General features: G+C 35.3%; 2 protein-coding genes across 3 annotated transcripts; both read right to left on the bottom strand.

Moving 5' to 3' along the window:
* Nucleotides 1-1,542: 1,542 nt before the first annotated feature.
* TFPI (tissue factor pathway inhibitor) lies at nucleotides 1,543-91,846 on the bottom strand. Of its 2 annotated transcripts, XM_024927920.4 has the most exons (9): nucleotides 91,517-91,841; nucleotides 66,654-66,775; nucleotides 40,934-41,056; nucleotides 34,188-34,385; nucleotides 25,639-25,677; nucleotides 22,113-22,289; nucleotides 21,426-21,518; nucleotides 5,052-5,231; nucleotides 1,543-4,344 (listed from the first exon to the last, which is right to left on the bottom strand). In XM_024927920.4, the coding sequence occupies exons 3-9, from the start codon at nucleotides 41,052-41,054 to the stop codon at nucleotides 4,238-4,240; spliced, it is 915 nt and encodes a 304-aa protein (XP_024783688.1). In that variant the 5' UTR covers nucleotides 41,055-41,056; nucleotides 66,654-66,775; nucleotides 91,517-91,841; the 3' UTR covers nucleotides 1,543-4,237. The 2 variants fall into 2 exon arrangements, with proteins under 2 accessions (XP_024783688.1, XP_003823562.1); XM_003823514.5 differs by lacking the exon at nucleotides 66,654-66,775 and having other exon boundaries at nucleotides 91,517-91,846.
* Nucleotides 91,847-95,804: 3,958 nt separating this feature from the next.
* Nucleotides 95,805-96,609, bottom strand: LOC129397291 (uncharacterized; the record flags this gene model as incomplete). The annotated part of the gene is made up of 1 exon (XM_055108841.1): nucleotides 95,805-96,609. A coding segment is annotated over one exon (792 nt), but the record flags the coding sequence as incomplete, so codon positions are not given.
* Between the last annotated feature and the right edge of the window lie 47,570 nt (nucleotides 96,610-144,179).

Genomic DNA, 144,179 nt, shown 5'->3' on the forward strand with positions numbered 1-144,179 from the left:
AAATTTGAAATATTTTACATTTACTAAAAATTATTAGTATTACTAGTTTTTCCTTTTGCCTTAGATTCCAATATGACTTGGTTATTGATCCTGTCTTTTTAAATTCTGATATTTTATTTATCATGGATGTTTGCTATAATTTTAATTTTTTAAACATGTTGCGTTACCATATTATTTATCTTGGTTACTGAGATTTTTTAATGTTCCCTTAAATGTTGTGCCTGAAGAGATTACCTCACTTGCCTCACTCTAGTCCCAGCCCTGCTAGTCAGATTACAAGTTTCAGATAGTGTTTACACGAGAAAGATATTTAGGAGTGGACTTGTGAATCAACATGGTCAATCAGACAGTCATATCTCTCTAAACAAGATGTTAGGTTCAAAGGTGACCTAAGACATTTGGGTCAATGAGCGTGAAGCCAGGACTTTAACTCAATTCTTTGAGGTAGGAGAATCCAAAAATTTTTAGAAGACTTTACCCTGAAAAGATGTGGACCTTAAATTCTGAAAGTCATATTGAAACCTTGTGCAACTAGAAAATAAAGGCAGAATATATTGAGCAGCAGAATCATGAGCCAAAGATAGACTGAGTTTTATTGACCTAATATGCCACCCTGAATCTATCTATACTAAAGTCAAATTCCTCTGGTCTTTTTAGTTTTGTGATTCAAATATATCTCTGTTTTATTTCAAACTGATTGGGTTAGAAATTTTACAATCTGTGGCTAAATTAATGAGGAAATCATATTCATTGTCCTAATGCTCCATTTTATTTATTATAAGGTTAAAGTCTCTCTCTGTCTCCCTTTTCCTGGTACAATAAATTACCATGCACCTACTATCTAAATATTTCTTATATTTATAAGTACTCTGAGTAATTCTAACCAAGAAACTAGCTATGTGGTTGTAAGTAGTTCAGAAACTGGACCTGCAGGACCAACAAAAGCAAGGTTTTCTGTTCTACCTAGCAAAATGTGGGGAAAGTGATTAAAGTACATCCCAGCCAAAGTCCCTGAGAAAGCACTTAAAGTCAAAAGTTGGAAACACTAAATAAAATTGCTAATTTGCTAAAAACCAGGTAAGAGCAGGAGCTGCTGATGACAGAATCAACCAACGGCCTAAATAGTTAGCTAGTTTAGTGTCATGATTTTTTTTCTTCTAATATAGAGATGGGCTAGGCCAAATACAATAGCCAGGATAGGAAGTTATGTAATGTATAGTTATATAACATATAGTTAAGTATACATGTCTATATTCATACAATTGTATATGAAATGAGTGATGAAAATATATATGTAGCAGAGTAAATTTTAAATGTATAGATTGTTAGGACATAGTGTACTAATTTGTTTGACAAATAAATTATAATATATGGGTATGTACTTGCAATTAAAAGGCAGCTATTAACAATTCCAATTTAAGGAAATAAAACCAGAGTGTGGGAACAATTATTTTTGGTCTTAAGATTTTGTACCTTTATGATAACTAATGAGCATTGAATTCTTTTTTATGTACTAAAATCTTTACGAGTACAACAGCCAGGTTTCATTACTCAGAATAATATATTTTACTTCTTATAATGTAAAAAATATAATCGTTTGAGTGGTTTTCAGCATGATCTGTTAATTTTGAATACAGAGAATGAACAAAGCAGGTAAATATATGTATATGCTGAATAATGTAATTCCATATACAATTCACAGTTAGATGCACTTGATTGTGGAAAATAAAGGAAGACAATAACATCAAGATCTTATTCCAAAACACGGTAAAAATAACGTCCACATGCATTAAACATTTCAAGCCATCTCAGTATATGTCTTTCTTGAGTAAGTAGTGAACCAATGGACCAGTGGTTATTGTTGGAGAAAACAATTAGGCAACTCATCAATGCGCTATTTATACAATCTTAGTGACTATTTACCACTTCACCTAAGTAGACTTTCCCACTCATTTGAAGCTATTGCTATCTATAAATAAATGGCAACGGGAAATGTTTCACAAGGGCCTTTGATTTCCAAAACTCTCAAATTCCACAGCAAAGACTCAATTTAAGGCAATTATTTATGCACTGAATATTTGAATGAAGATGTATTATTTTCCTTAAGTGAAAAAAGCTGATACTATTTTGTAATGATAAAATTTGTATACCACAGTAGAAAATGATTTGCAATTATGTGTTAGGACTTTTCATATTCCATATTGAAACATAGTGATTCTGTAGCTGGCATCAGCTGTACCCTGACTTCACATGAATGGCCTGGAGGGGATCATATTTTTAAACAGGAAATCAGTGTGAATTAGCTGAGTAATTAACATTCAGTGTACAGTGAGCATTCTTAACTAAATCAAAGTAGTCATGAAAGAAAGTACTGTTGGTAAATCCAAAAACATACATCAAAATTAAATAGTGAGGTTGAAGGTTGTAGTTAAGTACCAACTAGTGTGAGTTCTGGGAGCATTTTGAAATGGTGGAGGAATGTACTAAATTTCTGAGGAATTAATACTGATGGGAAGGATGCAGTAAAGAGTAAAAACGGGGGCATTGTGGTTTATACCTGTAATCCCAGCACTTTGGGAGGCTGGGGCTGGAAGATTGCTTGAGCCCAGGTGTTCAAGACAAGCCTAGGTAACGTGGTAAAACTCGTCTCTACAAAAATTACGTAAATTAGCTGGTGTGGTGGCCTGCACCTCTAGTCCCAGCTAGGTGGGAGGTTTCAGTGACCCGTGATTGCACCACTGCACTCCAGCCTGGGTGACAGAGTGGGACCCTGTCTAAAAAAAATAACAAAACAAAACAAAATGAAAAAAAAAAAAAAGAAAAAAGAAAAGAAAAAGAAAAAAGTAAAAAGCCTAGGGATTGGGTGAACTTTTTTGAAAAAAAAAACAACAACAACAAAGCATAAAGATTTGGAGACTGTTTAGATGTGGTATATGAGGGAAAACAAGAAATCTAAATTGAGTTCAAAATTTCAATCCTGAAGAACAGGCAGAATTATACTATCATTGTTAGCGAGAAGTCATGAAGCTATTCATGAAGCTAGTCATGAAGCTATTCATACCAAATGAATGAAATGGTTGTTTCTAAATCAGTTCCAATTCCAGTGTCAAATTTGAGGTGAACACTACAGAAACTGACATGTCTTGGAGGTTGTTGAGGTTGTTGAGGTTGTTGAGATGCCAGACTGCACATGGCTCAGCAATAAATGAAAGATACAGGTCTGGATATAGTGAATTAACTCCAGCAAAATATTAAATCCCCAAGAATGACTAGCACATGAATTTTCTAGTAGACTCTTCCCTGCTGATAATTTTCTCTTCAACAGAAATAACCTACTTTTTAAAGCATGAATTATTAGTTGCATTGTGTGCAAATCCTAATGATAACTGAATAGATTTCAGAAGGTTTAAATATTTTTGTTATTTTTAGTAAGAGGAAATATTGGGAAGCATAGTATTAAGAAGTACATATAAATAATTCCCTCTCGATTGCCATAAAACTTCTTGTTTCCATAAAGGTTCTCGTTATCATGAGTTGTATTTAACATACAATTATTCAGTCATCTTGACTGATAGAATGGGCTATGGTCAAACAAAAAAAAAAAAGTGAAACCAATCCAAATCAGGCAGGCACATGATGCGGAGTTGACTGTTCAAAGACAGTTTAGCTCAATATAGATGGAAGTACTGGTTAGTACAAAAGGAGAAAAACTATGTCTAAAGAGGGAAGCACATAATAGAATTCTATTATTACCAGTCTTTTTAAATACACAATTGAATAAACTTTATCAGAAGCAGGTGTTTGTCACCATTTTATATGTGAAACTCAGGAAGTTCTTGATTTTTTAAGAGCTGTATTCCTTAATCTGGTTACAGGCTATAAAGGAGATAATCATTTACATGATCATATTCTCAAACAGATGGTCACCAAATGGAATCAAAGGACTGATTTGATGTAGCCGGTAGTATGATAATTTGTAGTTAAATGAAAATACAGATAGATCCAGAAAATAAGTAATTTCCCAGTAGCCAGTTAATAAATTACAGACCTAGAATAAGCAATTTAACAAGATTAGAAAAGCAACTCTGATACAAATGTGTTGATAACAAGTACAATAAGCATAGAAAATTTAATGAACATATTAATTAAAAGCATTTTAGAAGAAAAATAGAAAATCATAGTGAAACATTTCATATAAAATATTTAGTAGAATTAATGTTATATTGCTATAACAAATTCACATATTTTTAACAAAAATTTCTTCGTATGCTATTTTCACTCTCTGCTTCTTTCTTTTTCTTTTGGTTTTAATTAGGCCTCCTTTTGATATTCTTTGGATGAAACCTATAAGAGGAAGAGGAATAAATTAATGTGTGATAAAATAACACAATGAAATGTTTTATCTAAAATCTTCTCAAAGTAACTTTTAATATTTAAATCCAAAAGATGTTATTGATTTAAAAGCCTTTAATTTGTCCATGTATTCGTGTAGAACAATTTATTTTTAAGGACGTTACTTTGCATATATGAGTTAATAAAAATGGATAAGCATGCCATTCATTTTTATTATTAGTTCCTCTTCTGTTACAAATCCATGCTTGCTTTATTTTTAAATAGTAGAAATGTGGTTGTATGTGGTTGATTAAATTACAGATAGTTTTTATTTGCATTTTTATACTCTTCTTAGTCTTTTATAAACATGCATTACTTTTATATTCAGAAGACATTAATAAATATGTTAAAATTTTGTGCATTACAAGAAAGCTTAAAACAATTTTGGTATAGTCTTTTAAAGTGAATGCTTAGTATTTGAACACTAAAAGAATAACATGTTTAATTTGTTTTAAATTGATTCTTTTTCTATGAGGACATTAAAAGAAATTACAGTTACCTATCTAGCAATATTATCTAAATGTAATTGAAGAGGACATTTATTAGCTAGATACTTTCTTATAATAAAGATAATTAATTTCATATCTTAATAGATTATCATTTCAATTCAATTGCTATCTTAAACACTAGTCAATTAATGGGAAGAGTATCTTCTATACCTTTTTTACATGCCCTCAGACATTCTTGTTTGGAAGTAAAATTGTTTTCATTTCCCCCACATCCACTGTATTTAAATGGGCGGCATTTCCCAATGACTGAATTGTAGTAGAATCTGTTCACATTGGCACGACACAATCCTCTGTCTGCTGGAGTGAGACACCATGAGGGACCGTGAAATTCTAAAAACAATCAGGAAAACATGGTAAACCATATGTGATAGTGGATTTCAGGTTTTCGTATTGTATATTGTTTATAGATTAATGTTGTTGCATGTGTATGTAAAACAGTAATCTGAATGAATAAAGGGGTATTTAATAAAATTCGTGCATTTCAATTCTAGGAAAATGCTTAACAAAACCATGTGTCCAGTATATTAAGATCTTTCTCCAATGAATTAAAAAATCTCATTTGCTAAAGAGAAGTGTTATGATTACTCTTTATATGAACAAACTATTTGTACATAATAAAAACCACTCTTCAACAATGTAACTGCTGAAAATTTCTTACACACACACACACACACACACACATCACACATATATATTCATTTACATATCATTTGTTCACAAATATTTAGCTTTAAAAAATTCTAATGAGCAAAGTTTTTATTTGTGATGTAACAAAAACACTGAAGCTGAGGAAGAGTTACTTCTCTTGACTAAACACATGCTGACTGATGTAATACAAGCACAGTTTAAAGTGGAGGAATTCAGGTATGGCAAGTTTTAAGTTTCAAGGAATGAGTCCAGATGAGTTGTTTGTCTTGGTAGCATTTTTTTTCTCATATTTGAAGCTTAGTTCTAGATGAGTTAAATGTTTTTGCAAAGGAAGCAATATTGATAAAGCCAGTGAAATGAAACATTGATTTGGATCAGACAGATAAGCTGGTTTGTCAATGGGATCAATCAATGGTTTTCAAAAACAGAAGAGAAAAATACAATTAGGGTAATAAAAGGAGCACTCATTTGCCAAATCAAAAGAGAAATTAGTTTCAGCTGAATGTTAGTTTTTAGCTCTCTGGGAATTACTGTCAGTGAGGGGCACCGAGTACTCTTCGGTAGCACAGCTAAACTGCTTGATGTTAATAAACCAGTACTACAGGTAAGTTGTTGTATGGCAAGGAATCAATACAAGAAAACTTTAATGGCTTTGTCAAATGGTGAGATGTGATACAAGCAAATACAGAGGAGGAAGATTTGCTAAATGTCCAATATTAGCAGAAAATAGAACTTTGAGGAATCCAGTGGTTAATGAAGGTGAATAGATTGTGCTTTAAGCAAGAAGCAGTCTTTTGGCAAATAAACCCCAGATGAACAGACTGTAAAAGAAAAGAAATAAAACAAAGTGAGAAAAAATGAAAAAAAATCTCAAATTGATATAAACATTTTTTAGCACCTCCTGCCTTCTAGATATTTAAATAAGGACTAGAGTGTCTTGATATAGTAACTCAGGTAATAAAAAATATTCTGGGAAATATGAGAGGGAATGAATACTGTGAGAATAATTTATGAGAAGAAATTTGAGACAGGTGATATTTTTGTGCCAAACTATATCAATAAGATATCAGAACTATAATCAAATAAAGAGTATGTAGTTTTACTTAGGTCTTTGACTAGGTATATATGCAGTGATTTTAAGAAGACCTTCTAGGATTTGTAAAATGAAAACATCGTTTTAAATCATATGTAGCCCTTTATGTTTTACCTTCTCCTATGTGGGGATTATAGTGCGTGATTTTTTAAATAATTTTTATTGTGTATATGTGAGGTTTACAAAATGATGTTATGGGATACATATAGATAGTAAAATAGTTGCTATAGTGAAGCAGATTAACATGTTCATCTTCTCACAGTTACATTTTTGTGTGTGTGACAAGGGTAGCTAAAATCTACTTATATAACAAAAATCCCTAACACAATACTGTTTTACTAACTGTCGTCTTCATGTTGTACATTAGATCTCTAGGCTTATTTATCCTACATGCCTGTATTTTGTATCCTTTGACATGATGATATGCCATCATAAATCAAAGTTGAATGGTGAGAATGTGTGCTAGACATTCTAGAAAATGTTGACATTTCCTGTCACTAAGAATTATTTATATTAGAGGAATTTTCTAGCAGTCTAGGAGAGTTATATTGTAATTGAGTTGTACTATTGTACACACTTTTCCAATGTGTGTGATGTGTATTATCATCCTTGCACAGTGTAGAATATAAAATGATTATTAATTGCCACCACTTTGATATCATGAGCTTCCAGTTATCACCTATGTTCAGAAACAAAAGAGATGCACTAGATGCAATTAACCTAATTTGAGAAACAGATAAAACAGAGGAAATTGCTATCGCTTTTTTTCCTGTTTAAACACCCACAGTAACTTCAAAATAGATGTGTATGATAAAATGATTTATGACTTATACATCAATTTCACTTTAGCATTTTGTATGTAAGATATATCTGCCCACAGTAAGTTGCAGATAATATGTGTGAATGTGGTTGTAAGTTGTATCCTTCTTTGCAAATGTTAGTTGTTACGTCTAAATAGCAATGCCAGACATCAAGCCCCCTTATTCCAGAACAGAGAAAATTTTCTGATGACAGGGAGCAAACTTCTTCTCTTTTCCCACATACAACCTATAGTAAACATGGCCCAATCATAAAATCAAGGTTATTTCAAAATGGGAAAAAGCTAGGCTAGTACATATGGGGCTACAGTCCCTAGATTGGACGTATGAGAAGAGGAGCCTCTGTTATCATAGACCAAGAACAGCAGGTGAATCCTAGAACCATTTGGGCCTTTCCATTGAAGCTGAAACCATGGAAGATACACCACAGATGTGGTGGAGAGACATATACTAGCTTCAGTCTTCCTTTGACCATCCAGTCATCCAACAAGGCCTGCCATTTACCAAATCCTTTCAGAAGCCAGAGGAGAAAGTTCCCCATAAAACCACATGAGGCAGGGTGAAAGCAGGGGATTGGTTTGAGAGCAAACAGACAGTTGACCAGCATAGATGCCAGCAGAGAAAACTTCACTAAATATCCAAGGCATCAGATTGCCTCTACTGACACTCTTTATGACTTCTGAATCAGAGGGTGTCTGGCATGCTGCTTCTGACAGCCTGGGATTTGGTATGCAGATGCACCTATAATCAGATACTTGCTCCTACTTGTCCATGACTGATGCAATGTCAGTTGTTTATCTATCTTACTTCGCCCTTATTTCAACCACTGCTTACGCAGATCATTCAACACAACAGAGTTTTGACCCAGATCAACAGTGAGGTTCCTAACACTAGAAATGGCAATATTTCGATAGTGCATTAAAATGTGAAGTTAATCACTAAGGATATTGTATTATGTGTAATTAACTTTTAGAGGTTTTTAAAGATGCAATAAATTATTGTCAGTTAAGGAATCATTATAAGGCGGTTATTCTTCAGAACATAAATTTTACCTGATATGTAAACTAATTCATTTATCTTAAGATCATTTTAACTCTGAGCAGTAAAACTATCATTGGGTTACTATACCATAAATCACAGTAAAATTAAAGTAATGAAGCAAATGGTTTCTTAAGAATATTTTAGTTCCATTTGAATTTTTTTCACTTCTTGAAGAGAAAAACTTGATTGTTTCCAAATAGCAAATTTATTCTACATATAGATCAGCACTCATCTATTCAAAATCCAGGATTTGCTATCTACAATGAAAGAAAATATAAAGGTTTTGCGAAATGTGATTTTTTTAGTTGAGATTATAATTATTCACAGAAAGTTAAGATAGAATAAAAAGACACTAACCTGACTTTTGTTGTTTTTCCAAAGGGAATTTAATAATCAAATGCATTCTGTCTTGATTCTGCCATTAATAACCAGTTGTGTATCTTCTGTCTACAGGGTTTTTGATAGGTTTCAGAATTCAGGGTACACTTTTTTTTTTAAATCAGGAACTATCATGATCTAGTGTGACTGCTGAACTGTAAGATGGTGCTCTAAACTCAGTTTTACAGGTAAAGTTGTTAATGTAAATTTGCTTTGAGATTTGTACAGTAAACTTTGAATCATATATTCACTTTGAATCTTTACTGTGGTATCTTTTTTATGATTCTCATTTGGCTTGCCTACTTAGGCTTTTGTTTTACTAAACAAACTAGGTTTTAAGAAATATCTTACAACTTGTTAAGTACATTTATTTTATTCTTCTAAGACTTTTTAGGGAATTGAATAACAAATCTTTTTTAAAGTTTTTTTCTCTATAATTTTGTAGTAAAGAGAAATATAAATTATTTACTGCAAATTATCTTTGTAAAACTTTGAAATAATATAAAAGTATAACAAATGTAAAACAAAATTTATCCATAATTTGATTCTTGCCCTTTAACCACTACCAATGGTTTACATATCTCCAAATTGTTTGCATATTCAAATGTATTAATATAATATTCTATATTTATTACTATACTTGATAATATTTTGTGGCTGTGTCTCCACATTTTTATATAGGCCTCACTCTTTTTAATGTAGGTACAGTATTTCATTTTATGAGTTGACTACAGTATATTTAGTCAAATGGACATATGGATTATTATAATTTATTTTTTTCAGTACCAGACAGTGGCTCATGAACACCCATGTACACTGGTTCAGGTGCTTCCAGAGGACATACTTCTAAAATTAGAATTATGCAAAATCTATATTCAATTTATAACTTGGTAGATGTTGCTGAATTTTCCACTGAAACTTTTCACAAATTTATATGCCTACAACGACATTTAAAGTGCCTAAACCATTTAGCAAACCATGGACCATACTGCTATGAATTTATCTCCTATTCTACACTTTTTTTCTTCCCCATGCCAACAAAAGTAGAAGGGTACTATGTGGGACAAGAAACTGCTTATAGCTTGCCAAATGTTATATGAAATATCATTTACATGAAATCCAAATGTCATTAATTTGAAGATACACTATTATGTACTATTCATGAACAAAGAAAGACACAGCCAGGCATGGTGGCTCACACCTGTAATCCCAGCACTTTGGGAGGCCGAGGTGAGTGGATCACCTGAGGTCCGGAGTTTGAGACCAGCCTGACCAACTAGGTGAAACCCTGTCTCTACTAAGAATACAAAAATTAGCTGGGCGTGGTGGCACACGCCTGTGGTCCCAGCTACTAGGGAGGCTGAGGCAGGAGAATCACTTGAACTCCGGAGGTGAGGTTGCAAGTGAGCTGAGATTGAGCCACTGCACTTCAGCCTGGGTAACAGAACAAGACTCCATCTCGAAAAAAAAAAAAGAAAGAAAAACATAATTACACTGTTATACACTATCAGTTATAAGTTTCATCATCATTAGAATCATGTTAAAAGGTAGAAAAACCTGCATGTTAGAATCAAGAAAATATAATAATTTATATTTTGTACCAACACACAATACATACATATATATACAAGCACATATAAATGAGAATAGAATTTATATATGTATCCATTGGGCAAATATTTAAGAGGACGTGCAATCAGTTGGGAGGATGATTACTATAGAGATAGCTTTATTAGGTAGGGAGCTTAGAGATTTGCTAGGTTAAATTTTACAAAAAGATACTTTTATGCTGAGCTTATTCTATATTGTTCGGGCTCCTCCAGCAGCTACTTCCAGTCTTGAACTTTATTTACTTTGTGGTAAGTTGAAAAAAAATACAAGAAAATAGTAAATGAGATATGCTAGAATGCCAACAGTGATTGTTTCTGCATAATGTGGATATGGCCAGTTTTTCTTCTTTTATTTTCTTTTTTATTCAAATTCTTTGCAATCATAATGCTCAAGATATATGATAGAAATAATATGTTAGAGTGAGTCCAGTGTCCTGAGGTAATAGATAAAAGGCTAGAGATTAGAGATTGGAATCTGTTTCTGAGTAGGAATGTGTGGTAAACTTGTCCCTCTCTCTGTAAAAAAGAAAGAGTATGTATCTCTATTCATTAATCAGGAGAAGTGGTATTAAATTGGTGGAAAGTGATATTCTAAAGAAAAAAAAAAAAAACGGGGAAGGGAATGGAAAAACAAGCACTGTGGAGCTTTTTTTTCCCCCCGTATGTGTATACTTGGCCACTTACCTGAGGATAAAGTATAGAAGGAGGGTTGCCAGTGAACTTAAAATTGAAAGGTCATAAAGAATGGACTGAGTGAAAACCTGCCCAGACAGAAACTCCCTCCACATATTAAAAGGGAAGGAAATAAATTGGGTAGATGTTCTCTGGGTTGGATTTCATTGCCTAGATACTGCGTAATCCATGGACAGAGTTCATAAAGTCATGTTTCTTCAGGGATTTGTCTAAGCAAAGCCACAAAGAAAGAAAGCCATGGTAAAATTATAGATTGTACAGCTATTGAGTATACTTTATTCTAAGATAATTATATCTTATAATGCATTAGAAAAACTTTCTTCATGACATATATGTAAAATTTTAAGCCCTACAAAATTTTAGTAAAAGTAAAAAATTAACATTTAGTCTGTTGATCAGCTTTTTAGGAAGAATGGGATTTTAGTAAGCAGAGAATACAGAGAAGCATATGGGTGAAGGAAAGTAAAAACACAAAGGTCAGAATGTTTCTGGTTTGCTTGGGGGTACTTCGCAAACTCCAGGCTATCTGGAGAACATAACACAAAAAAGAGTATAGTGGGATACAAGGCTGGAAAATTACATTTAGGTCAAATTAAGAAGATTCTTGAATACTATTATATTTAGATTTTTATAATGCAGACATTAAAGAGCCACTGAAATTATTGAATAATGAAAAGACAAGTTCTGATCTTGTTGAATACGTGAAGCAAACTCAACCAGGCATGCTTAGGTTGAATCCAGTAACTTTCAATAGAGAAGAATATAAAATTACCACAACCGAAGCAGTTACCACGGGAGTAGCTAAAATTAAGCACCACATTGAATTTGGGCAGGTAGAGAGCTAGAGATGAAATAATTCTAGTGTTTCTACATTCAGAAGATGTAATACTTGTCTAATATGTTATGAAACATTATAGAATAAATTCTACTTATAATAGTTGTAATTTTTGTAAATTTTGGTGGCTTTTATTCATTGTGGCTTTACTTAGAAAAATATCTGAATATAAAGAGGAAATTGTAGACTATGTCCATGGGTTAGCCAGCATCCAGGCAAACGAGTTTGAAGTGGAAGATGAAGATAGAGCTCAAGTTTTGAGAAGATAGAATATTTTAATTTTGACATTGTTTAATGAACGTAAAATGTTATTGTGACTCTGTTCTCCCGTAACCCTTGTGCAGGTCTCTGTCTTAGTACGTAACACAGGCATTGAAGTCACCTATTTATTTATCTTCTTCCCTATTTGACAAAAACACCTATAAAGGACAAACTTACACTTTTATTATTCTCATATTCCCAGTACCTATGGTAGTTAGTCCCGTGTAGGAGACACTCAATGTTTGCTGAAATGAACTGAAATTAGGAAGTACACATATCTGTACCTTAGGTCATAAGATAAAGTTGAAAATATAGGTGTATATGTCCTTCAATTAGTTATAAGATCCAAAGACAAAAAAATTGTATAATTATGTTTGAATTTTCAAGTGCTATATATGTTATTTCAAAGAAACTTAGCATAAAATTTGTTAAATGAAGATATGTCAGATCAAGGTTACAGACTTTAGCTTCATTAAAAATGATCAATAACAAAATGTATACAAATAGTACTCATTTTTTGACTATAAACCTCGGATGAAAATAGGTCATCATCATCATTGAAAACAACCTCAAAAATTAATACTTTGCGCTTTAATTGTGTGCTCAACAACTGGGTTAAGAATTTTATGTCTCATTACAGTTTTCCAAAAGTTTTGAGATATTTCTTGCCACATATAACAAATGAGGAACCTGAAGCCGAGAGAAATTTTGTGATCTTTTTTTCAAGGCCACAGACTGAGTCAGCAAATAGCAGAACTGGAATTAAAAACCACATCTTTCTTTCTATAACGTCAATGCTCTCAACCACTAAGATATGTCATTCTGAAAACTAACTAGAAAATTAAGAAAATAATACCTGAGCAAAACTATTTTAATAATTTTATCAGATAAAAAGAAAATTGTCACAACTTCTCCTTTAGGACTGATGTCCAAATTCCCTCTTTTCTGAAGCTCAGGTTCAGAACATGCTAAATGTACCATAGTCCACGGTTACAAACATGAAGTTGAAGTTTCCTAAGTTTGAACAGGAGAAAGAGTTCTAATCAAAATAGGTCATCACACAAGGAGGCTAGAAACAAATCTTGGTGCAACAGTGCTGATTCAAACAGTATTTAGAGAGCTTGAACATTTGAAAGTAACAAGTATTGAGTTGGCATGGTCAACAGGGACTGATTCTAGAAACAACCACACCAAAGTTCCAGTCTTGCATCCATGTGATCATATCTGCACTGGTCACTCAGATCCATGTAATGCACTGGTCACTCAGATCCATGTAGTGGTATTAGATATGATCAAAACTGGAACCCCCACTTTTGATTAGATATAATCAAAAACTGGAAACCCCACTCCCCTGTGTCCCTAGAAGAGGCAGAGTTGGAATTTTCCTGATCAACAGATTTTATTTATTTATTTATGAGAGAGTCTTGCTGTCATCCAGGCTGGAGTGCAGTGGCACAATTACAGCTCACTGCAGCCTCAACCTCCCTGGCTCAAGCAATCCTACCTCAGCCTCCAGAATAAGTGGGTCTACGATCACAGGCCACCATACTGAGCTAATTATTTTATCTTTTGTAGAGAGAGGGTCTCTGCATGTCACCCAGGCTGGTCTTGAACTCCTGGGCTCAAGCTATCTTCCCACCCCAGCCTCCCAAAGCGCTGGTATTACAGGAGTGAGCCACTGCACCCAGCCACCATTTTGTATTAATACTTCTTAACTTCATTTCTGCAAAGATTTTCCATTACTCAAATAGAAAAAAGGTAGAGAATTACACACAACTTAGAGTAGCTCAAGTTTGTCTAAGCTATTTCTACCACATTACTAAGCTGCCCTACCCCAGTCACTATTAAATTCATATTACAATAAGGATTTTTCTTTTTTTTAAGCAAAAGAAGTCTTATCAAATTAGTATTATTAATTTATTAGTTTGTAGCTTGCATGGTATTAACTTGTAAACAATTTTGGTTTATAGTTGTATAATGATCATAATGAATTTATTCCTACTATGTTACTGGTTCATACAAAATGAAAGTTATTTTAAGTAATTTGGCTTACAAATTGGAAGTCTGTGATTTTTTTTCCTTTTAAAGGTATCTATATATTATTCAAGCTTGAGAAACACTTCTCTGGAGGACTTTTATGACTGGGGCAACAAATTATCTTGTGTTAAGACTAAAGATGGTCCAGGAAGAAAGGGATTAGAAAAGTAGACAGTGGTCATCTAGGGTGACTGCATTTTGATGGCAGTGATTTTGGCAGAGATGAAGTGCCACATTTTTGTTTCTCATCAGCATTCCTGTCAGGAAGTAGAAAACTTGCTGGGTGCTGTCCAAAACTTGTTATCTATTTTTGGAAAGCCAACTTGTCAGAAAATCAGAATATGAGGCTCCAGATTTACTATGCAGGCATCTTTAGATTATGAGGGATGTTCCTGTGCTTCTTGGTCTTAGAACACATTATGAAAGTCAAGATACTTCTTTAGAACTATGAAAGTGGACTGTGGATGAAGTGGGTTTTTTTTGTTTGTTTGTTTGTTTTTTAAGAACTGTAAACAGTGCTTGTGATGGCCTGTGGTATGCAGCTGGATGTGGAACTCTTTAGCCGGTGAGGGAGAGTTTCTCTCCAGAAAGTTCTCATGGTTTCAGTATTCCTCTACATGCAGTCACACCTTCAACAAGAGGCGAGATAATAACAAGGAGATAATAACAATCTCATGCAGATTTATAAATTGATTATATCAGTGATTGTGTTTGGCTGTCCATTAGGCCCTTTGTGAACATAACACCTGTTTCAGGCTAGTGATAACAAAAATCTTTTAAAAATGTATTTATGTATGCATAGATTTTATTTTCTATTTTTTCCACATAAATGGAATGTATGTCTGCAGGTCATACATTGAATACATTCAGGAGAGGGATAGAGTTTCAAGTAGCAAAAGGATCTTCAGGATGTCATCCAATTACTTTCCCTGGACCTGGAGGCTGGCAGGAGGCAATGTGGAACTGGGTCAGGTATATAGGAGTTCCCTTTCTCAGTCAGTGGCCAAATACTAGAATTGGGTTGGCAGTAGCTTTTTAAGTCTACCTGAATTTTCTTCCCCCCAGAATATCATAAAGCTGATGTAGTTCCAAGGCCCCTCTCAAGAGTTGATGTATGGGGCCAGGCAGAGTAGCTCATGCCTGTAATCCCAGCACTTTGGGTCAGGAGTTCCGAGACTAGCCTGGCCAACATGATGAAACCCTGTCTCTACTGAAAATACAAATATTAGCGGGGCGTGGTGGCACATGCCTGTAATCCCAGCTACACGGGAGGCTGAGGCAGGAGAATCCCTTGAACCTGGGAGGCGGAGATTGCAGTGAGCCGAGATCGCGCCATTGCACTCCAGCCTGGGCAATAAGAGTGAAACTCCATCTCAAAAACAGCAACAACAAAAAACAAAACAAAACAAAACAAAACAAAATAGTTGATGTATGGAAGCAAAGGGATGTATAAAAATCAGGAAAAAAATGACTTTTTTTCCATGAATAGTTAGGTCCAGTCAAAAGACTCACAACTAGCACGAACTCCTGAGAATATTCATTTTTCTTTGCTAGTTAGACATTTACAAGTGAGGTGCAGTGAGAAGACTATGTTTACTATGCATGTAAATATTAAAACTTTATTAGCAGTATGCTATCAAAGGCATCACGTATACATATAAATATTAAGGAAATGCCAAAAGCACAAATATTAACATAGGCATGAAATGCTATCCAATCCTAGAAAGAACATGGATGCATGAATGCAGAAGGCGTTCAGAAAGACTTGGTAAATATGAGCCGCATTCTTCCAACCATCATTTGTTCCTTCTTTTGTAACTGTGGATCACAAAATTGATAAATAAAAAATGTGAGTAATCTTTATATGTTTAACACTGTGGTCAATGCTGAGGGTGGGGGAAGTCTATAAACTGTATAGTACATTATGTTTTTCTTCAAAAAAATCTTGTAATCTAGACAGTGAGGCAGAGCAAACACAATATCTAATAGTACAAGTATTGAAGGAATCATAGTAAGAAGCCAGGGGAGAGAGACAGAAAGAAGGCCTCCTTATGGTAGTGAAAAGGCAGATTGGTTAAGAAGATGAGGAGGGTCAGTCAATTTTAGGTGGGGAAAATAACATAAAACATCCTTTAGAATAAGAGTGAGTAATTTGTGTTTAATGATAATGAAAAGGCCAATTTGAATGGACGGAAAAAAGTTATATTTAAGGGACAGAAAATATCTGCAATAGATAGAGGACTAGTGGACAATGCAGACAAATTTTAGGCAAGTGGATGAAGCTAAATTACCACATGATCGATGACTAGAAATAGGACAGTGATGTCAAAAAGGTCATGTATAATTTGTTACATATGACTGTTCCTTTTTGTCTCTCTCTCTCTAATATGCTTTAGTTTACTTATGTTAGATATATAATTACATTATGTGTTATATACAATATCTGGGTTATATCTGAGCTTTCTGATATCTATTTATTTATCTATTTGTCTCATGTCTATACAGCCTGGTTTGCCTAAGCCCCTATTAGTTTATGCTTATTTTGGGGGGATATCACGTTCATATATATATATATATATGATTTAAAAATACTGAAATACTTTTAAATATAAAACTATTTTTGTAGAGTCACCAAAACGACAATTCCAATTTTAAGTCAATGCATACATATATTTAAAATAGACATATACCTTAATTTTTTAGCACCCTCTTTAACTATCATTAGTGTTCCAAATTGGATGACATGATTGTTTAGGGAATCTAACCATGAAGGATTGATGATCTGAACGAAATAAATAGGAATGAAAATGGAAGAGACAGAAATAAACATTTCATAAAAAGCAATGAAATTTAATGAATGACTGGAAGAATAGAAGTGATACAAAGAAAATTACTAATCATTCAAATTGGAATAACCAGAAAAACAGTAGAAGAACTCAAAAAGTTCGGAAAGTTGGAAATGTCGAAAAGATAAAGAACAATTATACAAATAAACATCTTTTGACCTTGAAGCCCCATGATACTCCTCTGTGACAATAATCTCAACTTGTTTCTAATGAACACATTCAAACTCTTCGAGTTTCCATATATGCATTAATTTAATTCTAGTATGAATTCTTCTTAAAATCTTAGTCATGATTTTGAGACTGTATATTTACTGATGCATTTATCTGAATAACCAGAGACTTTATGAGTGTCTGAAATATAAATTTCTTCTGCAAATGGGAACTTACAAAGAAGTTGTTTAACAAATGAGAATCTAAGGCCTGGTGAGTTAAGTGTATTACTCTGAATCACATGGATAATAATAATGAGTAACCCTACACGAACTGACTAGATATCAGGCACTGTCTTAAGAAAGTTATGTATTTTGACTGATTTAACCTCACAACACAACCTATCAACTTAGTACTATAATATTACCATCCTCATTTTACATTGGAAAGATGAAACTCAGGTTAAGAAATATCTTAGGGTCACACAGCTATTAGTTGAAGAGTTGGGAATTTAACCCATGTCTTCAGGCTCAAAGGTTTTTTATCTGTTATATCATTATTTCAATCATGGGGGAAATCAAGAAGAACCAGTTGTGATGGCTTTCAATTCTAGCATTTATGCGCAAAATTGCACACATTTAGGGAAATTGCTTTAGAAATATTTCAGGTGGAGAGAACACACATTTATTTTAACTACATGGATATACTCAACACAGCCAATCAAACTGAAATAATGCACTCACGCTCAGGGATATGCTTACAAATCATTATTTAAAATCTCTTTAAGGAAGAGTAAGACTGTCTTTGAGATTACCTAAATAACTTGTTAATATTGAAATGTGGAAATAAAAAGAAAAATTACACCGGAATTGTGCTTAGTAAGTATTCAAGTATCTTGAATCAAGAAAGCTTACTGGAAAAATATATCTTGAAAGCCATTTACAACATTCCAGTAATTAAAAATAAATAGCAATTTTTAAAAGTCATATTATGATAATGTTTAACTAAACTTCTAAAATGCTTCCATAATATCGTGAAGAAAAACATTAAAATTATATTTATAAATATTTCACTTAATAATAATTGAATTTTAGAATATTCAAATACTCTACTTAAAGATTGTTATTTAGTGGAAAGAATTTAAAAACTGGTATTCCATTTATGTTGTGGGGCAGATTATTATTCCTGTACATTGAATTGAAACTTTAAAGGATTTACAGCTTTTCAAAATAACCTGATACCACAGAGAACTTTACACGTTTGATAAAACCCTTGAAAAACAAAGTTTTATGTAAACAAAGAATTGCATTTTCTTAAACTACAATAGAATGTATTAATATAATTGTAAGCAGTGACAGATGTAATTATATTTGATTGGGGAAATTAAGAGGTGTCTGTAGATCTCAGCAAACCCCTCAGACAGAAGTGACAAGGGGTCATCTAGGTTTTAGACAGAGTACAGGGACATCTGCATTCCCACTTCTGCATCTTGGCTGGGGCAGATTCGAAATCACGTAGGTTTTAAGAAGAATGGCAACATAGCTTCATTGACAATCCACCTTATGCCATCCTTAATATCAAATGTCTCCTAGTTACTGCAACATTGTTTCATGTTTTAGATTAGGAAGAAAGGGAGGGAAGGGAGGGGAGGGGAAGGGAAGGGAAGGAAATGCTCTTAGAAAAAGAGGAAAAGGGGTCAAATTGGCCGGAGGAATGTTGATTTTGAGGCCAATATATACAATCAAAAATAAAACAGTTTTTTAGACAAATAAAGGAGACATTTGCCCTAATTTTAAATGCAGTTACGATAACATTATTCCTTAAATGTCTATTATTCTGAATAAATTCTTGTTAATATTGTTTTCTTTTAAATTCATGTTGTCAATTCTTACTGCTTACTTAGTTAATAATTTACTTTTACAAGCATTTATTTATTTGTTACAATTTTCAGTGTGCATCTACATAATAAACTAAAGAAGACACATATCAGAGGCCATTTAAAACTCATTAATATTACTTTCTCACACTTATTTTTATTTTGCCCTTTCTAACTTGGTAGTATGCTTACCAAAAATTTTAAATTTTATACTTCAAAAAAACTTAAGGCAAAACTATTCCCTAACCTACTCTACTCACTTTAATGATAAATGACTGCAGATCTCCACTTGAATTGGTAAAATAATTCAAACAAAAGTATTCAAGCATGTTGCAAACTGATTTCATACATTTCTTGTACTTACTGATATACTGTGTCACATGTATATTTAAACCTGTTAATTTAGTCATTCTAAATTTTCTTTTACAGCAGTAAGATTTAACGTGCTTTTGAAAATATAATACTTAACTGAATAAAACAAAATACGAGTGAAAAATACAAAGCTGGAAAGACATAAAGAAATAATGCAACGATAGTACTTAATTTTTTCAGATAAATCAGAATCACAAAAGTATTAATTTTTACGAACGAAGTAGTATTTAAAAATTAGACTCAAGTTCATCTGGCGTTCAATTCACTACTCTACCTATTGAATGTAAGGACCTGAAGTCATTTTGAATATATCGTATTTTCCAACTCCCACTGAAAGTTTGCATCCCCTTAATGACCTCTTAAGTGTTAATTGCACACTTATTGAATGCTTACAATTTAGGGAATTTATTAATACCTGAGACAGCCATCAATTTTTTAAGATCTCACATAAGAAAGAAACATGTTATAGAAAGGCATTTATACTTTAGTTCTCACACATTAATCCTCATGCTTAGGCTGGGTTGAGGGGGATAAGGGAGGATGGGGATGGGGGTCTGGGGAGGGTGTGAAATAGGCAGGACTAAAGGGTAAGGCATGTAGAGAACTTAATTCTCCTTTCACATAATAGTGTTTCAGTTATTAAAAGCACATACTATGCTCCCTCGTAGATCTCATGTCTCTTTACACTTTTCATTTCCTCTTTAATCATGTTTCATATCCTCCTTGTGATTTCCAAGGTGTGACATTCAGTGCTGAAGCAAGACCCACAAATCATTAGATCACTGTGGGACTCAGCTGAACATTCACAGACTCTTTCTAGAAAAGTCGGAGTCAACATTTTAATGCTTCAAATCCACGTGGGCAGCGCTTTTGTTTGCGTTCTGTTGGCTTGCTTGCTTAGTTGTTCGTTTGTTTGTTTGTTGTAAAGAGGAGTAGCTCAAAGCCAATCTGATTCTGATAAATGGCCAAGGTAGAGAATTCCTGGCCCAAACACTGTTTCTTTTTATTATTATTATTTTAATCCTAAGATTGCAATTTTAATAGTTACAGAATTCTTCACACTCAGGTTAAGTTTATATATAAACATGCCAAGTTTACCTTTGACATGTTCACATGGACTACTTCTAAACAAAATCTTCAATATCTGAATAAGAATATGTGATTTTTATAATTTAGCTAGGATCTAACAATTTTACACTGGTAATTTTTAGCTTTTTATGTTATTTCTAACTGCCCAGATATTTGTGGTTCCTGATTATGTTTTCCAGTATTTTCACTATTTTCTCAGCTCTGCATTTTGTGGAAATATTTCCTGTATATTCGTTTAAATCTGATAAATAGGTTAACAGACAAGAACATAAAAAAGAGTCCTGCAGAATTCAAAAGAAAATTCCCTCCAGAGTGACATAACATTTAGGCATGGTTATTCAATCAATTTCTAATCTGTCCTGTGAGTAACACCAGAGACCTTGCCTAGTGTCATACTGACTTTAAAAGCACTTTAGACTGCCTTTGATGCACTGCTGTGCCAGTACAATGATTTACCATCTTACACTGAGGCTGATAATTCCTAGCACCATTTTACAAAATAAATTTGGCATAGAGTTAAATATCATATGAAAGTTTTTCATGTGATACATAATCAAAAGCTTACTTCAAAGCATACTTTAAAATAGATTAGGAAAATTGTTGCTTTTGTGAGATTAAATGTCTTAAACAATTTGAATCTCAGTATTTCAACAAAGACATTATTAAGCAACAACATAGGTATATATATATTTAAAGACATACTTCTAATACACAATCCACTTCATTGTTACCATGATAATAGTTTCCTGGAAGCAATAAAATCCACAAGATTCTTACCAAAAAGGCTGGGAACCTTGGTTGATTGCGGAGTCAGGGAGTTATTCACAGCATTGATCTGGGTTCCATAATTATCCACCTGGAAACCATTTGCTGGAAAAAAATACAGCCAATTAAAATAGATAAACATTGTCACAATCTCATATTTGGACTCATGAAGCGTACGACAGTTAAAAAAGCAGACTTCTGGCAATTTCATTCACATTGCTATGTTAAATTAGCAAACAGTGAATCTTTAAATATAATTGTAAGGTAATATTTCCATGAGTAACTGTAGTTCTTGGTCAAAAAAGCATAGCAGTTAATGTTTAAGTCATCCCTTTAATAAATGTTATAGGCAGATAAAACTAAGTGATTTTAGGTGGTGGTTTTCAATAACTGTTTGCTCTCATATTTGTATAAATGTGAAAGATTTCAGCAATTCTACTGTGCCAAAATTGTACTGCAGTATTCTCAGGAAGAAGAATTAAATAATGCAACATAAAAAGTATTAGATCTATGAAAATAATTTCTTAATTTTCTATGCTTTTTAAAAAACTATAGTCACAAATCTCACATTGAATGCACACAAATATATCTTCATTTGCATGGCTCAAACAAAACCTGAGTATTGAATACCATCTGAGATGCCTTAGTTTTAAAAGGATGCCTATAAATGAACTAAAATGAAATAAGAAATAAACTTACGACCATCTTCACAAATGTTCTTGCATTCTTCCAGTGTCTCAAAATTGTTCATATTGCCCAGGCATCCACCATACTTGAAACGTTCACACTGTTTTGTCTGATTGTTATAAAAATACCTGGTAATATAACCTCGACATATTCCAGGATCTTCTTCCAAAAAGCAGAAATCTGGCTTTTCTAGAAATTATAAAAATGTCAGAAAGCAATATTCTTTTGTGTAAATAAATTACTGATTTTAATAAAATTTATAAATACCTGGCTAAGTTATTGAAGGAATAAGCATAAAAATTAAAAAGTAAAAATCTAACTTTATCCACAACTATACACTATTAAAATTATCTACCATATTTTGGGATTGGCATTTCAAATTCTAAATTTCTCATAGTAAATTAATAGGGAATTAACTGTCATTTTTTTACGAATTTAAGGAATAAAAGATTATTTTACCATGTACCACTCTTGCTTTGAAATTACAAAACATTATGGCAAAAATGTGGTTTAATTATTTTTAATATGTTCATGTGTATTAACATTTAGGGAAGGTCTATGAACATTTCAAGCTATTGAGGGTGGCTTCTCAGGAAAAGCATTGTAGTGCGTTGCTTCATTAAGAATGGTTTAAATTTTTAAAAGTTGAAAAAGAATATTTGAGGGGTAGGAAGTTTTCATGGCTAGCCTTAGAAGTTCCTGAATTCTTATGTGGGAATTAATATCTGTACTAGGTAGGACATCCTCTACTGCTGTGTCATTTTTATTTTTTCCTTCTTCTTGTCATTGGAATGACTTCAATAATGCAGAGGCAGAAAGGAAATACATGTTCAAGGATTGGAGAGGCTTTTGCAAAAGACTAATACTTCTTTGATAGTGCTCCAAAGCAGGCTAAAGACAGCTGTCATAAAAGTTGTGCCACTGTGATCTACATCACCAGCTCTGTCTACATGCATGCACTGTGAAAAGAAGTGAGCTAATTTTCAAAATTATTATGCTCACAGGCGTATTGGGCTTGAATTTTTAGAACAAAATTCCAATTTCTCAATTTTTTTCCTGCAAGTATATTACCATATTGGCAAAACTGAACTGTGGTAACCTTTTTCATCTTAAAGCAACTTGTTCTTCTATGTCAGGGAAGCAATACCCACAAGTATTTTACAATAAAAAAGAACATGTATTTAATAATGTTAATGATTTCTGCAACAGTTGCAGATCTGCAAAAGAACAAACTCCTTATTAAAAAGTTATTTTATTAAGTAAAACTTCCTACTATAATATAGTTTTAAGTCTATTTTCTGTAACTTTTCAATGTATTAATTTGAAAGTTAACTTTGTTTCTTCTGTATTGCCTCTTGATCTTTCAAATGAATGTTTTTATGATTTTTAGTTAATTGTAATAATATGTGGGGGAAAGGAATAAAACAATTCTTTAAAATGTTATAACATTTTATAAGGTAAAAATACATTGAATTACTATCATATGATTTGTTTTAGTCTTAATGTGTACTTTTTATGAAATTTTAAATGATCTGAACAGAGGATACAAGAACTTTATGTTTGCAAAAGTGGAAGGAGGAAAAATATTGCATATAAAAAACATAAAGGTATAACAAATTATGCTGATAAGTATAACTAAGAAATTGTACATGTACATAAATATATACACCTAATATGTACCCACAAAAATTAAAAATAAACAAACAAAACCACAACAAACAATAAACTGTACAACTGAAAGTTGTTATTTTTCATATGAAACTACATTGGGAAACATGAACTTATGTGAAGACAAAGTTGAAAATGGACACATGTAAAATAATTCTTTTTTTGGCCTGCAGTTTAAACTACAGTTGCAAATCAAAAAATTAATTTCCCATTTTCTTCAGGTAAATAAATTAACCTTCTTATTGAATTTGCATACATAACCCTTGCTCTAAGTTGGTGCTCAGTTGAACTTGAGTAACACAGAATGCAGACTGGATAAGCTAAAGCATTATCACTGTCAACTTTTGTTTGGGCCTGAATACTTGGGAATTGTCTTGGACCAAACTTTCTTTCTAAGGGATTGTATTAAATCTCAAATCTCTTTATAATGGTCCAATGCTAGGAAGCCTAATACAAAGTTCACTCGAAATTGATCAAGTCTTTGTTATGAATAGGTGTTAACATGTAAGCATTTTTAACATTCATGTGAACACAGCTTTATTCTCTAACTTTCATATATAATATGAGATAAGAATGATTGAATTCTGAATTATAAATATACACTTTATAGCATAATTTTACCTAAAAATAGTACCTGTATTTAATTTTTTTCTAATTTTATGTTTTTGGTAAAAGGTCCTAATATTTAAAGGTTGGTATTTTCTTTCACAAAAATATTTATTCTCCTTTGTAGACAAAAACTTCTTTATTATAAATATGCCATTTTGATATTACAGATAAGGCCTTCATTTAATTAAAGTACTAAACATTTTGGTCAAGATTATTTTAATATTTATAGGAGCCTATTTTTTAAAATTGTAAGTACATACATTTAGTTATGTTTCTTGTACAAACTTTGCTATTATCTTTATTTTATACATTTTGATTCCAATTCTGGTCAGTGAATTGAGCCTAAAGATTATCAATGTGTCACAGAAATTTTCAACTCTTTCCCACATAAATAAATCAAAATAAATAAAATTAAAATGCACTTTGAATTTTGTGGTCTTTCATGTTGTGGTCTTTCATGTCCTGAGTTAAACAATTTAATCTCTTTGTTCAATATTTTCTCATTGAAATGTAAATGCCATAACTGACAATTGGACCAAATCAGTTTCCAGGCCTTTATTAAAAGGACGTTGGTTTCCCTGATCCATTGATAACATTTTTTCTTGTGCTGATATATTTGTGAAAAAGTAATTATTTTTAGCTAAAAACAATAAATGATATGATTTAAATTACACAATTAAACATACACATACATGCTAGATATTTATTTTTAAATATCTCTACTTACTTTTGCATGTATAACTGCTGACAACTCAGAGACATACATCCATTCAAGGGAATATTTGGTGAAACTTGCTAAAGCCACACAATGTTGATTAGATTAACAAGTGATTAGAGATCAGAGAAATAAAGTAAGACTCAAAATATCTAAATCTCTATCTGGAAGGTGTTAAAATAGCATGTGTGGCTCTGGACTACGATTGAACTAAAACTAAATATCATACTACATTAGAATTAGAGTAAATATGGTGTTTGGAGCCTCCTCTGACAAATATAATGTATATATTTTCCTAATTTTTGATTATGTCCATTGAATCATGCAACAAATCATTTCAAAAATGACATGATCAATCTGTCATATGGGTTTATGATCAATCTCTTTTATGGATTTTTTTAAATCAATCTCAGAGAAACTTAAGAATTGAATGTCTATACTGAATCAGGGACCAGAAAAAACAAACAAGCAAACAAACAAACAAAAAATTGAATATCTAAATGCCTTACATAAATGCTTCAAATTTACAGACAAATAAATGTTCACCTTGTTGCAATGTTGTCTTTATAATCCTGTTTGCATTATCTGTAATCAAAAGAATATATGCATATCAATTGTCACAATTTATAAAGTAATACTATGAATTTGAATTTAACAACAAGAGTGACATATTTATTACCATTAAAATTATTCTTATACAGAATGTCTTAATAAAAATTGAATTTCTTTTTCTTTTCTAAAAATTAATATTTTCTATTTATTGTAACCATGAAGCCACTTCATTTCAATAGAGTAATGTTTTAGAAACTATGATAAAACTTTCTAACACACTTACAAAGCTGAGAATTCATAGTGACTATGTTTACTGTTCAGGATATCTATACTTAAAACAATTATTTTAAAAATGTGAAATATGAAAGTAATTCAAGCAGCCTACATTACATATAAAAATAATTTGTTAGATAACTGGGAATAAAAGTGAAATTAACCAGAATTATTTCCTTTCCTTATTCTTTCCCCTGCTTCGTTGTCTCAATCCAATTGCAAGTTTCATTATTATTACCAATGTAGAGAAGAAATGAAACAAAAGGCATCTGGGACACGTTGTTTGGTTTAACATTTGATTGACGGAATCATTTCCCTCTAAAACTGGAATGTTAGTTGTCTTTGTCCTACCATATTCCAAGTATGAATTCTAAGTTCTAATTTAAATGATAGGTAATGAAATTTAAATTGACAAAATAAGTCTATGAAGTTTTAATTTGCTCGCATAGACATTAGGAAAGTTGAGTGGTATTTATTTTGTTGTGGAATCATTTGTTTTGCAGAGAAAATCTTTGGTCAAAGCAGGTTACCATTCGTTATATGACCAGAGAGATAGGGAGCGAGAGAGAGAAGGGAAGAAAGAATGAGAGAAATAATATGAATTGGGTTATAAGCCTCTTTCAGCAACTGCATCATCCTTTTTTTCTTGAAATAGTTAATTCTTCTGTGGAGAGTAAAATGTCTATGAAAGGGAAACTAACGGACCCAAACTTCTTTTCGAATTGTACTATGTTTTATTCAATAGCCTTTTAAAAAAAGAGGTGTGTTTGTGTGTGTGTATATGTATAGCTGTATCTATTGAGGTAAGTTTTTTGGTTTACTTTGTTTTCACTGCAACTAACCAACTTCATATTAATGATTTCAACTAGATTGTAGACTGTCATATAACCTGACATTAAAATATTTAGATATAAAACTAATATGTTATGATTTAACTGATAAGAAGAAAGAAATGTATACATATAATGAGTACATAAGACTAGAACACTAAACAATTTTCATTCCTGATTTACCTGTTGACAATAGTCATAAGATGGGAATATATAAATGCTTGATTAATACAATTTTTAAAAGAACATCTATTTTGTTTGTTTACTGTTACATTCTAAATAGGATTAATTCAGGTAATATACATGCCAATTAACTCAATGTAGTTTAGCACACTAGAATTTTAAGTGTATTTATATTACCAATAATTGTCTTTGAGGACTGATAATAATAACCTTGGACATGATAATTTGTATGGCAATAGCAGTATGAAAGCGATTAATAGTTAGAAAAGATTTACGGCAAATTATCAAGTTTTCTTAGATTTAGACAGGACGAAGCATTTATCAATGCTTTTTAAGGAGCAATGAGAGAATGTTAGACTAATTTCCATTCTAGTACTCTTTTGAATTTCAATTTATATGAATTTGTTTTAATATTTCATTATGAATATTAAGATGTAAGACTGACAAGCAAAAATATCCCAAAATTTGCATTTGGTTGACACATATTGGCATATGATATTTATACCTCAAACTGACTTATTTATTTTTGCTTCTAAATCCATTCAAAAGTGTGCCAGATGTAAATAATGGTATTTTCTTCTGGGTGTGCAAGGAGAGTGTTAGATAAATACCAATTGTGTGAAGTTGATAGAGAGTGTTGTTCAAATCTTTTATATCCTTAGTGATTGTTGTTTACTTTTTCTGTCAATTACTGAAAAAAGGTGTCTCGAAGTATGTAAACTGAACTGAATAATTGTATACTCTCACTTCTGCCAACTTTTTCTTTAAAAATTTTGGAGTTTTATAATTAGGACCATGCACATAGGCATTAAGGATTGTTGTGTCTTTTTTATTAATGGACCCCCATTATAAATATCTTTCTTTCCACCTGGTAGTATTTTTTATCCTGTAGTCTACTTTTACTAATCATTCTTATGATTAGTGCTTACATATTATATCTTTTTCTGTCCTTTCACTTTTAATCTCTCTGTCCTTATTTTTAAAGGGCCTTTCCTATAGACAACATGTAGTTAGTTCTTGATTTATTTTTGCATACAGAGTGATAATATCTACCTTTTAACTGGCGTGACTGGACCATTAAATTTTAATTTAATCTAATTATCATTAAATTTGAGTATAAATATCACTAGCAATTTGATTTCTGTTTCTCATTTCTTCTTTGTTTCTGTTTCCCTCTGTTCATGTCTTCTTTAGAATTACTGTAATTGAATATTTTAATAATAATTTCATCTTCATTATGGGCCTATTTGTTATTTCTGCTTGTTTCATTTTTTTAATGGTTGCTTTAAGGATTATAATGTACTAATCCATTACAGTCTAGTGCCAAGTAATGTATGTCATTGTCACCTGTAGAAACCTCAGAACTTTACAACAATAATCTCATATTTTTCTCCTTCCTTCCCGTGTGCTTTAATTCTAAATCCTTTAATACTAATTGTACTGCTGCTCTACCAGGAATAAATTTCCCCAGATAATGCTGATTTGAAAAGCGCTTATTTTAAGAAGTAGATTACTGATTGGCACTTTTTTTCTCTTTCAGTTCTTTGTTTTTTCTTTTTAAAAATTTATTTCTTTTTTATTTTCATAGATTTAGGGGCTAGAAGTACGATTTTGTTACGTGGTTATATTGCATAGTGGTGAAGTGGATTTTAGTGTAACCATAACCCAGATAGTGTCTATTGTACCCATTAGATAGTTTCTCATTCCCCAGTTCCCTTTCATCCTCCCATCTTCCTGAGTGTCCATTGTCTATTATTCTACTATGCCCACATGTATGCACTATTTACCCCCCACTTATAAATTAGAACATGTGGTATTTGAATTTCTGTTTCTGAGTTATTTCACTTAAGATAATAGCCTCCAGTTCCATCCATGCTGCTATAAAAGACATGATTTTATTTTTAATGGCTGAGTAGTACTCCATGGAGTATATGTGTATATATAAATATCACATTTTATTTACCCAATCATCTGTTAATAGACACTTATGTTGATTTTATATCTTTGCTACTGTAAATAGTGCTGTGCTAAACATACAAGTACAGTTATCTTTCTGATATAATGATGTATTTGCTTTTGGGTAGACAGCCAGTAGTGGGATTGCTGGAACAAATGGTAGTTCTATTTTTTAGGTCTTTGGGAAATCTCCATACTGTTTTCCATACAGGTTATACTAATTTACATTTCCAGCAACAATTTATAAGCATTCTTTTTTCTCCTAATCTTCAACATCTGTTATTTTTTGACTTTTTAATAGTAGCCATTCTGACTGGTGTAATATGGTATCTCATTATGGTTTTAATTTGCATTTGTCTGATGATTAGTGATTTTCAGCATTTTTTCATATGCTTGTTGGTTGTGTATATGTTTCTTTTGAAAAATACCTTTTCATGTCCTTTGTCCATTTTTTAAATGGTTTGTTATTTTCTTGTTGAATTGTTTGAGTTACATGTACATTTTAGATATTAGTCTTTTGTCCAATACACAGTTTGCAAATATTTTTCTCATTCCTTAGGTTATCTGTTCACTCTGATACTTCTTTGGCTGTGCAGAACATTTTTAATTTAAGTTACTTGTGGATCAACTTCAATTTAACTCTCATTTGGCTATTTTTGTTTCTCTTGCATTTGCTTTTGAGGATTTAGTCATAAATTCTTTGCCTAGGTCAATATGTAGGAGGGTTTTTCCCAGATTTTCCTCTAGAATTATTATAGTTTCAGGTTTTACATTTAAGTCATTAATCTATTTTGAGTTCATTTTTGTATAAGGCAAGAGACATTATTCCAGTTTTATTCTTCTGCATATGATTATCCAATTTCTCAACACCATTTATTGAATAGAGTGCCCATTCACCACTGTGTGTTTTTGTTGATTTTGTCAAAGAACAGTTGGCTGTAAATAAGTGTTACAACCAGGAGGGAGGCTGTACCCTGCAAAGCCACAAGGGCAGAGCTGCCCAAGACCATGGGAGCCCACCTCTTGCATCAGTGTGACCTGGATATGAGACATGGAGTCAAAGGAGATCATTTTGGAGCTTTAGGATTTGACTGCCCTGCTGGATTTTGGACTTGCATGGGGCCTGTAGACCCTTTGTTTTGGCCAGTTTCTCCCATTTGGAACAGCTGTATTTACCCAATGCCTGTACCCCCATTGTATGTAGGAAGTAACTAACTTGCTTTTGATTTTACAAGCTCCTAGGCAGAAGGGACTTGCCTTGTCTCAGATGAGACATTGGACTGTGGACTTCTGAGTTAATGCTGAAATGAGTTAAGAATCTGGGGGACTATTGGGAAGGCATGATCAGTTTTGAAATGTGCAAGTGCATGGTGCAAGCTGTCAATGGATCTACCATTCTGTGGCCTGGAGGACGGTGGCTTTCTTCTCACAGCTCCACTAGGCAGTGCCCCAGTAGGGAATCTGTGTCGGGGGTCTGACTCTACATTTCCCTTCTGCACTGCTCTAGCAGAGGTTCTCCATGAGAGCCCCACCCATGCAGCAAACTTTTATCTGTGCACCCAGGCATTTCCATACATCTTCTGAAATCTAGATGTAGGTTCCCAAACCTCAATTCTTGACTTCGGTATACTCTCAGGCTCAATACCATGTGGAAGTTGCCAAGGCTCGAGGCTTGCACCCTCTGAAGCTCTGGCCCTAGCTCTACGTTGACCCCTTTCAATCATGGCTGGAGTGGCTGGGACACAGGGCACGAAGTCCCTAGACCGCACACAGCATGAGGACCCTGGGCCGGGTCCAGGAAACCACTTTTTCCTCCTAAGCCTCCAGGCCTGTGATGGGAAGAGCTGGCACAAATGTCTCACATGCCCTAGAGATATTTTCCCCATTTTCCTGATGATTAACATTCAGATCCTTGTTACTTATGCAAATTTCTGCAGCTGGCTTGAATTTTTCCTCAGAGAATGTAATTTTCTTTTCACTTGCATTGTCAAGCTGCAAATTTTCCATACTTTTATGCTCTGTTTCTCTTTTGAAACTGAATGCCTTTAACAGCACCTAAACCCCCCTTGAATGCTTTGGTGCTTAGAAATTTATTCTGTCAATTACTCTATATCATTTCTTCAAGCTCAACTTTCCATGAATCTCTAGGGCAGGGGCAAAATGCTGCCAGTCTCTTTGCTAAAACATAATGAGAGTCAGCTTTGCTCAACTTCCCAAAAAGTTCCTCATCTCTATCTGAGACCACCTCAGGCTGGACCTTATCGTTCATATCACTATCAGCATTTTTGTCAAAGCCTTTCAACAAGTCTCTTGGAAGTTCCAAACTTTCCAACATTTTCCTGTCTTCTTCTGAGCCCTCCAAACTGTTGCAACCTCTGCCTGTTACCCAGTTCCAAAGTCACTTCCACATTTTCAGGTATCTTTCCAGCAACACCCCATTCTACTGGTACCAATTTACTGTGAGCAAGTCACATCTTACATGGATAGCGGCAGGCAAAGAGAGAGCTTATGCAGAGAAACTCCTGTTTGTTAAAACCATAAGATCATGTGAGACCCATTCACTACCACGATAATAGCATGGGAAAGACCACCTTCCCCCCCGCCCCATCCCCCATGATTCAATCATTTCCCACCAGTCCCTCCCACAACATATGGGAATTATGGGAGCTACAAGATGATATTTGGGTAGGGACACAGAGTGAAACCATATAACACACATTGTTAGAAAAACCACAACCACTTCTGCTTTCTAATCTCTAATAGCCATCTCCTCTTTTCAGAGAGACCACCATGCTGTACTTGGGTTTCTTTCATATAATGGTGGTTCTGAATGCCTTCACACAGGAAGCAGGGGAGATTGCAGGGCTCATCTTATGTATTTACCTTCTCCCAGAGGTCACAATCCTGCACTGCCTTTTGTTCAATGCTTGCAAACAGTAGTTTTTTACATTTTGTCCAGTTTTATAGTTCTTTATGTTGGGGAGAGAAAGTCTTGTTTGCAAGCTTATCCATCATGGCTGCCGATTAAATTCTCTCCTTAGGTGCGTTTTTAAAAGTCTAGCCATATTTTTTCCATATACCAGTTATATCCTTATCAGTAGTCTGCTGTATAAAACACTCAGACATTCATACAATAATTGCAAGTGACTTTTCTTTTTTTTCATGGAGTCTTCCTCTGTTGCACAGCTAGAGTGCAGTGGTGCAATCTTGGCTCACTGCAACGTCTGGCTCCTGGTTTTAAGCAATTCTCCTGTCTCAGCCTCCTGAGTAGCTGGGACTACAGGCACATGCCACCATACCCAGCTAATTTTTGTATTTTTAGTAGGGACGGAGTTTCACCATATTGGTGAGGCTGGTCTAAAACTCCTGACCTTAGGTGATCCACCCACCTCAGCCTCCCAAAGTGCCGGGATTACAGGTGTGAGCCACTGCACCCAGCCTCAAGTGAATTTTGATAGATAATGAGGAGATGGGGGTAAGAGAGTTACATTTACATGCTAGCCAGAAATGATATTTTAAATGATGATAAGCAAGGCTATCACTGATGAGCAAAATGATTACATTTCCCTAACCTTTAAAGAAAAGAGTAAGTTTTGCACAATGATAAACCATAAGACTTGAACTATACACATATATAAAAAGAACAGGTATATATTTCAGGAAAGAGGCCAGTTGATGAAAATAAATAGCCTGCTAAATGAAAGAGTGGGGATTACAAAGAATGAGGCAACCAGGCTTCTAGCCAAGGTACTGACAACTAAGAATGATTTTCAACTCAACACAAAAGGATACTTGGCCCAATATGTATGGAAGAAAATGGGGTATAGAAATCTGTGATGAATGGGAAAAGACCAAGCAATCACAAAAACCAAAAGCACCACTGAGGACCACTGAGCTGCCTAAACTGTGTTAGTAACATTCCTAGGGCATCTATGGAGAGGAAACAGAGAAATCAGTGCTGTGAGGTTAAAGAAATATATTCGTGTCTATTCTCTTCTTTCAGCTCGGGAGCATACAACTAAACATCTTACAGAGTCACAGAGGAGAGAAGTTCGCTCTTTTCACCACATGGAAGTTTTCCCACAGGCCAAGAGCACCATGATGCCAAGGCTGTTTAGTAAAAGCTATTTAGAAAGCAGTAACAGAGTGAGAATGCAGAGCTGCCTGATTTGCAAAAAACAAGACATCTAGTGTTACTAACCAGAGATATCATTTCTGTATCACCTCAATTGTATCCAACCAGCTCTACGAACATGCTATGGTAGAATATTGGTCTAGAAACTAGGGAAATAAAAGCAACTCAACTTATTCTATCCCTTGAGTAACTTACAATTTGGAAGAATAGCCTGACATTAAAAAAAAAAAACATTCAAAATTTTGGTCAGTAATTATTTGTAATTTATCTTAGTGAGAAGATATAAAATCCCATACAATAAGGTAATTAGCAAAATTTGCAAAAATGTTAAATTTTAGTAGGATTAATGCAGAATAAAAGTTTAATATAATATGACATACTTTTGAAATTTATAACTTAGTAATATTAATATAAAACATTGGGTTTAGTAAAGTCCACAAGGGTCATCAGGGATGATTTTTCTTTTCTATGGTATTCTATTTTTATTTCCTGTAGTATTTTAAGGTTCCAATAATAAAAAAAATCTTAAATTTCATATATAGTTCTACTATTTTATGCAGCTTAGAATTTTGTAATTAAGAGCCATAGAGCTTCAATTTCCAGATTCATGATCTTGAGAGAGGATAGTGATGAGACCATTGTGTTGACAAAGGAAAGACTAAGTCAATGTGACTAACAGTTTTTCTTCTGCCAACTGAGATTACAAGTCTGGGAGGCCGAATTACACCTACTTTATTTTAAAAATACTTCACAATTCTGTGAACGTGAGTTGAGGTTTTTTTCTTCTGTCTTTATTATGGATAAGAGTATAAGACAATAAATGGGGCCTCATATTTTATAATTCACTGATATGAAAAAAATGAAAAATGATAGTTGAACATGCAAGTTGACCGTACCTAAAATTTGATAATTTGCTTTAAAATGTCTCTCGGGCATATAGAGAGTTTCTGGTACCTATAAATGTGGGTATTTCATGGTACAATTCAGAATTATCATTTTCCTTAAATGTTTTTAGGATTCCCTGAAAGTCTAAAAATGTGGAAATAAAAGATTCCTTGGAAATATTAAAACAGCATGAAATTACTTTTCTCCCTAAATTATCAAATCCATAATTAGACTCAATAGCCCTAAAGGGTCTTGAGTAATAAGGGTTCCCAGAAACCTACCTCTTGTACACATTTTTTTGCACTCTTCCAGACTTTCAAATCGATTCTGATTTCCTTCACATCCCCCATATATAAATTCTTCGCACTGTCGAGTGAAAATATTGAAGAAAAATCTTTTCATGATTGCTTTACATGGGCCATCATCCGCCTTGAATGCACAAAATGAATGCATAAGTTTCAGTGGTGGCAACTCCGTATCTATAAGGTAAAAATAAAAGATATAACATGTAATCTCCATCAACACTGTAATAATGTTCTTTATTTCCTTTTTAATATGTCCTGATTTTAAGGAAAAGTGCAATAAAACATACTAAGAAACTATAAAAAGTTATTCAGTTATCAAAATGGTAGATAAAGTTAATAAATTCACCAAATGAGACACAAGTTCTAGACTCTTGTTAGAGAGGTATTGCTTAAATCGTACCAACCGAACTGGGAGGGAATTGAGTAGTAGTTGTAAGGCAACTTCATTCAAGTGGATGTGTCCACAATAGACCTCTTTTAACTCAGCTAATGGACAGTTCTTTGAATTTCTCTCCCTAACCCACACTTGTGTCACTTTTTACACATAAAACAACCCTTTAAAAGCAACAGCATATTCACGTTCACATATATATATATACACACACATATGTATATAACACTATATTAAACCATTTTCCCTAATTATAAAAATTTATGTGTTTGATGTTATGAAAAATATACTTCATGGTGCTTTTTATTTTAACTTACCATACCATGCTTGGGTTTTAATAATGTTGAAATAATGTAAATAATGCTTTCTATGTTTTAAATAGAATGAGGCAATTCTTTTGACTTCACGTTATATATTTTTTCTTTAAATATTTAACTCCTAATTTTCATAACAGAATTTTCTATCCTGGGAATGGACATAGACATATAGGGAACTCAACTAGATTTTTTAAACATTTTATTTTTTTCAAGTCCAATAAAATTAATAGAAGCCTAATGTTAAGTAAAGTCTATTTGTTTACCAGTAAAGATAGACACTGAAAATTGTGAGTGGTGCAACCAAAAGAATAATGACAAAAATGCCATATAATACTTCTTGAATATTTTCTGCATATTGAGTCTATGTATTTTCTATGTCTTTGGCAATTGTTTTATTAATCTCTTATGGGGAATATTGAAACCTATAAATGACCTAAACCAATTTTGCCTCTAGAGGGCAGCAATATTATATTGAATTAAACAGATGAGTATAAATATCTTGAACAAAAGTGTTTTTATGCATTCTAAAATAGTTTACTTTGAACAACAACCAAAAAATGAATGAGACTTTAATATTTTCACATAAAATATTTTTAAAGCATAAAATACAGGATAAGTTTTTGGAGTATAATTGTCTCAAAAGAAATCAGTTTTAAATTTCCTGTAATTTCAAAATGTGAATTTTTTGAAACAGAAAATATGTGTGTAATAAAAGTTAAATTAGATAATTTTATTAATTGCATTCCACCCATAATATATTATTATTCTAATCAATTTTGAATTAATAGCAAGTATTAGTCTTATTTTAGTAATGTTAAAACTTTTTGTAACAAAATGATTGAAATGATATTGTTAATTTTTTATATGAGTCATAAAATTGTAAGTAGCCATTACAATCTTGAAAGGATTAAAAATACAGCTTTCTATACATAAGTTGGCATTTTCATGCTGTTTGATTCATGTGACACTAATTATTTTTGAAAACGTAAATTTTATCTCAACTACTAACACTGCTTTCAATTTTTAAAAATACTAGTTAAATTTACATAATACCATCTCATTATTTTGATCTATTTGATAAGTTAATTGATTATTTTTTTCAATTGAAATAAATTGAGCTTACAGAACTGATAGAAGAGTATGTTTTTCAGGTCCAGAATTTGTTAACTTAGAATAACATATGACAGAGAATTATTATGATACAGGGATAGTTTCAGCACCAAACACAATTGTCATAAAATAGCTAATTAGCAAGTAAGAATGTTGATCAAATCTTTAACTAAAGTTGAGTTTTATGCACATATGCATTTGTGTGTCTTCAAATTTTTCTGGAGTTATATTCAATTGACAAAATATAATGTTTGTGTTTACCAACATGATTTTTAAAATAATTTTAAACCAATAACAGTGTTACTAAATCCAATAAATATCTATAGTCTATATACAAATAATTGTATCAAAGTGAGTTAAGAAATATTGGTGAACATTGACAAGTTTAAATGTCATTTCTTTTTTTTTTCAAATCCTTTATCTAACATTTCATGTTGATGAACATATCTAAAATATGATAATTTGCTTTAGAAGGTCTCAGGCATATAGAGAGTTTCTGGTACCTATAAATATGAGTACTTCATGGTAAAATTTTCCATTTTTCTTAAATTAGATACACAAGTACTTTTTAATAGAAATTCATAACATAAATATAATTGAGGATTGCTAAAAATACTTTCTAAAAATCGAAAAATGTATGAACCAAAATGACTTGTTAAAACACATTTTCTCTATCACTGAAGTTATAATTGTCAGTTTTAAAAATCATTGAATGTTTTTTTTCTGAGTGGCACATTTATGAATAATTGTAAATGCTGTTTATATTTTTTTGTCTTTACTTAAGGATTTTAGAATGCCAAGCTGACATTTTGAGTTGTTATGAGAAACCAGAAAATTTGGTGTGAAGACCCTAAGTGGTGCGTCTGACTTACAGCAGGCCCACAGTAAGTATCATCAAATTACATATCGTGAGTTTCTGAACTCTAGACGTGTTTGTTTTGAAACCAATAAAAATGTGACCTATCAGTTCCTTAAATATGGGACCCCAGAATTCACATAACAAAGCAGGAATAAAAATATTCTGGCATTTTTAATTTTACAGCTATATACCATTATCTCAAATTGCTGTAGAAATTCTCATATAATGTGATGTTATTCATTCCCAAGTTAACATTACTTTAGAACTTTAGAGACAAGTTATTGAGGTAGTGTTTCAGATAGAAAACTTGAATAAACATCTGTATCTGCAGAACACAAGGAACTTTACCTAATACCTGCATTGCCATGTATATTCAGAAAAATCATTTTTTATAAATCAATAATTTTATCAGATACTAATTGATGATTTCTCTACTTTTTATTCTTAATATATTTGATAGTGTTTATTATCAAGCTAAATCTTTTTTCCATTTTCTGCATTAAAGATATAATCACCTCTAGTTCAATCTGCTATTGAGTAATTTTGCCAGCAGGTGGTGGCAGTGCACCACAAAGGCAAAAGCCGATAAACTAGCTGTAGTAGTCGTACCTAGCAACAATAGCTAATGTTGCTCACTGAGTAATTACAATACCCTTGACATTTTTGTAATTGTACTCTTTAATGATCATAATCACCTACTGAGTTAGGCATTATTATCTTCATTTTATAAATTATAAAATAGCATTGCAGAAATTAAGTAGATAACTTAAATTCATACCATAAATGATGGGTTTAAAATTGATCCTCATATGGTTTTACAACAGCTATCTCACACATTCTTAATAACTACATGATATTGTCACAGATATGTGACTGAGATTCCTAAAGTAGCATTTGGATCAAACATACGGTTTTAATTATATAATTTCCACTCAATCAACAACATTTTTTTTCAAACATTCACCTTTATGAAACTAAAAATGGTTTCAATAATGGAAGTAGGTGATAATTTTATAGAAATTTTCTAGGAGAAACACTATTAACTTTTATGAATTATATTTTGTTATTAGGTGATTATTTGTCTTTATTCACACTTTAATGTATTTCTTATAGAAATCCTGTATTAGAATATTCTTTGTGCAGTGATCTTGCAGCCCACACCTAAGCACAGCATCCCTAGACTCAAGCAATGGCCAGGTGTGCTGTGTGACCCACAGTGCCATGCCACTTCACCCAAAAGGGATGGAAATCTGCCTCGGTTTTCATTTCTTATTTTGAATAAACCCTTTTGAACGTTAATAATTGGGTATTGACCATGCGTCAAGCACTGTGCTGTCACTACAGATATGACAGTAAATTAGATGACAGCAACCCCTCGTTCATGGAGCATATAGACACTAAGGACTTACATAAACATTCAGAAAGTCCTGGGTGCTGTGCGAGTGAACAGTAGGATACCTAAATTAGCCTGAAGGGGTCAGCGATAACTTTCCTGAGACTTGAAATTGAGACTTGAAGGAAATGTTTACAGAGGTAATAATTATCTGCCAGCAGCCATGAGAAAGCAAAACACATAGAGGGCAATCTAAAAGGAATTTAATCTGATCCAGTCATATAAATAGAATTATGGTTTATATTGAATCATTTGCCTTTGATGTCATGAATTTTATGTCTCATAGTCTAAAGGTTACAATCCTGCCTTCCCCTCCCCTCCCCCCACCCCATGTCCTGGGATGTTGGATAGAAGCTTACTATAATATTTGCTGCCTGAAAATATGTCATGCCCTTGACTGTAAGAATACTCATCCTCTTGGAACTTATTTGTGAATCTAGGGCTTTCAGGTAACTTACCATCTAAGAATCCACATGCTGCTAGACTCTAATTAAGGGATTTTATTTTATTTTATTTTATTTTCTGGCAGGGAAGAACAAACACATGTACCTTTTGCCTTCTCTGTGTCAGAAAATGTGCCAGATGCTTTTCCACTTTTTATATAAAAATCATAGGAAATTAGTTATTTACGTTATTCATTTACAGTTTAGGACACTGGTAGTCAGAAAGTTTAAATAACTTATTCAGTCTCACAAAGGTACTAGGTGGCAAACTACACCTGCAAACTCACGTCTGTCTGATTCTAAATCCTACAAAAGATACTTGCCTTTCACTAAATGTTCACTCTTAATTTTCTGTCTCCTAGCCCAATGGAATTGTTTTAAAAAGCTTATCACTACTCTTTTTGTTATCATTTTTGCCTTATCTAGACGTTAATTCTAGATTATCCTCCCTGCTGATTTGACTGTTAAAAAATCATCTACTATTTGCTTGTGAGAGAAGCAATAAAATTTGATGTATTTTTCTATTAATAAGAGTACCTTATTTCAATTAAATAATATACTTCTGTAAAATGATGTTATGATCTTAGCATCATGTGATAAATTGTATCTCCAAAATAGAATTTTTTCAGATGTGAGATAAGGTTATTATAAAAATTAATTTTAAACAAAAACAAAATAAAACTAGATAAAACTGCAACTAGTTGGTGAAGAGGTCTTTAAGTCTAGCTTAAATATCAAAATTCTTTGTTACCACCTAGGTTTGGAAGCTACCTTATAGTAATTTTAAATTCTGGCTTAATTACTGATGACTTAATTCTGGATTATTGATTGACAGTGGCAGCAGCCACAATTTCAGGAACTTCCTGGTTAACCAATATTCATTTTCTCAGTCCAGTTGAGGAAAATTGGACTGGGACAAATACAGGGAACACTTGGATCTATTTGCTTCTCACTTCCCACAAGTGAGATTGCCTGTTTTTTCCCTGTTAAGACTTATTTTATCCTCCATCTTCCTTGTTTCTGTAACCTCCAGAATGTTAGAATTTTAACCCACCACCTTTTGAGAAAAAAGCCGAATGAGGGATTGAAACTCATAATGTTCAAATTCCTATTTTCAAAAAGGTACATTAGGGTTTTTACTAAATAATGCTTCATCTCTAGGAAATTTTTATAACATGACTTCCCCTTGTGGAGCCCTCAGAGAGCCAAGCTTGATTGAATCTCCTTCCTCTTCCCATCAACAGCAGCACTCTCCATGCTTCTGTCACTTTGTTTACTACTTTATACGGAAATAAACTGTCCACCCTTCACACTCCCCTAGGAAACGGTGAGATTCTTGAGCACCTCATCTCAGCCATACCTGTTTCTCTAGCACCTTCCACAGATTCAGGCCCAGAAGATGTATTTATTCAAACTTTATTAAAGTACACTGAACACAGTCATTTTAAAAAGCTATTAAAGCTATCAAATAAGAATGCATTTATGGAAATCTTTTTTACATCTTAAAACACTATACAAAAATAAGCTATCATTTTGTTAATATTCTCTCATTAATACCAATGCTTGAGATTTCTGTCAACAATTTACTAATTTGCCACAAAATGTTACTTTAAGAAAGGTATATATCCACAATAACCATCACCATACAGTTTCTCCTTGCTCTATTTTTTATTGTTAATAGTCTCATTTTTAGACACAGAGTTTTATGTGATTAGATCTAACTTATATTACTAGATCCTTTGGTGTCCTGGTTGACTAGATTTTTATATTAGTCTCAACTGGGAAGTTTTGATTTTGGAAATATGGGGAAGAAAGAGAGAATAGCTGAAACCTCAGATGTCTGAAGTTCCCTTTCCTCCTCACACTTTTCCTAGCCAAAGGGTAGCATCAAATGTCATAGGGAGTTGTTTTTACAACATTTTGCTCCTTGCAATAGCCCAGAGCTACTCCAGTGTTTAATATTGTATGCTGAAAAAAAGAGAGAAGTGTTTCAGCTAAAGTTACTTGGTTTCAGACTGTTTAAAACACACATGTGTGTGTATACACACACACACGCACACACACACATTAGGTATAATAAATTTCCAAAGAAAAATATCACTTCAATAACAACTAATTTCCCTCCACAATGGAAAAATATGGTAGATTTTTTAGATTAAAATTGAGAGCTTTAACTAGCTTAAAAAGATAATTGCTTCTAATATTTTACCTGTGATAATTGTGTGTTCTTCATCTTCCTCAGAATCAGCATTAAGAGGGGCAGGGGCAAGATTAAGCAGCAGGCATACAGAAGCCCAAAGTGCATGTACTTTCTTCATTGTGTAAATCATCTCTGAAATACAGACCATACATATCTAATAAATAAAGTGTTAATATGCTCTCATTTACAGACTAGTAAACATCATATGTGTACCTCATATGCAAATTTCTATGCCATTTTATGTGTATACACATACATTTCTCTGTGCATACTCAATGAGTCATACTTAAAATGTATATGTAGTATTCAGAATTATGGGCAAACACATTCAGTGCATATATTTATTAATATTCAAGCAAACAGGTCATATTTCAACTTTGAAAATATAAATAAAAAGGACAGTAATTGAGAGACATGGGTAAACGCTGATCAATATGGCGAAGTATGTATTAAAGTCCATTTCCATGTGCAATTTTACTTTCCACATCTTTCGCACAGCTATTCTTTCTCAGTCAGAACCAATAATTATTTAGGCATTTTTCTATTATTTCTTTAATGCAACTTTTAATTCCTGATTTATCTTTCCCTCTGCTCTAGTTCTTCTTTTAAAAAGGAAACACATTTTCAGAATTTTCATCTTTGTTTCCTTTAAAAAATACATTATTTACATCAATTTCCTAACCAGGTTTTCTGTGATATAGCAGACAGCCAAAACAGAGGACAAAAGAAGTGTCTGACATTCGAGTTAGTCCTCTTTCCCAGTTCATTATTCCGCAGTTTAGGGAGTTATCTGATTCAAAAAGTTTCACAGAAAAGTGACTCTAAGTGATAAGCCATCACTCTTACACTCTAAAGGAATCAGATTTCAATGGGAGAGTGAGAATTTTCCTGTTTCAACGTTGTTTAAAGATCTATCGCCAAAAAAGAAAAAAAAAAAAAAGAAAAGAAAGAAAGAAGTAAGTCACCTTTATTTTTTTAAAGACGACTTCTTCTTTGGATTTAAAGGTGGAAGGAAAACTGTAATGATCATGCAACACAGAAAAATAAAAGAAGAGAACACTTGCTTCCTTCCTGTTCTCAGCCACCAGTGCCCTTCCAGTCAGGAAGGAAAGCGAGATCTTATCAGCAAATATTCACAAATGCAGGGACAGATACTCCATCAAAAACAATCTAGAGAATTATCTGGTTTTGTCTGTAGCAGATCACAGCTGCAATATACACCATTGTGGGTAGCCATATAATAATGAAGTAATAAATGTTATTATGCTTTAAGTTTCATTAAAATCACTAGCGAGATACATAACCTTTTTTTCTCACAACACTTTGCAAGTGTTAACATACATTTGATTTTTAGTCAGTAGAGATCTCATATATCTTGTAAATCATACCATAAACCATTTGAATTCACAAATATATATATATATTTATATAGATACATGATTTTGAAGAATCTTTAAACTAAACTTCTAATCCTTATCGCATTTTTGAACACATGTTTTTCAGAGATTCATTTATTTCCATTTGATTCTTTGAAATATACTATCCTACTATACTTTGAGTATAAAATACAGAGTGTACTCTGCATCACACAGTTCAGGAAGCAGGCTGAGGTTGAGGGCCTGCTGAAGCCCTTGAGAGAGAGGGCTCTAAATTCAGCAAGTTCCTGTCTTAAAAAATGGCAGCCTAGGGTATTGCCTAAACTTAGTACTTTAGACTTTCGTTGGGTGCTAGGATTAGAAACCAGCTCTGACAAATTTGGATCATCAGTTTATTTATTCTAGAATATGTGGAACAATCTGAGATGACAAGGGCAGGCTTGCATTTGTTCTCAGAAACAGCTAGAGCTGGTGAGCTGAGCACCACCAGGTATCTCTCATTGTGGCTACACTCCTTAGACAGCTTTATTTTCTCTCAGTGTGACCCAATCTTCTCTGCATAGCATGATGCATGAACAATGAACTGTCCTGGGTTTTAAACCTTAAGAGTTTTTCAATCAAAATAGTGTGACTACTTCTCTTTATGGTCCAGGCTTAAATAGCTTGAGACTAGCTCTGATAGTTTTAGCATGAAACAAGGGACACCTTTTGGACCAATCCATTTGAGTTGGGAATTGTAGGAGACCATCATAGATTTGGTGGACCCAAAACCAGTCTGGGGTCAGGAATAAGAAAATGTAATAGCATGGCAAATATTAATGGAACCATATGGTTTGGGTGGTGGAAACAGACAAGTGTAACTCCCAGAAGGAGGAAATTGTTGCTTTCAGAAGGGAAGGGTGTTAGACAGATAAATGACTATATGACTATATACCACAGCAAGCCATAGCTAAATAGTAGCGTATGTAATTTTTTTTTTTTTAAAAGAAAAGCAAAAGGCAAATAAAGTACATGAATTGCAGGAGGAATCAAATATCTAAATTTTTACTGAAAAATGCTGTCTGGTTCTGGGTGATAACAGATTTAATGTAGGTATGAATGCATGCACCAACTTCTATATACCATGCAAAATCTTTTTCCTTTTGGAAAAATCCAACTTTCTTAAAATTAGAAAACAGAGGTTTATAAAACACCATTTGCGGATCTCCTCCCCCCATAGATCAGCAGAGAATTTGCTGTAAACATCTGCTTGATAAGCCCATAATCCTGGCTTTCTAATAGAAACATCTTCTTTTTTAAAAATTGACCCTATTATTTAAAATAGTTTTAGATTTAAAAAAAAATACAGAAGAATGTACAGAGACTTCTCATACACCTCACACCCAGTTTCCCTATTAACATGTTACGTTACTATGGTGCACTTATCATTAATATACCAAAATTGATACGTTGTTACTAACTAAAGTCCATATGTTAATCAAATATCCTTATCTTTTCCCCAGCATGTTTCTGTTCTAGCAACCCATCCAGAATACCAAATTGCTCTAGTTGTCATCTCTCCTTAAGTTCCCTTGGCTGTGACAGTTTCTCAGATTTTTCTTATTTTTGATGATCTTGACAGTTTTGAATAATACTGGTCAGGTATTTTGCAGGGTATCCCCTGAGCAGAATGTATCTGATGTTGTTACTCATAATTAGACCAGGGTTATGGGGTTTGGGAAAGAAGATAACAGAGTTAAAGTGCCATTTTTGTCACATTATGACAAGGATACATACTACCAACATAATTTATGACTGCTGATATTGATCTTAAACACCTGACTGGGGTGATGATTGTTAGATTTCTCCACTATGAAGTTACTTTCTACCCCTACCTTTCCATACTGTTTATTTATTTTTTTTTTAATACTTTAAGTTCTGGGATATATGTGCAGAACATGCAGGTTTGTTACATAGGTATACACATGGCATGTTGGTTTGCTGCACCCATCAACCCATCATCTACATTAGGAAATTCTCCTAATGCTATCCCTCCCCTAGCCTCCCACCCCCTGACAGACCCCAGTATGTGATGTTCCCTTCCCTGTGTCCATGTGTTATCATTGCTCAACTTCCACTTATGAGTGAGAACATGTGGTGTTTGGTTTTCTGTTCCTGTGTTAGTTTGCTGAGAATGATGGTTTCTAGCTTCATCCATGTCTCTGCAAAGGACATGAACACATCCTTTTTTATGTCTGCATAGTATTCCATGGTGTATATGTGCCACATTTTCTTTATACAGTCTATCATTGATAGGCATTTGGGTGGGTTCCAAGTCTTTTCTATTGTGAATAGTGCTGCGACAAACATATGTGTGAAAGCACCTTTATAGTAGAATGATTTATACTGGGTCAAATGGTATTTCTGGTTCTAGATCCTTGAGGAATTGCCACACCACCTTCCACAATGGTTGAACTAATTTACACTCCCAACAATAGTATAAAAGAGTTTTTATTTCTCCAGCATCTGTTATTTCCTGACTTTTTAATGATCACCATTCTAACTGACCAGTGATGATGGGCTTTTTTTCATATGTTTGTTGGCTGAGTAAATGTCTTCTTTTGAGAAGTGCCTGTTAATATCCTTCGTCCACTTTTTGATGGGATTGTTTTTTTCTTGTAAATTTGTTTAAGTTCTTTGTAGATCCTAGATATTAGCCTTCTGTCAGATGGATATATTGCAAAAATTTTCTCCCATTCTGTAGGTTGCCTGTTCACTCTGATGATTGTTTCTTTTGCTTTGCAGAAACTCTTTAGTTTAATTAGATCCCATTTGTCAATTTTGGCTTTTGTTGCCATTGCTTTTGGTGTTTTAGTCATGAAGTCTTTGCCCATACCTATGTCCTGAATGGTATTGCCTGGGTTTTCTTCTAGGGTTTTTATGGTTTTAGGTCTTACGTTTAAGTCTTTAATCCATCTTGAGTTAATTTTTGCATAAGGTGTAAAGAAGAGGTCCAGTTTCTGTTTTCTGCGTATGGCTAGTCAGTTTTCCCAACATGATTTATTAAATAGGAAATCCTTTCCCCATTGCTTATATTTGTCAGGTTTGTCAAAGATCAGATGATTTTAGATGTGTGCTGTTATTTCTGAGGCCTCTGTTCTGTTCCATTGGTCTATATATCTGTTTTGCTACCTGTACCATGCTGTTTTGGTTACTGTAGCCTCGTAGTATAGTTTGAAGTCAGGTAGCATGATGCCTCCAGCTTTGCTCTTTTTGCTTAGGATTGCCTTGGCTATATGGGCTGTTTTTTGGTTCCATGTGAAGTTTAAAGTAGTTTGTTTTTTCTAATTTTGTGAAGAAAGTCAATGGTAGCTTAATTGGGATAGCATTGAATCTATAAATTGGGCAGTATGGCCATTTCTCAATATTGATTCTTCCTATCCATGAGCATGAAATGTTTTTCCATTTGTTTGTGTCCTCTTTTATTTCCTTGAGCAGTTGTTTGTAGATCTCCTTGAAGAGGTCCCTCACATCCCTTGTGAGTTTTATTCCTAGGTATTTTATTCTCTTTGTCGCAATTGTGAATGGGAGTTCACTCATGATTTTGCTCTCTGTCTGTTATTGGTGTGTAGGAATGCTTGTGATTTTTGTATCCTGAGACTTTGCTGAAGTTGCTTATCAGCTTAAGGAGATTTGGGGCTGAGAAGATTGGTTTTTTAAATATAAAATCATGTCATCTGCAAACAGAGACAATTTGACTTCCTCTCTTCCTATTTGAATAAACTTTATTTCTTTCTATCGCCTGAGTGCCCCGGCCAGAACTTCCAATACTATATTGAGTAAGAGTGGTGAGAGAGGGCATCTTTGTCTTGTACTGGCTTTCAAAGGAAATGCTTCCAGGCTTTTCCCATTCCGTATGATATTGGCTGTGAGTTTGTCATAAATAGTTATTATTATTTTGAGATACGTTCCATCAATACCTAGTTTATTGATAATTTTTAGCATGAAGAGGTGTTGAATTTTATCGAGGGACTTTTCTGCATCTATCGAGATACTCAAGAGGTTTTTGTCGTTGGTTCTGTTTATGTGATAGATTAAGTTTACTGATTTGTGTATGTTGAACCAGGGTTGCATCCCAGGGATGAAGCCGACTTGATCGTGGTGGATAAGCTTTTTGAGGTACTGCTGGATTTGGTTTGCCAGTATTTTCTTGAGGATTTTCACATTAATGTTCATCAGGGATATTGGCCTGAAATGTTCTTTTTTTTTGTTGTGTGTCTGCCAGGTTTTGGTATCAGGATGATGCTGGCCTCATAAAATGAGTTAGGGAGGTGTCCCTCTTTTTCTGTTGTTTGGAATAGTTTCAGAAGGAATGGTACCATCTCCTCTTCATACCTCTGGTAGAATTCGGCTGTGAATCTGTCTGATCCTGGGCTTTTTTTGGTTGCTAGGCTATTAGTTACTGCCTCAATTTCAGAACTTGTTATTGGTCTATTCAGGGATTCAACTTCTTCCTGGTTTAGACTTGGGAGGGTGTATGTGTCCAGGAACTTATCCATTTCTTCTAAATTTTCTAGTTTATTTGTGTAGAGGTGTTATAGTATTCTCTGATGGTAGTCTATTTCTGTGGGATCAGTGGTGATATCCCCTTTATCATTTTTTATTGTGTCTATTTGCTTCTTCTCTTTTTTCTTCTTCATTAGTCTGGCTAGCAATCTATCTATTTGCTGATCTTTTCAAATAACCAGCTCCTGTATTCATTGATTTTTGAAAGGTTTTTCCTGTCTCTATCTCCTTCAGTTCTGCTTTGATCTTAGTTGTCAGATATAAAAAGAGATCCTCTTTAAAAGTTTGGCTTGTTTAGCGTCCTTGCTCTTTGCTCCCTACTCCCAAAGCCAAACTACATTCCTTATCCTTTATGCCTCCCTGTTTTAGTTTCAGTAAACAACTTTCCTATCATTCCTTATCTACAGAGCCCACATCTGCTAATCAATCTGTAAATCACCCCTCCCATTGTCCACCAGTGTAATCACACCGCTGCCCCTTTTTTTTTAGCCAATCAAGTTCAGTGTCGATTTGTACAGTCCAACTCCAGCTAACAGAGACTAGACACATGTCAGAGATGATAAATTCATCTTCAAAAAGTTTTAGTTCTGTGTTCTTCCTGTTCTTTGTTTCTCCAGTTTCTATAGTTAACTGTGCTATAAACAACCCTTCCCACCAGTCCTAATCTATAACTTACATCTGTTCTGTTCCCTTAGTTACGCACTCTACAACTATTCTTCCTGCTGAAACTACTTGTCCTACCACTGTAACCCACATCCTTGCTCTATTCAGATTAGCCAATCAAAATTAGCTTCGATTATACAGTCCAACTCAGTCAGTAAAAAAAAGACACAACAGTAAAAGCCCCTTGTGTTAAAAATAAAAACCCCTGCCCACCCCTCTTGGTGTGCTTTCAAAATGACAAGTGCGAATAACACCCTTCTACTAAGAGAGGAGACCACCCCTCATATTGTCTTATGCCCAACTTCTGCCTCCGAAGAAAGAAGAAGTAAAAACTAAAAGGCGAAATGAAATCCACAGGCAGGCAGCCCGGCGCTGCGCCCTGGGCCTGGTAGTTAAAGATCGACCCCTGACCTAACCGGTTATGTCATCTATAGATTCCAGACATTGAATGGAAAAGCACTGTGACAATCTCTGTCCTGTTCTGTTCCATTCTGATTACTGGTGCTTGCAGCCCCCAGTCATGTACCCCCTGCTTGCTCAATCAATCACGACCCTCTCACACAGACCCCCTTAGAGTTGTAGGCCCTTAAAAGGGACAGGAATTGCTCACTTGAGGAGCTCGGCTTTTGAGATGCAAGTCTGCCGAAATTTCCAGCTGAATAAAGCTCCTCACTTCTTTAACCCGGTGTCTGAGGAGTTTTGTCTATGGCTTGTTCTGCTACATTTCTTGGTACCCTGACCAGGAAGCGAGGTGATTAACAGAGGCCAAGGCAGCCCCTTAGGCAGCTTAGGCCTGCCTTGTGGAGCATCCCTGTGGGGACTCCAGCCAGCTTGAGCGACGCAGATCCTGAGAGCGCTCCTGGGTAGGCATTTGCCCCAGTGGAATGCCTCGTCAGAGCAGTGCACGGCAGGCCCCCGCAGAGGGTCAACGCAGTGGCTGAACACCGGGAAAGAACTGGCACTTGCAGTCTGGACATCTGAAACTTGGTAAGACTGGTCTTTGGAACTTGACCACTCCATTTGAGTGGAAGCGTGGCCTGATCACCCACGGCGTGTCTGTACCAGCACTTTGGTTTTTGTTTTTGACTTGACTTGGATTGCTTGATACTTTGGTTTTGGTTTTGACCTGGCTTGGATTTCTTGATACTCTGATTTGGTTTTGACTCTGGTTTGGTGTAAACTGTGAAAGTGTCTGTGTGCCCTTTTTACCTGTTCTTTGTTTTGCGGTGTGCATGTGGTGTTTTGTCTCGAGGAAGCATGGGTCAGGCACAAAGTAAGCCCACCCCACCAGGAACTATGTTGAAAAATTTCAAGAAAGGATTTAAGGGAGATTATGGTGTTACTCTGACACCAGGAAAAGTTAGAACTTTATGTGAAATAGACTGGCCAGCATTAGAGGTGGATTTCCCATCAGAAGTAAGCCTTGACAGGTCCCTTGTTTCAAAGGTATGGCACAAGGTAACCTGTAAGCCAGGGCACGCAAACCAGTTCCTGTACATAGACACTTGGTTACAGCTGGTTTTAGATCCCCCTCACAGTGGTTGAGAGAACAGCAGCATAAGCAGCTGACAGAGGCAAGGAAAGACCAGCAGAGAGAGAGAGAGAGAGAGGAAAGAGACAGAGAGGGAAAGAGGCAAAGAGAGAGAGAAAGTGACAGGAAGAGACAGAAAAACAAAGAGGGAGTCAAGGAAAGAGAGAAAGAGAGAGATATACAAGTAGTTAAGAAAAAAAACAGTGTACCCTATTCCTTTAAAAGCCAAGGTAAATTTAAAACCTATAATTGATAATTAAAGGTATTATCCATAACCCTATAACACTCCAATACCACTTTCTTGTTGTCAGTGTAAACAAGGGAATACCCCAAAAGCATTGAGGCCGCTGATAACCCCTAGACTTCCTATCAAAAATCCTTGACCCAGTAAGCTGCGGATGGCCCAAATGCATTCAATCTGTAGCGGCAACTGCTTTGCTAACAGAAGAAAGTAGAAAAATAACGTTTAGGGGAAACCTCATTGTGAGCACACCTTACCAGTTCAGAAGTATCCTAAGTTAAAAAAAAAAAAAAAAAAAAGACAAAAAGGTAGCTTACTAACTTAAAAATCTTAAAGTATAAGGGTATTCTGTTAGAAAAAAAAGAAAAAAGATGATTTAACATTAACTACTGAAAATTCCCTTAACCCAGCAGGTTTCCTAACAGGGGATTTAAATCTTAATTACTATACAAAGGTTCGACCAGACCTAAGAGGAACTCCCTTCAGGACAGGATGATAGATGGTTCCTCATGGGTAATTGAAGGAAAAAAAAAAAAAGCCATCTATACCAATTCTAAGTTAATTTGAACTAAACAAGTTCTTATTAATAGCAAAGGATAACTGAAATCCCAAACTTACAAGGTTTTCAACAAAAGTAAAGTGTGCTAAAAGTTAACAGTGTAACATGTATTATAGTAACTTCTAATCTTGTGGCCTTAGACAGTCTAGTCCACAGACATAAAGGAAGTTCGCTTTGGAAAAGAATGGTTATCATCTTCAAAAAAAAGGGAAAAAAAGTTGGGGGGGGGGGGCCGCGAAATTTATGTAAAAAGAATGTTATATGGTAAATTCTTATCCTGAAATAAATTAACTGGTTGTTTAAAGAAAGAAATGTTTGTAATAAGTCAGAAAGTTAACGCATGTCAAAGAATTGTCTGTGAAAGTCATGAAAGAGAAAAAAAAGTTATAAAAAAGAATTTATGCAAGAAATGTTGTATAATTTAAAAGTAATTGGGCCTCCTGAATGTAAAACTATTGAAGAAACAGTTTATATGCAAGGTGTATAAGGAAAGTAAAATATACCTTTGGTAAAGGGATTATAAGGAGGCATAAGAATGTGGATTTTTACCTACATTAAAAGGTTAAAAAAAAGTTTTGTTTTGAAGGCTTAAGCAAGTTTTAAAACATTAATCATAAAGAAAATTCTGTGTGTAAACATATTAGCTAAAGTAAAAGAGGTATCATCCAGTTTTTCTGTGAACTAAACATTAAAATAAAAACACAACGGGTTTTTTCTTAAATCACTAACCTGCTCTTTAACAAAAACTATAAAAGGTTAAAAAGAGTCTATAAAAATCTTACCTTATGGTCCAACATTAAAAATTGAATAAATATGTCTACGAAGTTTTATTAAAACTAAGTTTAACATTAATAACACACTAATATAAAGGTGAAATTTAGCTTCTCTGGTATAAAAATCACACAAGAAGCATTGTCTAATTTCTTAAAAATTATATACACTTTCCTTTCCCTCAAAACTAAAAGTCTTTTAGCACACGTACCACCCCTAGAATTTCTGGTAAATCAGCTCCAGCCTAAAGATCACGTAAGAAGGAAAACTCGAGCCAGCCTGTGAAGGAGCTTACCTTGTGCTGCTAACCGCTGAGACTGCTGTTCGTACAATGGAAAGGGGATGGATTCATCACACCCAAGTCAAGAAAGCACCACCCCCTCCAGAGTCGTAGGCCATAGTCCCAGGGGAAAACCCTACCAAACTAAGCTAAGAAAAATTTAACTCTTTCATCTATTCTATTACTCTTTCTTCTTTCCTCACTCTATTGCTGACCATCTAGTTATTAACATAACCAAGTCAATTTTGCCTCAAACTATTGCATTTAATGCTTGCCTTGTTATACCCTGTGGGGACTTACCAAGTCAAAGACAGCCCTCTACTTCAGAAAAGTACCTCTCACCTTCCTGGCTCTCCTCAGACTGGGAATTAGTAAATTGGGACCATTTAATCCAGGGAGATTTCCATAAAGACCCCAGTGCCAACTAGGAGTCTTGCCCCTGGATGTAGAGCTTTTATGCCATAGTTGGTCCAACATTCTGTGGACCACTACAGAGCAAGGATGGACTTCCCCAACCGGTTTTTGTAATTTCCTAAAACCATACGTTCATTTTACTAGAGGATCATAGAAGTTAAAGACTTAATACAAACTTTGGCAATTAAGCAGGTTACCAAGATGCAAATGCCTGGTTGGAATGGATCAAATATTCCCTCCACATGTTAAACAAAAGCAATTGTTATGCTTGTGCACATGGCAGGCCAGAGGCTCAGATCGTCCCCTTTCCACTAAGGTGGTCCTCCAGTCAACCAGGCATGGGCTGCATGGTAGCTCTTTTCCAGGATTCTACAGCCTGGAGTATTAAATCATGCCAAGCTCTTTCTGCTATATCTGGAAGTCGAGCACCCTGCGGGTCAGCCCTCGAGGGCCATCCCGCTTCTGTTTTCCAACACTAGGTTCACTTCGTGTCTCTCATGACGGAGAAAACTTAGCATTCCTTGGAGACCTGAAGGGATGCAGTGAGCTTAAGAATTTTCAAGAGCTTATCAATCAGTCAGCCCTGGTTCATCCCCAAGCAGATGTGTGGTGGTATTGTGGTGGACCTTTACTGGGCACTCTGCCAAATAACTGGAGTGGCATTTGTGCTTTAGTCCAATTGGCTATCCCTTTCACCCTGGCATTTCATCAACCAGAGGGAGGAAAAATAAGACATTGTAAAGTGAGAGAAGCCCCTTTTGGGCCTTTCGACTCTCACATCTATTTAGATGCAATTGGAATCCAAAAGGGAATACCAGATCAATTTAAAGCCCAAAATCAAATAGCTGCAGGATTTGAGTCAATATTTTGGTGGGTGACAGTTAATAAAAACGTAGATTGGATAAACTACATCTATTACAACCAACAGCAACGAGCTTTTCATGAGTTAAAAGAAAAACTCATGTCGGCCCTAGCCCTGGGGCTACCTGACCAGACAAAACCTTTTACACTATATGTGTCAGACAGAGAAAAAGAAATGGCGGTTAGAGTTTTGACCCAGACCATTGGGCCCTGGCTGGGGCCAGTGGCCTACCTCTCTAAACAACTAGATGGCGTTTCTAAGAGTTGGCCCCCATGTTTGAGGGCTTTGGCAGTAACAGCCCTGCTAGCATAAGAAGTGGATAAGCTAACTCTTGGGCAAAACCTAAAGATAAAGGCCCCCCATACTGTGGTGACTTTAATAAATACCAAAGGACATCATTGGCTAAAGAATACTAGACTAACTAGATACCAAAGCTTGCTCTGTGAAAATCCCTGCATAACCATTGAAGTTTGCAACACCCTAAACCCCACCACCTTGCTCCCCGTATCAGAGAGCCCAGTTAAACATAACTGTGTAGAGGTATTGGACTCAGTTTATTCTAGCAGGCCCAACCTCTGAGACCATCCTTGAACATCAGTAGACTGGTAGCTGCACGTGGACGGGAGCAGCTTCACCAACCCCTGCAAAGTGACTCTGAAGAAGATGACAAGCCCTGCTCCAGTCACACCCAGAAGCTGACTGGTCCACGCACAGCCGAAGCATGAGGAAACTCATCACGGGACTCGTTTTCCTTAAAATTTGGACTTGTACAGTAAGGACTTCAACTGACCTTTCCCAGACTGAGGACTGTTCCCAGTATATACGTCAAGTCACTGCGGTAGGACAAAAGGTTGCTACAGTTCTATTATTTTATGGTTATTATAAGTGTACCAGGACTCTAAAAGGAACTTGTTTGTATAATGCTATTCTATACAAGGTATATAGCCCTGGAAGTGACCAGCCTGATGTGTGCTATAACCCATCCTTTTTCCTAGTGCCCATAAAAACAGGCACACTTCTAGGCTTCCCAGTCTATGCTTCCCGAGAAAAGAGAAGCATAGCTATAGGCAGCTGGAAAGATGATGAGTGGCCCCCTGAAAAAAAATCATACAGTACTATGGGCCTGCCACTTAGGCACAAGACGGCTAGTGGGGATACCAAACCCCCATTTATATGCTCAACTGAATCATACAGTTACAAGCTGTCTTAGAAATAATAACTAATAAAACTGGTAGAGCTTTAACTGTTTTAGCCCAGCAAAAACCCAGATGAGAAATGCTATCTATCAAAATAGACTAGCCCTAGACTACTTGCTAGCAGCTGAAGGAGTAGTCTGTGGAAAATTTAACCTAAACAATTGCTGTTTGCACATAAATGATCAAGGGCAAGTAGTTGAAGACATAGTTAAAGATATGACAAAACTGGCACATGTGCCCTTGCAAGTGTGGCATGGATTTAATCCTGGGGCCATGGTTGGAAATGGTTTCCAGCACTAAAAGGATTTAAAACTCTTATAATAAAAATTATAATAGTAATAGGAACCTGCTTACTACTCCCTTGTTTGCTACCTGTACTCCTTCAAGTAATAAAAAACTTCATCACTACCTTAGTTCACCAAAATGCTTCAGCACAAGTGTACTATATGAATCACTATTGATCTGTCTTGCAAGAAGACATGGGTAGTGAGGATGAAAGTGAGAACTCCCACTAATGAGAGAGGTTCTCAAAGAGGGGGGGATAAGGGAGGAGACCACCTCTCATATTGTCTTATGCCCATTTCTGCCTCCAAAGAAGGAAGAAGTAAAAACTAAAAGGCAGAAATGAAATTCACCGGCAGACAGCCCAGTGCCACACCCTGAGCCTGGTAGTTAAAGATCCACCCCTGACCTAACGGGTTACGTTATCTATAGATTCCAGACATTGTATGGAAAAGCATTGTGAAAATCCCTTTCCTGTTCTGTTCCGTTCTGATTATCAGTGCACGCAGCCCCCAGTCACGTACCCCCTGCTTGCTCAATCCATCACGACCCTCTCACGCGGACCCCCTTAGAGTTGTAAACCCCTAAAAGGGACTGGAATTGCTCACTCCGGGAGCTCGGCTTTTGAGATGCAAGTCTGCTGAAGTTCCAGGCTGAATAAAGCTCCTTCCTTCTTTAACCTGGTGTCTGAGGAGTTTTGTCTGTGGCTCGTCCTGCTACACTACAAAAGTAAAATTGCCTTACTAAGTAATCTTTTATTGAGCACACGTTTTCTTCGCAGCACCAAGCACTTGTTTCTAACCTTAGTTATTTCTTATCTTCTGCTAGCTTTTGAATTTGTTTGCTCTTGCTTCTCTAGTTCTTTAAATTGTGGTATTAGGGTGTCAATTTTAGATCTTTCCTGCTTTCTCTTGTGGGCATTTAGTGCTATAAATTTCCCTCTAAACACTGCTTTAGCTGTGTCCCAGAGATTCTTGTATGTTGTGTCTTTGCTCTCATTGGTTTGAAATAACTTATTTATTTCTGCCTTAATTTTTATATTTACCCAGTAGTCATTTAGGAGAAGGTTGTTTAGTTTCCATGTAGTTGTGCAGTTTTGAGTTTCTTAATCCTGAGTTCTAATTTGATTGCACTGTGGTCAGACAAACTGTTTGTTATGATTTCCATTATTTTGCATTTGCTGAGGAGTGTTTTACATCCAATTATGTGGCTAATTTTAAAATAAGTGTGATGTGGTGCTGAGAAGAATGTATATTCTGTTGATTTGGGGTTGAGAGTTCTCTAGATGCCTATTAGATCCACTCAGTCCAGAGCTGAGTTCAAGTGCTAAATATCCATGTTAATTTTCTGTCTCATTGATCTGTCTAATATTGACAGTGGGGTGTTTAAGTCTCCTACTATTATTGTGTCGGAGTCTAAATCTCTTTGTAGGTCTCTAAGAACTTGATTTATGAATCTGGGTGCTCCTGTATTGGGTGCATATATATTAGGATAGTTAACTATTCTTGTTTCATTGATCCCTTTACCATTATATAACGCCTTTCTTTGGCTCTTTTGATCTTTGTTGGTTTAAAGCCTGTTTTATCAGAGACTGGGAATGCAACCCCTGCTTTGTTTTGGTTTCCATTTGCTTGGTCAATATTCCTCCATCCTTTTATTTTGAGCCTATGTGTGTCTTTGCACTTGACATGGGTCTCCTGAATAGAGCATACCAATGGGTCTTGACTCTGTATCCAATTTGCCAGTCTCTGTCTTTTAATTGGGGCATTTAGCCCATTTACATTTAAGGTTAATATTGCTATGTGTGAATTTGATCCTGTCATGATAATGCTAGCTGGTTATCTTGACTTTTAGTTGATGCAGTTTCTTCAGAGTGTTGTTGGTTTTTACAATTTGGTATGTTTTTGCAGTGGCTGATACCGATTGTTCCTTTCCATGTTTAGTGCTCCTAGAGGAGCTCTTTTAAGGCAGGCCTGGTGGTGACAAAATTTCTCAGCATTTGCTTCTCTGTAAAATATTTTATTTCTCTTTCCCTTATGAAGCTTAATTTAGCTGGATACGAAATTCTAGGTTGAAAATTCTTTTCTTTAAGAATGTAGAATATTGGCCCCACTTTCTTCTGGCTTGTAGAGTTTCTGCAGAGAGATCTGCTGTTAGTCTGATAGGCTTTGCTTTGTGGGTAACCCAACCTTTCCCTCTGGCTGCCCTTAACATTTTTTCCTTTATTTCAACTTTGGTGAATCTGACGATTATGTGTCTTTGGGTTGCTCTTCTTGAGGAGCATCATTGCGGTGTTCTCTGTATTTCCTGAATTTGAGTGTTGGCCTGTCTTGCTAGGTTGGGGAAGTTCTCCTGGATAATATCCCGAAGAGTGTTTTCCAGCTCCTTTCCATTCTCCCAGTCACTTTCAGGTACACCAATCAAATGTAGATTTGGTCTTTTCATATAGTCTCATGTTTCTTACAGGCTTTGTTCATTCTCCTTTTTCATTCTTTTTTCTCTAATCTTGTCTTCACACTTCATTTCATTAAGTCAGTCTTCTACCTCTGATATCCTTTTTTCTGCTAGATTGATTCAGCTATTGATACTTCTGTATGCTTCACGAAGTTCTCATGCTGTGTTTTTCAGCTCCATCAGGTCATTTATGTTCTTCTCTAAACTGGTTATTCTAGTTAGCAATTTCTATAATCTTTTTTTTAAGGTTTTTAGCTTCCTTGCATTGGGTTAGAACATGCTCCCTTAGCTTGGAGGAGTTTGTTATTATCCACCTTCTGAAGCCTACTTCTGTCAATTTATCAAACTCATTCTCCGTCCAGTTCTGTTCCCTTGCTGGCAAGGAGTGTGATCTGTTGGAGGAGAAATGTTCTGGTTTTGGGAATTTTCAGCCTTTTTGCACTGGTTTTTCCTCATCTGCATGGATTTACCTACCTTTGGTCTTTGATGTTGGTGACCTTCAGATGGGGTTTCTGTCTGGATGTCCTTTTCGTTGATGTTGATGCTATTCCTTTCTGTTCGTTAGTTTTCCTTCTGAAAGTCAGGCTCCTCTGCTGCAGTGCAGGTCTGCTGTAGTTTGCCTGAGGTCCACTCCAGACCCTGTTTGCCTGGGTATCACCAGCAGAGGCTGCAGAACAGCAAAGTTTGCTGCCTGTTACTTCCTCTGGAAGCTTCGTCCCAGAGGGCACCTGGCAGATGCCAGCTGGAATTGTCCTGTATGAGGTGTCCATCGGCCCCTGCTGGGAGTTGTCGCCCAGTCAGGAGACACAGGTGTCAGGGATCCACTTGAGGAGGCAGTCTATCTCTTACCAGAGCTCGAGTGGTGTGCTGGGAGATCCTCTGCTCTCTTCAGAGCTGGCAGGCAGGTACATTTAAGTCTGCTGAAGCTGAGCCCACAGCCTCCCCTTCCCCCAGGTGTTCTGTCCCAGGGAGATGGGAGTTTGATCTATAAGCCCCTGACTGGGGCTGCTGCCTTTTTTTCAGAGATGCCCTGCCTAGAGAGGAGGAATCTAGGGAGGCAGTCTGTTTACAGAGGCTTTGCTGAGCTGTTGTGGGCTTCGCCCAGTTGGAACTTCCCTGGGGCTTTGTTTACACTGTGAGGGGAAAACCGGCTACTCAAGCCTCAGTAATGGTGGACGCCCCTCCCCCTACCAAGCTAGTGCATCCCAGGGCGACTTCAGACTGCTATGCTAGCAGCAAGAATTTCAAGCCAATGAATGTTAGCTTGCTGGGCTCTGTAGGTGGTGGGATCCGTTGAGCTAGACCACTTGGCTCCCTGGCTTCAGCCCCCTTTCCAGGGGAGTGAACAGATCTGTCCACTGGCATTCCAGGCACCACTGGGGTATGAAAAAAACTCCTGCAGCTAACTTGGTGTCTGCACAAATGGCTGCCTGTTTTGTGCTTGAAACCCAGGGCCCTGGTGGGGTAGGCACCTGAGGAAATCTCCAGGTCTGTGGGTTGTGAAGACCATGGGAAAAGCATCGTATCTAGGCTAGAGTGCACCATTCCTCAGGGCACAGTTCCTCTTGGCTTCCCCTGGCTAGGGGAGGGAGTTCCCCAATCCCTGGCACTTCCCTGGTGAAACAATGCCCCACCCTGCTTTGGCTTGCCCTCTATGGGCTGCACCCCCTGTCTAACCAGTCCCGATGAGATGAGCCAGGTACCTCAGCTGGAAATGCAGAAATCACCCACCTTCTGCGTTGATCTCTGTGGGAGCTGTAGACTGGAGCTCTTCCTATTCGGCCATCTTGCCAGCCACCCGTACTGTACTTTGGAAGAAAGTCACTACATATAGCCAGCACTTTAAAAGAATGGAGAATTATGGTCCCTATCCTTAAGGTGAGAGTGTCTATATAAATTGTTCGGAATACTTTTGCACCAGATATTTGTCTCTCTGTATTAAATTATTTAATCCTTTATTTATATAAGTATGGACTCATGGATATATATTCTATACTTTGTGTTATAATTCACTATGACTTTACTTACATTGTTGCTCAAATGGTCTCCTGGCTTTGGCAAATTTGAGAGAGCATTCAGTTGGCTCCTGTACTTCTTTGAGATAGCTCCATCAATATGAGTTTTTAATTTTTTCTGAGTGCCTTACTTTTTGTCACTACTAGATGCCCCAGTCTCATATTGTATATTTTATGCCACTCTTATAATCACAGACATTTCTCCAAGAAGCCCTGATTCCTTCTACTAGAGATTGGTATTAGAAACCCAGATCTGGGCACTAGGCATGCTCATTGTTACTGGGATGTCATTTCTTTTAGGCCTTCTTTTTGGCAGATTAAAGGAATATATGTGTATATTCTATCCTATCTGTAAAGGTATACTATCTTTAAATACATCAATATGTTCTGTGACTGGCTTATTTTACTTAGTATACCATCCATGTTGTCACAAATAGCAGAATCTCCTATTTTAAGGCAGAATAATATTTCACTGTATATATGTATATACCACATTTCTTTATTCATTCATTTTTAAAAAGATACTTGAATTGTTTCCATATCTTGGTTATTGTGAGTAATACCTCAGTGAACATGGGAATACAGATATCTTTTCAAGACTCTGATTTTAATTCTTTTTTATATGTACCCAGAGGTAGAACTGCTGGGTTGTATGACAGTTTTATTTTTAATTTTTGAGAAACCTTCATATTAATACCCATAGCTACTCTACCATTTTACATCCCCGCCAACAATTTGCCAGCATTTCAATTTCTTTTTTTTGAGACAGAGTCTCACTCTGTCACCCATGGTAGAGGGCAAAGGTGCAGTCTCACTGCAACCTCCACCTCCCGGGTTCAAGTGATTCTTCTGCCTCAGCATCCCGAGTAGCTGGGATTACAGGCGCCTGCCACCATGCCTGGCTAATTTTTGTATTTTTAGTAGAGACAGGGTTTCACCATGTTGGCCAGGCTGGTCTCCAACTGCGGACCTCATGATCCACCTGCCTCTGCCTTCCAAAGTGCTGGGATTACAAGCGTGAGCCACTGCACCAGGCCCGGCATTCCAATTTCCACACATCCTTGCCAACATGTTACATTTCGAGTTTTTAGAAAAATAGCCATTTTAACAGGCATAAACTGATATCTCATTATTATTTGATTTTCATTTCCTTGGTAAATAATGCTGCTGAGCATCTTTATATATCTTATTTGTACGTCTTCTTCGGAGAAAAATGTGTTTAACTCCTTTGCCCATTTTTAAAAAATTTCTGCTATTGAGTTGAAGGAGTTCCTTATATATCTTGGAAATTATCAGATATATGACTTGAAAATATGTTCTCTCATTTCAGTTTGTCTTTTTATTCTGTTGATTGTTTCTTTTGCCACACAGAGCTTTTTAATTTGATGTAATCTTGTCTATTTTTGCTTTTGTTGCTTGTACTTTTGGTCTCATATTCAAAAAATCATTGCCAAGACCAATGTCAAGATTTTCCGCTATGTTTTTGTCTAGAAGTTTTACATTTTCAGGTAGTAACTATAATAGTTAAACTGATAGAAGAAGAGAATACAATAGTGGTTGCTAGGGCCTGGAGAGTGGGGAAAATAGAGTGCTTGTTGTTCAATGGGTACAAAGTTTTAGTTATGCTAGAATAGTAAATTCTAGAGATCTGCTGTACAACATATTGTTTATTGTTAACAACATGGTATTTTGTGTTTCAAAATTTCTTAAGAGGGCAGATCTATTTTGTCTTCCTATCACAAAACAAACAGAAAACGAAAACAAAATAAAAAGGCGGGGCGTGGTGGCTCATACCTGTAATCCCAGCACTTTGGGAGGCCTCGGAGGTGGGTGGATCACGAGGGCAGGAGATCAAGACCATCCTGGCTAACATGGTGAAACCCCGTCTCTACTAAAAATACAAAAAAAAAAAAAACCCCAGGCACGGTGGTGGGCGCCTGTAGTCCCAACTACTCGGGAGGCTGAGGCAGGAGAATGGCGTGAACCCGGGAGGTGGAGATTGCAGTGAGCCGAGATCGTGCCCCTGCACTCCAGCCTGGGTGACAGAGCGAGACTCTGTCTCAAAATAAATAAATAAATAAATAAATAAATAAATAATAAAAAACAGAGACACAACAAAACTTTGGAAGGTGTTGAATATGTCTATTATTTTGATTGTGTTGATGGGTATTTATTTGCATATGTACAAACTCATCAAATTTTACATAACAAAAAATGTGCATGTTTCACTGAGATACAATCACTATACAAGGAACTGCACATATTACTGTCTAAAATTTGATGAGTTTGTGCAGTTTTTTAATAGTGATTATATCTCAATGAAGTTGTTTAAAAACTTCAGTGAAATAAATAAATACATAAATAAATAAGGAACCAACTTTGTTTAAGTGAAACATGAGTTCTTATGCATGTGTTCAACACATGAATTATTTTAGCCCTTGAAACTCAACTATCACTATCCACCAACTCTTTAATTAATTGTTCAATTAAAATATACATGTATAGCAATAGGAATATTGTTAACCCATATGTCCATGGAATACAGCTTTATTAACTAGAGGGCAGTGTCTGTGTGCAGTTCCTTTTACCTTTAGACTTACAGGCTCCACTTATTTTCAATGTTATTTAGTTCAGCCCTCCTCCACCCCCACACTCCTTCAGTCAGGTTGCCTTACACATTCATAGCAGAGTGAGATTTTCTTGTCACAGTCTGCATTCCTTCCAAATTCCTGACCTTTTAATTTATATTTTTTAAATTGTATAAATTAAGGTTCACTCTTTGTGCTGTAGCTGTCTATGGGTTTCAACAATTGCATAGTGACACATATCCACAGAATAGTTGTAGTATCATACAGAATATTTTCCTCTAAAAATTCTCTGTGCTTCATCCATTCATCCTCTCCTTCTCTCCTCTATTCCCTTTGAAGTTACTGATCTTTTTACTGTATCTATAGTTTTTTAAGTAATTCAATCATTCACAATTTTGTACAAATATTATTACAGTCAATTTTAGAACATTTTCATTCCCCCATAAGGAAATTCTCCACCCTTTAGGCTTCACCCTCTTCCCTTAAAGTTCTCCATCTCTACATTAGTAGGAAACAATTATTTGGCTTCTGTCTCTATGTATTGCCAATACTGAAAGCTTTAGTTAAATGGAATAATATAATATGTGGCCTACTATGTCTGGCTTCTTTCACTTAGCATACTGTTTTCAGGCTCCATTCATGCTGTAGCATATATGATTGCTTTCTTTTTATTGCTGAAAATATTTTATAGTATAAATATACCAAAATTTATTTATTCATTCATCAGTTAATGAAAATTTGTGCTGTTTCTACTTTTTGCTTATTATGAATAATGCTGCTATGAACATTTGTATACAAGTTTTGGTGTGAACATAGGTTTGCATTTCTCTTGGGTATATAACTAGGGGTAAAATTCTTGAATCACATGGCAATTCTATGTTTAACCATTTGAGGAATTTCCAGACTGCTTTCCAAAGTAGCTGCACCATTTTCCTTTCATACCAGTAATGTCTTCCTTTCTTTTTTGAATGACACTCATCACCATTTATATATTTATGTGCATTTATATATTTATGTGTGCTGTCTCCACCACTAAAATGTTTTCTATTCTTAGCACAGGCACTTTACATAGGATTCACAACTCTGTGTTCAATACCCCAAACAATGACTGATACAAGTAATACTTGATGAATAATTAATAAATTAGAATAAACTTTGTGCGTTAAAATTAGGCTGCAGTACAGATCTTTGGATATATGCATGGTGTTTTATTACTACCAATTCCACCAAAAAATAAAGAGATCAGAAACAAGTATTGTGAAATGGTGCCATAAATATTTTTAAAATTGTGTCTTGTATTGCTTTTCATTTTTTAAAGGTATGAAATACTTCAATTAAAATTGTTTTAAAGAATCTGTAATGAAAATGAAACAAATGACATAGATTTAACATTTTTTAAATTTTGCTGAAATGATAGGTATTTTTCAAGTCAAAGAAAACAGATAAGAATGATTGCTGAAATTCCAGCAAAAGAGAAATGTGAGTCTGTGGGAAAGATGACTAAAGAAAGGTGGGCTTAGAAAAGAGATAATTAGGTAGAAGAAATGCATAATTTGCTATTTTACTCTTTCTTTATAATATTAATATTTATGAGAGAATATGTGAAAGAGAGGTCAATGTTCTGTATTGAATCTACTAAGAGAGGACCCAAGAAAGGAAAGGAAAGAAAAAAGGAAGACCTTTGATACTTTCACTTTTTATGAACTCTTCTATGAACTTCATATGAACTATAATCCCCCTAATAGTCCTAACCTATAAGAAGTATGATGTGCATCTTAAGAAAACTGAGGTTCATAAAGGGAATATAACCTTCCAAGTAGCATAAAACAGAGTAATATTTGCACTCATAACTCTGTAAGTCCAGAATTCATGGACACTTCACCATACAAAGCTGACTTCCCAATAATTACTTTGTCTCCAGCATCATCTGGAAAGCATTCTGCCTCCAGTTGTCTTCATAATTATTCTGGTTTGCTTGGCAAGTAGCTCCTTTCTTTCTCCCTTCCTCCCTTCCTTTTTTTCTCCTTCCTCCCTCTTTCCCTCTCTCTTTCTCAGCTCTTCCTTTCTTTTTTAAGTTCGTTTAGTGGTTAAGAAGAGGGGGTTTGTAGTAAGACTGTTTTAGGGGCTGAATTGTGTCCCCTTTCAAATTTATATGTTAAAGTTTTAACTCCCAGTACTTCAGAATTCAACTGTATTTGAAAACAAGGCCTCTAAAGAGGTTACTAAGAATAAATGATGTCATTGTTGTTGAGTCCTAATCCAATATGACTGGTATCCTTATAAAAACAGGAGATTAGGACACATAGAGGAAAGACTGAACATCTATAAATCAAGGACAGAAGGCTCAGAAGAAACCAATCTTACTGATCACCTTGATCTCAAACTTATAGCCTCCAGGACCATGAGGAAATAACAAACTATTCATTTTTAGCACTTTGTTATGGCAGCCCTAGCCAACGAAAACAGACTATAAAGCTTCAAATATCAGTTCCGTAACTTACTAATTATATGAATTTGATACTATATTTACTTCCTATTTGTCTCTATTTACTTATCTATAAAATGAGTATTTTACTAGAACCTACTACATAGTATTATGAGGATTAAATATAAAAGAATTAGAGTAGTGACTAGCTTGATAATGTTAGCTATTATAATTTTTATAAGTAATCCTTGAAAACCTCTTGGGTACACTGTAGAAACAGAAGCTCAGTATTTATAGATCTTATTCTGCATTGAGAATGTCATCTCAGACTTTTTGAAGGTCTAAAAATATAACTGAAAAATAGCACTGATTTGGAAAGAGTTTAGGATCAAACCGAGAGACATTTTTGTTTGAATTTGGTTAAGCATGGGAGCTTAGATTTGAAAGACTACAAGTGGTAAGGTGAAGCAGTACAGGTCTCAATGTAAAAGGCATGTTCTAAAGATTCAGATCCATTGGAGCTAAAATATTTTGGCAATTTGGCTTTGGTGGCCAGAAGAAAAAACCTCGAAAGGAATAGCAACAGATATTGACAAAAATGAAATTTATGGGATGAAAAAAAAGAGCAAGAAGCTCACATAGAATTAAAGAGAGTAATAGGATTAAATCATAACATTAAATTTCCAGTTCATTATTTTGGGAAAAGCATGATACAACTAGCAGGCAGTTATTGATCTGTTTTATCATTAGTTTTGGGGTATACACATTATTTTATCATCTTTAAGTGAATCTAGAAAAAAATTTATGGTGCTAACATGTATACTAAAAGCATGGTACTTATCTAAAGTTTCTAGTTCAGATTTTTCTCTTTATTACATATTGTTGAATTTTTTTCTTTTTTAAATTTTTACTATTAATCTCTAAGCTCAATGAGTACTTTGCCATGTCTAAAAGAAGGAAATTTCATTTTAGCTGCTGATTTATGGTGTACCAGTGGAAGACAGGAGAGACAAAACCTGACAACCAGAAAAGAAAAAAAAATAAATTGAAGAATCTTTCTAATTTTCTGCTCAGCAGTGGCTAATGTTGTTGTCCTCTTGTTGATTACTTCCATCCACTCAATTTGGCTGATCTCCAGGGGGCCTACCCTTCTGTCCACTAAAACCTGGCAGCCTGTTTTTTGTTTTGTTTTGTTTTGTTTTATCTTTAACTGATGTGCTTTCATTTTGTTTTATTTTATTTTGATTGTTTTTCATTTTGGGTGAGTTTACAGCACACTAATACCAAAGAAAATGAATAAAGAAAACATTAGAATAAAACTATGTTGGAGGAGAAGGGGAACAACAAACTCTACAGGAATTCTGATAGCTTTCTATTTCCTTTTTTTGAAGTTTACTTTTTGTAAGTAGTATTCTCAATTGTAAATCCACAAAATATTGAGAATAACTAGGATCTGCAAATGGATTTTTGTTAATAAACATTCTTTACTAGATTTCCAACTGTATTTCCCCAATGGAGAACTTGCATAATCTCAGGGAGAGGTTTGAGAGCCAGATTTTTCTCAGGAAAAGAGTATTTCCTGAATAAATACATTGTGGGAATGCAAATGTTTGAGCAGTTTCCCAGGGGAGGTTTAAGGCTGTGTGACTGCACATTTGCCACGTACCAAATTCTAACAAGTCGGCACAGAGCCTGCTTTATCTCTTTATTAATGTCGCTGTTGGGTCCCACATTTTTGGGATGTCGAGTCATCACTATAAAGATTATTTTGGCATTAAGGTTCTTTATATATGACATAAAATTAAAAAGATAAAATTTTGTAAATTTGGCTGTATGCTGAATATATACCACATTTATTTAAAGCAATAATATTAGAAGTGCAAAGATGTATCATTATAAAACATCATTTTTTATAATGATTTACTATTTTCACAGTGGTTTCTTATCTGTTAGACTACATATTGACAATAATACTGTGCAAGTATGTTGAATAGTGCTATGCAGGTACGTTGAATTTATCTTAGAGCTACATAATATATTTTTCAGCATTATATGACTAGATGGCTAGTAAGTGACAAAGGCAGAACTAGAACCTGGACTACATTATCCCAGAACATCCTGAAAAATAAACAAAATATATGAAATAGAGGCCAAAGCCCAACCCAGGAAAATATAATAAATAAATATATTAATTAAATTTGTCTATATTTATTTTTGATTCAGTGAGTTGCCTAAATGTTTTCTATTTCTAAATTAAAATCTAAATTTCATTTATATTTATTATCATAAAGTACTTCTACATCACTCTATCCACATATATAGGAATCTGGGTTTCAGCCCAAACCCTAATTAACCTCATCAGAGAAGGGCATAGGTCATAAAGCTTAGAAACCTGGAGAATTGCCTCTCACACCTGGGAATAGGGCAAAGAAGTTCACCCAACAGTCAAACCCTGAATGAATGGATTAGTACAAGCCTAAACAAGAGAATGTCTAAAGAGATACTTGAAAATCTGTTAAGTATTATATTTATTTTCCCTTCAAACTTGAAAGGAAATACAAAGCATTTATATACCAGTTTTTTTAAAAAAAAAGTCTTGGCTAAAGAGTTGAAAAGAGCAAACCCTGTTTTATTTCAGCCTCCTTTCAAACATGTCATTATGGTCAATTCAAATTATCTGGGATGAATTGTTATATGAAGATTAAGTCTGTTTAGATTTGCTCTGTAGATGCCATTTTATTACTATAGGAATGTTAAATTACAGTTTGTCCTTCTAATTATAACAATCATAATGTAAATAGCAGTTTCCATTGTTGAATCTTTATTATTATTGCTTTTCTCATTTGTATCTCATACTCACCTTAAAAGAACATTATCTTATGCTCATTTTATAAAGGTAAGAAACAATGGTTCAAAATAACAAGTAAATTGTCCAAAAAACAGCAGTGTAACTATATTTGACCCTGAAGCAAATGCCTTTAATCACTGCTCTATGCTGTCAGATTTTTTTAAGATAGTGTTGGTAAAAAAAAAAAAAATTAGTAAAAATCATATTTAACACTGATGTATAGATTGAGTAGTGTGACTCCTTTTTATAAAAATGGTAAGAATTTGAAAAAGGCAGTAAAGATTTGATACAGGCAGTCACCATCTTATAATGGAGTCATTCCAAACTATGTTGGTAGGACCAGTTTTTTGGAACACTGAACATACAATATTATAAATGAAATTTATGTTGATAGTTAACTGGTAAAAACAAACGAACACCAATAAAAAAGCCTCAATGCATGAGGATGAACTAGTCCAGATTTGAAGTTTGGTAAGAATGCTGTATCAGACCCAGTTCAAGGTGGCTTTTATTTGCTATCACTTCCAAACAGCCAATAAGTCTTAGAATGGATCTTCACCAGGTAAGAATACAATTGATTCTGTGAGTGAAGCTCTCGGGAGCTCTCTCAGTCTATTAGGGTTGCTGTAACAAAATATCACAGACTGTGTGGCTTAAACAACAGAAATTTGTGTCTCACAGTTCTGGAGGCTAGAAAATCCAAGATCAAGGTGCTGGTCCAATCATTCCTGGTGAGGGCTCTCTCTTGGCTTGCCAGTGGTGGCTGCTTTCTCCCTATGTCCTCACATGGCCTTTCCTGTCCTGTGTGCACATGGAGAGAAAGAAAGATATCTTTTCTCTAAGGCCTTCTTTAAGGCCATCAATCCTATTGAATTAGGATTGAACATTTATTATCTCATTTACGTTAATTACCCCCTAAAACCTTACCTTCAAATACAGTCACATTGGGGGTTAGGTATCCAACATTTTGGGGAAACACAACTCAGAGCAGGAACATTCCTAGTGTTTCAAGAAAGTGTCTCTAACTTGGTTGCAAGTTTGTCTTGGAAGTGGGGGTCACTGCCTTTCTATCAGTAGGCTGGAGCTGAAGATACATCAGCCCTAGAGTGCACTTTCTAATGTGCAATTCAATTCTTTCCTTTCCACATAGCTATAGACTTTGATTCTCTGTTTCTTGTGGCATTACTAACCTTTAGGCAGGACTGGTCATATCAGTCACATTTCTATTGAAAATATAGCAATAGCCAACTTCTTATGTTGTACATTTTATGATAATTTGCCCAAACTATGGTGTTTGTTTATTCGTTTGTTTTTGGTTGTTCCTTAAGAGTGAAGAACTGGTCTGGGAAAGTGACTGTTTTCTAGAAGTGTTCTCCAATGAGAAAGTGTATTTTTTGCTCACAATAAGCAGGAAAGATTTGGCAGGGAAAACAGATCCTCACCGTCGAATTCCTTCTCTACCCTTATTTCTCAACTGTAATTGCAAATCACATGTAAGAGAGCAGAAGGCACTGCCCTGGAGGTCAATTCTTGTAACCTGAAATTGAGTAATATATTTGTTTTCTGATTCAGTTAGTTGTGCAGACTAACTATGAAAGTACCCAGAAGGCTTGTTTTGAAATTGGAGATCTTTTTCAAAATTGTGCATAATAAAATTCGCATACTAAACATTCTAAGGGCCCTAATCTAAATATGTAATATTTACCACAAGATTTTAGGAAAATGATCAGTTATTATCACGAATATGAAAAAAGGTGGAAAGACATTCCCAGTGGCAGCAGAGAGAAAACCTGGTAAATCCTACCCATATTGTCAACATTATCTCTTCACTTTTGGCATCGTCCCCTGACTTAATCACATGAATGGAATGGAAGTATTGCTTCTATATAAAATCTCTACTCAAGTGGTGTCTTTCAGAGCGTAAAATAACTTGATGGTTACGTTCTCTTCCTTCCTATGCTTTTTAAATCACTATACCTCTTCCTGTGTTACACATTATATATTTATTTGCTTACTCTGTCTTTTCTCTCAAATGTAAGCTCTTTAAATATGGGAATCATGTTTGTTCTTTCTGGTACCCTCTGGAACTCAATGGATATTTGTGAAATAAATCTTTTATGAATTAAAAATTCAGTAAAAATTGTTTTATTTTGTATTTTTTTTTTACAGAAAGTAAAAGGTCCCTGGAGAAATTTAAAACAAATATATAAGGTAAAATTATTTTAAATGGTATGAATAAAAGTGAATATAATGGGTAATGGGCCTCGAGTATAAACTAATCCTTTATTAGGGAAGACAATTATGACTTAACTAATCATTTTTCCTTTCTTCCACCTTTGTTTCTCACAAAACCTGTCCATATTGTGTACTCATAAAATGTATTCTCAAAACTTCTATTAAATGGACAGTAATGGAGTCACAGTAGCATCCGGCCACAACTGACTTGCCAAGGAGTCAATACCTTTACAGACTCAGGCTAACTACTGTCTGTAGAAAGCTGTGTGGTATAGAGTTCTGCAGAGGGCCAATACTAGAGAGGCTGCTGCAGTAAACTTAGTTGTTTATATTTTAGTTTCTGGCTTAGCTCATGACTGTAGAGTCTCTAATATGCTCTATATTCTACCAAAGAATTCCAAATTGTGCTTTCAAGGTCTTATTATATAAGATGTTTATTGTGTCTGAATGAATTCAGTCCGACAATGAATCGTTAAAATGTGATGTATTTTATCAGCACCTTATTGATGTAATAATTCGTTTCTTTTTACAGTTATTACAAGTGTCAATAACAGAAAAATATTCACAGAAATTTTTCTGTTTTTTTGCAACCATTTGATCATAAATAAATTTTCATATCAATTTTTCTATTTAAAAATATCGATAGCATATTCCTCTTTTCATATGATTTATATGATCATGATAATCGTACAAGTTCTATGTCAACCAAAAATTTTATTTTTCCTCATCTCTGCAATGGGAAAAATTAAAAAAGGTTTACCAATGCAGTCACCTAGAAATTGACCATTTTATGTTCGATGCCATTTACAAAAATAGTTTATTTTTCATGTAAGTGATACATTGACATGTCTAAAGACAGCATTCTATTTGATATTATTAAAATTGTATTCATTATAGTTAAATAAAATTTTGCTATGACCTTTTATAATACACTTAAATACTTTCTTCCAAAGGTAGAAAGGATTGAGAGAATGAAGATTTCTTACCAACTGCTTTTATTTAAAATTTTTTTTCAAAATTGGAGTATTCTATTTATTTTTAGCTACATATTTAACTAACTGTTCTATTCTTTTAGTTTTTAAAATATTAAACTGTCTTTTTACATTGGAAAAGTAATACATGTATATTTTTCCAAATCATAAAACATAAAGCAGAATAAAGAAAATACAGAATAACCATCAATCTACCTATTCAGAAGCAACCTCTGGTTGTATATGATTTCTTATGCATGTTAATATGTATAAGTGTGTGTATATGTGTGATTATATTTATATGAGCTTATGTGAATGATCATTGCACATATATTGTTTGGTAACCTCCTTTGTCATTGAATGAGATAATATTGATAACTTTGAGTTGCAGGCAAGATGGCTGAATAGAAACAGCTCTGGTCTGCAGCTTCCAGTGAGATCAATGCAGAAGGCGCGCGATTTCTGCATTTGCAACTGAGGTACCCAGCTCATCTCACTGGGACTGGTTAGACAGTGGGTGTAGCCCATGGAGAGCAAGCCGAAGCAGGGTGCTGCGTTGCCTCACCTGGGAAGCACAAGGGGTCAGGGAACTCCCTCCCCTAGCCAAGGGAAGCCTTGAGGGGCTGTGCCATGAAGAACAGTGCATTCTGGCCCAGATACAATGCTTTCCCCATGGTGTTTGCAACCCGCAGACCAGGAGATTCCATCGCGTGCTTACGCCATTGAGGCCCTGGGTTTCAAGAAAAAAATTGGACAGCCTCTGGGCAGTCACCTACCAAGCTGCGGGAGTTTTTTTTTTCTTACCCCAGTGGTGTCTGGAATGCCAGTGAGACAGAACCGTCATCCCCTGGAAAGGGGGCTTAAGCCAGGGAGGCAAGTGGTCTAGCTGAGTGGATCTCAGCCCCATGGAGCCCAGCAAGCTAAGATCCACTGGTTTGAAATTCTTGCTCCTAGCACAGCAGTCTTAAGTCGACCGGGATACTCCAGCTTTGTCAGGGGAGGGGCATCCGCCATTACAGAGGCTTGAGTAGCCGGTTTTCCCCTCACAGTGTAAACAAAGCCCCAGGGAAGTTCTAACTGGGCGGAGCCCAGCACAGCTCCTCAAACCCACTGTAGCCAGACTGCCTCTCTAGATTCTTCCTCTCTGGGCAGGGCATCTCAGAAAGAAAAACAGCAGCCCCAGTCAGGGGCTTATAGATCAAACTCCCATCTCCCTGGGACAGAGCACCTGGGGAAGGGGTGGATGTGGGCGCAGCTTCAGCAGACTTACACATTCGTGCCTGCCAGCTATGGAGCGAGCAGCAGATATCCCAGCACAGTGTTCGAGCTCTGCTAATAGACAGACTGCCTCTTCAAGTGGGTTCCTGACCCCCGTGCCTCCTGACTGGGAGACACCTCCCAGCAAAGGTCAACAGACACCTCATACAGGAGAGCTCCAGCTGGCATATGGTGGGTTCCCCTCTGGGATGAGGCTTCCAGAGGAAGGAATAGCAGTAATCTTAGCTGTTCTACAGCCTCCACTGGTGATACCCAGGCAAACAGGGTCTGGAGTGGACCTCAAGCAAACTCCAGCAGACCTGCAGCAGAGGGACCTGACTGTTAAAAGGAAAACTAACAAACAGAAAGGAATAGTATTAACATCAACAAAGAGGACATCCACACAGAAACCCCATACAAACGTCACCAACATCAAAGACCAAAGGTACATAAATCCAGAAAGATGAGGAAAAACCAGCACAAAAAGGCTGGAAATTCCAAAAACCAGAACATCTCTTCTCCTCCAAAGGATCACAACTCCTTGCCAGCAAGGGAACAAAACTTGATGAAGAATGAGTTTGATGAATTGACAGAAGTGGCTTCAAAAGGTGGGTAATAACAAACTCCTCCAAGCTAAGGGAGCATGTTCTAACCCAATGCAAGGAAGCGAAGAACCTTGAAAAAAGTATGGAGAAATTGCTAACTAGAATAACCAGTTTAGAGAAGAACATAAATGACCTGATGGAGCTGAAAAACACAGCATGAGAACTTCGTGAAGCATACACAAGTATCAATAGCTGAATCAATCTAGCAGAAGAAAGGATATCAGAGATTGAAGATCAACTTAAAGAAATAAAGCATGAAGACAAGATTAGAGAAAAAAAAGAATGAAAAGGAATGAAGAAAGCCTCCAAGAAATATGAGACTATATGAAAAGACCAAACCCACATTTGATTGGTGTACTTGAAAGTGACAGGGAGAATGGAAAGAAGTTGGAGAACACTCTTCAGGATATTATCCAGGAGAACTTCCCCAACCTAGCAAGACAGGCCAACATTCAAATTCAGGAAATACAGAGAACACCACAAAGATACTCCTCAAGAAAAGCAACCCAAAAACACATAATCATCAGATTCAACAAGGTTGAAATGAAGGAAAAAATGTTAAGGGCAGCCAGAGAGAAATGTTGGGTTTCCCATAAAGGGAAGCCCATCAGATTAACAGTGGATCTCTCTGCAGAAACTTTACAAGCCAGAAGAGAGTGGGGGCCAATATTCCACATTCTTAAAGAAAATAATTTTCAAGCCAGAATTTCATATCAAGCAAAACTAAGCTTCATAAGTGAAGGATAAATAAAATATTTTACAGAGAAACAAATGCTGAGAGATTTTGTCACCACCAAGCTTGCCTTACAAGAGCTCCTGAAGGAGGCACTAAATATGGAAAGAAACAATCGGTACCAGCCACTGCAAAAACATAACAGATTGTAAAGACCATCAACACTATGAAGAAACTGCATCAACTAACAGGCAAAATAACCAGCTAGCATCATAATGACAGGATCAAATTCACACATAGCAATATTAACCTTAAATGTAAATGGGTTAAATGCCCCAGTTAAAAGACATAGACTGGCAAATTAGATAAAGAGTCAAAACCCATTGGTGTGCTGTATTCAGGAGTCCCATGTCACGTGCAAAAACACACATTGACTCAAAATAAAGGGATAGAGGAATATTGACCAAGCAAATGGAAAGCAAAAAATAAAAAATAAAAAAATAAAAAAAATCAGGGGTTGCAATGCTAGTCTCTGATAAAGCAGACTTTAAACCAACAAAGATTGAAAGAGCCAAAGATGGGCATTACATAATGGTAAAGGAATCAATGCAACAAGAAGAGCTAACAATCCTAAATACATATGCACCAAATACAGGAGCACCCAGATTCATAAAGCAAGTTATTAGAGACCTATGAAGAGATTTAGACTCCCACACAATAATAGTGGGAGACTTTAACACCCCACTGTCAATATTACACAGATCAACGAGACAGAAAGTTAAAAAGGATATCCAGGAGCTGAACTCAGCTCTGCAACAAGCAGACCTAATAGACATCTACAGAACTCTGAACCCCAAATCAACAGAATATATATTCTTCTCAGCACCACATCACACTTATTCTAAAATTGACCGCATAATTGGAAGCAAAACACTCCTCAGCAAATGCAAAAGAACGGAAATTATAACAGTCTCTCAGACCACAGTGCAATCAAATTAGAACTCAGGATTAAGAAACTCACTCAAAACCATACAAGTACATGGAAACTGATCAACCAGCTCCTGAAGGACTACTGGGTAAATAACAAAATTAAGGCAGAAATAAATAAGTTATTTGAAACCAATGAGAACAAAGACACAACATACCAAAATTTCTGGGACACAGCTAAAGCAGTGTTTAGAGGGAAATTTATAGCACTAAATGCTGACAGGAGAAAGTGGGAAAGATCTAAAGTTGACAACCAAACATTGCAATTAAAAGAACTAGAGAAGCCAGAGCAAACAAATTGAAAAGCTAACAGAAGACAGGAAATAACTAAGATCAGAGCAGAAATGAGGGAGATAAAGACAGGAAAAACTCTTCAAAAAATCACTGAATCCAGGAGCTGGTTTTTTAAAAAGATTAACAAAATAGACAGACCGTTAACCAGACTAATGAAGAAGAAAAGAGAGAAGAATCAAATAGACACAATACAAAATGATAAAGTGGATATCACAACTGATCCCACAGAAATACAAACTACCATCAGAGAATACTATAAAAACCTCTAAGCAAATAAACTAGAAAATCTAGAAGAAATGGATAAATTCCTGGACACATACAACCTCCCAAGACTAAACCAGGAAGAAGTCAAATGCCTGAATAGACCAATAACAAGTCCTGAAATTGAGGCAGTAATCAATAGAATACCAACCAAAAAAAGCCCAGGACCAAAGAAATTCACAGCCGAATTCTACCAGAAGTACAAAGAGTAGCTGGTACTATTCCTTCTGAAACTATTCCAAACAATAGAAAAAGAGGGACTCCTCCCTAACTCATTTTATGAGGCCAGCATCATCCTGATACCAAAACCTGGCAGAGACACATGCACAAAAAGAAAAATTCAGGCCAATATCCCTGATGAACATCGATGCAAAAATCCTCAATAAAATACTGGCAAACTGAATCCAGCAGCACATCAAAAAGCTTATCCCCCACCATTAAGTTGGCTTCATCCCTGGGATGGAAGGCTGGTTCAACATACGCAAATCAATAAACTTAATCCATCACATAAACAGAATCAATGACAAAAACCACATGATTATCTCAATACATGCAGAAAAGGCCTTTGATAAAATTCAGCATGGCTTTTTGCTAAAAACTCTCAATAAACTTGGTATTGATGGAATGCATCTCAAAATAATAAGAGCTATTTATGACAAACTCACTGCCAATATCATACTGAATGGGCAAAAGCTAGATACATTCCCTTTGAAAACTGACACAAGACAAGGATGCCCTCTCTCACCACTCCTATTCAACATAGTATTGGAAGTTCTGGCAAGGGCAATCAGGTAAGAGAAAGAAATAAAGGGTATCCAAATAGGAAAAGAGGAAGTCAAATTTTCTCTGTTTGCAGATGACATGATTGTATATTTAGAAAACACCATCATCTCAGTCCAAAATCTCCTTAAGCTGAAAAGCAACTTCAGCAAAGTCTCAGGATACAAAATCAATGTGAAAAAACCACAAGCATTCCTGTACACCAATAACAGACAAACAGACAGCCAAATCATGAGTGAACTCCCATTCACAGTTGCTACAAAGAGAATAAAAGACCTAGGAATACAACTCACAAGAGATGTGAAGGACCTCTTCAAGGAGATCTACAAACCACTGCTCAAGGAAATAAGAGAGGACACAAACAAATGGAAAAACAGTTCATGCTAATGGATAAGAAAAATCAATATCATGAAAATAGCCATACTGCCCTAAGTAATTTATAGATTCAATGCTATCCCCATCAAGCTACCATTTACTTTCTTCACATAATTAGAAAAAGCAAACTACTTTAAATTTCATATGGAACCAAAAAACAGTCTATATAGCCAAGACAATCCTAAGCAAAAAGAACAAAGCTGGAGGCATCACGCTACCTGACTTCAAACTATACTACAAGGCTACAGTAACCAAAACAGCACGGTACTGGTACCAAAGCAGATATAAAGACCAATGGAACAGAACAGAGGCCTCAGAGATAACGCCACACATCTACATCCATCTGATCTTTGACACACCTGACAAAAACCAGCAATGGGGAAAGGATTCCCTTTTTAATAAATCGTATTGGGAAAACTGGCTAGCCATATGCAGAAAACAGGAACTGGACCCCTTCCTTATACCTTACACAAAAATTAATTCAAGATGCATTAAATACTTAAATGTAAGTCCTAAAACCATAAAACCCTAGAATAAAACCTAGGCAATACCATTCAGGACATAGGCATGGCCGAAGACTTCATCACTAAAACACCAAAAGCAATGGCAACAAAAGCCAAAATTGACAAATGGGATCTAATTAAACTAAAGAGTTTCTGCACAGCAAAAGAAACTATCTTCAGAGTGAACAGGCAACCTACAGAATGGGAGAAAATTTTTGCAATCTATCCATTTGACAAAGGGCTAATATTCAGAATCTACAAAGAACTTAAACAAATTTACAAGAAAAAAACAACCCCATCAAAAAGTGGACAAAGGATATGAACAGACACTTCTCAAAAGAAGACATTTATGCAATCAACAAACATATGAATAAAAGCCCATTATCACTGGTCATTAGAGAAATGCAAATCAAATCCACAGTGAGATACCATCTCACACCCATTAGAATAGCAATCATTAAAAAGCCAAGAAACAACAGATGCTGGAGAAGATGTGGAGTAATAGGAATGCTTTTGCACTGTTGGTGGGAGTGTAAATTAATTCAACCACTGTGGAAGACAATGTGGCGATTCCTCAAGTATCTAGAACCAAAAATACCATTTGACTCAGCAATCCTATTACTGGGTATACACCCAAAGGATTATAAATCATTCTACTATAAAGACATATGCACAAGTATGTTTATTGCAGCACTATTCACAGTAGCAAAGACTTGGAACCAACCCAAATGCCTGACAATGATAGACTGGATAAAGAAAATGTGGCACATATACACCATGGAATACTATGCAGCCATAAAAAAGGATGTGTTCATGTCCTTTGCAGGGAAATAGATGAAGCTGGAAACCATCATTCTCAGCAAACTAACACAGGAACAGAAAACCAAACACTGCATGTTCTCTCTCATAAGTGGGAGTTGAACAATGAGAACACGTGGACACAAGGAGGGGAACATCACACACCCTGGCCTGTCATGGGTTCGTGGGACTAGTGGAGGGATAGCATTAGGAGAAATACCTAATGTAGATGATGGGTTGATGGGTGCAGCAAACCACCATGGCACTTGTATACCTATGTTACAAACCTGTATGTTCTGCACATGTACCCCAGAACTTAAAGTAAAATAAAAAAATTAATAACTTTCCAAACTGACTTGCATAACCTTATTTAATGGCTGCATAATATTTTTTGGATATTTAAAAATTTATGTTACCATTCTCATATTTTTGGGCAATATCTATTTTTGCAATTGTAAGTATTCATGCAAAAGTGTTTGTAGTCTAATATTTCAAAACTTTGAAAGTTACTTATTTATGGTAAATTCACAGGAGAAGAATTATTGGGTCTAATATTTAAACATTTGAATAATATTAATATATATTGAAAATTGTCATTCAGAGATATAATATCAACATACACTTTTCTTATGACCATATGAAAGTGTTTATTTGTACCTTTGCCTAAATAGAGTGTGTGTGTGTGTGTGTGTGTGTGTGTATGTGTATGTTCTTTCAAACTTTATCAATTGTTCATTTGGATTTCAATAAACATTAAGTGGCTGCTACTGTGGACAGTATAATGTCTGTGAGTACATTCGAGAAATATTTTACAGAGTGTGAGAATGCAAAGTAAGGACCAGTGATAATAAAGTTCTAGGTGTGCCCTTGTACTCTCTTTTTTTCTTTCAAAATAACTTAAGAATTAAAACAAAATGAGATGGAGCAAATAAATATGTTGATGTTATTTTATATGTAGGACAAGGTAGTGTGAAAAAATGAGATGGATAGAATGGACATAGGAAAGGCATAAAAAAAGATCGAAGTTTACCAACTTTTTAATGGAAAAACACACTAACCATCTATAAGATTCAGTTTTCCATTTGTTAAATGAGGCTATTAAGCCTATTTGTGTTTATGAGGAGTGAAGATAATGTGTAAATAACACAGCAGATAGTGTGTAACCTTAGTGCATTTTCCTCAGCAAAATTTAATCCACGATTGGAAACTCCAACATCTGTGATTTTTTTCCAGAAGTAGAAAATCCCTTCAGATAAAGTTTGATGAAAGTAGATAGAGAGCTAGAAAAAAAATTGGTCCATTTGTTTTCAAAAGGCTAGATGTGACTTCTTCCAAATCAGACAACAACAAAAAAGAAATGGTGGAGGAGAGGAGGGATTGTTAATGTGAAAGCAGTGCCTAGTTTATCCTCAAACTGAATAAACATGTTTTGTATTCAACATGCTTATTCAGAGAATTCCTGACATCTTTAACATCACAACCACCACCCATTACGTCATCTTCTTTTTTTTTTTTTTTTTTTTTTTTTTTGAGATGGAGCCTCGCTCTGTCACCAGGCTGGAGTGCAGTGGCTCGATCTCGGCTCACTGCAACTTCCGCCTCCCGGGTTCAAGCAGTTGTCCTGCCTCAAGCCTCAAGCTGGGACTACAGGCGCCCACCACCACGCCTGGCTAATTTTTTTTGTTGTCGTATTTTAGCATAGACGGGGTTTCACCATGTGGCCCAGGCTGGTCTGAAACTCCTGAGCTCAGGCAATCCGCCTGCCTTGGCCTCCCAAAGTGCTAGGATTACAGGCGTGAGTCACCGCGCCCCGGCCACGTCATCCTCATTTATAACCCTTAACTATTTGAGCTTGATCCTAAACAGAAAGAGTAAGATCCTTACCTCGCTGCAAAAAATTGCAAAATAAGATGGAAAAAACATAGTGTGTCAATAAATCATATCATACTATGATCAAAATCACAGAAGCCCCACTGCATATTCAGTATAGGGGGATTAATGCTGTTAATAATATGACAGCTGTGAACTGGAAGGAAATAGTATTTTGAAGATAGATCCTTGGTAAAGTGAAATATCAAAAACTTCTGAAAACTTGGAAAGAAAGCTCGATAAATTGGGACAAAGAATGAGCAAAATCTGTGAGAAATTTTATAGATGTAAGTCATATAAAGAGATGACTTCTTTTATGTAATACATTTTCTTAAAAGAAAATAATAAACCAGCCAGGAGGGGTGGCTCACGCTTGTAATCCCAACACTTTGGGAGGCCAAAGCGGGCAGATCACTTGAGGTTAGCAGTTCCAAGACCAGCTTGCCCAATGTTGTGAAACCCCATCTCTACTAAAAATACGAAAACTAGCCTGGTGTGGTGATGTGCACCTGTAGTCTCAGCTACTTGGGAGGCTGAGGCAGGAGAATAATTTGATCCCAGGAGGTGGAGGTTGTAGTGAGCTGAGATTGTGTCACTGCACTCCAGCCTGGGTGACAGAGTGAGACTCCATCTCAAAAAACAAAAAGAAAAAAGAAAAAAAAAGAGAAAATAATAAACCTTTAATTAAAGTGGCAACTTAAGAGATAGGATTAAATAATAACAGATCATTCAAGATGCTTCAGATTCTGAAGCACAAGTGACCACAAGCAATATATTATGTAAAAATATTCAGACACATTTTCATATATCTTCTCCATATTTCATAACATCACAAATACTTACCACACACACTCAAAAACTGTAAGACATAAAACTAAAAAGTTATCCTAACATGTATACTTGAAAGTTTTCACAGAGCAATTTGAAATATATTCTGGAATATCAGAAAGCCAGAAGTTTGGGGATAAGAATTATCTATGATTTGTAACACAATATTGGAAATAGTGGTCTAATTTTTGAGAAAATTCAAAAGTAAATTCCAGAGACTTTTATGATTAAAATGATAAGGCAAGTGAGGAAGAGAGAGGAATCAAGGCCACCTACAGTGAGCATCTGACTTTAGCAAAGGAGTCAATTGATGGTTCCTGGCACTGACTTGGGAGCCTAAAATAAAAAAGAACGTAGCCCTAGGAAGGTGATTAATTCGAGGTGAGGCAGTTTGAGTTTGAAGGATTTGTGAAACCTCCAGTGGAACTATGAAATAAAAAGCCCCATATGTAGCTATGGAGCTCAGACTAGAGGTCTCTGCTGGAGACAAAAACTTGAGAATCAGGAGACAAACGATCAGTTTCGTGGGGTGAATGAGATCTATTTATTTAACAAGTATATATAGTATTTGATGTGAAGCAAGCACTCTCCTGAACGCTTTTACAAATATTAACTCATGTAATCCTCATAGTGACTATGAGGTGACTGAAGATTGGGAAGGAATATCCTAGAAGTGAACTCTGAACAACCAGGAGAAAAACAAGTATGAGAAAACTGAGAGGAAATGGCCAGCAAAGCAGGAGAAAACTTGGGAAGCCGCAGTTACACAAAAAATAGGGGAAGTGACTATTGCCAGAAATTGTCATGAGTCAACAATGTCTAACGCACAGAGTGTTCCAGAGGGCAAGGGGTAAACACATGCATGGGATTTAATGACAATGGCATCACAAGTAACCTCCTAAAATATTTTAGCGTGAGGGGGCAGCAGCAAGTGAGATGGGGTAGGAACAGGAACAGAGGCTATGGAAACAGAAATTTAGGATGCTATTTTATAAATCTGTGCTGAAAAGTAACAGACAGAATTTGAAGAGAAAAATTTTATGAAGGTTATAGTTGTATATGGTTAAAAAGGGAGAGTCAAAGGCTGTAAGAAAAGTAAAATAAATAGCAGATGCGATCCCAGGCACAGGTGAAAAGAGTTTAACTGTGGGCTGAATAAAAGATGTATTTCCCATTAAAATGATAGGTTTTCTTGGTGGGGGATACAAATACATTTTCAAAGTGTGTGTAATGAATATGTGTGTGTGTGTGTGTGTGTGTGTGTTTTGCCAGGGGAAACAAAGAAACAGAAACAGAGAGATGAGAAAGTTGCTGAAGAGCAGATAGGAAGATGAAAAATTTCTTGCTGTGATTAAATTTTGTGTATGAGAAAGAGATTGAGATTGTCTTTCAGAATGACAGGAAGCAGTAGACTTTTAAAAATGTGAAGGTTTGATGTTTTCTCTAGGTAAAATAAAATGGAGCATTAATAATTTAGCATTAAAAGATTTCTGGGGCTGGACGCTGCAGCTCATGCCTGTAATCCCAGCACTTTGGGAGGCCAAAGCGGCTGGTCACGAAGTCAGGAGTTTGAGACAAGCCTGACCAACATGGTGAAACCCTCTCTCTACTAAAAATACAAGAATTAGCTGGGCGTGGTGGCGTGTGCCTGTAAACCCAGGTACTCAGGAGGCTGAGGCAGGAGAATCACTTGAACCCGGGAGATGGAGGCTGCAGTGAGCTGAGATTGCGCCACTGCACTCCAGCCTGGGTGACAGGGTGAGACTTAGTCTCAAAAAAAAAAAAAAAATCTGGGCTGCTGGAATCCCAACTATAAATTAATAGTAACTTCTGCTGCCTTAAAAATTCAGCATTTCTCCCCTCCAGATACAGGAATTTAATATTTGAATGATTATATTTGGATTTTATTAACTGGACAGAGATAAAGAACAAAAGAAGCAAGACTTTGAAAGGTGCTGGTAAGAGGAAATATATAAATGGTTTAAATGGTTTATTACTTAATCATCAACTAATCATTTTTTCTACATGTGTTCTTTCAATGTTTAGAAATGTAGATAATACTTCAAATTAGTAATATCACACTTGGGAATTAAAAATATTAAAATGGCTATGTGCACGTTCATATTTATTTTACTAGAGAAAATAAAATTACATTTTAAACAATGTAGATTTCCAACATAATTAAAGTTATTAGATATGGTGGCACATCCATCTACCGAATTTAATATACACTAAGTTAAACTGGCAGTGATAATGACTAGAAGATAATTTGGGAATAATCCACATGATACGAATTTGAAATGCTGTACACAAAAATAGATGCATAATTTAAGATCAACCAAGTAAAAAACTGGTGTTCATGGAGAAAAAGATGGTTTGGTAACAGAAAATACTTTAGGTCAATGAGATTATGAATTCAATTTCATAGTTTCTCTTCTACTTAAAAAAAGTTTAGTCATCTGGTTTGTTTGCTCATGAAACATTCTCTGCTACATTAGAGAGTGAGAAGACTCTTTAATATGTTCATAAATCCAGCTCTCAGAGAAGGTTAGCCTACACCCACCTAAAGAATAAATCACCATTAACCCACATTAATCATGGTGATTCCATTAACTTTATAGTGTTTGGTTTAGATATTTCTATATGAACTCTGGCTAACAAGTTGAGAGAGGATGTAGCTGCATGGTTGGGGATGGGGTGATTTTGAAAATTCTCCTTGCTGTGAATGCAGCTATATGGGAAGAACCACAAGGTATCTCCTCCTTCTATTTGTCCTGTCTGTAAGTGACACTTGTTACTGAAGCTGCAATCTTGTAACATTGAGGCAGACAAACTAAAAATAAAATTTATCTGCTGTGTATGATGGAAATAAAAATATAGGAAAAACCTGGTTCCTTGTTGAAGGAACCAGTCTTGAAGCAGCTTACCTCTGTATTTTGTACCTCTAATGCAGGCTAATAAATTTAAGCTAATTATTTATGCTACCTGTGCTGTGGTGGTTTCCTATCAGCAGCCAAATATAACCTCACAGTTGTTTTGCTGTTTTTGCTTTCACAAAAGAGCTATTAACCAACTTAAAAATGTTTTTTGATTGAAGGATGCTTAGGGGATGAGAGGATATCAACAATATAAGCCCATGCCAAATCCCCATTTCTTATCATTAAAACTGACCTGACATTAAAGCAATGCTTAATTTTTTACCGTAAGAGTGAAATTTTGAGATTATAATTTTAAAGTGTAAAATATTTACACTTAAATTACACTTATAATTTTAAAGTGTATAATATTTACACAGATTAAAATAAAATATGGGAAACAATGAAGCAAAACATTCTAAACTTGAAAAGTAAATTGATATTACAAACACAGAGTGACTTAAAAACAAACAAAAACAACAAAAATCAAACCTCCGTTATAATTGCAGATTTGTTGACTAAATGTTTACTAAAAGACTGGCTAACTTGAGCCCAGGGGGCGAAGGTTTCAGTGAGCTGAGATTGTGCCACTGCGCTCCAGCCTGGGCAACAGAGCAAGACTTCATCTGGGAAAAAAAAAAAAAAAAAAAAGACTCGCTAAAGGGAAATTTCTTTTTGGATTTGGCTCTTTTTACAGGAAGTCATACTTTTCTGGAGAACTACTTGATGAAAAATTTCTTAACCTTACTTCATGAATCAAATCACAACTCTTTCTACATTTTAGATTGTGAAAATCTCACTGATAAGAAAAAATAATTGTTTCTCTTGGCCAGGTGCAGTGACTCACATCTATAAAACCAGCACTTTGGGAGGCCAAGGCGGGCGGATCACCTCAGGTCAGGAGTTTAAGACCAGCCTGGCCAACATGGCGAAACCCTGACTCTTCTAAAAACACAAAAATAAGCCGGTTGTGGTGTGCGCCTGTAATCACAGCTCCTCGGAGGCTGAGGCAGGAGAATCGCTTGAACCCGGGAGGCGGAGGTTGCAGTGAGCTGTGATCGTGCCACTGCACTCCAGCCTGGGTGACAGAGGGAGACCCTGTTTCAAAAAAAAGAAAAAAGAAAAAGAAAAATAATTGTTTCACTCTTTTAAGTACAAAAGTAATTGTACCTAGTTTTTTAAAGGAGGGAAGTCTCTTCCAAGAATAAAACTGTTCACTGTATAGAATTAATATTTTTGTTATTCATAGTATTAAAAGAAAATCCCTTGGAGAGGAAATAGCAATACCAGGCAAAATGAGTATATATTTTTATGTTACAACACAATAGCATATAGCATATGCAAACTATTTATTTAAATAATTTTAAAGCTAAAATGGAGATGAGGTCACACATTTATACACTGCTAGAGCTAAAAACAATCATAGAAATAAGTATCTGAAATATCCAGATTTTTTAAATACAAAAACTGAAGCTCAGGAAATTGACGTTTTCACCCCAGAGTCTTACATTTACATATTGGCAATGTTTCAACTCAGACATAGGAATGTGACCATTCAAGGAAAGGGCAACTGCAAGCTTCAAAAGACACGCTATTCTCACAAATATTTTCCTTTTTATCGCCTAAAGTAAATTTCAGATTACTTACAATCTCTAGAAATTAACATTTCATTAAACCATAACTAGGAAATGTTTATTTAATATTTGAGCAAAAGTTAAGAAACATATTTAAACTTAATTAAAACAAAAATAAATTAAAGAAAATTAATTAAAACAAATTTTTATGTAATGTTTTGAGCCAAAGTTAAGAAATTTAATTAAAACAAAATCATTTTTGGTGTTTATGTTTTTGATAGGTAAAAATAATTTTCTCCTACCAAATAACAGGAAATATTAATATTTATTGCCAATTAAGAGAGGAGTGTGAGTCCTGGAAGTGGAGAAGTGAAACTGAGAGGCAATAAGGGGGAAGGGGGAGAAGAGATCATTAGAAAATTAAGAACAGGGCAAATGTAAACATGTAAACACATTTCTTAAAATTTGCAATTGAAATCTGAAGAGAATGTGATATACTATAGATCGCCACTACTAAGAATACAACGAACACATTGAAATAAAAAAGAAACACATAATAAAAGAAATAATGCCAATGTTTCTTTTTATAGTAATGAATAGTATTTTATTATGCCTGTTCTATGTATAGTTGTCCATAACTACTAAAACTCTCTAAAAATGAATGGAATTATTTTGTCTGGACTTTATAGTTAAATTTGTAAGTTTTTTTTTTTTTTCAGAAAAAGATTACATTGTTTTCTTTGAATGAATTCACCTTTCTTCATCAAAATTACTGATTTCTATACTAACTAAATTTGTTTAAAAGCAAAGTTCCTTATGGTTTGTTATCGTCATTTCCTTAAGAGGGGAAAAAAACAAATAAAAGTTAGCATTACATATCTGAACCAAATGGAGGTTTTCAAGAATAAAATTCTGCACAACTACAAAACTAGTAGCTCCAAATGAAAGGAAATGGAATAAAAAACGAATGCAAGATAATACAATGAATTTTTGGCATGAGAGAAAAAAAAAGAATAATATATTAAATGTGTATTTCTCTATTATAATTACCATACATATTAAAAATGAGAATGATATAGAGAGATTGAGAAACCTGTGGCTACTTTTGGCTATTTTACCTGCTTTTTATATTTGCTCTTCTAGGTACCTGTTATTGAGTGAGATAAGCAAATGGTATTTCAGGACCAAAACATCTATTTCCTGAAGAGTTGCTCCTTTAATTGTGTATCTACCTACCTGTCTATGTAACTCTTGGTAAATGAATTAATTTGTTAGTTAAAATCAATCTATTAATTCATAATGAATGGGATATCTTGTGGGAGGTACATGTACTTTGCAAATACATGGAAAGACAGTTGAGACTTTCCTAACAGGTTCTGGAATTCAGGTTGATATTACCTTTTAAAAAATTTTTAAGGATTAATAGCTAAAAAGATCAAGTCAGTTTCTTCATTTCTCCTGAAGGCCTGTTTCCATTGGATTTTATCTCTGCCTAGGCAAATATATTGAAGACTTCTCAACTTTCTGCTTCTGATGATCTCAACTTGTGGTATGGCAAAAGGAGAGCAAAATGTTCACCCAGGTATGGGAATTTCTCACAAAAATGTTACTTTATTATATTTAGGGGAAAAAGGGGACAAAATCTACACTCATAATACCTGAGACTGGATTTCTAGAACCTTTTGGTTTCAGATTTATGATGAATTAGAAAACTTTCTGATTAGAAAAATGTTATAGTTTCAAATATTAGCTAAAATTTTTATCTGTAAGTACAATAAACATGACAAATAATGATCAGTGTTTTCACTCCTATTAAGGAGAGTATTTTTAGTAATAAAAATAAGCCTTAATGTGAAAAAGCTAAGAATTCATGATTGCTTCTAATGACAAGTATCTGGGAGGGGTCTGAGTTTGGTTCAAGAGAGGAACTACAGCTGTTGGTGACTACAACCATCTGTCCAGATGACATCGTGATCAACTCCTCTGAATCACTCTAAAGGAACGAGAAGTCCTGGCAGCTGAGTCATGATCCCCCAGGAGCCATTAAGAAGTTCATCTTCAGTCACTTCCATCCAAACAGAAGAAAACCCATGAAGCATGAGAACTATGGGTCCTGAGAATGACAGGTAATTGGTGCCACTTTATTCACAGACTCCAATAAATAGTACCCTTTGATTCACATATTTAATGCTCATTATTGTACATTTTTATAAAGACAAGTTAGTCTAAATTGCCATTCATCTCTTTCTTATCAAAGTCCTACCCAACACATGATCATATCATCAGAAATCAGATATTTTCTTGTTGAATGCCCTACCTAACTCATTCAATTGTAATTTTCTGGGAATGGTGACCAGAGATTTGATATTTTTGGAAGTTACATCAAATCCTCATTACTTTATAAGTGATTTAAAATTTATTACATGGTACACTTTTCATATCTTTCAAAGGATTAATATATAAAAAATATATAGTTAATGCTCAGCTTTAAAGACATTAAAGGACAGAGTTATACAGAAAGAAAGATCCAGAGATCTTTCTTTAATAAAGATATTAAAATTGAATCTGCTTATTCAAGTATAATGATAGAACAGAAAGAGATCTTAAAATTGTTTAATCTCTTCCTTGGCTTTCAAAAATATAAAGTCTTCTTCTTTATTGGAGATTTCTTTATCCATAGAATATCTTAATTCCCCACTCCCCAACTTCCTCCCCATGTGAAGTTTTATCTGTCTTTAAAATATTTGTGTTGTCTTCTTCAGGATATATCATTGATTGGCACTTTTTGATTCTAGTTTTATATACTGTTATCCTTGTATATTAAAGTAGGTCTCAAATATATCTTTCATGGTGGTGTGTAAGGTTCTGAGAGAGCTGGAAAAAAGGTATAAGCTCCCTTCTAAAGTGCAAGTATATACTTGCAGAGATATTTTTTCACTTACATTCTTGGAGATCATCCAAGGTCTCCCCATGTCTTTTACAAAAGAGGTTTCCAGCACCTATTAGGGAAGCTAGATGGTCACTTGTATCTTCCTTATCTCTGTACTAGATGATAATATCGAATGCAGGTAAGTGGTGGTGGGGAGAGTAATATTGACAGAATAGTTATATGGCAAACATTGGCACCTCAGAAATTTTTTGCTTTTTTGAGGGCTCTTATTAATATTTGCAAACTTTAAAAAGCCTTGAAAAGAGTTTTATCCAGAGCTCACCACATATAGATAAACAGATCTCTCTTGTTATGGGAATTGAGGCTAGTCCAAATTCCCCCAGATTAAACATCTTTCCTCATTTGGCACATTCTTCAACTGTTCCTTAAGAAAAAATCATACTAAGGAAAGTTAATTCTGGGAAGTCTAGAATTAGAATAAAATTATTACACTAAAAGGAAAGCCCAGATATCTCTTAAAAAATGCTTAATTTTTTTGAAAACTCACATCAGCACCAGATCATTTCTTTAATGTGTACAGATTTCCTTTCTTCATTGACTAAATAGCTTTGCTAAACGAGATTAAAACCACATAACTCAAATGAGACATATAAGATCTTGAATAATGTTCACATAGCTATAACATCAAATTCCAGTGCTAATATAAATTATGTCTACTACGTTTTCATTTATTTGGGATTATCTGTTTGCCTCAAGTGGTGTAAAAAAATTGAGCAGGAACCACCTGAAACTTCCTTTCACAACAAGAGAAAGTTGTAATTTGTATTTACTTTACCTAGCTTTCTTTATATGAATGTAGCCAAGAAGCAGGGGAGGAAGGACAATTACAGGAAATTGTGATAGGAAACTATTAGGAAAAGCAATTTGTAATTTCTGATAAAACTCTAGGTAAATAACCCTGAGCACTCATAGTCTGGCAAGTGGGAAGTACCTGTTGAACAAGTGATCACTTGATTGATTTTAAGCATGTGGAGCTCATTTGTCATCTAAAATATAGAAGAGAGTGAGATATTAGCTTCCTGAATAGCTATTGTTATTTAGAAAAAATAATGAACCAATAAACTTCTTATATAATATGAAATAACTGTTTTCTAGAAACAGTGATCTTATGTTCTTCATTGTATAAACACTTATGTACTCATATCACATAGCTCCTGGGATACAATAAACAATAAATGTATGTTTATCTTATTTAGGCAAACTAAAAGTTACAGGCTCTGTGCCCTTAAATTTTTAAATTTATATTCATCTTTTGTTTTTTAAGGTGTTATGAAAATACAATTTTAAAAGCCCTTCTATTTCTAACCACCATGTATTAACAGGGATTGGATTTTTCCACCCACCTGAAATAAGTAAAAAAAAAAGACAAAATATAAGAAATTGTATTGGTCAGTGGAGAGCAGTGATTTCATAGAGATGAGAAACAAGTGTTTAGCCCCACATTTGTACATTTGTTCCACCAGACTGAGTGGAGACTCAGTTTAGTTTCTATATGAAAGCTCAGGGAGGAGGAACTCTACAAGAACCCAGTGGTCTCGCTGAGTTTGGGAGACAAAGCAGACAGTCTCAGGAGGTAGTTAGGGTATATAGTACCGAACGTCAGAGAGGACAGAGTTATACAGAAAGAAAGATCCAGAAATCTTCAGATGGACTTCTAGGCTTCAGCTCAATATTGATCTGTTGCATTCATAAGAGAAAAGTCTAAAGACTGGGTGAAGCACCACCTAAAAGGGTTAGAGGGGCCCACACATGTAAAGCAGGGAATATTTTTTGTTCCCAAGTTGCAAAACTCTCAGTTCATGGAGCATTAAGTATAGTACTCAGGTGTTTGCAACAGTAGTAGGAAAAAATTAACCATAGAATAAACAATTCTCTGGTCTTGCCTAACAAAGTTTAATAGCAAGACAACAAAATAGGAAACAGTTTCCAAGTACTTTAACTACATCCCAGAAGATAGCTCAAGGATATTTATAGAAATACAACATATACCAACACCCAATAAGGTAAAATTCATAATATTAGGCAACCACATCAAAATTACTAGGGATGCAAAGAACAGTAGAATATAACTCATAATGAGAAAAGTCTAAATGACAGAAATGACATCAAAAACAGAATTAGCAGACAAAAATATTAAAAATTTAAAATATTGTCCATATGTCCAAAAAACTAGAGAAAAGTTGTATTACATTTTAATATAGCCATTGTGATTCATTTTCTGAGATGAAAATTAATCTTTGAAGCTTCCTAAATGGACTTTAAAATATTACCAAAATATTCATAATAAACACCATTATTCTGGAGACTTACCCTGTTTCTGAGATTTACTCTGTTTTTAAGCCTTGGGAAATGAGGAATGAGGAATGAAGTGATGCTTACAGATGAATTATCATAGAATTCAAGGACTGGATAGAAATAGATAAGGGTCAAGAAGAGGAGGAGGGATAGACTAGGTTGGCAGCAGTGTGGTGGCAGCACTTGAGGGTGTGGTATATTTCGATGGTGTCAAAGGCACATTGTGCTTGGTAATAAAAACTGTTTACATTTTATCAGTGTCCTACTGATGAATACTTTCACATTTCTGATGTTGAAATAGCTTTCTTATGCCCTAATAAGCAATATATAATATTTTTTACTCACATATTGACTGGGTAATTCCTTGCAGTAATTCCAGGTCTACACAGAGACCTGTGGTCCATCACATGGAACAATTGGGATAGTTGTACTGCAGCATTGGAACTTCTATTATGGGCCATGATGTCCTTATATTCTTTTGTTTTTGAAGTAATTTTAACACCTGGTTGTTCCAACTAAGAGAGGACATAGCATCCCAAATAGAGGCTTAAAGAGAAAACAGTGGATTTGACATGGGCCCATACTTTCTGTTATTGTCGGTTTGAGGAAGAAGAAAAGTAGAGGTGAAGAAGTTGCCTTCAGTAACTGGTAGCTACTGGTAGTTGAATCTCAGGCTGTGGTTCTACTTGGCACCTGACACTTGGAGAAGTGAAGACAGAGAGAGAAAGGTAATGGGAAGACTGGGCCCCCAGAATTGATACATAACACCAAGAAAGCAGTCAGTGAGGATTTCAGAAAGCCAGGAAAGATGGCCTATTATGAAGAGAACTTGCTGGAAACACTTGAACACTTCCCTGTTTCTGGTGAGATTTGATATCCAGAAACACATGTCTATTGAATTCAAGTTTCTCCTAATGCACATTGTAGCAATCAGAAAGAATTATAGTGCTGCTATATTTCTATAAAAGATAGCAGAATCTACCTTTGACACTAATGCATGAAAATATATTTGTGTTTTAAAAAGGCAGCCTGCCAAATTTAATTCCTAAAATGAGTTAATTGCTATAGATGGTAAACAAAAAAAGGATGGCTGGTTGTAGAAGGCCTTTATTGAGAATAGATGAGTTGTATTGTAGTACAATTCTTAGATCATGTCCACATAGAAAAAATAAATTGATGATATAATTAACCCATTTTAACCTATATTATAATTCAATTTAATTAATTTATGCTGATAAGATTTTTTTGAAAATCCTAGTCTAAGTAATTTTCTTCACTTTTCATATTGTCTGTTCCTTTTTATTTTTTGTAAGGATGTTTACTTTGCATTTTTTTCTTGTATTAGGTAGAGATATCAGTTGAAAGATACCTTAAAATTTTGTGACACTGAATTTAATCAGCCAACCATTCCTAAGGAATTGATAGCATATTTACTATTTGGTTAGATGGATAGGCACTCTGGCATTAAATTAAGTCTCTAAAGTTGGCATTTTTTCTCCATTAGTTTGCCATCCTGCCCACTTACCTCTTGAATTTGAAAGATGTAAATAAAAGATTTCTAAAGATTAGAAAATTAATTTTTAAGATAATTAAGCTGTTTTGAAAATTAGAGTTTATTACAAAATATGTTATCATTTTATGTATTATTAATTTAACAATAAGTTTTATGACAGAAGATTTAAGTCAAAATAGTTGTACAATCAACAAGCAAATGATAATCATTTCCTTAAATGATTATCTGACTGATAAATGGACAGTCAGTCAGACCATCAAACACCAGTTGATAACATAATCCATTTGGACAGGAACCACATTTCCAAAGGAGTTTTGATTTAGTCACTGGTGGTAAAACAAAAGATATCAGACTGTACCTTAAAAACAAACAAACAAAACAAAACAAAAACTTGTCCAATTCAGTATACCTAATAGAGATAGGAATCAAATAGTAGTATATGTCATTAAACTTTTCCAACAAGATTCTGTGGTCACTTGAAGTAGAAAAACTTGGTTTTCCAATATAACTACTCAAATCAGTAAAAATAAATATTTTAAAGTTTTACTCTTATTTTAAAATTACTTGGTTAGTTATCTGTATTTACATTAATATTTTTCAATCTTTGTTGATCCCTAATTATATTTCATATAATTTTATTAAGCTGTAGGCCACGAATTAACATTTCAAACTCAGCCAAATTTCAGGGACTATCCCTCTTTAGTTTAAGGATTAGATGAGATATGGACACTGTATATTGAAATAATCATGCACTAGAATGATAGATTTAAAATAATCTTTAAAATGTGTCAGGGAGATTTTGCCTCCCTAACACATTTTATTCAAAAGTTTTGCAGTATCTCTCAAAATTGTCACAACTTTCCCCCTTTCATGTAAATATTATGCTTTTACACATGAAATATGACTCTCTGGGCAGTATGTTTCCTGCTTGAGTTTTGCCCTTTGTGTTTATATTATCTCATGTTATACAAAGTCATTTTGTGACTAATTTCCAGAGCACTGAGTCACAGTGTGGCTGTTGCTTATCTTTTCTTTTTTCCTACATGGTAGTACTCTTGGCCCTTATTTTTGGTAATTATTTTATACTAATGAGTGCTTTTTCATAATTAAATAATTGTTTCTCTCATTATATTTCTGTGGTTGTTTACTGCTGTATTATATGCTTTCATTTTTCACTAGAAGCAAACATTTTATAACAGGAACATAACAGTACATCATGTAGGCACGTTATCTATTGTTTTAATTTACAAAATTGCACAACATAGACTTGATCGTAAGTATTCTCGTTTAAGTATCTCAGAATATGACCTTTGGTCTTTGGAGAATTGTAAAATATTTCCTTAGAGGGATTAGTTAATGCTGGCATAAAATATTCCATTTAGATTACAATTATTTTAATGTTTATACCTCATTTTAAATATCATCAACTAATAGTATTGAAAGATTATTTGAATAGAATAACAGTCTCTATTTTATATGTTATGAAATAAAATGGAAAGGTAAACCGAACTTTCAAGAACTTCCAATTAACCAAGCACAATTAGTAAAGAATTCTACTACAATCTTCAAATTATAAAAAAGCTACATACACCAATTAGTTACAAAAATGTTTATGGTTTAAAATCATAAAAATTGCACATAAATTTGCTTAAGAACTAAATGCAAAATGCTGAGAACTCAAGTTTGGATTGCAGTTTGAGTTTACTCTGTTTACAGGGAAGGGCTGATTTTCATTTTAGGCAAATAAACAGTGATCCTCCCCTATCAGTTCTTTGCCTCTCAGCACCCTGCTTTTCCCCCGAGAAAAAGAAATTAAAGTTATTTCTTATGGGCTAGACAGTATATTGCCAGGTACTCACAAGTAAAATCTCTGATGAAAGTTCTTGGAATGTTTTTTTCAAAACGGAGTTGAGGTTATTTTGTTTTTCCTTCCAGGTATTGAAGACAGGATTTATCTTCTCTACTTTTTCTTTTAGAAGCAGATCAAGAAACTGGTGATTGAAGAGTAACTGAAAGAAACGCAATCTGATCTTACTAGCAGTGAAAGAGCGAGGTACGAATTTGACTAGTATCCAGCCTAAAGTCGCTGCTGTCTGTTAGAGCAAAGAGGGAGCCCCAGAGTCGGCTTCAGAGATCACTGGCAGTTGGGAATAGCCCAACTTCCTGTTTAGGTCACTGCAACTCTGACTCTATTTAGTCTAAACCTCTTTTTTCTTTCTTTCTTTATTTTTTTTAGTGGAGGAAACAGATGAAGGAAACAGCTTACACCAAGATTTCAGATACGATCATTTTGAATAGCTATTTCCTTTACTTTCCAGGATTGTTTTTGTAATCAGTTGAAAAAGAATCCTTTTTTTTCCCCCTAGAGTTAGGGTTTAAAAAATTACATATTTATTATTACACTGTTAATAAACTTTTTTGCAGTTTGTTTCTTCTTCAAGATATTTCATTTGTTTCACCCACTGTCAATATATTTATTTTTTAAAAAAGTCTGAGGGCTACCGTTGGAGGTCTCTCTTAGTGAGACAATGTAATGCATTATCTATTGCAGGTGTCAGGCTTTGAGCCCTACCTTAGCTACTTGCTAACTCGGCTACTCAGCCCAGTTATTTGAATTCACTATGCCTCAGTTCCTTTGTTCCTAAAATGTCAATAATAAAAGTTTCTGGGCTTGATGTACGTACTAAATGGCTTAATACATAAAAAGTACTTAAGGCAGGACCCAGCATGTAGCAAACCTCCAATAATTGTTGGCTATCATTATCGCTGTTTTCTGTATTTCTATTATTATTATTCTACAAAATATGTAAATATTTACAGATGTCAACCAGAGTCTCTGCTGTATGTCCCTATCATTGAGGTTCATCCGTACTGTCTCTGTATTGGAATTATGGTCATATCAGACTAAGATCACTAGAGATCTAATAAATGGGCAGAATCTACTTTGCCAGTAAGGCTGAAGACATTTGGTCAGAAAATGTAGGAGTTTCTTGCTTCTGCATCTCAGATTCTTTGTGCCTTCAATTTTTCTTGCTTTCCTTAGACCTCTCTGTAAAAGGTAACCTTTCATCTTGAGTGTTTTTAATACGTATTGAATAATTATTTGGTGACTGGAACATAAATTATCTGATTTAATTCTCACAACTAGCTTATAAAGAAGGTCCTCTTTGTATGCCCATTTCACATGTCTAGGAAGATCGAGTTCAGTATGTGGAGCTGTGATTCTAATGTCATGCAGTCTGCCTTTAGAGCAAAAATGCATAAATCCTCCTCCATGCTGCCTTCTCACTCATGTTCTGGATTTCATATCATGTTAATAACTTATCTCCTATTACCTCATGCCCTGCCCCTCAACCACAATCAAAGCTATCATCTCACTCAGATTGTAGAGGAAAGTCCTTTTTTCTTGGTACCACCATGGACCTTGATTAAACTTTTGACGAATCTGTAGCTCAGGTAGAGGCAAGCTCAGCCAATCAGATTTTCTTTCTTGAAAGTTTCATGCACATCCGTGTGAAGAGACCACCAAACAGGCTTTGTGTGAGCAACATGGCTGTTTATTTCACCTGGGTGCAGGCGGGCTGAGTCCGAAAAGAGAGTCAGCCAAGGGAGATAAGGGTGGGGCTGTTTTATAGGATTTGGGTAGGTAAAGGAAAATTACAGTCAAAGGGGGTTTGTTCTCTGGCTGGCAGGAGTGGGGGTCGCAAGGTGCTCAGTGGGGGTGCTTTTTGAGCCAGGATGAGCCAGGAAAAGGACTTTCACAAGGTAATGTCATCAGTTAAGGCAAGGACCAGCCATTTACACTTCTTTTGTGGTGGAATGTCATCATTAAGGTGGTGCAGGGCATATTCACTTCTTTTGTGATTCTTCAGTTACTTCAGGCCATCTGGGCATATACGTGCAGGTCACAGGGGATGCATGGCTTGGCTTGGGCTCAGAGGCCTGACACTCCTGCCTTCTTATATTAATAAGAAAAATAAAATAAAATAGTGTTGAAGTGTTGGGGCAGTGAAAATTTTTGGGGGGTGGTATGGAGAGAGAATGGGCGATGTTTCTCAGGGCTGCTTCAAGTGGGATTAGGGGCGGCGTGGGAACCTAGAGTGGGAGAGATTAAGCTGAAGGGAGGTCTTGTGGTAAGGGGTGATATTGTGGGGATGTTAGAAGAAACATTTGTCGTATAGAATGATTGGTGATGGCCTGGATACGGTTTTGGATGAATTGAGAAACTAAATGGAAGATACAAGGTCTGAATAAAAGAAGGAGAAAAATGGGTATTAAAGGACTAAGAATTGGGAGGACCCAGGACATCCAATTAGAGAGTGCCCAAGGGGGTTCAGCGTAATTACTTGCTTGGTTGGCAAGTTTTGGGGCTCTATCCTTGAGTTTTTTTATGTTGTCATACACCAGGCCAGATTGATTTAGGTAAAAACAACACTCCTCATTTATAAATATGCAGAGTCCTCCTTTTTCAGCAGTGAGTAAGTCAAGGCCTTGGCGGTTCTGGAGGACAACTGCAGCTAAAGAGTCAACTTGGGCCTGGAGGACTGATAAAGTTTGTGATATGTGTGTGATGCTAGCAGAGAAGTCATGAGACAGGCTACGGAAGGTTGTGACAGAGGTTGAAATGCCTGCTATTCCAGTACCGAGAGCAATAGTGGAGGCGGAAAGTCCTAAACCGACCATCAAGGGAATTAGTGGAATAACTCTTTTTTGTCGTGTTGGTGTCATGAGGGGAACAGGGAGCTCTTCGGTCCCATTTGCAAATTGAATTTTGGGGGTAAGGAAGACTAGTGTACATGTGCCTGTCCAATTAGCAGGTAGACACATGTAGGTAGAGGATCCACAGAGGAAGAAGAGACCTTGTGTGAGGCAAAACTGGAGATGTAAAGTAAAAAGATGAGAAGGAGTGCTGAAAGGGGTGTCTTGTACCCAGGCTCCTAGGGATCCAGCTAGGGCGGCAGCTGTCAGAGGTTGTAATGGGGACTGATGGGGTAACTGCATAGAGGGGGAGGTTCGATTTTCATGGTGTATGAGAAAACGTTGAGTATCTATGAGCAACCTTTCACTGTTATTTTCGGGGCTGGGTATAAGTAAACAAGAAGAGGGCCTGGGAGAAGAGTCTGATGAGCAAGGGGAAGGTAGCCAAGGATGGAGTGAAATACAGGGCAAGTGTCTTCCTAAGCAATAATTACTGCTAATGTTTTTAAGTTTGTCAGTATTGATAGAGGGCTTCTCTGTAATATGGAGCTGGAAGGCTCCAATTGTTTCAGTGATGTGTGTAGTTGGACTTCGGAGATGAAGAGTAAAGGAACATCGAGAAGGTGAAAGATTACCTAGGGGAATTCCAATGGGTCTTTGCCGAGAGATACATAAAGGAGCGGCCACTGGAATAGTAGTTTGTGTAGTGAGAGGTCCAAATATGGGGGGAGTAGAGTTAATATAAGGAGAAAGGTTTTTTAAATAAGTGCGAAGGAGGGCGGCAGCTTGCTGATGTGAAATGTCTGGGGAAGTCTTGCTGGACCTGTCTAGAAAGTAAATGAATTCTTCAGGAGGGTAAAGGTGAGGGCTGTTAAAGGAAGTTCGGAGGTGTAGGGAGACGGGAGATATTGCCCAGTCTGTCTGTAAGGCGGGGACAGCTGTGTAGGCACTGGAAGAAAGGGAAATGCAAAGCCAGCAGTTGTTCGCTAAGGAGGGATTAGAAGCAGCTAGGAGAGGATGGGTAAGGTTGACAGTGTGGTGGAGATAGCTGGGGAGAGGTAGAGGGTGACATAAGAATGGGAATGAGAATAAGAGTGAGTATAAAAGTAAAGAATAGAGCTTCATCAGGGTGGAAGTATTGGAGGGTGCCTTGCCAGCAAAGATCATCTACCCACTCTAAGAGGGAGTTAAGAGTGGCAGTTTGGGGATAGCACCAAGAGATATCAGCTGTGATGGCTTGAAGAAACAGTGTAAACCGGCGGTGTAAACAAGAGTAAGGCATTTATAAGTAGTTGAGAATGGAGAATAGGAGTATGATCTGACAGAGGATAGTAGGGATGACTAGTTTTTTGGGGCTCGGCCTAAGTGGTGGGGGTGACTTCGTAAAGCCCTGTTGCAAAAAGTAGGGTAAGGACGAACAGATCAAATAGAATGAAAGGATATATTAGGCTCATAAGGGTTATTACTGTTCTTCAGAAATACGAGTGAGTTTAAGGGAAGTGGGGGAGAGTACTTGCAACTTCCAGGAGGAAGAGGAGGGATTAGGCTGGCTGTCTGATGGACACAGCTTTATTCTGGAACAGTGAACCCAGTGGGGAGGATCCTGCAGGCGGACGGCAGTCGGGGTACTATAGATGACTAAGTAGGGTCTGGTCCATCGAGGTTGTAGAGTTTGAGGGGTCAGATTCTTAACAAGAACTGATCGTCCAGCTAGGTTGTCTTCATATGGCTGGGGATCTGGAGTAGGCAAGAGAAGATTAGCAGTCTGGCAAATTTCCTGTCTAGCCTGCTGGAGGACTGGAAGATAGTCGCCTAGAGGGCTGGTGTCTGTGATGGGGTTGGGGCCAAGCAAGAAAGTGCATCCATACAAAAGTTCAAATGGACTATACCCTGTAGCATCTCGAGGACAGGCTCTGATTCTGAGAAGAGCAAGAGGTAAAAGTACTGTCCAATCCTTTTTAAGTTGGAGGCTGAGCTTGGTGAGGTGTGCCTTTAAAAGACCATTAGTCCGTTCTACCTTTCCTGAAGATTGAGGATGGTAAGGGATATGAAGGTTCCGCTGAATACCAAGAGCCTGAGAAACTGCTTGGGTGATTTGGCTAGTAAAGGCTGGTCCGTTATCAGACTGTATAGAGGTGGGAAAGCCAAACCGAGGAATTATGTCTGACAGAAGGGAAGAAATGACCGCAGTGGCCTTCTCAGACCCTGTGGGGAAGGCCTCTACCCATCCAGTGAAAGTGTCTACCCAGACTAAGAGTTATTTTAGTTTTCTAACTCGGGGCATGTGAGTAAAGTCAATTTGCCAATCCTCGGCAGGGGCAAATCCCCGAGCTTGATGTGTAGGAAAGGGAGGAGGCCCGAACAATCCCTGAGGGGTAGTAGAATAGCAGATGGAACACTGAGAAGTGATCTCCTTGAGGATAGATTTCCATGATGGAAAGGAAATGAGAGGTTCTAACAGACGGGCTAGCGGCTTGTAACCTACATGGAAGAGGTTATGAAATGACGACAGAATAGAATGGGCCTGTGAGGCTGGAAGAACGTATTTTCCTTGGTCTAAGAACCATTTGCCTTGTGTGGGAAGAGATTGATGGGTGCAAGTTTCAGTGGGGGAATAGGTGGGAGTGACTGAAGTGAAGGAGAAAAACTGGCCATGAGGGACAGAAGTTGGAGAGCTAGCTGCTTGTCTAGCCACCTTGTCAGCATAAGCATTGGCTAGAGCAATGGAATCTGATGCCTTTTGATGCCCCTTGCAGTGAATGACCCCAGCTTCTTTTGGAAGTAAAGCAGCCTTGAGCAGAGTTTTTATTAAAGAGGCATTAATGATGGAGGACCCTTGTGTAGTGAGGAAACCTCTTTCAGCCCATATGACTGCATGGTGGTGCAGAATATGAAAGGCATATTTAGAATCAGTATAGATATTGATGTGTAGTCCTTTTGCAAGAGTGAAGGCTTGAGTTAAGACAACTAGTTCGGCTTGCTGAGAGGTAGTGGAGGGAGGCAGAGCGGTAGCCTCAATGATAGATGTGGAAGATACTATAGCATAGCCTGCCTTTGCTGGTGAGTGGCGATTAGGCCTGGTGGAACTGCCATCAATAAACCAAGTGTGATCAGTGTGAGAAACAGGGAACAAGGAAATGTAGGAAAATGGGGTGAACATCAGGTGGATCAGAGAGATGCACTCATGAGGGTCAGGTGTGGTACCCAGAATAATGTGGGAGGCCGGATTGAAGTCCGGGCCAGGAACAATGGTAATTGTGGGAGACTCAACAAAGAGTGAGTACAGCTGAAGGAGCCGGGGAGCAGAAAGTATATGTGTCAGGTGTGAGGAAGAAAATAGATTTTGGAAATTATGAGAGCTATAGAGATTGAGATGAGCATAGTTTGTGATTTTGAGGGCCTCTAAAAGTATTAAAGCAGCGGCAGCCACCGCACGGAGACATGAGGGCTAGGCTAAAACAGTAAGGTCAAGTTGTTTGGACAGAAAGGCTACAGGGTGCGGTCCTGGCTCTTGTGTAAGAATTCTGACAGCACTAACCATGCCTAGGAAGGAAAGGAGTTGTTGCTTTGTAAGGGATTGAGGTTTGGGAGATTAATTGGACACGATCAGCAGGGAGAGCACGTGTGTTTTTATGAGAATTATGCCGAGATAGGTAACAGATGAGGATGAAATTTGGGCTTGACTGAAGTAATGGGGGCTGTCTGTGAAGCCTTGAGGCAGTACAGCCCAGGTAATTTGCTGAGCCTAATGGGTGTCAGGGTCAGTCCAAGTGAAAGCGAAGAGAGGCTGGGATGACGGGTGCAAATGAATAGTAAAGAAAGCACGTTTGAGATCCAGAACAGAATAATGGATTGTGGAGGGAGGTATTGAGGATAGGAGAGTATATGGGTTTGGCACCACGGGGTGGATAGGCAAAACAATTTGGTTGATAAGGCGCAGATCCTGAACTAACTTGTAAGGCTTGTCTGGTTTTAGGACAGGTAAAATGGGGGAATTGTAAGGAGAGTTTATAGGCTTTAAAAGGCCATGCTGTAGCAGACGAGTGATAACAGGCTTTAATCTTTCTAAAGCGTGCTGTGGGATGGGATATTGGCATTGAGTGGGGTAAGGGTGATTAGGTTTTAATGAGATGGTAAGGGGTGCATGATCAGTCGCCAAGGAGGGAGTAGAGGTATCTTATACTTGTGGGTTAAGGTGGGGGGATACAAGAGGAGGATGCAAAGGAGGCTTTGGATTGGGAAGAAGGGCGGCAATGAGATATAGCGGTAGTCCAGGAAGAGTCAGGGAAGCAGATAATTTAGTTAAAGTGTCTCAGCCTAATAAGGGAACTGGGCAGGTGGGGATAACTAAAAAGGAGTGCTTAAAAGAGTATTGTCTAAGTTGGCTCCAGAGTTGGGGAGTTTTAAGAGGTTTAGAAGCCTGGCCGTCAATACCCACAACAGTTATGGAGGCAAGGGAAACAGGCCCTTGAAAAGAAGGTAATGTGGAGGGGGTAGCCTCCGTATTGATTAAGAAGGGGATGGACTTACTTTCCACTGTGAGAGTTACCTAAAGCTCGGCGTCCGTGATGGTCTACGGGGCTTCCGAGGTGATCAAGCAGCGTCAGTCTTCAGCCGCTAAGCCGAGGAGTCAGTCAGAGAGCCTTGGGCCAGAGTTCCAGGGGCTGTGGGAGTGGCTGCCAGGTGAGTTGAACAGTCCGATTTCCAGTGGGGTCCCGCACAGATGGGACGCGGCTTAGGAGGAATCTTGGGCTGCAGGCATTCCTTGGCCTGGTGGTCAGATTTCTGGCACTTATAGCAAGCTCCTGGGGGAGGAGGTTCTGGAGGAACGCCTGGCTGCTGTGGTTCAGGCATTTGGAAGTTCTTGTGTGCTGGAGATGTGGCTGGGGTTTGTCTCACAGTGGAGGCAAGGAATTGCAACTTTTTTCTATTATTGTACACCTTGAAGGCGAGGTTAATTAAATCCTGTTGTGGGGTTTGAGGGCCGGAATTTAATTTTTGGAGTTTTATTTAATGTCGGGAGCAGATTGGGTAATAAAATGTATTTTGAGAATAAGACGGCCTTTTGACCTTTTAGGGTCTAGGGCTGTAAAGTGTCTCATGGTTGCTGCCAAACAAATCATGAACTGGGCTGGATTTTTATATTTGATGAAAAAGAGCCTAAATGCTATCTGATTTGGGATAAAGAAAAAGGAGCATTAACCTTGACTATGCCTTTAGCTCCAGCCACCTTTTGAAGAGTAAATTGCTGGGCAGGAGGGGGAGGGCTAGTCACAGAACGAAACTGTAAGCCAGACCAGGTGTGAGGAGGGGAGGTGATAAAAAGATTACAGGGTGGAGGAGCAGAGGCTGAGGAAGAATTGGTACCTAGCTCGGCCTGGTGAGGAGCAGCCTGGGGAGGAAGGGAAAGGTCAGATGGGTCTGTAGAAAAGGAAGATTAGAAAGACTCAGCGATGCTTGGGGTTGGTACTGAGGGGACAGGCGGGAGGGAAAGAAGGAAGATTTAGGACGAGTTGCACTGGGCACAGAGACTAGGAAGGGACTGATGTGTAAAAGAATGCCTGGATGTCAGGCACCTCAGACCATTTGCCTATTCTACGACAAGAATTATTTAGATCTTGCAGGATGGAAAAATTCAAAGTGCCATTTTCTGGCTATTTGGAACTACTGTCAAATTTGTATTGGGGTCAAGCGGCATTGCAGAAGAAAATAAGGCATTTAGGTTTTAGGTCAGGTGTGAATTGAAGAGGTTTTAAGTTTTTGAGAACACAGGCCAAAGGAGTAGAAGGAGGAATGGAGGGTGGAAGGTTGCCCATAGTGAAGGAAACCTAGAGAAAAGAGAGAGTAGAGAAACGGAGGGAAGGGGTTCGGAGGTTCTTACCTTGCAGAAAAGTGGGAAAAGGGGTTGGGGTGCAGAATTAAGGGGTCGGGGCACGGAAATAAGGGATGGGGTGCAGAAATAAGGGGTCAGGGCAAGGAAATAAGGGGTCGGGGCACAGAAATAAGGTGTCGGGGCACGGAAATAAGGGGTCGGGGCACGGAAATAAGGGGTCAGGGCACAGAAGTAAGGGATTGGGGCGCAGAGATAAGAGGTCGGGGTGCGGAAATAAGGGATTGGGGCTCAGAGATATAAGAGGTTGGGGCACGGAAATAAGGGATTGGGGCGTGGAAATAAGGGATTGGGGCACAGAGATAAGAGGTTGGGGTGCAGAAATAAGGGATTGGGGGTTCTTGCCCTGTAGAGTTTTGGGTCCACCGATAAAACGTGTCTCCTTTGTCTCTACCAGAAAATGAAAGGAATTGAAATTAAGAGAAGGGGGAGATTGAAGTGTGGCACCAAGATTGAAAGGAGAAAGAGGTTGAGGGATAGTGAGGGAGGTTGGAGAAGAGAGTAAAAAGAGGCCGCTTACCGGATTTGAAATTGGTGAGATGTTTTTTGGGCTGGTTGGTCTGAGGACCTGAGGTCGTAGGTGGATCTTTCTCACGGAGCAAAGAACAAGAGGACAGGGGATTGATCTCCCAAGGGAGGTCCCCCAATCCGAGTCACGGCACCAAATGTCATGCGCGTCCATGTGAAGAGACCACGAAACAGGCTTTGTGTTAGCGACATGACTGTTTATTTCACCTGGGTGCAGGTGGGCTGAGTCGGAAAAGAGAGTCAGCCAAGGGAGATAAGGGTGGGGCCATTTTATAGGATTTGGGTAGGTAAAGGAAAATTACAGTCAAAGGGGGTTTGTTCTCTGGCGGGCAGGAGTGGGGGCCGCAAGGTGCTCAGTGGGGGTGCTTTTTGAGCCAGGATGAGCCAGGAAAAGGACTTTCACAAGTTAATGTCATCAGTTAAGGCAAGGACCGGCCATTTACACTTCTTTTGTGGTGGAATGTCATCAGTTAAGGTGGGGCAGGGCATATTCACTTCTTTTGTGATTCTTCAGTTACTTCAGGCCATCTGGGCATATATGTGCAGGTCACAGGGGATGCGATGGCTTGGCTTGGGCTCAGAGGCCTGACAGAAAGCATAAAATGAGAACTATAGAAAAAGTACATAGTGTAGAAATAAAATAAAATTTCAGGACTATCTAAATTTAGTATGTCAAGGAAAAAAATTAAGCCCTGGAGACTCTCATGTAGCATATTTGCAATTCTGCCCTTAGATTGTAGATTGGCTCTCTTCCTGATTGTTCTTGTTCTAAAAATGACTAGCAGAGACCAGATATCAGACCTTCCCCTACTTCCAAGTACTCATCTTTGTTGTAGATTAACTGCCTCCTTTATTGTCTGGTACCTAATTCAGACCAGATGGCACCCAAGACCCCATGACTGTTACATCTTCAGTGTGGAATGTTAAATATACCTTTCCCAAAACAAAAGCACCACCTGGACCAATCAGCTAATTGTAACTATGCCATTAAGGCTTATGAAGAAGGATGCTGAAATTTTGTTAAGTTCCCCTAAACTTTGTCTCTATAAGTGATCCCAAACTTCTATACTTCTGAACTCTGACTTCCATTCTTTGGAATCTGTCCTTCCTGAACAGCTTGTCCTCAAACTTTGTGGACAAGAGAATAAACTCTCTTTAAATTCGATTCTGACTCTTTTAGTTATTTTAGGTTGATAACAGTAAATGTTAGGCTCTTAACTAAAAGGCCAGATAGAGAAAGGGCTAATAGCCACAATGTCTGTGTGCAAGATGGTTATGTGGTGAAAGTTAGTTGATAGGATATTGAGGAACAGAATAAAGGAAAGAGAATAGGTAACTTCTAAGAGAGAACCAGGGAAAGAATGAAAGCAAGAGCAAGAGTGAGCAAATGATGTGAGCATGATGCCTGAGCTCTACAGTGGCAGTACATGCCCAGGCCTAGCTCAAGTTTTCTGAAGTACTCAGGAACATGCATCCTTGCAATAAACCCCTTTTTGTCCTAAAGTCATTTAAAAATGTTTTTCTTAAAATGTTAAGAACCCTATCTGAAAGAGCCATAGCTGAGTGGTTTTATTTTTTTTTTTAACACCAGAGATTATCAATTTCATAGTTAAGCTGTGCTTGGCATCAGTGAAAACTTCTCATCATTTTTAAAAATGTAACTTACAAAACCTTCAGTATTCTTGTGCTAAAGAGAATGTGAGAACTTGATGTTATGATATTGTTAAGTCAGCCTGATGCTGTAACTATGGACCCTGTAGACTCAGCTCCTCCCTCCCAAAGGCTTGTGCAAGATCCTTTCTGTGCTTTTTTTTTTTTTGGCTAGTTTACCATTTCATTGTGCATAACTCTAAGTCTAATTTATTTGGATAAAACAAATATTCTCGCCAACAATTTGCCTATCTGCCTTTGTATCTTAAACCTCTCTGTATCTAATAAGTTTCTGTATCTTTTGTATCTTTTCATTTCTCACCATGTTTTGTTGTTTTTTCTTTCCAACTCATACATGTCAAATAATATTCTCAGCTCTTACTATAAGCTTTAATATTTCTTGACTGAGATAAAAAATAATCTTTTTTTCCTTTACTTGCTCTATCTATCAGGAGACATTTCCTAACTTTATCCTTTAAGAATGTTGGGTATTAAAACATATCTGATGTTTCAATAAGTTCAGGTAATTCTAACTGATCATGGTGAGAAGGTTACACATTGTTGCAGGATAGAAAACACTAAGATGTTAAAACTTCAGATTAAACAGAAGTTTTGATAAATATCCAAAAAATTAAATTTTATCACATCAAATATTCATTTCATGCTTTTTTGTCTACTTTAAAGTGGGTAAATATTAGATATTCAATTATTTCATATTTTAAACAATTACTTTTCATACAAAATGTGACTGCAAAGATGTTTAACTGGATTGGGTGAAGGGTGAGTCCTTGAGCTTCACTCTTCATTCCAGTCTTCATCCTTATATGTAGAATCTAAGCCATATACTGTTTTAAGTTCACTTTTTCTGAAAATGGATTTCTGAAAACAGATCAGCAAATGAAAACAATGGATATTATCAGATTTCAGATGTAAAAAAGAATGGCCTCTAGGCTATATCAGATTATATTTATTAAAACTCTGTGTAATAGGTAAGACACATGCAAATATGATTTTAAACGTGCCTCTGTATTTAATCATTACTGAAATGTATTTAGCTCTTAAGTCCCTGTGTTTCCTGATGTGGAAAGTGCAATCTTGCTTTTTCTAGGTAATTTATTACTAGCTAAATTATCAGTTAAAATTTGGTCACTTTGGAGAAAATCTAGGCAATTCAGATGTGTCCTGCTCTCATTCCTTCCCTTCTCCTGAGAGCACCTGAACCTTTGAGAGTGACTGGGAAAGGCCCCTGGTCCATTTTCTCCTCTCTGTGCTGACTACCCTCTGCTAAGAGGGCTTTTATAGCTTGGTTGTGTCTATTACAGACAAAATTTAAAATTAAAAATACGTTCTCACTTCAAATCATAGTTCTTGCAATTTAGAGCCTTGCCTTTCAAGAAAATCTTCTTTCATGTGGGTTGAAACAGTCATTCGGCAAGTCACATGAAGTTCTTTTTGCTCTTTATCTGCCAGGGATAAAGGGTAAGGACAAAAAGAAATGGAAAAACATATCATGTGGCAAATCAAAATACTACCAACTATAGTCCAGCCACCTTATTTTTAGCTAAATTTAATATCATGTTCATTTTAACAATAGTTGATACTTAATATTAAGTACATTATGCAATTATCTGCATGATTAATTTCTCTTTAGATAGTTGTTTCAACCATTAAGTATCTCAATTTTTCATATTTCTTAAGAATTTAAAAAAATCCGTCTCACAGGGAATGAGGGACAATTAGATACATGTGAAGGAGAAGAGACATGCTTAGCTTCTTTTCCTACTCCTTTCTCTGGTAGATTATATTATTTTTTCAAACATACATATTTGCTTCCCCTCCCTTTTGCTCCCTCTTTGGTAACCAGTGAAAAAAGAATATTTCTCTCCTCTCGAACATAAGATTTTGCTACATTACTGGCTTTGGCAAATACAATGAGCAGAAATATATGTACACAACAGCTGGGTAGAATTTTTATGAGCTTCATGACAAGTTTATGAGTTTTATGTTCTATATTTTTTTCCATTGTTCCTGCCAGATGATTGTTATGTTTGAGATAAGGGCTATTCTTTCATGATCATAATAAAGAGGAAAAGAAGCACAAACATAGATGACCCACAAAGGTGATTGAAAATGAACCCTTTGTTGGTAAAAGCTCTGTACATTTGGGAGTAATTTGCTACCAAGCATAAGTTAGGCAGAAATGATCAATACACTATCTTGACTGCACGCATATAATGATATTATGTAACCCTGAACCACTGGACTAAATTGGACTGCTAGACCCCACGTCTTCCATCTCCCTGTGCCCCATCTTCTTCGTACACATTCCTTGCAGCATATGAAGTAATTTAGGGGAGAATCCTTTCCTGAATTTACCTATGGTAAGCAGCAGCCTTCAACAATTAATTAAACAAGGATCAGTTTGAAATATGTTGCAGATTAAATTATTGTTAAGCAGCCTAGTAGTAACAAAATGGTTTTCAGGAATTTTCTATTCACAAGCAAGCTGAGTCCATCTGTAGGAAAATTCCATCTTCTCAACTGGTTAAATTTTCACAGTGATATCAAAATAAATACATACATGCAAAGGTTGAGTGCCAGCATTGTTGTAATTTTTGTTTGATCTATGTCATATTTATTATTAATAAGATATTTCTTGCTAAGTTGAAAATGAGAATGGTTATTGAGAAGTAGTTGTAGCATGTGGGACTATGAACCTCTAGTCATGGTTTGAGGGTTACTTAGCCCTCACAGAAAAATTTTCAAAGAAGTATTAGTCATAAATTACATTAATGTTTTCACAATAAAATATTGCTACTTATTTTTAATGTAATATCTCACAAAGAAGAAAAAAATTTCTTCTGTGGACTGAAAAAATATTTTCTGTGTGAGATATTACATTTTAAAAAATTCTAGTTTTCTGTAATCAGACATTCTTCTACATAGTATGGTGATATTATTTAGATATCACTTATATTAATGTAGTTTCTTCCTAATACTATTTCATTTATTTCTCTACCTCTTTGTGTGAGAACCTTATAAGTATATCTGTATCTCTGAAATGTAAATAAAGAGGTAAATTGATATACATAAATTGATTTACTTTTTAAAGGTGCATAACAAGGGTTTCCTATATGCTTACCTCTGATAAATAAGTCCTATACAAATGACATACCTGTTATAAAAGTATCACAGACTCTTAGGTCACAGTAATTGATAAAAATCATCCAGCATAAGAAAAGTAATATTCCCACTGCACTTTGCAATCTCTTGCTTTCATCTGTGGACCAAACATTAGGAGAGCCTTGTCAAAGCACAGTGTGTTCAGAGAAGTGAGTCAAAAGGCATGTTATTTAAAGGATACACATTTAGACACCTTAAAAATATATGTGCCTCAAAACAAATACGAAGCAAGCTGGATATTTAACTTTAGGAAGAAAAAGCTTGGAAAATGGGGAGAATATATATTCACATACTATATTACATTATTTTATATTACTTTTGCTAGAAAACTAGTATGTGGAAGAGAGTGTAAATATAATCTATTTTGCTCCAGAGAGAATTAGGTGAGTTGATAATATTGGGCACACAGATTTTAGCTTAAAATCCGGATAACTTTCTTACCAATTGTCGTTTGCAAAGATTGGATGAGCTGCCCTACAATAGGGTATGTGCTCATTCTCAGAAGTGTCAGAGAGTGGTATGTAGAAGCTGCTTAGAAGACATATTGACACTGGTGTCTTTAGTCAAGACACTTTGACTAAACTAAAAGATCTGGAGAATTATCTCCATTTTTCACAGTTCTTCTAGACCTCTCTTCCCTTGATCAATAATAAGGATAATGTAGTTACATATATAAAAACAATAATACAAATAAGCATGACAACAATAGTTAATGTTTATTGAAGGCTTACAGGGTACCAGAAATTATTCTAAGTCCTTTATGCCTTAAAATTGCTTAATTATCACAGGGCGCGGTGGCTCACGCCTGTAATCCCAGCACTTCGTGAGGCCAAGGTGGGCAGATCACAAGGTCAAGAGATTGAGACCATCCTGGCCAACATGGTGAAACCCCAACTCTACTAAAAATACAAAAAAAAAAATAGCTGGGCATGGTGGCGTGCACTGGTAGTTCCAGCTACTTGGGAGGCTGAGGCAGGAGAATTGCTTGAACCTGGGAGGCGGAAGTTGCAGTGAGCTGAGATACACCACTGTGCTCCAGCCTGGTGACAGAGTCAGACTCCGTCTCAAAAAAAAAAAAAAAAAAAAAAAAAGCTTAATTCTCGCAACAAACATGTGAGGTAGGTAATAGTATTTTTCCCGTTTACAGATGAAGAGAAATGATTAAATGACTTGTGTAAGTTCAAACAGCAAATAGAAAACAGTGAAATTTGAATCTTGACAGTTGGATTCTGAGCATACAGTCCTAAATACTATACCACACTACCCCTCTGTTTCAGTAGTTATGTTACCTTTTATATATTTCACTAGCCATAATAATAAATATCCATTGACCTTCTTAAATTAAAAAATTCCCAAAGCCAAATCTAGTTATTTTAAAATTATATATAATCTACAACCCAGAAATTATATCTCTAATATTCTAAAAAAAGTTGCACTCTGCATTTATGCACCAGTAAATACTAACAATGATACATGTAGTGTACATTTTTTATTATACTTTAAGTTCTAGGATACATGTGCAGAATATGCAGGTTGGTTACTTAGATATACATGTGCCACAGTGGTTTGCTGCACCCATCAACCCGTCATCTACATTAGGTATTTCACTTAATGCTATCCCTCCTCTAGTCCTCCACCCCCCTACAGGCCCCAGTGTGTGACGTTCCTCTCCCTGTGTCCATGTGTTCTCATTATTCAACTCTCTCTTATGAGTGAGAACATGCGGTGTTTGGTTTTCTGTTCCTGTCTTAGTTTGCTGAGAATGATGGTTTCCAGCTTCATCCATGTCCCTGCAAAGGACATGAACACATCCTTTTTTATGGCTGTGTAGTATTCCATGGTGTATATGTGCCACATTTTCTTTATCCGCTGTATCATTGACGGGCATTTGGGTTGGTTCCAAGTCTTTGCTATTGTGAATAGTGCTGCAATAAACATATGTGTGCATGTGTCTTTATAGTAGAATGATTTATAATCCTTCGGGTATATACTCAATAATGGGGTTGCTGTGTCAAATGGTATTTTTGGTTCTAGATCCTTGAGTAATTGCCACACTGTCATCCGCAGTGGCTGAACTAACTTACACTCCCACCAACAGTGTAAAAGCATTCCTGTTTCTCCACATCCTCTCCAGCATCTGTTGTTTCTGACTGTTTAATGAGTGCGATTCTAACATGAGATGGTATCTCATTGTGGTTTTGATTTGCATTTCTCTAATGACCAGTGATAATGAGCTTTTTTTTTCATATGTTTGTTGGCCACATAAATGTCTTCTTTTTAGAAGTGTCTGTTCATATCCTTCACCCACTTTTTAATAGGGTTGTTTGTTTTTTTCTTGCAAATTTGTTTATGTTCCTTGTAGATTCTGGCAAATTGTCTCTGTTTGCAGATGACATGATTGTATATTTAGAAAAACCCATTGTCTCAGCCCAAAATGTTCTTAAGCTGATAAACAACTTGAGCAAAGTCTCAGGATACAAAATCAATGTGAAAAAATCACAAGCATTCCTATACATTAATAACAGACAAACAGAGAGCCAAATCACGAGTGAACTCCCATTCCCAATTGCTACAAAGAGAATAAAAGACCTAGGAATACAACTCACAAGAGATGTGAAGGACCTCTTCAAGGAGATCTACAAACCACTGTTCAAGGAAATAAGAGAGGACACAAATAAATAGAAAAACATTCCATGCTCATGGATAGGAAGAATTACTTTGGCCATACTGCCCCAAGTAATTTACAGATTCAATGCTATCCCCATCCAGCTACCATTGACTTTCTTTACAGAATTAGAAAAAACAAACTACTTTAAATTTCATATGGAACCAAAAAGAGCCCATAAAGCCAAGAGAATCCTAAGCAAAAAGAATAAAGCTGGAGGCATCACGTTACCTGACTTCAAACTATACTACAAGGCTACAGTAACCAAAACAGCATGGTACTGGTACCAAAAGGTATATATAGACCAATGGAACAGAACAGAGGCCTCAGAAATAACACCACACATCTTCAACCATCTGATCTTTGACAAACCTGACAAAAAAACAGCAATGGGGAAAGGATTCCCTATTTAATAAATGGTGTTGGGAAAACTGGCTAGCCATATGTAGAAAACTGAACTGGACCCTTTCCTTACACCTTATACAAAGATATGTGTAATATTTTTTATAAAATCTGAAAATTGAAAGCAATTTTTTTGAACATTAAATTCAGGGGTACATATGCAGGTTTGCTATACAGGTAAATTATGTGTCATGAGTGTTTAGTGTATAGATTATTTTGTTACCCAGGTAATAAGCACAGTATCTGATAGTTTTTCACTCCCCACCTCCTTCCCAACCTCCACCCTCAAGTAGGCTCCAGTGTCTGTTGTTCCCTTCTTTGTGTCCGTATGTACTTGATGTTTAGCTCCCACTTACAAATGAGAAAATGTGGTATTTGGTTTTTGTTCCTGTGTTAGTTTGCTAAGGGTAACGGCCTCCACCTCTATCCATGTCACTGCAAAGGATATGATCTGATTCTTTTTCATGGCTGCCTAGTATTCCATGGTGTATATGTACCAACCACATTTTCTTTATCCAGTCTTCTGTGGATGGGCATTTAGGTTGATCAATGTCTTTGCTATTATGAATAGTGCTGCAGTAAATGAACATGTGCATGTGTATTTGTGAAAGAATGACATAACAATTTAAAAATTAATCATTGTGGACTGAATAAATACATTTTGGTATAATCATTTGATAGAAGACTATTTGGATAAAATACAGTAATACAGTATTTAGATAAAATACAGTATACACATGACCAGGACAAAAAAATAAGAGTAAAAGTTAAGAACAATATCATTTACCTAATTTTAGAAATACACATAGCTATATATGCAATAAAAGGACATAGGGTTACATTTGTTGTTTGTTCTAGAAAGGAGGGGAGAGGAATGCAATAGGGAAAGACTATAAAGAATAATGTGGCCTTCAACTATACATGTAATATTTTATATATCTTATATGAAATACTAAATAATACTGTATTTTACACAAAATACTATATAATAAAATATAAATTATTACATATAACATGGAGCAATTACAATGAAAATGCTAGTATTTACTAATTGTGGATGATTGCTACTGGATTTTTGGGATATTTTCCTTTCTACTTTTCCTCGTTTTCAAATATTTAAATTAAAAATAAATTAGAACATATACAACAGAAAAATATTAGACATTTTTACAGTTCATTCTTTCCAAAATGCTTAATTTAAAAAATTATAACTACCTAAATGAAAGAAAAAATAACCATTTGTTATCAAGATAATATTTGTAGAAACGAATTAAAAGTCCTTCAAACATTATTTAATTTGATCATTTTTATCACATCATAAAAAGGGCAGGTATTCTTTTGCTTTTATATAATGATGTTATTCTCTTTTATAATATAGTTTCCAAAGTCAATGTACATGAAAAGTAAAAAATATCTTTCCTGGTTATCTGCATAAGATGTGATAACCAAAAAACTTCCAATGTAATAACCATGTGGAACTAACAGCACTCTTTTTCTAAATGTACTGATTTTTCTTTTCAATAGCTTTTTCTCACAAAGCAGCTGACCATTTTTGGCAAGATTTAAGAATTTTAACCTACAGCTCTCTTTAGCTGTCTGTGCTAGGCATGCATGGCAACAAATGCCTTCTGAATTTCCCTCAAAAGAAGCTTCTTTTTGCCTGTATTTTCTCTTTCTCTTGAGGAAAGCAAACAAACTTCATTTATGCTGTGCCTTTATTTTAAAAGAAAAACCACAGAATGTGAACTATGTAAACTAAATAAATTGAAAGCTATGATAACACTGTATGTAATCTTGACATCACTTTAAGTCTTGCAACATTAAATATAAATCTTGGAACAAATTATTTTGTGGCCCAAGAGAAAGCACACAAGAGAAATTTGTTATTTCCCTTTTTGTGTATGCTTTTTTTTCCATCCGTGAAAAATGGATATTGGTTAGGGGGGACTAGCAGACTAAATTTCCTGTTTCTTCCTGCCTTTCCCCAACTCTATGTGAAAGATAAAAACTCAGAACACGGATTTCCTGCTGAGCTTGCTGCTCTATCCTTTCTGGGAATTTTCCTAATTGAGAAAAAAGTCCAGATGGAAAAATGTAACCTCCTTTGAGAATTCAATAGGCAATTTAAAAAGTGCTCAAACATTTGTCCAATCTCTTCTCCTAGGTTCTGGCACGTGTGAAATGCACCTGATAAAGAAGTGTGATGGGTCTGCTCACCATATTCTCTTTAAGCTCAGATTTAATTAAGAAAAGTAATGTTTTACTTAACACAGAATTATAAAACCATTATTCACCAAAACGATTATAAGCTATTACAAAATTTAACAAAGTAAACACACTTGATTTTCTTAACAATGCCTTCAGATAGCACACAGGATGTTTAAATAACTTTACAAGTGTTAACTCCAACTCTATAATCCTTGAGTTTAACCATTATGAGGTATTGTTTCACTGAACTTTTTAGGACTAAGAGGTTTGCAAATTAATGATCCCTTTTTCTTTGCAGTATTTAAGGGATCAGTTAATACACACAAAACCTTGGGTGAGTGAACAAAAAGAGAGAAAAGACCATGGAAAGGAGAAGCAAAACTGCTGAGAATAAATTCACAGCCTTGTCCCTGAAAATGAACCCCTGTTGTGCTCACCAGAGTTTTAGTATGTATGGATTTCATTTAGGATATCTGCCTGGACCCCCTTCAAAAAAAATCAAACCTCAGGGGACAGTTATCTTTGCTTTTGTGGTTTCTACATCTCTCAGGACCCTGTTTGCTTCTGCATTGGAATGTTAAGTCTCAGAATTTATACTTTTAACCATTCTGTGTTTTATTCTTTAATGTTCTAACCTTTAATTGTTTTGCTTTTATTTATTTTCTATATTTTAAACTGGTTTTAGGCTTTTCATTTACTAGGCCATTTATTTTAATTATTTTGTAACACATTCTTATTCATTTAATCTTTTATTGCTTGTATTCCATTGAAAATCATTTAATATTGAATCCTGTATATAATATTTTTAACGAATTTTGTTGTTTTCAGTGTTATTTTAACTCTTAGTATTTAAGTATTTAACTTGAGTTATTTTAACTCTTAAGTATTATTATTGGTGCTGTATTAATGTATATATAATGCATGATGATCATGTATATGAATATAGCATGGTATAAACCACAGAAGTTGAGCCTTTTTTCCCTTCTACTTAATATAGCGGCAAGCCTTCTATCCGCCTAGGATGGACTACCCATCCCTTAGCAAAAATTGTACTCAAATACTCTGTGATCACCACATTGAATAATTTCATAGGTCCAGAGACAAAATTTTAACTGTCCTGCAAGGAAGGACAGTAGCAAATTGCATAAGAAGTTTGTCTTCTCATACAAAACCATTTCATTTTGAATCTCCCAGGAAAATTACATGTAAGGATAGGTCCATTTTACTGCAATCTCCCCACCAGTATACACATTTGCTGATTTCTGTCTCTTTATGAATTGAGTTTCAGGGATAATTACTTATGGCATAGATTATCTTATCTCTCTTATTGATTAAGAATGCTTAAGGAACTTTGACCTCAGAAAGAATTAAGTTTACAATCTATACCTGCTGTTTCAGACTGTATAAAGGGAACTAAGCCCTTGATGGATCCTGGCCTGAGAAAGCCTGGCTGATTAGATAAGACAATCCTGCCCAGATTTTTTCAGAGTGCACAAGACCAGCCTAGTAGTCATCTTCATTCTTTCCTTGATTATAACCTCTGAGCATCACAAAAGTTTCAACTGAATTGACTTATGCAGTTTCTAGACTCTGTTCATTTCTTTAGTTGAGAACAGAATTTCATTTTAGGAAGGTTTCAGTCCTGCAAAGCAGGTACAAATGTAGCTGATTTTCTCTAATGTGTTGTCCTTCTCAGCAGTGAAATTGTATATTTGCCCTCAGGTATATTAACTTGGGCATTATTGACATTTTAGAACAGATAATTCCTTGTTGCAGTAGGTTGCCCTGTGCACCGTAGGCTATGTAGCAGCATTGCTAGTCTCTATACACTAGATGCCAGTACACAACTGCCCCTGATGGTAACAACTTAACATGTCTCCAGAATTTGCCTAACATTCAGTGAAGAACGGAATCATTCCCAGGTGGGAACCATTGTTCCACTTTGAGCCTCACTCTGAAAACCTGACTGCATCTGGGGTGTTCTACTTAACTGTCTGTTCCTATGCTCTGTGTCTCACATTCTCCCTCTGAACTAATTATCTACCTGTGAGCTTTGGGGCTCTCAGGTAGCTTCTCAGAAAAGTATATCTGGGTATGATATATGGCCATTCTCTCAACTGATTTTCATTTCAAATAAAATAAAATAATAAAATAAATGCCAGTAAAATAAAATACTTGATTAACTAAGAATATCTGCTAATTATGGAGAATAAGAAAAGCATAAAGACAAAATTTAAATAGTACATATTATTCATATGTATTTCCCAACTATAGGCATTGTAAAACATTATTCCATATATTCTCAGTCATGGAGAGCTCTACAGATATATGTTTCTGTTTTTTTTTTAAATGGATTATATTTTGTCTATCAGTGTGTGGTCTGTTTTGAATGACTTCACGTTTTTTTTGTATTCTAATACATTATTTTATTAGCCATGTTATTTAATTGCAAATGTTTGATTAGTTACTAAACCAACAATCTGTTGTTAGAAAGCTGCATCTTTTAAATGATTATAAAATATCTGAATTTCATAGGCAATATATTTTAGAAGGCCTGTATCTCTGCTACCACATTGGTATTAATAATATATTTTACTTCAAAGGAATTAGGCTGGTCCCAGCTTATGAAGTCAGCCAGGTTGTAGCCACAGATCCATGGACTTCTATATTTTATTATATAAGTGGCTACATCTTCCAATGGTAATATGATACTATTAGAAGATTTATCTCCCAGGGAGGACAATTTAAAAGTATAGAAATGTTTACCTGGTAATATTCCCTCTAGGCTACCACAATCTCATAAAAAAATTTGTAGAGGCAGAGTAGCATTGGTTGAGTATTGACTAAAGGAGTAAAGGTGCCAGACGTGGGTAAATTTATTCTAAAACAAGACTTAGACCAGAGTACAAGTTCTTCTGAGTGAGGATTGGACTAACTTCTATATATAATATGTACAGTGGTATATTAAAATGTATCTGTATTGTATTAGAGTTCAAAGATTATGTTCATGACCGTATATCTCAATAATACCAGAGTATGAGTTCAAAAGAAATTGAATACACTTTGTCTTTTTTATTCTATATTCTTTCTGATCACTTGAATTTTCAAATGTCTTCTATGAGTAACTAAGTTTGAATTATATATATATATTATTATTATTATTTGAGAATAGAGTCTCACTCTGTCACCCAGTCTGGAGTACAGTGGCATGATCTTAGCTCACTGCATCCTCTCGGGTTCAAATGATTCTCATGCCACAGCCTTCCGAGTAGCCGAGACCACAGTCCTGTGCCCCCACACCCAGCTAACTTATGCATTTGTAGTAAAGATAGGGTTTCGCCATGTTGCCCGGCTGGTCTCAAACTTCTGATCTGCCTGTCTCAGCCTCCCAAAGTGCTGGGATTACAGGTGTGAGCCACCACACCTGGTCTGAATAATAATTTTTATTCTAAATGTTTTATTTTTATTTTTGTCTTTATTAAGTATATATTTGTGTTTTCACTAATTTTTTCTAAGAGGAACCAGAAAAAAAAAAAAAAGACATTGGTCCATGCTCTTTGGAACTCTGAGGAAACATGGCTCACTAACAATCACAAAGCTAATGGTTTTGTGATTATCTATTTCCCTTTGTCTAATAATACAAGACACATCTACAAAAACAAGAATGGTTAGCAGACAGAGAGTTTGACTGATTTTTGGTAAGAATCATAAAAATATTGCTAACAGATAATCTCTATTTTAGACATTTGAAAATAATTTCCTGTAAGTTTATAAACATTTTATTAAAATATTTTTACTTACAAGTTTCTTAGAAAAAACTTTAAAAAGTATGAAAAAATAGCACATCAACATATCACATAGACATATTTATTAAGCACCAACTATATGACAAATACCGTTCAAGGATTTAAAAAAACAGCAAAGGGCAAGACAGATAAAACCACAATAAAGTGAATTCTACCAATGATCACAACTTTTACTCTGAAGGAGGATTACAACAAACTGAAGAATGTCTCACCTTTTTGATATATCTCCTTTTAAAGCTGCTTAGAAATAAGTTATTCATGTAAAATTCTGTTTATTTATGCCTTTAAATTTATAGAGAGTCAGGTTGGTGTATCTTGGGGAGGTTTTCACTGGTTATTCAACATCTAAAATGTAAAGAAAAAATTTTATTCATCTCATATTCAGATTTTTTTTTAAAAAATTTAAAATTTGAATCCCATGGTGAATAACTATATTTTTATGTCAATTTCTAGTCACTTGCACTTTACAGTTTATGATAGTAAACTCCTTTAATGACACTTAAATTTTTTTCTCAGTTTTATGGGCAAAACCTGGCAAAATTTTAAATTTGCAGTCCATTGAGTAACAGCGAAGTTGAATATTAATTTTCTTATTGGATATTTTTCTTGTTCTTTTGTGAATCGTTATTTATGTTCTTTGCTTATTTTATATTACGTAAACATATGTACATATGTACATATATTACATATGTTACATAAACTTATGTATATATTTTGCATATATGTATATATACACATAAGCTTAAGGATAAAATGCAGTATTCTTTCTATTATTAGATACTATTGTCCTAACACAAATCTGTATAATGATAATAGTAGTATAGTAATAATAAACATTATTTAATACCTAGTACTGTTGTATCTTTTCAAATAACTATTTTAATCTTTAAACAATCCTCTAAAGTAGCTATTGTCACTATTTTAAATCTAAAGAAATTTGAGAATTATTAGAAAGCTCAATTAAATTGGCCAGAGTTTTAGTACTTACTGGCAGTAAGGAGCCAAGCATAGTTTAAACTCAAATCTGTTACTCCTTTGTCTGTAATCGTTCCAGTGGGCACTAATGCATTGACACCCACTATGCAAGTGATTAGAAGGCAGAGAGTAAGTGACATTTTGATTCGCATTGGCAAGGCCCCTTCTGTCATCATGAAATTATTTTTATAATCTTTCTTCTTTTATTATGTTTTTATTTCTAACCCAAAGGACTGATGTTGTTTGAAATAAGAAGTGTTTGGTTGGTTGAAGTCTTTGTTTGGAGAGGAGAAAATTGGAATGTGATCAAAATTTGTAGGAATAGAGAAGAAAATGGTGGTCCTTCGAATACTATGTTTCTTCAAATTCTATTAAAATGATTCATGCTTGCTCAGAGAACAGGGATTACTTGTGGTTAATTACTGCCCTCTGTTGACGACATGATATATAAATTGTAATTCATGTTCTAAAAAGAAAGTTAAAACTACAAGAAAACTCATTTATGAAGATTAGTAATTAAACCTCAAAAAATTCAAGTGCTTGCCCAAACACCTATATAGCTAGTTAATTACAGGGACGAGTGAGACTCCAAGTGTCATAAGCTATGATTAGTCTCGTGTTGACTAAATTAACAACAGTATTATTTTTGGCCTGAAAATATTTTCCTATTTTCTGAGACTCAAAAACAAAGGTTGTAGTACTCAAAACAATTCAAAATACATTTTATTCAAGAAAAATTTAAATACAATTTATATTCAGGTTAAAATAAATTATGCAGTACAGAAAAGTGGGAAGTGGAAAATAAATATATTTTTCTCACTCTCTACTTGATCCCAGAGGTGACAATCACTAACTGTTTGTTGTTCTGAAATGAATTCTAAATGCATAGAATTTTTTTTCAAAACTAAAATACTGGTCTCTAACTTTTTTAAAACTTAAAATATATGTCTTAGGGTTTATTCCATATAACCACATAGAGATATAGCTTAGTTTTTAATATGACTGCCTACTATTGACACTTTTGAGGATTACAGGCATGTTTAGAATGCCCTTAATTTGGAGTAACTTGTTATTTCCACATAATTAAATTCAGGTTATGCGTATCTTCTAGGATTATTACAAAAGTGAGATTGTTTTGTTCTCATTTCCTTCCACCAGGGGGCACTTCATTTTAGTTTGTCTCGATCAATGTTCACTTGGATCACTGGATTAAGGTGTTTCAGGCTTTTTCATTGAAAGCTACCCCATTTTCCTGCTTCTGTGTACAAGAAGGATTTGAGTGGCAAAAGTGCTCAGCTAAGATAAAAAATAAGTAATTACCCCGTCGAATCCTTTGTCCCAAGTAACAGGAATAATGGAATGGATCATAGAATGTTAAGCATTATTTTCCCAAAAGTGCTGAGTGTCCTAGTTTGATTCTAATTCCTTTCTAAAGGAACATATAAATAAATGAGGTATTTGTACCAGTTGTACAAGGAGGGGAAAGAACCTTTTCCTATATACAACAATTCATTTAACTCAAATTTGTTAATATATAAGGCTATAAACAACACAGGAAGTATAATCATGGTTCTTTCTATTGGCAGCTAGGTGAATATTAGAACTGATGATGGTTTTGTTTTTCTTAAAACATTTACTAAGACATAGTCATTTTTAAATAATATTAAAGTTTCAGTTTCATTTGGCTATTTTAAATTTTCATATTCATAATAAATTTGCAATTTGTATTTGCATTTTAATAAGTAATTTTGAATTCTTTAGAAGAAAAAAGTTATTGAAAAGATGTTTAAAAATGTTTAAATTTAATTGAATTTACATTTTTGAAAAAATATTTCAAATTGCATGTGCTTAAATACAGTACAACAAAATGATGCAATGATCATGCTTGCAACATAATTACTGGTTTTGCTGAAATGAAGGCAAGGAAGATCGATATGGAATAAACATATACTTATGAATTATCTATGTATTTTCATTTATTATTAATCCAAGCATCATAACCAATTAACTAAATACCTAAATATGCAGAAAAAATGTATTTGATGTGTCTAAATATTTTGTCAACTTTCCTAACATAAAAATTACAGCTTTATAACTTATCTTTCAATTGTCTTTATGAAATATATTTGTCTAAATGGGATGGAAAATATTTCATGTAACAACATACTAGCTTAATAACTTTTAATATTTAAAATATAGTTACCATAATGCCTTCTGCCTCTCACCTCACAATAATACAAAGAGTGCGTTTATTGAATCATCCATTCACCAACTATTATCGGCCAACTATTATGTGCCACTATTGGGACTACAGCAGTAAACAAACAAACAAACAAAAAAGGAAAAATTCTGTTTGCTTGGAACTTACATTTTAGTACATTTTTTACCAAAGGAGAAAGGAGACACATTCAGACATAAAGCATAGCTTTTGTCCACTTTGTATCACACATAACTTTCTCAAGTTTTCTTTATTGGCATGATAGATTTTTGCTGAATTAATGTGGTTTTAGAAGAATATATTCATAACCACAAATAGATTTACCAGAAGCCTGGAGAAAAAGTTTGGCCCTAGGGGAAATGTTTAACAAGCAAATGACAGCAGAATAAAAATTTCAGTGTGGCCAATAATATGTTATATATTTAATGAGTAGAGTTGAAAGTGGAAAGAAGCAAGGAAAATTGAAATTTAAATTGAGTTTTTGTTTTACTTTGGAGAAATATTACAGAAGCAGAATATGCTTAATTGATTTCATAACAGGTAATATACAATCACAAAATCATATCCTCTATGTCCCCATGGAAACAAAGTGATAAACAGCTGCTGTCCACTTTACAGGCACAGAAAAGCAAGGTTAATTAGAAGTACTGTACCTGCAAATTCAGTTCCATTAACGGCAAAATCAATTCAGAAAAGAGCGTTTTCACGGCATAATTTTTTTCCTAGTTCTATTAGTATTGTGTCAGATCCATATATTTGTGATTCATTAGAGAGCTTAGAAAGTGGGATGCCTGCCAAAGCCCACCTGGACTGGGAAGAAAATCATTTCAACTGCCTTGGCAACAGTCATTTTTCTTTCCTTCAATGTAAAAATCATTCAGAATCCAGGTGACATTCAAGATAACCCAAAGTCACACTAAACAGTAAAAGCATATAGACAGTAGTCGGTCTTCCTCCCATCACAAATAAGTAATAAAATCCTTAAATCACAAGCTTAATCCAGATTTTTCATATTTATCTTAAACTTAGGGAGTGTCTGTACCTTTCCTTTCACAAATAAGGATGACAACTGAGTAATGCATTTACTTTAGGATGACGTTTAGGGCTCAATTACCTGTGTGCCCCAGAGTATGGAAACAATCTTCAGTGAGTATTACGATCCCTTTATAGTGCATGGGGTTTATAGCACAAGCTGTTTTTCATCTTCAGATGTTTCTCCTGATACTTGTTCTGTTCACGCTTTGTGGATTGCAGTTACCACTCATAGTCAATATGAGCCCAAATTGATTTTGTTCTGTCTGAAAATCTTAACTCCAGTATATTCTATAGTCTTTCTCCCTTTTTAGTAGTAGCCAATAACCAGAAGCTGGGATGAATTCTCCCTATGTACATTTGCTACCTATTTACAGAAATAATTTACACCTTTTTCCTGTTTTAAAAGATACACAAATAGTATTACATTCTACTTATTCTTTTGTAACTTACTTAAAAAAATATATCTATGTATTTACCACTTGTTTTATTTTTGTTGCACCATGTTCTTTTCAATAGGAATTGCTAGGTTGTAGAATAAGCAGTTTTTCAATTATAAAACATGTTGCTAAATGGCTCTACAAAGTGTTCTCATCACAGCACTCTGGAAGAGTATTTATTTCTTCACATACTTGCTAAAAACTCTGGTGAGAATTTTTAATTCCTGCCAAAGTAATATTTAAGAAATGATGTCTCATTTTTTATTTGATTTTCAATTCTCAGATTTCTTGTGAAGATGTGTTGATAGTTATTGGTTTCCTCTTCTGAGAAGTTCCTGTTCATATTCTTTGACCATTTACAAAATTTGGTTTTCTGGTCTGTCTTATTCTTGTTTCAAGAATAATTATTTTTTATTCTGGACAAAACCCTTTATTGGTTTTATGACTTAATAACTTCTCCAAACATATGTCTTGACATTTTAGTTGGTTTAGAGTAGTTTACTTGTCTTGTGGCGATTAATATTGAGGTAAATAATTGTAACAATCCTCTTAATGATTTATGCATTTTACGTCTTATTTTAAAAATTCTACCCACCATAATGTGATAATGTAATTCTACATTTTCTCCTGAAATCTTACTTTTAAGTCTTTATCTTTGACATCTTCGTCTTTGTCTTCTGTTTTAAGCATTTTAAAGTTCTTTTGGCTATTTTTGTACCTTTTACATCTTCCATGTGTGTCTAACATTGGCTTACCATTTTCTTTGAAAAAAAAATTAACTAGTAGTTCATTGGATGAATAAATTAATTTTGGAAGAATATTGTTGATAGACAAGAAGAGCTTGAATTCAGTGACCAGATAGATGCATTCACCAGAGCTGGGAGAAAGGTAGCTTATCTATAAAAACAGAAGTCAGCCAAGGCAGGCAGATCACGAGGTCAGGAGATGGAGACCATCCTGGCCAATATGGTGAAACCCCGTCTCTACTAAAAATACAAAAATTAGCTGGGCGTGGTGGCGCATGCCTGTAATCCCAGCTACTCAGGAGGCCGAGGAAGGAGAATCACTTGAACCAGGGTGTCTGAGGTTGCAGTGAGCCAAGATCATGCCACTGCACTCCAGCCTGGCGAGAGAACGAGACTCCGTCTAAAAAAAAAAAAAGAATAGAAGTAATGGCTGCGCTAACAATAATCTTGATGGACAGTACTGCAGTCACACCAGATGCTGTGCTCAGAGGAGACCTGTGCTTAGCTCAACTATCTGTTGTCGCCATCTTGAAACTTTAACAAGGAGCCTACTTTTTCATTTTACACTGGGTTCCAGTATCTTACAGCCAATCCTAGCAAGTATATGGGTACAGTTGCAAAACATGGACAGATAGAGTAGCTGGTGTATATGAAAGTTCTCTTCTGTTGGCTTTTATATCTTTCAAAAAAATGGGGAAGTAAAGGTCGTTTGTCTCCCTGTGCTGCATTCTAGGTTATTTTCCTAGGTCTCATATTCAATTAATTATTTCTTTCTGTGCCTTATCTGAAATTTGAGTGGATCAATACATTTATAATACCTATATTTTTAGAAGTCCTACTTAATTCCTTTTCAAAACTGACTTTTCTATGAATTTGGTGCTTTGGGCTTAATGATTTTAGTTTCTTGTTTTGTCTTTAATAACTCTATATACATTATTTTTCTACTCTTTTCTAAATATGGTTTTTCTATTTTTTGAAGTTCTTAAGACTATTGGCTATGTCTGCCAATAATTACTTATGATGCTAATAATTTGGAAATGTTCTCACCTTCACAGTGAAATTATTTCTGAAAATTCTGTCTTGGATTATGTATCTTTTCAGAGAGATTATGCATTTTTATATACTAGATATCCCAGATGACTGCTATTAGCCCACACGGGAACATTTTGCTATCATTTCTACAGACAATGCATTTCATATAATTGTCATAATGTACTAAAACAAAACAACTTACTGCCAAAACTGAAAAAAATGTAATAGAAAAAGTACAACTATAATGTCAAATTTATGACTCACTTCTCTTGAAAGTAATACCATTGTGCAATGCAAAGTCTGCACAAAATTTTATAAAGTTGTGGTCTTACCTGTTTTTAGGTTTTTTAATGAAACCAGCTTCTAAGCTTATTTTCCTCTCCTACTGGCATTTCTAAACCATTGGAATTGTGCAAATTTGACCATGAACTCACCTAAGAAACATACTCATTGCTGTAAATTATCAAAGGAAACTTGTTTTCTGGCTCTAACCATAGCAAATAGTCATCTGATCTACTTCTGTAGGTGAATAGAGATTTCCCTAGACTTCCTTTTCAGTGATGTGTAACCTTTTTGTAGAGTCTCAGTATTTTGCAGTTGCATCAGTTCTAACGTCCTGTGTCATATAGACTCAAAACGTATTTCCTGTCCACATGAGTATGTGAAACCAAACTTAATAGCCAGGCATAGCCACAAGACCAGCTCACTATTTCCATTTTATCCCTCATTTTGTTTTCTTCCCCTGACCCTGAGGATTTTACATTTTTTCCTATAAACATAGCAATACATTTTATCAGAAAAGTTATATTTCTATTCAGCACTTCAAGGCATTTGTAGCATAAAAGTTTAGTATTAATTTATTCTACCAACATTAATTTATTGCTTCCATTACAAAAATTTTAATTACATTCCATTAACTCAGGAATTTAAATTTTCTCTTTGAAACAAGAGGCTACAACCACCAGGCAAAGGTTTTTGAATACTAGCTCACTGTTAAAATATTTATAATATTCTTCATGTCCTTACTCCAACACATTTGTTTTTACTCTCAATAGAGGATTTTATTTTGTTTTGGGAGAAATAGGAGACAGCTAGATAGATAATGTGCTACCAAACTTCCTATTCCTCACCAGCAATCTTTTCTCTATCCATACCTTTTTGTCTCAGTTGTATGGTTCATGGTTGAGTTGAAGCAAACAGAATATACTGTAAGTGGTTTAAGGGTAAATGTATTTATTACAGTGTTCTAAATGGATTATAAATTATTGAGAGGGCTTAAGAAAGAGACATATAAATATCTAATAGCAGAACTGTGTTGCCAGCTTATCAGCAGCTCTTCCCAGAATAAGGAACTTGTCTGTTCATTGATAAGTTGTCTTCATAGCTGTTGTCTCCAAACACACACACACACACACACACACACACGCTACTATTACACCTGCTGGGTTCAGAACCATGCTGCCTTTTTTATAATACTGACCACCAATTAGAGAACCATGCACTGTGCTTCTCTTGTCAATCAATAATCTCAGTTGTAATTCCAAGTCTCATGTGAGCTCATTTGATTATGGAACCTGAAACACATTTGGAATTCTAGCTATGAGATAATCTGGAATTTGTTTTAAGCTTTCCTGTCTCTGCAACATAGAAAGAAATAATAAAAGAAAGCTGGGATAAATATTGAATATTTTCCACTCACACTACTCTTGGAAGTTCCTCTTTCCAAGGTTCTCATATTTATTAAGTCAAATGGACAGTTTTCAATGACCATCTTGCCCTCCAGACTTTGACCTCTTCACATAACTTGAGATTAGTCACTGTTTCTTTCTAAAAATTTCACCTGATTGCCTGTCTCTGCCTTAGTCTTATTTCAAGTTCTTCTTTCTCTGCCCATCTATCAGTTGGAATTTTCCCCAAGTGTTTATATACTTCTTTCAGCTAATCTGAAGACTACATCTAATTTATTTCTCTCAGCTGTTGGTATCAAATAATCATACATGTATTGAATTACAAATATTGTTTTTCTTTCTAATACTTCCAAACATAGATACTATTATATAATTACCTATTGCATATACCCCTTGGATATTACAAAGACATATAAAGCTGAACTACAACCCTGATTGTCTAAATCTGTGATTTTTGTTGATATCCTAGTAATTTTTCTTAATTTCTTATTTCCCCTTAGGTCCTGTGGGTTATAGCTCATGAATAGTTTTTCAGTCTTTTCCATCTCTTCTATTCTCACAGCTACCACCTTGGTTCTTCATTTGTTATTCAGCAGTCACTATAGTGGTCTCCCTAGCTGCAATCTTGGCTTCTAATCTAGCTTTCAAATTGATGTCAATATGATGATTTAAAAACAAAATTCCAATCATGTCACTCTGTATGTAAAATTTGATGCCTCAATTTACAAATATCTATCAAGCATTTACTATGTTCCAAGCATAATACAAAATAGGCATAGTTCTAGTTGTCTCAGAGTTTATCATCGAAAATACTGATTCGACTGGTCTACCTAGCATATGATACCAAAAATGAATTATTTACTTAACAATTCTCTCCCATATATGACAAAATTATTTTCAATAATGACCACGAAGTTAAATTATACATAATACTTGAGGCATTAGATATGCCAAACAAAATTACAAATATTCAGTAATTAATAAGTGAATTTTAGTACAACTGGAATTTCTGCAAAACAATTTGTTATATTAAATAACTGCCATTTTATTTATCTGTTATTTAGTTTTCCAGTAATCAATTAACAGTTATAAAAAAGAATGCATTTCAGTTTTAACTATGTATTTTTAAATTAGGTAATATTTTTCATACATGGGATAAAATTTGCACTTACCAAAAATATTGTTCCTCCCAGTTCAGACTCTGTTTCAATGTTTAAAAATTTAAATGCATGCACGCACACAAACTCCAAGTGAGCAAACAGAATAACAAAATTCAAATAATGTAAGTTTTGTTTCCCCCTCTTAGAAACTTTTCTTTCATACTTTATTTTGAGTTTACTCTTTAAATGCAGGAATCGGCGGTTCTCCAGGGGTCGGAGACCAAATGGCACAGAAAGGGAACTAAAATTATTCAAGATTGTTGTGAATTGGGTGTTCTGTATGATTAGGAGTTCTCAGAATTAACTTCCATGTAGAAAACATGGAAGTTTACTAAAGGGTACCTAGCAAAGTTGAGCTATTTGAAGCTTACTATTCCTATTTGTTGATACATAACAAACCGCTATTAGCGAGTGGTTTAAAACAATGACTATCTTTTATTTCGTTTGCAAACCTGCAATACCAGTAGGCTCAGTGAAAACAGTCTGTGTCTGTTCCATGTGAAATCAACTGGGGAAACTAGGGAAACTAGGTGCTGGCATCTGAGAAGTCATTCACTCAGCAATCTACCAGTTGATTCTTGCTCTCATCTGGAACTTAAGCTGAGAATGAATCAAAGAGAAATAGCACTGGGTCGAGTTAAACAGGTGAAGAAGACTTTATTCAAGACTATTGTAGTAGGGATCTAGCCTATTGCAATACGGAGAGAGACTGAATTCAACTCCACTGAAAACAAAAGTCAGGAGAGTCTTAAGCACTGGGGCGAGCTAAGGAAACAGTAGTGGATAATGTTAGGGAGGAGGTTGGTCAATGTGATTAGCCATCTGTGTTTGCTAATTGGTATTTATCAAAGTTAGGCTCCTACCTAAGTAATCATCAAGAAAGATACTACCCCATCTCTCATAGAGACTGGGAGATGGGCTAATTTTTTGTTGATGATTACATTTCAATGGTTTAGCTCTCAGGTCCTTGAGAAAGACTTCTCAGGACTGCAAAACTGGCAAGAGGCTGGGAACCGATGGATATTTCAAAGGGGCAAATAAGTAATTTACAATTGCAAGTTTTCTAAAGTAAATGCTCTAAGAACAAGAAGATCAGGGGCTCACAGTTAGTAAGAAAACTGTATAATGCTTTGTCAAAATGAGGGGAACATAAGTGTTTTAAGTCTATCTCGGTCAAGTGCCATCAGGAACATCTACATGTGTCCTCTGAAAATGACTGCTTGGCTTCCTCGCAGTAAGGGTGGCTGGGGGTCAAAAACAGCATTCCCTTTCAAGAAGGAGCTTCTACGACTTAACCTCAAAAGTAATATTAAGCATCTCTTCTGCTGCATTGTGTTTATTGAGACAGTTAACAAAAGTCTATCTGAGGAAAAGTAGAGAGGAAGAAGTTTACAGTTCTTGATAGGAGAGTGACAAAATTCTGGAAGAGCATATTATTACATCTGTTTTTGGAAAATACAATCTGCCACCCTGGCACACATATTATTAAATATCAACAATAAGTGTAGAAATTGTTTGCAACTACACCAACACATGTTTTTTAGGAGTATTATCACTGACATAGTTTAGAATTGCTGATGCCTAATAAAGAAATGCCAACTAAGTTGATTTTTGTATTAGTCCACTTTCATACCGCTATGAAGAAATACCCTAGGCTGGGTAATTTATACAGAAAAAGAGGTTTAATGGATTCACAATTCCACATGGCTGGGGAGACCTTACAGTCATGATGAAAGGCAAAGGAGGAGCAAAGTCATGCCTTACATGTTGGCAGGCAAGAGAGTGAGTGCAGGGGAACTGCTCTTTATAAAGCCATCAGATTTCCTGAGAGTTATTCACTATCAGGAGAACAGCATGGGAAAAACCTGCCCCCATGATTCAATTACCTCACACTGGGTCCCTCCCATGATACATGGGGATTATGGGAGCTACAATTCAAGATGAGATTTGGGTGGGGACACAGCTAAACCATATCATTCTGCCCCAGCCCCTCCCAAATCTTATGTCCTCACATTTCAAAACGAATGATGCCTTCCCAACAGTCCCCAAAAGTCTTAACTCATTTCAGTATTAACCCAAAAGTCCAGGTCCAAAGTCTCATTTGAGACAAGGCAAGTCCTTTCTGGCTATGAGCCTGTAAAATAAAAGCAAGTTAGTTACTTCCTAAATACAATGGGGGTACAGGCATTGGGTAAATACACTAATTCTAAAGGGGAGAAATTGGCCAAAACAAAGGGGCTACAGGCCCCATGCAAGTCCAAAACCCAGCAGGGTAGTCATTAAACCTTAAAGTTTCCAAATGATCTCCTTTGACTCCATGTCTCACATCCAGATCACACTGATAAAAGAGACGGATTCCCACGGCTTTGAGCAGCCCCACCCTTGTGGCTTTTCAGGATACAGCCCTCCTCCCAGTTGCTTTCACAGGCTTGCTTTGAGTGTCTGTGGCTTTTGCAAGCTCATGGGGCAAGCTGTTGGTGGATCTACTGTTTTAGAGTCTGGAGGACAGTGGCCCTCTTCTCACAGCTCCATTAGGCAGTGCCTCAGTGGAGACTCTGTGTTACTGGGAGTAAGTGTAACACAGAGACTCCACGTGGGTGACTCCAACCCCACATTTGCCTTTTGCACTACCCTAGCAGAAGTTTTCCATGAGGGCTCCACGCATGCAGCAAACTTCAGCCTGAACATCCATGCATTTCCCTGCATCTATTGAAATGTAGCTGGAGGTTCCCAAACCTTAATTATTGTCTTCTGTGCACCTGCAGGGCCAACACCACATGGAAAATGCCAAGACTTGGGGATTTCACCATCTGAAACATGGCCTGATCTGTATGTTGGCCTCTTTTAGCCACAGTTGGGATGCAAGGCACCAAGTTCTGAGACTGCTCAAAGCAGCAAGGCCCTGGGCCTCACCTATGAAACCATTTTTTCCTCCTAAGCCTTGGTGCCTATTATAGGAGGGGCCGCTGTGAAGACCTCTGACTTGCCATGGAGACATTTCCTCTTTGCCTTGATGATTAACATTTGGCTCCTCGTTACTTGTGCAAATTTCTGCAGCAGGTTTGAATTTTTTCCCCCGAAAATGGGTTTTTCTTTTATATTGTATCATCTGGTTGCAAATTTTCAAAACTTTTATGCTCTGCTTCCCTTTTAAACATACGTTTTAATTTCAGATTATCTCTCTCGAGTTCAAAGTTCCCCAGATCTCTAAGGCAGGGACAAAATGCTGCCACTCTCTTCGCTAAAGCATAGCAAGAGTGACTTTTGCTCCAGTTCCCAATAACTTCCTCATCTCCATCTGAGACCACCTCAGCTGGACTTCAGATGCTATCCTTTTCAAAATGGCTATGGGCAAGTGGGAATCTGTAGTTTTGTTCACCACGTGTTTTTGTGTTTACCAGTTTTGCTAGGTAAGCACAGCTTACATAGGACAGTAATCTTACGATTTATGGAGGAAAATCAGTTACCATTCTATTTGGAGAAAGCTTTCATGTTCTTCAAATAATTATCCAATTATCTTTATATAGGCTTTTCTATAGAGACAGTAAATCTGGAATGCTTAATCTTTCATCACTGTTCTAATTAGTATTTTAGATTCTATTTAATCAGTCTGCTTAATGGAACTTTTAACTGAATATCTTCTTTTTTATTTGTTTTTTTACATCTCATAGAGGCACATAGAGCCTGTATTACACAGAATGTTTTTTTAACACTTCCTACATGCAATAGCTTGGGTTATACACTTAAATAACTTGCTTATTTGTGAAATTCCTGTGACACATACTGAATGAAACTTTGTTTTTTATTTGTTCTCCCCAGAATGTTTTCAACTGCCCTTGTGCACGACTAAACATTTTCCATCTGTGATTTGCTCAGTTTGTTTTTCATGTTGTTACTAGATTTCCTGTTTTATTTATTGTTTCTGAATCAGTGAACCAAGGTTACCCACTTTCCAAGGGAGGAGATCCTTGGAGTCTGAATCCATATGCTCCTTTTAATATCTTCAGGTTATTAATGAAGACATTTGATAGATATTAGGTATAGTAACAATAACGCATAAACTATAGCACTTATGTCTACACAATCAAGTAAAATATTAGTTAAAGACATAAGTCAATCCCTATATGTAACTTGAAATCTGTATTAAGGTTATCCAGAGAAACAGAGCCAATAGAATATACGTGTATATATCAGTACTTATCACTGACATTGTTTAGAATTGCCAGTGCCTAATAAAGAGCAACTAAGTATATATATAATATAATATATATAATATATAATATATATTATATATATTTACATATAAGTATATATATATTTACATATAAGTATATATATACACATATATAAAAAACTAAGTATATCTATTTTATATACACACATACCAAGTATAACTAAGTATACCTATATATTATGTATATAAAAGAAAATTTATTATGTGAATTGGCTCATATGACTATATAGGCCAAGAAGTCCACAATATGCTACCTACAAACTGGAGAATCAGAAAAGTCAGTGTTGTCATTCAATCTGGGTCTGAAGGCCTGAGAACTGGGAGCTCACAGTATAATTCCCAGTCCAAGGCCAAAGGCCTGAGAACCAGAGGTAGTGGGGGCAGCTGGTATAAATCTCAGAGTTTGAAAGCCCAAGAATCAGGAACTCTAATATCTGAAGTCAGAAGAAGATGGATACCCCAGCTCAAGAAGACAGAGAATTTGCCCTTACTGCCACTTTTTATACTATTTGGGCCCTCATCAGATTGTATAAGGCCCACCCACATTGGTGCAGGTGGAACTTTGTTATTCAGTCTACCGATTCCAATGCTAATCTCTTCCAGAAACACCCTCTCAGGCACACCAAGAAATAATGTTTTATCAACTATCTGGAGGTTCTTTAGCCTGGTTAAACAGACACATAAAATTAACTATCACCATACCAATAAATCAATTTGGTCATCAAAGAAGCAAAACTCAAAGGAGTAGACATTCAAAAGATTAACTGGGGAATCACCAATGAAGGATAAGTTAAAGAGAGCAGGGGGAGGCAAGAAAAGCATTCAGACCATGAGGCAGGTCTAACACCTATGCAAGGAGAAAAAGTAGGGAAAATTGAGGAGCCAGAGCTTCAGACCACAGCATATTTCTGACATTAGCCACTGACTGCTGGGGAAATGTCTGAGGAAATGTTGCCTGTTCAAAGAACCTTCTACTAAGCAAGTACCTTGATTCTAGGGTTCTGGACCCACACTGTACTCACTGAGAGCAGTCTGGAATGCCTCATGGATGAAAAAGTACAGTAACTGGAGAGTTTCAATCAGTTTTACTCTCTTATTTTGCATATGAAAACATTGTATGCAAAAGAGAGTATTGCCTAATTAAGATACATAGTAACTGCTTAAAAAACACTTTTGGAAGAAATATAAAGTCTACAAAGAAACTTAATATAGTGTTTTAAAGAATATATTTTAATTCAGTGGGAACTGGATTGTTTATGTAATAAATGTTGTTGATGAGATTATTTAATCATCTGCTAGAAGAAAAGTCGGAATTTTACTTTATTTACTCACTTAAGAATAATTGTCAATCAAGTAAGTAACTAACTGAAAAGGAAAGTAGTAAATATATTGCAAGAATAATAGTAAAAATTTGAAGTGCTATAGATCTTTCTGAACAAAGAAGGTAATTCAGAATCTATAAAGTAAAAGATGGGTATATATTTATGCATACTTGTTATTGTATGGCAAAGGATACCACAAAATAGCTTAAGACAAATAAATAACAGCTAAATATGTATATCATCATAAATTATACAGTTATTACTGCCTATAAACATGTCCTATAAATTAAAAGACAAATATCAAACTAGATAAATGACAGTTGTCACAGACATCATTAGTCACCATCAAATATTCACCAAGTGTAGCTCACATATTTCCCAGTCTTACTTATAGTTAGATTGAGGCCATAGGACTAGTCATTGTGAGAAGTGATAGTTATATTTTGGAGCTAAGGCAGCCATAAGCTGTGTCTCCTCTATAATTCTTTGCTTCTTGGAAGATTATTATTTTCATTCTCTTAATGATTAACTGGTTTTTATTTTCAGCAAGTGATGTTTTAAGGATACAGTCTTAGAAAATTTAAAATAAACAGAAAAAAGTATGCAGTTAATTATTTAATAATGCATTTTCCTTTGCTTTTGGCAAATCTAAATAATATTCCTTGAATTAATCTGAGTAGTCACTGGATGTCACTGTTGCTTTACCACATATGACTGTTTTGTTTATAAAGACAATTAAATAAGGTATTTTCTAAATAAGCACTTTATTAAAAGAAGCAAATCCACATCATAAATATCTGTCAATAATGTTTAGGTCAAAGCCACATACGATATCAAGAATTTTAAAACATTTCATTTTTAAATTTACATGCTATATGTTTCTTCCTAGGCTTATAGACATGCTTCAAAGAGCGTTCATTGAGGAAATTTTACAGTATTAAAAAAGTTATTTGAACAATGACTGCTTTTTCAAAATAGAGAAATAGGCTTTAGGTTACATATGGTGCATGAATAACATTTTACACATTAAAAATTATTTTATAACACACAAAACATTTAAAATCATATGTGCATGTATACTCAAATATTAGAAATGTATATATTTAATATAAAATTGGAATAAGTTTATTCTATAGATATCTTTCCACTTCAATATGATATATTTACTGAAAATTTTATGTTTGAAATATTTTCCCTTAGGAAAAAAAAAAGTTTGAAGGAAAGTAGTTTATCACAACTACCATATAACCGCAAGAGAGTATAACTACCAGATGAAACTGTGTATACAGATCAGCTTATTTTGCAAAGTGCTTTACGCAAAAACTGTTCCTACATTTGTGCTTCCATGCTTCGAACAGGCCCCACCCAGCACCCCATTGTCTGGCTAAACTGTTCTCACCTTAATATCCTTTCCTCAGGGACTGCTATACTGAAACTTATTAGTTACATCACCTTAGGACATTACTTCTTACTTTTTTTTGTTTTTGTTTTTTTCATTTACCACCCAGGTCATCACCAGTTGAATGTCTACTTACATTACTGGGCTGTAAACTTCCTGAAGGTGGCACAGTATTTGCTTTATTGATTGCTTATATCCAATAGCACATAAAAATTATACATAAACGTGTTAAATAGTAAAATTTCGTGAAACAATAACCCCTTCAGCACTGTAAAAAAAAAAGTTACACTAAATGTGATTCATAAACATAAAAATATTACTAAAATTTGGAAGGAAGGGATTGGGATAAAGCTCTAAATCTGAAATAAATTACATTTGTCAAATAAGCTTTCAACTATTCCCTGGATTGAAGAACATGTGAATACATATAGGGAGACTTTCAAAACTCACATCTTTTCATACAGCATTTTCTACTGTGTTCTACTTTGGATCATAGATCTACATTTACCGTCACTGAGAAAATAATGATAAAACACTGTTTACATATGCCAATGATTGACTGACAGTATTAAATTGTAACACAAAGAATAAAATAAATGTATGAAAATACATACTAACATAGATAAATGATACAATAGATAGATCATGCCGGAGAAATGACAAAACTTTCTTACCAAAGAACAATATTCAAATAGTAAATGTAGACAGGAGAAATAGAAATTTACTATAGCAATACAAGTGTGTGACACTTTAAAGAGAAATAGCATATCTGCAAGTGTTCAAAATATCTCCTTGAAAATATGTATTACTTACTTAGGTGATTTTTAACATATGTCCACAAATTATTTGATATCCCTCTCACAAGGAGATGATACTTAATTCCCTTCCATGTGTGCTGGAGAAACCTGTCAGGCACCGCTTAACCAAATGATGAAAGTTAATATCACTAGTAATAAGTCCTGTTGACATCATTCATATACCCCTTGATATGTGGTGAGAAAGCCACTTTAGCTTTCTGGTATTTTTCGTAAAATTCATAACTCAAGTCTAATCAAGAGGAAACACCAGACAAAGTCAAATGAAGGAATGATGTACAAAATACCTTACCAGTACTCTTCAAATGAGTCAAGGTCATGAAAGAAAAGAGAAGACTGAACAACTGTCACAGTTTTGAGGAGACTAAAGAGCATTGTTACTAAATGCCATCTGGTATCCTGGATTGGACTATGGAATATAAAAAGGACATTAGTGGAAAAACTAGTAAAATTTAAATAAAGTCTATAGTTAAATAGCATTATGGTTATTGAGGTTAATTTATTAGTTTTGTTAAAGATATCATCGTTATGTAAATATTAACATTAGGGAAAACTGAGTAAAGAGTATGGGAAAACATTCTGTTCTGTATCTGAATCTCCTTTGGAAATATTTCAATTTCAAAATATTTGTAAGCAAGATATGATTATTCCTGTTACATATCTATTCCTAAATCTGATACAAATAGCACTTCTAGTATGTTATATTAGTTACATAACATAATATTACTGAGTCTTGCAAATATGTATACAAGTTATATTGTTAGGCACCTGACTAGATTTATATAATAAAAAATGAATCCTCTTACTTTCTTTATGCTAGGGTCTATCAGTTTTATGTTTTTTAGGCACAAAAGCAGAAATAGTTGCAGTACAGGCTATAGGTTCCTCAGAATACGGATTAATGCTGGAGTTACACAAAACTTTCCAAAGGATACAAAATTCCTTTTAGATGTTCCTGTTTTCATGAAGGAATTGGAATTCAAGTTTGGATCTCTGTATTGCACAGAAATGCAACAAGACCAAAACATCCTGGAATTTCCAGAACAACATTATTACAGAAGGTTTCTGGGCACCTAAAATTGACATAATAACAGGAACACAGAGTCCAAATGAAGCAGGTAAGTGAATACTTCAAAAGAAAATCACCTTTTCTTATTTGGTCCTGCGTATTTTCAAAGATTCCATAGAATTTTCAGACTGTTACTCTGATGTTTACTTGGTAGATTTTTTTTTCATGTTTCTTTACAATTTTATTATTATTATACTTTAAGTTTTAGGGTACATGTGCACAATGTGCAGGTTAGTTACATATGTATGCATGTGCCGTGCTGGTGTGCTGCACCCATTAACTCGTCATTTAGCATTAGGTATATCTCCTAATGCTATCCCTCCCCACTACCCCCACCCCACAACAGTCCCCAGAGTGTGATGTTCCCCTTCCTGTGTCCATGTGTTCTCATTGTTCAATTCCCACCTATGAGTGAGAACATGCGGTGTTTGGTTTTTTGTCCTTGCGATAGTTTACTGAGAATGATGATTTCCAATTTCATCCATGTCCCTACAAAGGAAATGAACTCATCATTTTTTATGGCTGCATAGTATTCCATGGTGTATATGTGCCACATTTTCTTAATCCAGTCTATCATTGTTGGACATTTGGGTTGGTTCCAAGTCTTTGCTCTTGTGAATAGTGCCGCAATAAACATACGTGTGCATGTGTCTTTATAGCAGCATGATTTATAGTCCTTTGGGTATATACCCAGTAATGGGATGGCTGGGTCAAATGGTATTTCTAGTTCTAGATCCCTGAGGAATTGCCACACTGACTTCCACAATGGTTGAACTAGTTTACAGTTCCACCAACAGTGTAAAAGTGTTCCTATTTCTCCACATCCTCTCCAGCACCTATTGTTTCCTGACTTTTTAATGATTGCCATTCTAACTGGTGTGAGATGGTATCTCATTGTGGTTTTGATTTGCATTTCTCTGATGGCCAGTGATGATGAGCATTTTTTTCATGTGTCTTTTGGCTGCATAAATGTCTTCTTTTGAGAAGTGTCTGTTCATATCCTTTGCCCACTTTTTGATGGGGTTGTTTGTTTTTTCTTGTAAATTTGTTTGAGTTCATTGTAGATTCTGGATATTAGCCCTTTGTCAGATGAGTAGGTTGCGAAAATTTTCTCCCATTTTGTAGGTTGCCTGTTCACTCTGATGGTAGTTTCTTTTGCTGTGCCGAAGCTCTTTAGTTTAATTGGATCCCATTTGTCAATTTTGGCTTTTGTTGCCATTGCTTAAAGGCCAGAGAAAACTCCAGCAATTAAGCAAAATGAGCCACTAGACACAAAAGCTTTGAGAGGAGAACTACAAAAGATAAATTTATCATTAAAGATGAAGATTAGAAGGTTTCTGGAGACCAAAGAAACTGGAAACTGGGACAAGAAAAGTTAAGGAAAACGAGCTTGAGAGCAAGACCTTATAAAATCTTTATCAGCACTAATTGTCTCCAGAGAAATGTGAAAAAAATACCCCTAGAATCCAGGTAAATCCAATAGGAGAGAATGTTTAATATGAAAAGTATTGATGATGCATCTTGCTCCAAGAACACTGTGACTGGAAAATGGCAGAGGGAGTTGTTTTTTTTGTTTTGTTTTGTTTTTTAAAAAAAGCAATAATTGCTTTAGAAACCCCATCGTCATAATGGAAAGAGATTCCTGCTCTGCTCAACAAGGCACTCAGGTCTCAGCTGAGTTTGAGTCCAGAGACAGTTACAGCAACTCACCCCACCTTTCCAGACCCACCTATATCGACTCATATTTGGGCCACTTCCAACCTTTTGAGGTGTGATTTAATAGCTTGACACTAAAACGTTCCCTGAATGACTCGCTCAGAAAGTTAGACTGAAAAGCCCTCAGATTTCATCCAGATAAGCAACCTCATGGTAAAAGTCCAACTCCAGAAGACAGAAGCACATGGTTTAAGTCTGTTCTGTTTCTAGTAAGCTGTGACCTACTGGATCCAAATCTTTTCATAGACTTTAATCCTCTAACCACATATTTAGCTATAAACATGAGCTTTCACAGATAAAGTGAAAATGACCAAACAGTGGCAAAAAAAAAAAAAAATCACCAGGATTCAAAACACTCTCATAATATAATTGTTTCCTATCTATGATCCTTTATTCTTTAATAAATATTCCATACAACAAGTAATTATAGATAATTACTATAATTAGTAGTAGCTAGAGCTAATGGCCTTGGTCTGTGGTGTGCAATATAGACACATGTACAGACACATGAAACATTGTCCTCTCTGTGCACTGAAGTACCTATTAGTGGCAATCATTGTTGGTCCTTGGTGGATGATTTTTGCAAGAGTCTTCTAAAATACAGACTGAAAAAATTGACATACTGTAAGTCATAGTTATAAAACATATAAGAAAATATGTATTTATGCACAGTTAATTAGATGTTTTGTCCCACTGAATACTTATGCTGGCAAACACTTGTATCTTAAACTAACAAAACAATAACTATCACCTCACAGTTGTTTACAAGAGACTGCAATAAAATTCACAGTACATGCTAGAGTTTATATGACAGTTATATAGAAAATTTGAGCTCATTTTAAAGACTAAATATTTTGAAATGGACAGAAAGGAAAATCAAAATTATATGAATTATTGTGTTGTTAACCTCAGTAATGTAGCTTCAAAAGTAGTCGTGAAATGTCCCTTTTCCCTTTTGTAATAAAATCACACTGATAAAATTCTGGTCTGCACTAATAGGACCTGTGGCTTTTTTAAAGGACAGGTAGTGTTTAATACAGATTCTAGAAAGTGACTTGGGTCACTATCTCTTTCATGGTAATGTTGACTTCAAAATTATTGCATACTGCAATCTTGCTTGTCATGGTAAATGTGTGAATACATTTTAGCGATATTAATAACAAAATAACAATGAGATTTTTCTCTTGCAAATACCTATAATTAATTTATTATTGATAGACTATTGCCATTGGTATAAATTACGTAACAGATATGTAGAAAAAATAAAGTATAATAGGATCAAATTTGTATTATAATGGTAGGCAAAGGAAAGAAACTGACCACATATCTGAGAAATAAAAAACATATAAATATAGGTGATGGAGAAAGGTTTTAAGGAATTCAAACTACTCACCATGAATAGTAAAGCACACATATATCATATCTGAGAAATAAGAAATATATAAATACAGGTGATGTAGAAAGCATTTAGGGAATTCAAGTTACTCACCATGTACAGTAAGGTAGAAATACAAGAGTTTGGTACTGGTATTAATGATAGCACTTTTTAATATAACACTAGTCTGTGGAAGACTGTTAATTTCTCCCACTATTAGGGTGGCCATATAATTTACGGTTCTCTAAAAGTCAAAGGGTCTTAAATCGAAGAGATTCTGGAAGAACAGGTGTGCTTAGCTTATGCAGCAAAGTGGGATATGCGGTCATCCCTCCTAAGATTCATTCTCTACTAATTTTATAATAATGACATTTTAAAACCAGAGTCATGTCTTGCCAAACAAAGATTACTTTTTCCAGCTTCCCTTAAAGTTACATGCAGCCATGTGTTTAATTCTGCTGTCTGGAATATCACTGGTGGTAAACTATTTTATATCAGATAGACAAGGGCATGAACTAAGAATGGCAAAGAGTGTGGAAGGAGCTTCATATCATGTCATGATATCATAACTAACATTCCTGATTTTTATGGAATAGAGTCACTGTAACAGCCAAGTTTTCTAATGAGATAAACTTATATGTCCTTTTAAACTACTGTTATTATATGTCTGCCATCTGCAACTTAACTTATCCTCACATAAAAACACAAAATATAATAATATGCCTAATAGAACATATATAGCAAAGAATAAAAATGTATAGCAAAAATATTTTTTCAGACTATTGGAAATAGTAAGATGTATTGCTTTAGATAATTATTAATTTCTTTAGAGTAACAACCTAGGAAATAAGTGGAAAGCATGTATCTGGGAATCCAAGCAATTAAATTAATCAGTAAGATATGAAGTAATGTATTAGTTTTAGGAAAATTATGGTGACCAAAGAGTAACTGAATCAACCAGTCTATATCTGTCTATCTGTCTATCTACCTGAGACAAAAATGTTGTTACTAGAAAATTTGCATACTCAGCCAACATTGAATAGAATAAATTCAATAAAATTAATATGATCAAACATGTATGTCCATGTAGCTGATACAGGTTGTGTATCACTTATTCAAAAATGCTTGGGACCAGAAGAAATCGTTCAGATCTTAGATTTGTTTGTATTTTGTAATATTTACATCTACATAATAAGCTATCTTGAAGATAGAACCCAAGTCTAAACATGAAATACATTTATGTTTCATATACACCTTATACACATCGCCTGAAAGTAATTTTATAATGCTATTTAAATAATTATGTGCATGAAACAAATTTTTAACTGCATTTCTATTGTAACCCATCATATGAGATCAGGTGTGAAATTTTTCACTTCTGATGTAATGTTAGCACTCAAAACGTTTTGGATTCTTTTTAGTATTTCGAATTTTTGGTTTTCAGATTAGGGATCCTCATCCTGTATAATTAATTACTACCCTAATTAATGCTTGAGTATATATTATAAAGCAGGAAATCAATGCAAAACATGTATAGCAATATAATGTATCTTAAAATGCAGCTTATGTTTTTCTCGAAGATTTATTTTCTTATATTTTGATAAGACCAATGCTAAATTACTTTGAAGACTACTTTTGCTATGCAATCTATTATGTTCCAAAAGCTAGTCATTGTTTTGCCTCTCTACCCTCAAAATCACTCCCCATGCCTTATATTTTATATAATCTTGTAATTTATAAAATGTTTTTGTATCCATACATGATCTTGATTGGTTGACAAGCAAGTTTCAAGCTTTGGCATGCATTTTATGTATTTCTTCATACAAACAACCTAAACACGTTGGATTAAATAGGTGTCAACAAGTTTTTCTTTAAAGAGCCATATAATTATCTGTGGACCACATGAAGTTCTTGTTGAATATTATTGCTATTAATATTATTATTATCATTTCTTAGAAATATAAAACATTTAACTTTTCAGCTCAAAGTCCCATACATAAGTAGTTTGCAAGTTGGATTTGGCATGTGGTTTGCAGTTTCCCAGCCCTGGTTTAAAATGACACCATTTTATTTCCTTATAATTCTGTGGATCAGAAATTTGGGCTGGATTTAGCTAGGCTATTATTTTGCTGGTCTCACCTGAGGTCACTGTTAACGGTTGTGGTCAACTGACAACTCAACTGTTACTGTATGGTCTCAGACAGCCTGATTCACATGTCGGGGGTTGGTGCTGGTTGTACAGTGTGCTTCTTTCTCTAAGTGGTCTCTCTCATCCTCAGGAGGCTGGCCCCAACTTCTTCACACAGTTTTCTCAGGGCCCTAAGAGGGAAATACGGGGAGCTGCAAGTAACAAGACTAGCCTTGTTTCAAAGGGTGGAGAAATGGACACCGCCTATTGATAGGAGAGTTCAAAGCCACATTATAAAGAAGTATGTATACATAGACAGGAGTTATTATAGTAGTTATCTTTATAAGCAATATTTCAATTTTTAAAGATCTCAAAACTTTATGATTTTTTTGTTTAGTAATAATACTTTTTCCTGGAAGGGAGTCATATGACAAACTAAACATAAATCCCAATTTACTAATTTTCATAGGATTTATGACTGCTAGGTAGTCCAGAATGCTTGTGCCAGCCAAAATAATATTTTTTTTTCTCCATAGACAATCAAAACAAAAGACATTTTTTTTTAATTTTTAAGAAGGAAATAGGATTGTGTTTGAAGTGGGAGACATGAGGTATGAGCAGGGGTAGTTAAATTTTTTAGTGGTTACTATCTTTGGGACAGATGCTGTGAATTGGATCTCTCAGCATACCTGATAGCTTCCCATTAGCCTGTCTTCCCTTGCTGCAGAAGAATGAAACACCGTCACAGAATTTCCAGACTCCCCTGAAGCTAATGTCACCTCCTAACTACTACTACTACCAGTGCTAGAATAAATTGGGAATCACACAGGATGAGATTAGCTAATTATTCAAGCACTATGGTGATGGTGCTTCCAAACATACCTCGGAAAACCTCTGGCACCCAACCTGACCTATAAATTCAATATAATTAAAATGAACATTCCTGGAGAAGTTTTGTAGAATTTGTCCACTTGATTTAAAATTTTTCATGTAAGAGTTAATGCCCACAGGTAGATAAGAGTTTTGAATCAAAAAAAGATACTTTCTTTTTTTTTTTGAGACGGAGTCTTGCTCAGTCGCCTAGGCTGGAGTGCAGTGGCGCGATCTCAGCTCACTGCAACCTCCACCTCCCGGGTTTACACCATTGTCCTGCCTCAGCCTCCCCAGTAGCTGGGACTACAGGCGCCCACCACCACGCCCAGCTAATTTTTTTGTATTCTTAGTAGAGACGGGGTTTCACCATGTTAGCCAGGATGGTCTCGATCTCCTGACCTCGTGATCCACCCGCCTCGGCCTCCCAAAGTGCTGGCATTACAGGCGTGAGCCACCGTGCCCATCCACTTTCTTTATCAGATATTAAGACATACTGCAAGGATATAATAAGAATAATGTCATGATATTTGCATGTGACCAGAAAACAAGAACAATGTAACAAAATAGTCTATAAAATTGTCCTATGAATACAGGGAAATTATATGTGATTGGTATGGCTTAATAAATTTGTAAGGAAAGAATGGTTTGTCTTAAGAGGTGAGGATTGAGAAACTTGCTTCCATCTACAGAAAAATAAAGCTTTTCTGTACCTCACAACAGTATAACAGTGAACATTAAATGGACCCAAGGCGTCAATGTGAAAGGTTAAACATACTTTCAATAGAAAAAAAAGACATTACCATAATGCGAAGAAGTATTGTTACTTAAGTCTCCCAAGAATGAAATAGGTTTACTCATATTTCTCTTTCGTGAAGGGCACAATAGAGAATTCAAGAGGTGAATTACAGACTGGGAGAGGATGATGGAAACAAAGAGACTAGAAATTAAAATATACAGGAAAATCTTGTCCATTAATAAGAAAAAGACAGTAAATTAGAAGGAAAATGTGCAAAAGATATAAATACTTATCAGAAATATTTTCTGATGGCTAATCTATTGATGAGAAGATGTTTAACTTCACTAATAATCAAATAATTAAATGTAATTGAAACATCAATGTTATAGGGTGACTATTCATTTAGGTTTGCTTAGTTTAATCTCAGCTTATGATTGCAATCTCTTTGCAGTTATTATCTCTTAACTATCAAAAGTGATCCTGCTTTGGATAGATAAAATATATATTTTCTTAATAGCTATCATGTCCTATGCATCAGATATGAAAAAAATGGCAAGTGAATTAACACCAAGAGTTGGTGAGAATATAGAGAATTGAAAGCAAGGTTATCTTGCTGATATAAGTGTAAACTAGAAAAGCCATTATGAAGGGCAAACTACCAATTCTTAGTAGATTTGTGCCTGCATGTTTCCTATGACACTGAAATCCTGCAAGAGCATATGGCCAAGGGACACTCTCATTATCTGTTACTCCATGGCTGTTTGTGGTAGCAGGGAACTGAGGGCACCTAAGGTGTATTTAAATAGGAAAATGGAAATACGGATTGTAATGGAATACTGTGCAGAAGTTAGGACAAAGAACTAGATAAACATACAAAAAGGATCTTAAAATTTAGTGTTAAATTTAAAATTTGAAAAAAAATGTATAGGTGAATATCATTTGTCCAAATTAAAATCACATGCATCAAGTGACACTATTTTTTTTAATGAAAGTACGTGCATATTAAAATCTATACTAAACACATCAGTGTGGTTAGCGAGGGGAGGTGAGTATACAGGGAAAAACTAACGATGAGGGGAAAACAATTAAATGTGAGTGGAAGAGCCTTGTACAGATGATATTACTGTCACAAGAGATGAAGGGTACACTTACTTTTGTCCCTTACATGATGGTAACTTATGTATAGATAGTGTATATATGTATACATGTGACATTCACGTATATATATGTATGGTTTATAATGTTAAATATTTTACTATGTAAGAAATTAATTTCTTATAAGTTTGTTTCTTTATTTCCTGAATGACTTAGCAATTAGCTTTTTTTTTTTTTTTTTTACTTTTCTTGAGCTTTTACCTCTCAGTAGTAAGACTACATAGTCATTTATTTATTTATTTATTTTTCCATCAATTATTGGAACTATTTCTTTAATCTCTAATTCTTCATAAGATGCCCAGGAATAGACAAAGTTATTTTAAATATTTGTTTGAAACTCAGTTTAAATTTTAAAGAAAAACATAGTAGTATTGATATTTACTGTGAAATCAATTAATTACAGCAGACTAACATTGATCAGTTGTAAGAATAAAACACTTTGAATTTATTTTTTGACAATGTAAATCAATTGCTGAAACACCAGCAATGAACCTTATAGATTGATTCTTCTATATTTTAATTGGCTTGGCTGTGTTTGCATTTGGATTTTGTGAAAATAGGATATAATAAGGAGAAGCATAGTTCAACAAGCAAAAGTATAAATGAGTTATTGACATCAGATTTCTCTAACTCAAAATTCTCACAAAACATACAGAGTATGGTTGATATTATTCTAGCAATAAAACAAATATGTTCGTACAAATGAAATATGTTCATTAAGGGGTTGTCCTGCTAATTTTTCTAACATTTACTGATCACCCAGCCTTGACTCTTCTAATTGCTTTATATTTATCACCCTCATTTAATCATCATAGTAGCTCAATAAATTAATGATTAGTATGGGTTCAATTGAGGACAAAGGCGATACTTCCATGTAATTTAAGTGGAGATTTAATACAGAAAGTGGGTGGTTATAGAACTATGGAAAGGGTTGAAGAATCCGTCATTAAGTTGGGTCCCAAAGAATCACTTTTGGTAAAACACTGGATAGCCAGCTAGAATCACACTCCCTTAGTCACAATCTTGCAGCAAGGTAATAATCAGAAGAATTGATGGCTCTAGGGATCCACTGCCATGGCTGGAGACTAGGAATCAGAAAGCTGCTGACCAGCGGTTGACTTCTACTTAATCTACTGAAAGAAAACAGGCACCTTAGGCTTAGCCTGTCTTCTCTAGTGATTTACTTCCTAAGTCGCAGTCACCAAAAAATGCGTCTCTTTAGAATTATTTAAATGACATCCAAAGCCATAGTTGCAAGGAATCTGGGAAATGTACTTTGTTACTTTCCTGCCTATGTACATTAAACAGAGGTTGGAAAGCATGTTAAGTACGCCAGTGCTGAGGAACAGACTTAGAGTTTTGTCAAAACCACATATTGAGTTAATGTCTTGCAATTAAAACACATGTTCCTCTTATAGTAATTGTCACAGAAACATTTTCAATTGTAGAAAACTTTAATAAAAAGCACCAGTTTTCTAAGAAAGGCAAGACATTTTAAGATAAATAGCAAAAACTATATTGATGACAAAAATGTGTTTATGTGTAAATGATTGACTAATATAAAGTTGGTTATTCATATAACCTCCTACTTTTAAAACTAGACAGCGTCTGGAACATCCCAAGTTCTTAAAATGCTGCAATAAATAGCAGTATTTGTATATAAAAATATGTGACTTCCTAGCTTAAAACATCTATAAAACTAGATTTTAGAATATAATTTTGATTAATTTTGCATTTGCTAAAATTTTGACCAAAAGCTAAGGCATTGATTTTTATTAACCCATCAAATTGATGTTTGTCGATTTCAGTTTGACTTCTGAAGTAGTCAATGTTATTTATTTCTTTTTAGAAATTTAGAACATAAACATGGCATAAAGTTGTACTTTTATTTTAAAGACGAGCTCAATTTGTTACATCAAATAGTGGCTAAAATTAAATGTTACATGTCTACATCCACACCCACATTCATATCTATGGCCATATCCATTTATCTTTCTATTTGTCTATCATTATTCACACAAATACCTTCAATTCATACCATACATTGCTTTTGTCAATGCCATAATTATTGTTTTACTCTCTAGTACTCGTGAGATCTACATGGAACATGGTTTAAAAGATGAGCTATTATAGGATTTCATTTTTTTTAGGGAGTTCTGTTCAATGTTTTTTAAAAATAAACATTTGTGTAATAAAAGTTACTTTAAAACTCCTTGGTATAAGAGCAGTAAGTCTGCAGCTTTTTCAGAGATTAGAGAAAACAGTTGGTTTAAGCTAAAAACTTGTGCTAGTTTCAAGAGTGCAAGCACCAATATAAGGGAAAATAAATATTATTTGATTTCTAAAATATGAGACATTACATTGATAGATAAAATTACATTATAAAACTCGTTTCATATTTTGTGTATCCAGAAAGACAAAAATTGAAATGCAGTGGAATATGAATAAGGTCAGGAATACTTAAAGCAATGTCAGGTTTTGATATTAGAGGCAAACTAATTCTTATCATTTAGCAGAGTAAAAGTAAGTTGTTTGAGTTTCTATAAATTAGCTATGCTATTTATGAATAATTTACAGCATACCTATATATTTGTAAATTTTGTTTTTTTAAGAAAACATATTCTTCATAATGGTGCTATCAATTCCATCTCCAACTCAAATTGGAATCCAAAATCTTAAAACACAAAATCTTAAGAGTAAAACATTGTATGATCAGGACCAACCAGTTCTGATGATAAATCTATTAACCTGTCTCATATTTACATCTACTTATTCTGTCACAATATCTAAGATTTTTAAAAATTAAGACCTTATGAAAACAAACTTAAAAATGAAAAAGATGTGTTAATAATCACAACACTCTCAATAGCATTTAACTGTACATTAATACTGTATGAGCTAATGTAATAATCTATATTTATGTATAGTTCTCTCCACATTAAGAAACTAACATACCCTTAGTCAGGTGTGAATACTAGAACAATCTTACACCACCGCCAGAGGTTGTTCTTTGTTTCTGAAATTAATAAAATGCTTCTGATTTCTTTTTGTTCTGTGTTGTTCTTTGTACATGCTGATTTGTGTGGTCATGTCTTTTTCTCGTATGGGAACCATTATTTTCAGCAGAAAAGTCCTTATAATCTATTACATCTCATTGTTTACTTTTAGAAAAATGTTTGTTAATTCTGTTGTTCCAAGTTCTTGCACATACATATTCCCTTGACCAAAACTATATGTCTCATTAATTCTATATAACATTGGTTTCTATATTTTTAGATTTTTATGGTCAAGTTACATTTTATTTAAAAATCAGATGCTTTATAGAGAATATAAGCTTTTGATTTTTCTGAAGTGAATGGAATGACTATTTTTAAAAATG

The sequence above is a fragment of the Pan paniscus genome, chromosome 13 (assembly GCF_029289425.2).
Source record: "Pan paniscus chromosome 13, NHGRI_mPanPan1-v2.0_pri, whole genome shotgun sequence".
Taxonomy (NCBI): Eukaryota; Metazoa; Chordata; class Mammalia; order Primates; family Hominidae; genus Pan; species Pan paniscus.

Excerpts from the sequence above, each read along its gene's own strand:
- TFPI (XM_003823514.5), bottom strand. The coding sequence starts at position 41,054 with ATGATTTACACAATGAAGAAAGTACATGCACTTTGGGCTTCTGTATGC. Across the intron at positions 25,678-34,187 it reads CAAAAAAATGTGTACAAGAG|ATAATGCAAACAGGATTATA; the intron begins GTAGGTTTCTGG and ends TTTTGATTACAG. Across the intron at positions 22,290-25,638 it reads AAAGACAACATTGCAACAAG|AAAAGCCAGATTTCTGCTTT; the intron begins GTGAACATTTAT and ends TATAATTTCTAG.